At 45.3% G+C, this 141,534-nt stretch overlaps 3 protein-coding genes across 3 annotated transcripts; 1 reads left to right on the top strand and 2 right to left on the bottom strand.

The window, feature by feature from the left end:
- Positions 1-20,894: 20,894 nt before the first annotated feature.
- fyna (FYN proto-oncogene, Src family tyrosine kinase a) lies at positions 20,895-94,565 on the bottom strand. Its single transcript, XM_084310738.1, has 12 exons — positions 94,428-94,565; positions 49,985-50,241; positions 45,469-45,565; positions 35,287-35,385; positions 33,550-33,653; positions 31,945-32,094; positions 30,544-30,708; positions 28,146-28,325; positions 26,859-26,935; positions 26,059-26,212; positions 24,227-24,358; positions 20,895-21,322 (listed from the first exon to the last, which is right to left on the bottom strand). The coding sequence occupies exons 2-12, from the start codon at positions 50,229-50,231 to the stop codon at positions 21,114-21,116; spliced, it is 1,614 nt and encodes a 537-aa protein (XP_084166864.1). The 5' UTR covers positions 50,232-50,241; positions 94,428-94,565; the 3' UTR covers positions 20,895-21,113.
- A 13,611-nt stretch (positions 94,566-108,176) lies between these two features.
- marcksb (myristoylated alanine-rich protein kinase C substrate b) lies at positions 108,177-111,256 on the top strand. Its single transcript, XM_084310509.1, has 2 exons — positions 108,177-108,534; positions 109,743-111,256. Exons 1-2 carry the CDS (start codon positions 108,439-108,441, stop codon positions 110,271-110,273), a joined length of 627 nt encoding a protein of 208 aa, XP_084166635.1. The 5' UTR covers positions 108,177-108,438; the 3' UTR covers positions 110,274-111,256.
- A 5,310-nt stretch (positions 111,257-116,566) lies between these two features.
- On the bottom strand, positions 116,567-122,766 carry col10a1a (collagen, type X, alpha 1a). The gene is made up of 3 exons (XM_084309990.1): positions 122,652-122,766; positions 122,013-122,150; positions 116,567-119,095 (listed from the first exon to the last, which is right to left on the bottom strand). Exons 2-3 carry the CDS (start codon positions 122,140-122,142, stop codon positions 117,246-117,248), a joined length of 1,980 nt encoding a protein of 659 aa, XP_084166116.1. The 5' UTR covers positions 122,143-122,150; positions 122,652-122,766; the 3' UTR covers positions 116,567-117,245.
- Positions 122,767-141,534: the final 18,768 nt, after the last annotated feature.

The following is a 141,534-nucleotide window of genomic DNA, read 5'->3' as shown; positions in this document are numbered from 1 at the left end:
TGTCACTCTTTGTAGTCTGCTTTGGTCTTTTGCAGTGCTATTCCCAAACCAGGAGGTGATGTTGCCGGTCAAGATGCTCTCTATTGTACATGAGTAGAAGTTCTTAAGGATCTTCTGGCTGACTTGGAACTTCCTTAGGCGCCTGAGGAAGTAGAGGCGTTGTCGTGCCTTCTTCACCACACTGTTAATGTGTGTGGTCCATGTCAAGTCCTCGGATATGTAGGCTCCGAGGTACTTGAAGCTGTTGACTCTCTCAACCGGTGCCCCGTCGATGCTGAGGGGGCTGTAGTCCTTGACCCCCGACCTCCTGAAGTCCACAATCATCTCCTTTGTTTTGCTGACGTTCAGGGAGAGGCTGTTTTCCTGGCACCATCCCGCCAGGACCTTGACCTCTTCCAGGTAGGCCCTCTCGTCGTTGGCAGAGATCAGGCCCACCACCACTGTGTCGTCAGCAAATTTGACGATTGTATTGCTACTCCGCTGAGCCACACAGTCGTGTGTGTACAGGGAGTAGAGGAGGGGACTCAGAACACAGCCCTGGGGGGCCCCTATGTTGAGGGTGATGGATGAGGAGGTGCAGTTGCCTGCTCTCACCACCTGGGGTCTGCCAGTCAGGAAGTCCAAGACCCACTGGCAGAGGTCATAGCCCAAGCCCAGGTCCCTGAGCTTGGCTATGAGTATGGAGGGGACTATGGTATTGAATGCCGAGCTGTAGTCGATGAATAGCATTCTCACATAGTTCCCCTGCCTCTTGTCCAGGTGTGATGCTGCTGTGTGCAGCACATGGGATATGGCGTCCTCCGTGGACCTGTTGGGGCGGTATGCAAATTGCAGGGGGTCCATGTTGATGGGGAGGGAGGAGCAGATGTAGCCCTTTACTAGCTTCTCAAAGCACTTCATGGCTATGGAGGTGAGAGCTACAGGGCGGTAGTCGTTGAGGCAAGCAGGCTTGGATTTTTTGGGTACAGGGATAATAGTGGACTTCTTCAGGCAGGTGGGGATGACAGCCTGTTCTAAGGACAGGTTAAATATGTCAGTGAATACTGGGGCCAGTTGGTCGGCACAGACTTTTAGGACGCGGCCGGGGATGCCGTCCGGACCTGCTGCCTTCCTGATATTCACTTTTTTAAAGGTCCGCCTCACCTCATGCTCTGTTACCCTGAACACTGCGCCTCCATCAGCAGCCGACCCCCCCCCCCCCATTGCCGAGGCTTGTGAGCTGGTGTTGTTATTACCAGCATCAAACCTCGCATAGAAGGTATTGAGGTCGTTTGCTAAGGAGATGTCACTGTTCAGTTTGAGGGAGGCGCCTTTGTAGTCTGTCATCATATGTTGTGTTTGTGTAATAAAAGGGGATCAGCCCTATGAGAGAATATACTGTATAATAGTGATTATTTCCACCTGCTTCAAGTTCTCCATTATCAGTTGTGAAATGATGGATATAATCATTATATAATAACATATTTCCAGATTGGGGTCCCTGAGACAATCTAATGTGTATCAATTCGGGGGTCTTCAACACCAAGAAGAACCACTGGTTTAGGGTATACACAAGCAAAGTCAAGCATTACCATTGAAACACATAGGGAGGTGGGTCACTGACTATCCAACTCCCTCATCACCACTTCATCCAGCTATGCGTCCCAAATGTGTTATGGCACTGTTTAATTAGTAATGAATGCATTCTGAATATATACTGTAGATAATGTCAAACATTGCCTCATAATGTTACTTATGATCAAACCCACAACATACAGCAGTTTGAGAAGACTTTTGCAAAATCGCACGGTACCACGCTGTACAGAGCAATCACACAATCACATTGCTGTCGTTCATAGCATCTGCTGTCTAGAACATATAGGGGAAACCTCCTCTCAGTGTGCCTCACAGAAATAGCTCCCCAATTTAAATATATTTCCAAATATAAACAATGCAGTGGGCCTATCAATTGGTTGTCAACATGCGTAGCTGTTGATTATGTGGTAGAGGTATTTTTACTCTTTTGCTATTACTGCCTAACAATAGAAACAATGTAATGTGGCATGAAACTGACTAGCTGGTGGTCCTCAGTTAGTTATATTTCAAGACTCACACACTGCAAAAGATCTCCATCTTAACAAGTCATTTTATTTTGAGTCTTTAAATTCTTATTTTCTCACAAAGGAAAATAATGTCAGTAGGGTGAGATCAAACAAATTAGCTTGTTTTAAAGGATTTTCTCAAAGACAAGCAAAACTATTTGAAACAGGAGTGACCTAATGCTGTCGCTTGTGAGATTCTCCCATACCTTTGCAGACTTTTTCACTTGTAAGAAAATACGATTTTAAGACTCATTCTTACAAAAATAAAATTACTTGTTAAGATTGAGATTTTTTGCAGTGTGTGAGTCTGGAAATATAGCTGAGGACCACTCAGTCAGTTTCACACATGCCACACTAAATGATCTCTCCTGGATATAGACTTGATGCCATGATGAGATGTTCCCCAAAAGGAAAGAGCTGAATCATAGTTGATGAAAATAAGATTCTAGGACTCAATATCAACTTGAACTGCTTGCTAAAATGGGGATTATTTTCTTGAAGAAAAGCATTGTAAGATATAGGCTACAGCTAAACCATGACAGGAGGAAGATGTTTCCCCTTGTGATCCAGGGATTTGAACTACAGTGGGGTAAATCCCACCGTGTTACACCAATGTATTCTGCTTATTGTTGGTTTACAGTATCTTCCGCTGTCTGTGGCTGGGCTTTATTTTTCCTACTTCCAAGAGATTATCTGCAAATTGTTTGAATTGTATAAAAATGCTACAACTAAATAAACTAAGACATGTCTGAAATGTCACTGGACGATAGTGGATTACGAAACGTATTAAAAGATATTATGATTTTGTGGGCAGTGGGCAAGGCGCTCACCACTAACGCAGGAGACGCTGGGTTCAAGCCCAGCTCTTGGCGTTGCTACCGGCTGGCCGGTCGTTCATACTAACACAATTGGCAAGTGTTAGAGGGTGGGAAAGCCGGTGGGTGGGGATTGGACGTTGTGGACAGCGACTCCTACAGGTCGGTTTGGTGACGGCGGTGCGGCGGAAGCAGGAAGTAGCGGGGGCAGCGTGAGCCTCCCACGCGTTACTCCTCGCCACTGAGAGTTCGAGCTGCTGCGGTGAAAAGATGCGACAGGCTGCCTCCTCGTGTACCGGAGGGGACACGAGATGCAAGGCTTCTGTTCTCACTACAGCCGACCAGTGGGAGGCATAGTCTAGCAACGTTCAAGACAGGGGAGGGAAGAATTGGATAATATGGAAAAAAATTGGGATGGGAGAAAAATTGAAAATGGGGAGAAAAAGTTTAAAAAAAAATATATATATATTATGATTTTGACAACATCCATTCTACGTATTCCTAGTTCTCATTTTTAATACAGTGGAAAATTACTGTCATGGGATTCAGTGACGTCCGTGCCGCCATCGGCTAATGGTGTTGCGTGGCAGTGCATGGTGTACTTTACAAGCAGCCGGCTGTGCCAAGGTGTTCAACTCGCCACGCAACTATGTGAATCAACTTGTGGCATTTCCTGCGTCGCACAATCTACTTCCTCAAAAACAAATGATGTTGATGATGGTAAAACAGCCACACAGTCCTACCATTCAGCTGAATTATTAACTTCACAATTGAGTCATTTAGCTGACACTTTTATCCAAAGCGACTTACAGATTGTGAACATGTCACCAGAAGAGGTACAGTAGCCTACATCTCTGGCAGCTAAGGGTCAGTGGCATTGTTTGTCATAGTGTCGAGCTTGAGTGTTACACTCTGAGTCTATGTGTTATATGTCTGAGTAGTATAGACATATTAACAAGATAGGTAGTATAAGAATAGTAGCATAGTAGTAAGGTACATAATAGTAAAAAGACTGGGTTAGGGGTCTCCTGGTCTGGTTGTTGCTTTATGTGTTTGTGCTCTGCATGAAATTTGCATACATATATATAATAACATAGCGTTGATATTTCTTGTCTTGGCTCCCTATATTTTTTGTGATTTTATTTATAGGCTTTGGCATGTGCAGCACTTTGGTCAACTGTAGTATTTTTTATATAAATAACTTTAAGACTGACTGTGATTCCCTAAGTACAGTACATTGTATCGACACTCCATTCATTCAAGTCCTTGGGGTTTTCCATACCAATCACTCTGCTATAAAATGCCAGGTATCTTAAGGTGTTATATAAGATCTAAATGCCATGGAAAGTTGTTGAGGACCAAGTGGTCGGTCCCAGCGGGCAATCATGTTACAGGAGAGCAACGCTAATGCCTTGGATACGTGATCTCTTGTATTTATAGCAACCGGCTTTCAACACATTTTTTCTGAGAGGGGGGTATCCTATACAAACAACATTGGTATTTTTATATTACTGGTATACAGTTCATATGGTGCAACATAAAGGCTATTTGTTGACTTCATAAAAGGTGATCAAGTGAAAGTCCTACCTTCAGCCATGGTGATATGAAGACTTTATTTCAGGTATAATCCTGTGGCTTGGGGGCAATGCCTCTACACACAGAACTGACGGTAGAGAGAACAAGCAGAGCCTCTGGAAACTTGTCAGTGAAATTGTGACCCAGTCATTAGATTATTCCAATTCCATTCAGCGAATTGTCTTGTTTCTTGACCCATATATAATCCACAAGTTCAAATTCAAGAAAAAAATAAACTAAAATAAAAAAAACCTATGAGTTTACAGCCAGCAGGGAACTTTTTAGCTGCCGATGTCACAGCATTGCAGAGGGGGGTAAAGGAAGAGCCGAGCTGAACGCAAGGCTGGGGGCACAGACAGCCGATCCCACCCAGTGTTATTGGTGCCTCACATGGGTATAGGTCAGCGCAGAGCACAGAGGGGGTTCAAGGTAACCTTATACCTCCCCGAGCAGCTCTGGGGTTATTCTTAGCTGGGGCTCTGTGCACCAGCCGGTATGTCGTGCCTTTTTTGGTGGCTGGTGGGTGTGTACGAGCAGCGGGACGACCAGGGAGCACCTTCTGGTGGGGAACTCAAATCAAGTCTCACACTGACACCTTTAGAACATGACAGACCAGCCAAGTTGGTAAAGAGTTAATTAATCAATTAAATGCTACTAAAATACTATTTCAAAAGTTAATAAATTAATTAAATGCTACTAAAATACTACTACATTTCATGTGTATTACAGTTGTTGAATGAATTGATGGTAACATTTATTTTTATATCGATCCAGGGTTCCCACAGATATTGCTAAATGTTTTCCAAGCACAATCTTTCATTTTAAAAGGGCATTTAACACATTGACCGCCAATAACGTTGTACGACGGGTTTGCTGGTCATGCGAATTCTGCCAAGCCACGGCGTACGACGTTATTGAGATCATATTTAATTTTTTCGCCATGGTATTCATAATTCCGCCACCCAGCCTCTGCTGAGACAGTGGGACTCTGCACAACCGTGCAACGCTTCAATACCGCCGCCTGGTGGATGATCGGGCGAGTTACAACCGGAAATGGATCTGGTGATCTCGGTGCATCTGGGAAATCTGTCCGGCAGTCACATATTGTTGCGGCACTCTAGACACACATCCGTGTATATGGATCGCTGCCATAACTCAATAATCGATATGATTTGGGCGTTTATTGCGCCATAGAAACCGGAAATGGATCTAGTCTATCGACGTCAAATAAAAAATAAAAAAACGTCTCATCGGCGAACGGTAAAAAGGACAGTAACGTTACTTTCAGCTTGATTGTTTATTCTTTTCAATGCAAACCGCTCTGATCAATATATCACCCATACTACATAAAGCATTTACTGACGATCACGGAATTATAAACGACCCCCCCCCCCCCCCCCCCCCTTTCATCCGCGCATGATGAGTCATAACGTTTAGGATCGTATTCAGTTGGATTTTTTAATATAGTGTGTATCGCGAATAAACTGCAATCGATAATCTTATTATGCGTTTAGGCCTATAACTAGCGTTCTAAATTACTGCAGAAAACGATAAAAACATACTTATATTCTAGACGGTATTTTCGTATGAATCTATGAATGAAAAAGTATAACGTTCCTACATCCTGAACGATAGATAATCGATGTTGAATGGGCCATAGTGTGAGGTTTTGTCCGCTGCTCACCTACTCTCTCTGTTCCTTTAAGCCTACTGTTAAGGAATTCCCTTCTCACTCACCTCACTAGCCCCCACCCTCGCGTTCGTTACTCTCGTTTGCTCTCAGCGGCCACACCTTGGACTACCTGTCATTGTGTGTTTGATTGGTCTTGTGCCGAACACACACTTTTAGTTTCAAGTATCAATTACCTTCACGCACCTGTGGTGCATTCTAATTAGTTCCCCTGTGGGCTTTAAGTACCTGGCTCTTCCCCTCTGTTGGTCATCGGGTCGTGCCGTAACATGCCGTTTCATTCGGTATCATATTCTCTATCACCAGGACTCCTTCGGGAGGCCTCTGTCTGTTTATGCTGTTTTCATCTCCGGCGTGACATGCGCTCCAGCCTTCGCCTCCTGTCGCCGTTGCCTGAGGTAGACACTGGACTGCGCTCTCTAGACTTCCACGGGAGGCTTCCCAGTGTTCCACTTCAGACCCCCGCGCAGCAGACGTCCTGACGCTCATCCAGACCTCCGAGCCTGGCGCGCTCTTCCGCGCAGACGCACCGCCAGATGCGCCCTCCGTACCGGCGCGCACTCCAACCAGGCGCGCATCCAGACCTCCACGCAGCAGATGCGCTCTTCACTCCAGGCGCGCATCCAGACCTCCACGCAGCTGATGCGCTCTTCACTCCAGGCGCGCATCCAGACCTCCACGCAGCAGATGCGCGCTTCACTCCAGGCGTGCACCCCTCAGACCTCCGCGCCTGATGCGCCCTTCGTACCGGCGCGTACTCCAAGCAGTCGCGCACCACTCAGACCTCCGCTTGGACAACCCGTTTCCCCGTGGCGACGCGCTCGCCCCGTTCTGTTCCAACGCTCTTTACGCACAGCGCCTGGGTGAGTTTTTATGACTGTCTTTGATCCTATTCCGTTTTTCGTGTGTTTATATAACACTGAAGATTTCCTGCTTTTTATCAGACAGTCACTCACCCAGCGCTAGCCCTTTTTGGATTGTTTTCATTGGGATAATATTTTGGCCTTAACATCGCCTCACTGTGTGTTTTCACACCGAAGATATTTATCACGTGGTTTTGTGTTTGGGACGTTGACTCACTGTGTGTTTACACACCGAAGATATTCATCACGTGGATTTGTGTTTGGGACGTTTACTCACAGTGTGTATATACACCGAAGATTCTCTCACTTGGATAACTCCTGTTTTTGGTTACAAGTCACCTCTCCTGTCACCTGCTCTGTTCCAACTGCACTGAGTTAACCCACTCCCTCTCTCCCTCTCGGTTCCGTTTACCCACCTCGGAGATCTGCCGAGAGAAGTCTGCAGAGCGGCTCTGATGTTCCCACCTGCTTCCCCAGACTACCATCCCGGGAGAAGCTGCAGAGCAGCAACATCATTAATGCTTTTTCCAAGGCCTTACCCTGTTTTCTCTGTCCCAGTATGCAGCTCCAGCCCTCGCCCTGTTCCAAGGCCTCACCCTGTTTTTTCCCTAGTCCTCCCTATCTAGTCCTCCCAGTCCTCCCACTCCCCAGCCCGCCTCCGCGGGTCTCTGTCCATGTTTCCCCACTCTAGTCCTCCCAGTCCTCCCACTCCCCAGCCCGCCTCCGCGGGTCTCTGTCCCTGTTTCCCCACTCTAGTCCTCCCAGTCCTCCCTGTCCCCAGCCCGCCTCTGCGGGCCTCTGTCCCTTTCTCCCCTCTCTAGTCCTCCTAGTCCTTCCCGTCCGGTCCTCCTAGTTCCTCCCTGTTCCTGCCCCTTCCCTTGCCCTGGCCCTGTTCCGTTAGCCTTCCCTTAGCCTTCCCCTTAGCCAGCTCGCCTCTTAAAGGCACTGTACCTTTCCCTTCTTGTTATCCAGTATTTTGTGTTCTCCCTTAAAGGGACAGTGTCGTTTTTCTTTGTTATTCAATAAATGCCCAGTTCTTGGCTTACTCTCATACCTGTCTTGTGTTGTGCGATTGGGGTCGGTTACAAACCATAACACATAGTAATGTCAATTTAGCAATACAATTTAAAAAGTTATAGCCCTGCAAAGAAGGTGAACATCTCCATAGGCTTAGACTGGTGGCAGTGATCATACATTGATGGATAGAAGCGTGGCAGTCAATGTGTTAAAAGGATACAATTCAGTTTAAAATGCAGATTTTTTATAGAAAATAAATCTGATCCAATATGTATGGCTTAAAACCTATTTCCGAAAAATTATTTTCTTGATTCAGAAAATGTTTACAACGACAAATCTTTCAATGTGAATGGTTGATTTGAATTTCAATGACTTTTTAAGCACCTTGTTAAAAAATTGGCTGTTTTAAAAGAATTCCATGCCTTGACTTTTTTTTGTAAAAAATCACTTTAAGCACTTCAAGGACCTTGTGCGAACCCTGTCGATCTAAATCAAATCAAATGTATTTATATAGCCTGAGATCACATGGAATAGCCCCTGTGGGCTGTACAAGTCTTCTTGTACAAGTCAAGAAGAAACATCACAAAAGATCAAAAACAAAAACCACCATAAAATCCAACACTCCCAGACTTTCCCAAATGAAGATAAGGAAGGACTCACTAAAAACCTAGCAATACGAGAAAAAAAAGCACCACAGGCGGTGTGGAGGAGAGAAACCTCAAATGGGCTGTTTAAAGGGGATCCCCCAACTGGATGTCGATGATAATATAGTGTTGCAATGGATGATAGATGGATGGAGAATAGAACATTTTATCAAATGAATTCGATACTTTATAGTTAATTAATCGAAATGTATCGCATTTTAAACGCATATCAATATTTGATGCGAAAAGCAAACATTTTCAATTCAAATGGATTTTGGTATACGAGTGAATCAATGAATATTCATTATACATACGTTTAACACGTTCGGCACCAGACCCGAGATATCCCGGGTTAACTCGCCAATGCGCTGGGTGCCTTTATTCCTTTATTAGATATTTTTATTCATTATTCATCCACGGACATCTGTGTTGCATAGGGAATGAGTCTGAGGTCGCCAAACGGCAATACCGGCCGCATCCCGCTAGACGGTGGTATCGAGCACCCTTTGTACCCTTGTAGCTTTTTCTGTGGGACGGCCAAACGTCTCCGGTTTCATGTTTCCTTGTCGGGCGAGGGCAGCCGTTCTGCCGGTTCCATTGAAGCGTGTCAAATATTCCCGATCCATATGTTGTGGTGGATTATGCCGTGGACCAAATGGACATTGGATGTACCAGATGGCGATAAAACAATTGGAATATTATTTTTGGAATACTCCCGATCACATGTAAGAATGATCTGACGTAAATTTTTGCTTGATCCTGGAATGCTTTTACACCGATCGGGCTGATAACCGTTTTTAGTATTCAATACGAATGCCGTTACTGACAATCAAATAATCAGAAACGACCCCCCCCCCATTCATGCATTCATGATGGAACATAATACCTATGATATAGATTTGATTTCGGGATAATAGCGTATACAGGCAAGAAATGGCAACGTCTATAGTGGAATCGACGTATACGGCTATAACTCAGCATTTCATGAATTACCCTAGACCGCTCTAAAACCATACTTATATTCACCACGGTATAACACGGGAACATATGGATGGACACATTTATTCTTTTTCACATATTGAACGATAGATAGGTGATGTCAAATGGGCCATAGTATTGTATCCATAGCTATAATATAGAATATAGCTCTACAAACAAGGTGACTCAGTCCTATCGTTTAAAGCGTGGCCTAGCTACAGCGGGCCCTAACTAATAGCTGGCGCCGAATGTTGAGTTAAGCAGCAAAATCTTGTTTATTAGCTACTACACAGACCAACAGTCAGATCAATGAAATTTTTTTACAAAGTGCAGCAATTTTAGAAATAATATATATATAGTGCAAAGGACTTTTTCTCTTTTGAAAGGTAACATTCCGAAGTTTCTTACACAATAAAGAAAAATCACTGAGTGCAGAACACACTTCTGCACTCACATTTCTTTTTACTGGTTGCCAGATGCCTGTTTTTAAGTTCCAGCTGAGAGGGAGGAGCTGGAAAAAATAACGGTTCCATAGCCTGAAGTCTTATAGTCATACAGGTCCAAAGTTTATCAAAATCCCACGGAAAATTTGTATTTTGTAATGTGTGTACCACAATAATTCAGCGTGATTGTCCAAAATGGCCGTCCACTGCCTTTATTTCGCCTCTCGAGTCAAAACAAAGGACTTCCTCGTCCGAACGGCTTGTCAAATGACGCTTGCCGGATATTTCATCTTCTATCTCGAGACCCGAAGCACGCAATAGGTTGAGTGGGGTGACGATCGAAAGGCGGCAAATTAAACTTTCCAACAATGTATTGGTTGATCGGCAAAAACGCAACCCGGAGCTGACAGACAAGAGCAAAGTGCTGTGACGTGCGATAAAATGCGTTTATTTTTTTCGTTAAATCTTTTCTGTAATTCTGTTAATTAATCGAAATGAAGGCGATAAAGTCCCAGCCCTAATATATACATGTAATGAAACATATATATATATATATATATACACAAGGTAACAATAGTATCTAAGGTACATACAATTTATTTTTTTTTAAACTGAGGGTGATCCATCGCACATGTGGTAGTCAGAACACACTAACACTCGAGACATCCACTCAGAGAGACAGGGACAGGGCTGCAATAAGCAGACATGGGAGCAAATAAACAGATCTGGCCTGGATGGGAAGCCAGTGTAGGGAGGACAAATTGGTGTGATATGATAACATTTTCTAGTTTTAGTTAATATAATATCCTATAATATGTTATAATATAATAATATCCGTGCAGCCACATTTTGCACAGAAGATTTTTGGTAGGCCTGAAAAAAATCACATTACAGTAATCTAAATGTGATGAGACAAATGCATGAATTAGGGTCAAAGTTAAAATGTTAGCCTCGCTTAGCACAATGAATGGAAGCGGACATGACCGGTTAGCCTAGGCATTGTCCAACTAACACCTCTCCCGAAGGCTAACCGGTCATGTCTGTTTCCATTCATTGTGCTAAGCTAGGCTAACATGCAGCCAGACAGCTTTCTACTGAACGCACAGAGAGGAAACTGGTATCCATCTTCTTGCCTCTCTCTGGAGAAGACGATAAGCTAATTTCCCAAAATGTTGGCGTGTTCTTTTAAGCTACCAGTAAACACCACAGATTATCTTCATGAATGCAAATAATGTGACAGATTTAACAAATGTTATTTTGTCCTTCCTGGGGAGTCTGGTGTCATTGTACCAATCATCACTATTTAATTGAATCTGAGAAGATTGTGTTCTAATCTGTGGGTTCACGTAACAGCTTCAAAATAAACATGCCTTCCAAAACCTATAAATAACCTCAGAGACAAGTCATCGCTTGCCATATGAACAAATGGTAGTGTGTCCCTGTGTCAACAGTGCCCTCTTGTGCTCTCTGCAGCCAGGCAACTGTATTACTGTAGCTGTATGACAGGCTGTACCAAGTAACTGTATTACTGTAGCTGTATGACAGGCTGTACCAAGTAACTGTATTACTGTAGCTGTATGAAAGTGAGTTGTTTGAAAAAATTAAAACCTATAAAAATATGACGGAGCAGCTGTACACAACCACACATTTCTATTTAGTAAAATTTTAGGCAAACATGCCCTACTCAGATTGTGTAGAGCTATGGAGAGAATCAGTACAAACTGTGATGACACCATTTATAAAAAAAATCTCATTATGTTTAATATCGACACCTATCAGCCGCTGTCTGTGATAGTCCAATATTGGCCAATTCCATGAATCGGTCGGGCTCTAGGTAGTACTAACTAGGGGCTTCAGCAAGGTAAAACAAACCATTACATTACAGAGAAATACTCGGTTGTTGTGTGTCAATTCATGGTTAGACAGGACAGACTTGCCTATACTTGCTACTCTAGACATAGGGCCGAATTCCCGAAGGGATTGCGCGCCTTTTTCTGACGTAATGCCTGTGCAAATAGCTCCAAAACACACCTTGCTATTCACAAAGCTTGCGCAAAGGGTGAAATACCGTGCTAACTGCTGGGCTATTTGCGGGTATTTAAATGAGGTAATATGGGCGGAACATGTGCCCTTTTCTATGCAAATGAGCCTCATTGCAAAAACACTCCAATTCACAAAGATCGGAGCTAATTGCCACACACAGTTAACCCATTCTCCGCCAATCACGTGTTAAGGCGGGTTTCTCCGCCAATGCGTTGTCTGCCAATCACGCCGTAAGGTGTGTTTGAGATCAATATTTCATATTTTCGTCATGGTATTCATATTTCACCCACGGAGTCTTGGCTGATGCTGTCTGAGCCATCACAACTCTGCAATGCTTCAATACCGCCACCTGGTGGCCGATCTGCGAGTTGCCAAACCGGAAGTGCCCATTGGAGCTCGGTCCGTCCCCTATTTTCGTCCGGCCACTCGTTTATCGTCCCGGGGCTCAATACAGACACCGTCGATATGGATCTTTGCCATAACTCAATAATCAACATGATTTGGACGTGTATTAGTAATATACAAACCGGAAATGGATCGCATCGATCCACATCCCATAATTGGGATCTGTTTGCTCCACTCTCATCGCCCAACGCTACGAGGAGACTGGGGTGAGTTTCAGCGTTTTTCTTTATCATTTTCGATACAAACTGCTCTGATCAATATATCACCCATACTACATAAATCATTTAACGTCGGCCATTGAATTATAAACGACCCCCCCCCCCCCCCCCCTCCGTTCACCCGCAGATGATCAGTCATGACGTTTAGGACCATGTACAGTTGAAATGTTTAATATAGCATGGATCGGTATCAAACTGCATTTGATAATCTAATATATGCATTTATGCCTATATCTCACGTTCTATGAAATACTGCAGAAAACGATAAAAACATATTTATACTCTAGAGTAGACGGTATTTTAGTATGAATGTGTGAATGAAAAAGTAAAACGTTCCTACATCCTGAACGATAGATAATTGATGTTGAATGGGCCAGCCATAGTAATGTCAATTTAGCAATACAATTTAAAAAGTTATAGCCCTGCAAAGAAGGTGAACATCTCCATAGACAAATAGCGCTGGCAGAGGATGGTTTAGGATGATCAAAGTGGTGGCAGAGAATGGGTTAAAGTGACGCTATTTTACGTCTTCAGAGAATTGGTTGTAACTAAGCTCATTAGTAGCCAGCGTCTCCTGTGATCCGTTGGGTTAGGTAATAATCACAATAAAGAGAATAGAACCTGCACACTCATATGCTCCAGAATGAGCATATTATTTATAACGTTTCGTCAGGTCCATGAGGAGTAGATGCTGGAAACACGGTCAATGAAAAGTATGAGTATATGAGAATGCAGGTTCTATTCTCTTAACTAAACATTAAATACAACTTAATTTCTCACTCTAAAAATATTCCTAAATTGTATTCCTTATTTTCACTGGCACACTAACTTTGGCCGAAAGATTCAGAACCATGGACAGGTCTGCTCAAACTAATTTATTTTGGGATCACATGACAAACGATTTGGTACCATCTGGGTGGGAATCTTTATTTATTTGTTTTTATTCCTATACATCCCTAGATTGTGTTGATATGATAGACAGTTGGGTTTTGTAGCTTATTAGTGGTTTAAATGAAAACTGAGTTTTCGCAAAATAAGTCTCCTGCCACAGTCGACCTTCCTACGCTGAGCTATATGGTAACTTTCGCGCACCTACTGTAGCGCATAATATCTCTGCAACAATGAGGCATTCATCTGTAGAGGGTAGGTGCGCGAAGGTTACCATATACTGTAGCTCAGCGTAGGAAGGTCCGATCGACTCAGGGTTTATCTCTACGTGTTCAGGAGACTCAGGTGCATAAAACCCTGATCACTAGATCACAGGTCTCTAGTACCCCCACAACCCAACGTTCAGGCACGTGCACACATAGAGCCCAAGGGGTGCTTGAGCACCTGCCTTTTTGAGCCTCATAAAAAAAAGTGCCATTTAAAAAAAAAATTAAAAGTTTTACCGTTTCGCATATAGACTGCCCTTCCAACTGAAAAATTTCAGGATAGAATCAAAATAATAGTTAAAGAGAGAGAGATGCCCCATATTGCATTGCAGTTTGCACGGCCTCCTCAGCGTGCCTCTCCACGGACCTATATATTTTAGGCATAGCATGGGTGGTGATGATGATGATGATAGAAACCGCTGTGGCGCATACAGTTGAATGCTGGTATTACACTCACTGAGGGACACGAAGAAGTCAAGTCCGATGGGATTTGGGAATCTCAAATACAAATCGGGATTGGAATAAAAAAATGCATTTATATTAAACAATACAGAATATACAGCACTTCTTGGGGTCTGTAGGGTAAGCACTTATTCCCTCCCCCCTGAACATTTATGGAGATGTATGGGCCTTTTAAGTCAGTGATAAAAGTGTCTTTCAAGGATAAGTGAGCTCCTGCACTGATTATTATAGTTCAATATTCAATATTTGATCACCAAAACCCCCCAAAAAGCATAAAAAGGGCCCCCCCCCCCGCCCGAAAAGAGCCCTTACAAATCGGGCTCGCGCGCTACGCGTGCTCGGTTAAAACATACAGAGGTATAGTGCCCTTTTCAGCCTTTGAGCACCTGCCCCTCTAAAGTCCTGTGCACGTCCCTGCCAACGTTAATGAGTGAATCTATGAAGGGGAGCAAGATATGACAGGATACTTATTTTGAGAAAACTCTGTTTTTGTTAACCACTAATAAACTACAAAACCAAACTGTCTATCATATCAAAACACAATCTAGGGATGTATAGGAATAAAAAAAAAATCACATCTAGAATTTGCCCACCCAATTAGTACCAAAAAAGTGTTTAGCCCAAGGACTAGACGAGCTACAGTATTGATTCGTCAGGACTTCCAATGTTCTTATGTACCTCAGAGAATTGAAGCTTCTGTTTTCTGTCTGCCATTGTCCTAGGAGGACATGCATATTGTTGCAAGGGCAGTATTTATACTATTTTACCATATCAGGGGCAAGTTTCACTCAGCTGCTCCGTGAGCCAACAGCGCTGCCAGATATCAGGAGCAAATTGCACACCATATGGGCGTGTTAGCACTGCTAGTATATCATCCGCGCAATATCTTTAGTGAATAGGTCCGACGGAGCAAATAGCGGGCGCAAAACACACGCAGTTAAGGGTGCTATTACCGGGCGCAATCCATTCTTTGTGAATTCACCCCATAGTGCGCAAAACATCATCTTTCACAAGTCAAATATTTTAGCCACTAGCTTGCTTGACATTGAAAAACAGGGTGGAACATTTTTGAAAATTAAGTAAAGTAGAACAGTATGGTTTCTTTTATTTAATATAAAATATTGCATTTTCTTTTTAGTTCAATTGGATTTAAATTAAAAACACAAAAAAGCAAAGGAAATACCATCTCAATGCCACAAAGTGGAGATAAAACACGTATAGCATGTTTTGTCAAGCATATAGAATATAAAGAATACAGACATCATAGAAACTCAAAGTTATATCAGGGTTGCTGACAATGCAGAGTTCCTGGTTAGATTCTGGCTCCTCCCGGCAGCATGTCGAAGTGTCCTTGAGCAAGGCATACAGTAAGTGACTCCTGATGAGCAGGTTTGCACCTTGCGTGGTTGCCTCCGCCATCAGTGTGTGAGTGAATGAGTGAATCAAGTAAATACTTGTTTAGTTTAGGAATAAGGGGCAGGTAACTATAAGATTTATTCTTCTTCCTGCTCCTTTTGTCCATGGTATGATGTTTATGATTGTGTATGAAGAAACTCTGATTGTATTGATTCCATGTGGCAAATAAAACTCTGAATCTGAATCTGAATGTGAGGCATAAGTTGTAAAGCGCTTAGGATAAAAGCGCTATATACTGTAAATGCAGTCCATTTACCATTTACACACACACACACACACAAGCTGCAGGGTTCCTTTCTGCTTAGCCAATTCCATGACTTGTCTGTGACATGCAGAACACTGTCATTGACCAATAATTTGTTCATGTCTATGTTCAAACAATACAGGTATGTTTCAAGCAACTAGAATAATGATATGGGTCCTATGCTATGCCGAGAAGCAGTAACACAACAGTGAACACATAGTTAAGTACGACTGACAGATGCATTTGCAACTATGTGTTCACTGTTGTGTTACTGCTTCTCGGCATAAGCCCCATAATAAGACCGTCTCTGGCTTCGTCCAGCGGACACCATGATGAGCTCAGCGATGCCGCTCACGGCAGCATACTCTCCCCGCTGTTGAAAGCCTTATCGGAGCACGGAGGGTCGTTGATGAGCTCAGCGATGCTGCTCACGGCAGCATACTCTCCCCGCTGTTGAAAGCCTTATCGGAGCACGGAGGGTCGTGGACCCGCAACGCAGCCGCGAAGCCGAGGATGAAGCCAGAGTCGCGCGATTTTTTATTGGTTTGTCATGACAAACCAATGACATAATCCAACATATGTGTAAAGAAACAACATATTCCAGTTAACGGTAGATTTCTTTAATGATTCGTTACGGTATAATTAGGTTAACTGGAGCTTAGTATTGCTGCCTGGTTGAGGGGCGTGTCGCGGCTCATGCGCATGCGCACGCTCGGCCAATCAGAGCAACGCGGAAGGGCTTGTTGCTTGCCGAAAGTATTCACGCGTACGGGTCAGCTGGGTAGCCATAGACTGGGTTGACGCAGCAGGCGCTGCCTCTGCACTGTCCCTCCCATGCAGACTGGTAACACCTGGGATCAATATGTTGATGGCCTGCAGGACAGAACAAGAATTGATGTGTGTAATTCCATACAGTATCTGACTATCTGTGCATTTTTAGTGCAGCATCCTAACAGAGGAGCACACAGCAGACGGCTCATCGCGCTGCGTTCACGGACTATAAGTGGTACATGGGATCTTTTGTCCCCTCAGCCATCAGACATTGGACCCAGAGAATTAGTCACGACATTGGACAATGTGCAATAGCGAATGTGCAATTTTGAACACTGTGCAATAGTGCTAATTTACCTTCATATATTGGTCTATTTTACTGCTGCATACCTTTTTTGATTTTAAACTTTTTAAGAACTGATTTTATTGTTTGTCTACATACCTCGTTGTTTTACTCGTTTGCCTCTTTTATTGTGTGTCCATCTATCCATCTTATATCTTGTGTTTTATCTCACAAATTATGATCATACAAAATAAAGCATCTCCTTCTCCTCGATCAAAAACCTGTTTATGGCACTTACCTCTCAACTCCCTAAATGGAGTCGTTAGAGGTTAGCAATACGATTTTGTACTGGCCTGGGCAGCTCCCACATGTGAATGCTGTGTGTGTGTGTGTGTGTGTGTGTGTGTGTGTGTGTGTGTGTGTGTGTGTGTGTGTGTGTGTGTGTGTGTGTGTGTGTGTGTGTGTGTGTGTGTGTGTGTGTGTGCATGCGTTTCTAAAAATAAGAAATTAGCTTAGTCAAACAGATTAATAACATTAAAGATTTTTTAAATAATAATAATACAGCAGTATGTCTGACGCCTTTCTACGTCACCTGCTCAATTGTTCTTATACATTATCACTGATCATGTACAAAGAAAATAATACTCAAACAGAAAGACTTGATTTGCTCACAGTATGGGTGCTTGGTCGGGTGGAGTGGGGCTATAGTTCTGCCAGCTCAGGGGTAGGGGCGGCTCCAGGCGCTCAAGGTCCCTTTGAATCCGAGCCTCATATTCGGTCAATTTCCTGAAAATTACAAGAAAAAAAAACGAGGTGTGTGTACAATATCATTCCTGCATTGACATTTTTCTCTTACATCATGCTCAGGTTGGGTTCCTTAACCCAAGGTTGTGGTCCTTGGGTGGAAATGGTAAATTTTTTATTATTCTTTATATATATATATTGTTTTAGTTTTTTTTACTTTACAAACTTTATTTAAAAATGAAAATTAATACATACACACCCACAACACCCCCCTGCCCCAGCTCAACCGTCCTCCCCACCCAAGATCGCAAGATCGCCCACCCACCCCCACCCAATCGCCCCACACCCCTGAGATACGACATGTTCCTTGTATTTCGTAATGCCAGAATAAGAGACTGTCCAGTGTTTCTCTTTGCTTACCTAGCGGCGTCTCTTCTGTCCAGCTCGTTAGGTTCATAATGACTTGGTCGACACTCGCAACACCTGCAGGCTTCTCTCTTGTCCGCCTGTCCGCCAAAGTTCCCAATTACTTCTGGTTGTGTTGTGGTACAACATGAGATTTCTCCATCTCAAAAGAGAATCTTCTGATTGAGCCAGAATCCATCAAGGAAAAGCAGCAGAAAAATACAATCCACACATCAAAGGGAAAATACATTATATAATTATTAAAACCTGACAATGGAAATAAAATATTACTCAGCTTGATTAAAAACAACAACTACATTTTAATAACTGTAAACATATGTTGCCCAAACTAACTCGTTTCAGATTAATTTTACCGCTATACAAGTCCACTGTAGACAGGCTAATCCTGCTAAAAGTTATTTCGTATTGCATAGCAATCGAATTTCAACTTGACATTAACTTGTTTCCCCCCCCCCCCATTATAAAACATTCAATTTTCCGACGGGCCACTGTCACAAATCAAGAGGTAATACAAATTTCTTACCTGTTCCTCGTTGGATCCCTGACAAGTCTTGGTCGGTACAGAGGCATGCAAACACACTCCTATGCAGAGCTGTATCTATACCCCTGTACGTACGTCACAGCCTGCAAAACAAGTGTTTGACAGTGGAACCGGAACCAAAGATGGAACGTCGTCCAACCTTTTGCCTAGGAGTGTGGTATATGCAAAGTCAAAGTCAAAACAAAACTTCACATACTGTATGGTAAAACGGACTGCATTTATATAGAGCTTTTATCCAAAGCGCTTTACAACTTATGCCTCACATTCACCCATTCACTCACACACAGACGGTGGAGGCAACCATGCAAGGTGCCAACCTGCTCATCGGGAGCAGTGTCTTGCTCATGGACACTTTGACAGGAGCCAGAATCGAACCGGGAACCTTTTAGATTACCAGACGACCACTCTACCTCCTGAGCTACAGTCGCCCCAGTAGATGATATAGGCATAATTGTATATTGGCAAGCATGAAAAGAGAGGTTGCTCTAGGAGTATTGGAATGCATCCTGCTAAGTGATTTGCATATATCCTATCTTCATGACTCATGCTGTCGGTCATGTTCAGCCAGAAGCAACAACTATACAGCCAGATGACTTGATTTGATGGATCCTCACCTCCAAACACTGTTTATGTTTATGTAATAATGATTAAATGCCTGGCAATCAAGAAATATTATTATTATTGAAAAAGGGTGTCGGTGACAGTCTGGTATGTTCTGGTGATAAGGCGAGAGCCGACATTTTAACTGAGAGCGCATGGAAAGAAGTTGTACATTTGCAATTAGCGGAAACCTGAGAGATCAGTTCACATGATGGTAAGATTGTTTATTTCAAAACCGGTTGTGTACAATTGACAGACAAGAGACAATAAATAATGTAGAGACCAAAACATTTCTCATAGGATATCTACTGAATGGGGTTAAACAAAGTGATCCTTTGTTCATTTTATCCATCAAAAGTAAACATAAATACACACAAAGAAATGGTAAACTGTCCTAAAAATGCACTCGGGTCACTCGGAATTAAAAAGTGTGCGTTTACCACGAAGCCTCTATGTGAGCTTCAAGATGACACGATGGCAACAAAAACAAAAAAGCTGAGATAATGAATATCAGGAAATAAACATGTTTGGTCTCACAAACAACACGATGGAGGGACACACACAGGTACGCATCCTTCATTCCAGTCATGAGAAACGGCAGTTTGTTGGTTGGTTGGTATGGCCTTAAGAAAAAAGACAATCTGTACTGTATGTTCAAAGCATAATTCTTACACAGCCTGCTGCCATACAATAATGCAACATACATTTGAAAATATCATCATTATAATAAGCAGTCAGCCTAACAACTGTTGTTTTTTGTCGGGGGAGGAGCATCCCCTTCACAACTTCTGAAAAGCTATAATGAACAAAAATAAATCACCTTAAACTGATCGATTGGAAAAATCATTGGCTGAAGCACAAATACAATGGATGCACTTGATACCAGTGCAGATGCCATACACGTCTGATGAGGAAGAGTCCATGATGCAATAGGCGTTTAGTTAGTGTATAGAAAGCATGAAGGCATTCCCTTACGTTATAAGAATATTACTAAACATAAAAAGGCAAGAGGGGGTGCTATAATACATCTAAGTTCCTTGAGAAGAGGATAGCAATATCATTATTATTATTAACCTCGTAGAAAAGGTCGGCAGACCCCCAGAGAAATTGCTGAGATATCGTGGTCCACATGTCTAACGTTTATCATTCCTACCATTATAATCACCATTTGTTACCAACTGTGAGCTTCACACTTTTTTCTTTTCTTCTATAAGCCATAATTGTCAAATAACCTTGACCTTGGATTAAAAAAAATCCACACATTTCGAAAATATCAAAAGTAATATAAAACGAAAGAAAAACAAAACAAAAAAATAATGGGGATAAGTAAACAAGCAATTTATATTTACACTAGGTACAAATTACACAACACGACTCATGTCTTTTGTCCACAGCAGTCGTTTTAAATTCTTCAGTCGTCACATCAACCCCACCGCCCCACCCCACCCCACCCCAAAGCATCCGTCGAATTCAGCCTGGGAATCGACGGAAGTGCGTCAAGATGATTCATGTCTAGTCATTAACACCTTGACAACACCAGCATCTCAAGAGGGAACTGGAAGCGGGGTTCTGAGTTGCTCTCCGTGCACTGCAGTAGCGGCGTCCCCCTGTAATATACAGCCAAGTCGTTCAGTCAGTTGTTCCAATATCTCCCACCAAAGATGACAAGATGGTGTGTTGGCGTCCTCTGGTGGTGGAGCTCAGAGATTGTCCCCTGGCTGGTACTGAGGCTCTGTGGCAGTGAAGTAGTCCTCCAGGAAAGCCTGCAGATACTCGAAGGTGGGCCTCTCCTCTGGGTCCTTCTTCCAGCATTGGACCATCAGCTCATGCAAGGAAATGGGGCAGTCCTGGGGGCAGGGCATCCTGTAGCCTCGCTCCACTTGCTCCAGCACCTCCCGGTTGTTCATACCTGGAGATGGGAAGAATCATAATATTCTCATGAATCCTGCGTTGCCCACCAAAATGGGCACAGCTCATTATAATAAACACAGCTCAATGGCCACGGTTGACATTTCATGAAAATCGCCTGTTATTTGATTACAATCACCTGTTGTTTGCCTACCAAGATGGCCGCAATGACGATATAATGGAATATATTGAGTATCCTCAATGTAAAAATTATTCAAAAGAGACAACCTTTTAACACAACAGATGTCTTCAGGGCATTGATGTGCGTTCTCTTTTCCTTTTTTTAGGTAAACGTTTTATACGTTCACAGAGCTATGATTTAGTCGGCTAGAAGATCAATCTGCAGAATAATTACTGATGACATAACACCCATCACTATAGTGTAACAACCCATACTTAATAAGGTGTGTCAAATTGCATCTGGTGAAACATGATGTATATGCTTGCGGTAAAGCCTGTCACCTCATTATCCAATGTAGATGCTTTCTTATAAGTGAAACCTCTGCGTATTAATGTGTTTTGTTTGTTTGTTTGTTTGTTGTTTCTGCTCCCCTTTGTGTAAATGATACAGTTGTGATATAGTGTAAATTGTCTTCTATTATTTGCTTTTAAAATGTATATGGTGTCTCAAAACTCATTTGTGAGTAGTCTACAGAGTTTATTATTATATTTTTTTAATGTATTTTTAAAGTATATTTCACATCAATTAAATTCAGTTCCCATTTTACAATGTATTTTAACCCCCCCCCCCCCCCCAACACAAAAACAAAAAAAAGAGAAGAAAAGAAAACACTCCCACATTCAAGCTTGTAACACGAGTCAAGGATTCTTTAGGTTGCATTCATCAACATAGTGAACGTAAATGCTTAACACTTTCAGTGCCGCGCTGTTTTCGGGCGACGGCTATGCGCTGCCACGCATTAAACTAATGGAGTCCGTCACCTTGTTTGTAGAGCTATAACTATATTCTATATTATAGCTATGGATACAATACTAGGGTCATTTGACACTGAGTTTCTTCCGGTCAAGATGCAAAAAAGAAATAATCTTTCCATCCATACATTCCCGTTTTATACCGTGGTGAATATGAGTGTTATTTCGGAATGATCCGGGCTAATTCCTGGGAGGCTGGTTATAAGCCGCAACATGCATTATACTGAATCCATTGGTGTTTTGTCCCTACACACGCTACAATAAAGAAATCAAATGCATATGATAGGTATTATGTTTCATCATGAATGCATAAAAAGGGGGAGGGGGGCGTTTTTTGATGCTTTGATCGCCATCAACGGCATACGTTGTGGACTATCGTTACACATACGCTCGGATCGCAATGAAGACATTCTTGGATCAACGCAAGAATGATATCATATAGCCCTTACCTTGACTAGGATGTACCCCAAAAAGAATATTCCAATTATCTGATTGCCATTCCAAGTATTGATGTCCATCGTGTCGCCAACATAATCCACAACACAACACGGATCGGGAGTACTTGATTCTTCTCAATCCGAGCGTTATAACCGCTCGTCTTGACCGGAGAAAAATAGCCGAACCGGACCCATATAATCGACGCACAGCCCAAGACACAAGGTTTTAAAGGGTGCTCGATACCGCCACCTGGTAGGACTACTTCGGAGTCCCAGTATGCCTTTTATAGGCAACATACAGCTCCCTGACATTGAATAGGGTATTAAAATCGGAAAAAAGGAAAAACGACGTGTTAACACGTGATTGGCACCCAACGGTCGCAGGGGGGTGGGGGGAGGGGGGGTGGGTGACGCGTCGCGCGACCTTTCGTAGATTATTATTCAGTTGTGCAATAGTCAATTTTGGTGAGTTGTTTCTATACAATTCACTTATGACAAGTCATAACGCTGCGTGAGTCTCGGAACGTGCATACTGCGTTGTGTGTGTGTGTGTGTGAGAGATAGAGAGAGAGAGAGAGAGAGAGAGAGAGAGAGAGAGAGAGAGAGAGAGAGAGAGAGATCTCAATTAGTTAATCTCATCAGGGATTCCTCCTGGTGAGATTTCTTGTAGTGTGTAAACCTCCATCGCTGATCAGTCCTTTAGTCTGAAACCACAACGACATCAACTTCAAGATCCCTGATTGAGTTGTGTTGTGTGAATGGCACGTGCGCATACCATTTGTAAAGTCGTGTAGGCTTGAAGCCTGGAGAAATGAATTTATCCTTTTAAACATTTTCCTCCGTTTTTCTCCCATCCCAATGTTAGTCGTTATGCCAATTCGTAGGCTACGGTGATTTTCCGTATCGCGCTATTTTCACTGTATGCGCCCCCAGACATCATATTTGAAGACCCTGATCAGATAGGCCAAATTTATTTGCTTGATCCATTTACATTGGCTGCGACGATACATTGGCCTGGGCTATTGTTATGCAAAGTCAGGTAGCCAGGTGGGTACTTGGCGGCTTGGTTGTTTATTCTGAGACAAAGAGCAGCCACCTGTCTGGCGTTCAACTACAGTTAAACGATAAAATAATAAAACATTTACCGGGAGCCTTCCCGCATGCGACCTCTTCTTACATGGTACAACCGGAAGCCTCCGTCTACACAGAGTCTTTATCTGATATTTTGTCTGTACTGATGTTAATTGCAACTTTGTGGACTCATACTTACAAATTATTATTTATAATAATTTTGTTTTTAATTAATTCAGAGTAGGAATGCCCTTCACACTCACACAGTTCTACACATTCACACCTCAGAGCTGCCCAGGACAACCAGTGCCTTGCCTAAGGGCAATTCAGTGGTAGGTATGAGGGAAATGAGAGCATTATTAATTCACTTCCACACCCCGATCTGGGGTATCGAACTTTTATCACGCTTTTCTAACACTAACCCATAACCTGTAGGCCACCACTGCCCTAATGAAGCCACTCACCTGGATAGGGAACTCTTCCCTTGGTTACCAGCTCCGTCAGCAGGATGCCAAACGACCACACGTCTGACTTGATGGTGAACTTGCCATAGAGCGCTGCCTCAGGAGCAGTCCACTTGATGGGAAACTTTGCACCTGGAAATGTACAGAATTTTACAGAATCCCAATTTATGAATGGGGCTTAACATCGACACATTTATATATATATATATATATATATATTTTTTTATTATAATATATTTATAAATATATAATTTCAAGACATCAAAAATGCTAAAACAGATAAATACACGGGTTGAACAAAGAACAGGCAGTCGTGGGTTTTGAAATGTTTGTCTTGATGCAACTGTTGCAGTTCAAAATAGGAAAACGCAGGGAATAGTAACAGTAATCGCCTGTTCAGGGAAACCCAGGAGGAAGTAGGTCAGTCTCCAATGTTGTGTATATTTCTCCTACGTTTGTGACCTTATCGGCTGCGTACGCCAGGAAATAATAACATCCCTCAGGGGGAAAAGGAATAATTACAATATCTCTTTTCTCCCTCGCAGTTTGGACTGGGGACGAGGGCGAACTAGTAAACATTTACAACAAATGAGCTTCTAGACATGTTGACGGAATGATAAGAGGGACTAAAAACTGTCCTGCTCAGTCGGCTCAACTAGCTAACTTTTATTACATTTTTTATTTAACCAGGTATGGTCTTAAGAACAAACCTGGCAAAAGGCACAGCCGGGGGTAAAAGTTAAAACAGAACATGATTAAAACAAGTTAAAACATGGTAAGACAAACAGAGCAAAACAAAACAGCCACAGCAGGCAGGCAGATACATGTGCTAGTTTAGGAGCAGTTGCAAGTGTCAGTATAAATGTCCATGATGGTATCCTTAAAAGCTGATTTGGAGATAACATTTTCCAGTTTTAGACTTTTTTGTAAATTGTTCCGGTCTGTGGGCACGGCAGACTGAAATGATGATTGACCAATTACAGAGTAGGTTTTGGGAATTTTCAGCAGGATGAGATTTGTAGAATGGGTGCAGATTTCAACAAACTACACAGGTAGGGGGGTGACGGACCAAGGAGAGTTTTATAGATGAACATGAAGTATAACTAACTCAGGGGCGTTCAAGAAGATCAGCGGCGTGTTGATGGTATCCTTCATTAGCCTACACTGGTGATGACAGATGTGGATACAGTTTTATTATGACGAGAGGGGGAAGTGGGATTGATTTAAAATGCGCTCTTTACTTCATCCTCCAATCACAACTGTTGCTTCTCTCAGAACTGTTGCTTCCCTCTCAGACGAGGAGAAGCAACAGTTGTGATTGGAGGATCAAGAAAAGAGGGCGGCTTTGAGATAGGTCAATTGAGAATTATATTTTATTGGATGAAAATGTTACGCACATAGTTGACTACAGAATCGTCAGCTACGTAATTACATAGATACATATACGATATTTGCACATTTTTGCCATGCATTAGCAAATAATGTATTTACCATTTATGTAGCTGTAAAATACATCCAGGTTCATGAGGTAAGAGGACACAACCCTGCTAGAAAATCCAACATACAGTAGACCTGCATCATTTCAATGCTGGTCTATGCTGGTTAGTGCTGGTGTGATGCTGGTTTAGCTGGTGGACCAGCATGGGCACCAGCATACAGTACCAGCACCAAAACACAACATATGCTGGTATTTGCTGGTATAACCAGCATAATACATGATCTTTACATGGTCAGCATAATTTGCTGGTCTATGCTGTTTTTTCTAGCAGGGAAGGTAAACAAGTCATCTTTCACATCATGGGGTCTTTAAAATAAATAGAAAACACCGGTACCTTGTCTTGCAGTGTACTCGTTGTCCTCTATGAGCCTGGCCAGACCAAAGTCAGCGATCTTACACACCAGGCTGTCTGCCACCAGGATGTTGGCGGAACGCAGGTCTCTGTGGATGTAGTTCATCCTCTCAATGTACGCCATGCCTGCTGCCACCTGGGGAATGGAGTTCACATCAAAACACTTCATATTACTCAGTATAAATCATTAGAAATCAACGATAGCCTATATAAATGAACACGTTTAATTTCAGTGGTTGAAATGGCTGTAGATTAAGGCTAGGCTAGGCTATATCACTGAAGTACAAATGGTAGTCAATCGTGGATATGACTTAAAGAAATACGCCAACATTATGGGAAATGCACAGAGTCAGATAGAAGATATACCAATATCCTCTCTGTGCGTTCAGTAGAAAGCTGCAAGATAGCCTAGCTTAGCATAAAGGAGTGGAAGCGGATACAGACCACTAGACTAGCTTATAACTCCGGGACAGGTGTTTTTGGCCAACAGCTAGGCTAGCTGGTCTGTATCCACTTCCATTAATTTGTGCTAAGCTAGGCTAGTTTGTAGCCGGATAGCTTTCTACTGAACGCACAGAGAAGAAATGTATATCTATCTTCTTATCTGACTCTGGAGAAGCGCATTTCCCATAATGTTGGCGTGTTACAACCTCACAATAAACCCCTTAAGAGGAACTGGCAGAAAGTACTAAAATGTCACTGCAGATAGTGATACAGTTCACTCTCGGATACATTTGCATGGCAAAGCCGTTCTCGTTATGATGATATGATCACCTGCATACCTGAGCTGCCATGTCCACCAGGTTTGGCAGCTTGAGACCTCGTCCTTCTCCGTCCTTCAGGAAGTCAAGCAAACTCCCTGAAAGACAAAAGGGGAGTGTGGTATAGTAGGGTTGAGAAACGAAGTCGTCCTTCGTGAGCTGGACTGTAACTCATACAAGGGTCGGCTAACCAGCTGTCTGAAGGCCGAATATGGTTGTTTAGAACCGCAGTTGTCATATCAGTATCTACCGGTAGTGTACTTTCTTCACAAGAGAAATGTGTAGGAGTAGGAGACAAACACATAGTTTAGATTTATATAGCTGTCAAGTATGACCACATAAATCAGATATACAGTATACATTTCCCATATAAGCTGAACCTCCTTTGTTTTACTCTGTTCTGCTTGGGTGTCTCACTTCAGTGGAGATCCACCTTGACTGATGCCAATATGACATCATTTCTGGTATTCTGAATGAGACACACTGTTTATTTGTTCCTTGTTGCCACGTGGACTGTGAAAAACAAAGAGTTTTTACACAATGACTCTCATCACTGACACGTTAGGTAAGTGGGTGTGTAATGGCACCACATCAAGTGTGTTTCCATTGTTCATGCACTCAAGTGGGAACTCTTGTTGCATCCATGGGTATGTGTGCAACTATGGTATGCATTACTGTGTGTGTGTGTGTGTGTGTGTGTGTGTGTGTGTGTGTGTGTGTGTGTGTGTGTGTGTGTGTGTGTGTGTGTGTGTGTGTGTGTGTGTGTGTGTGTGTTTCTTTATTTTCATGTCTGGCCGTTCCAACATGCCCCATCCAAAATAAGAGATACAGATAAAACAAACAAAACAAGAATAAATAAGATATACAAATCAAAACTACTAAACAGATGACAAAACAACAAGTTCAGCAAGGAGAGTGAGCGAGAAAGAGAGAGAGCTTTGTTATACATAGACTTGGGTTTGGACAGAATGATATTATGTATGATCCCCCTACTGTGCATACATTACTAGTTTCCTTCTGTTCCAGGCCTCATGGATATAGTTGGATATATTTTATGTTGCAAATTTATGTGATTATAAAATAGCCATTTAAATATGTTGCTGTCTTGGGGTTCTGGGGACATGCCTCCATGTTTTGGTACTTTATCAAAGTGTTTTTGGTAAGAAGTGGGTTTCACTCTCACCAAGTTCACAGTAATGACAGAGCCTCTGATCTTCCACAGTTCCAGTGTACCGCCCTGTTTCAATCTGTAATATGGGTGTCGATATGCATAGGGTAGGTATGAGTGCTGATATGACTGAGCGCTACCTTTGCTCATGTACTCGGTGACGATGTAGATGGGCTCCTCAGACACCACGGCGTACAGCTGCACCAGCTTGTCATGTCTGAGTTTCTTCATGATCTGAGCCTCCTCCAGGAAGGACTCGGGAGACATGGTGCCTGGCTTCAGAGTCTTCACCGCTACCTTGGTGGTGCCGTTCCATGTGCCTGACGACAGGAAGATAGGAGAGAGAGGAAACATTTAGGGGCCGTTATTCAGACAACCTTGTGTTCTTGGTTAAGAAATGCTATGAGTAGAGATATTTTCTGAAATATTCTTTAGTCAAAGACTGTGTAGGAGACCTTCACTACATATCAAATATACATTTTATTACAGTGACTTTAATTAAAAAGTATGTGAAACTAATAGTCTATTAACCTTCAATCAAGGTCAAGGCCAAGTTTATTAGTATGTTCCAAACTGGGCAATTCATGTTACAGCAGATAAATAGGAGCTCCAAAAAACACAGCAAACATACATAACAAGAAGAACACAGACAGACATGGTCGCAGGATCAGATCATGACAACAGTCAAACTAGCAATCACAACCATCCTCCCACCCACCCACCTCAAAGCCGCCCTCTCCTGCCTCCTCCATTGATTGCACAAATGATCATTTGTATCTATTGTTTTTAGCTGCAGGGGTCTCCAAACGTTGGCCGGAAGGCAATAATTGATACTCCGGATTTAGGGGGTGAGAGCTGTACGCTCTAATCGATGACGCCTTGTCATATATATGCTCGTCTGCTCGTCATATATATGACCCAGACAGCTGAATTGTACCCCTACAATCTTGCTAGCCCCCCTTCACAATCCCATTAAGGGCATTCTTTGATTAATGCCAAGGTTTCCATACCAACAAATGGCAGCAAAGGAAACAACAGACTCTATGAAGGCCCTATAGAACAAAATCATCAAGGACTTATCCACCTGAAATTTGGCTAGCTTCCTTAGACAGAAGAGGCGCTGCTGACCTTTCTTACAGACCATTTCAGTGTTAAAATAAAATTTCAGACGATTGTCAATAATGGAACCGAGATATTTACAAGTGGTCACCAAATCAACTGTCTGGCCATTAATTAATGCATAATCATTGCTTTGATTTACAATTAGTTTAGTTTAAAGGTGCTATAGACAACATTGAGCCACTAGATGTCCCACTAGAGCAGCAGCATGTCAGCATCAGGTGCATTCCATGTGGAGAAATGGGAAGTAGGGAGGGGATACATCTTTTTTGGGGGGGGATTAAAGGTATCTAGTTGAGGTATGATGGATATGTAGTACAATTATTTACAAATCTATAGTTACCAGCATATTCCTGAGTTAGTTTTAGAGTTTAGTCCAACACATAAAAATATGCTGTTAACACATTGAATGCCGACGACGTGTATTGTCGTCTTATCAGACCCCCCGTTGAGTGCCGACGACGTGTATTGTCGTTTGATTTTTTTATTAGCGATCTGAATTCATATTTCATCAACCGAGTCTCCCGTTGGTACAGCAGACACTCTAGGAGCTCAGATGGGAAAATACCGCCCCCTATCGTCTATCCCTGTGTAACTGCAGGTCATTCGATTATACTGCTGGATCTGTGGAGGTGTAGCCAACTGGCTCCACTGTGCTGGCAAGCCGTCTGATGAACATGGAAGTGATCGCGAGTTGGAATGCAGCGTGGAATATATATTTACAGCAGCCAATAATCAATCAATAAACGCGATCGATATTTGGAATGGCGATCAGGAATTGGAATAATCTTTTTGGAGAACATCTGATCTAAGGTAAGGAGTCTATGTTACCAGTCTTGGGGTAATCAGAGCTGTATTCACTGAGATATCAGCATGTGCCGTGTGTGTGTGTATGTGTGTGTGTGTGTGATGTTGAGGAAATGAGAGAATAGATTTTTCAGCCCGCCTCTATAGCGTGCATAAGTACACATATACTATCGATAATCTAGTGTTTATTTTTAAACGATTCATAAATAGGCAGACAAATGACAACGTATTCGAGAATATTCCAATAAATGCCGTTTATGGGGGAATCTTTCTATTTTCCCGGAAATTTGAGAGAACGATAGCTTTTCGAAATGCTATAAAAAGGATATGAACCGATTAAAAAACAATCCGTTTTGACAATGTTGACTGCAAACAAGTCATTGATAAGCGAGGGGAAGATTAGACACATAGCCATAATTTAAAACCTAGATTATGCGTTTTTAACGCTAACATTGAAGTGGATGATGGCATTCAAGGGGGTAAAAATGTAAACAAGGCCGGCACTGATAGTGTTAATGGAAATCTGTGGGATTGAAGAATGAATGGATGTCTATGAAACATGGGTGGGGGTGCTTGAGCTTTCTGAGGGAACAGAAAACCTTAAAGACATACCCATCCAGACTTCTCCAAATTGCCCATTGCCCAGACGTTTGATGAGCTGCAGTGACTCCCGTGGAATCTCCCACACGTCTTTGGTTTTGACGGACAGGTCAGCCAGACGGGGCATTCCTTTGTGGCAAGGGACAATCAGCCGGCAACACAGTCCGGCAGCCCTGGCTGGATTGGACAAGATGGTTGATGTTGATGTTAACGTTTAGTATGGAAATAGTATGATAAAAGTATGAAATTAATTATGGAACATAAACTTGATGGTCTATTTTCCCATTTGCTCTTGAATTAATGACTGAATTGTTGCAGTTCTATAGCACTTTTTAGACACTCAAAGCGATTTACAGTGTAGTGTGAATTCGCCTCCTCCATGACCAATGTGTAGCACCCAACCTCAATGGCTGCCATACACTGGCACCAGGCACACAACACACACAATAAGCTGAACGGCTTGGGAGACATGGGTTGATATCAGCCAATTAAGGAGAATGAGGCTTGATGTCAGAGGCATGATTGGGAATTTGCCCCCCCCCCCCCCCCCCCACTCTTTACGATAGATGCCCTGGGTTCTTTAGCGACCAAAGTGAGTTAATATCTCATCTGGAGGACAGCATTTAAAATTGTACAGTGTTGCCCTGTTGCCGTAACAGGAATATTGTTACTGCCAGGGGTCAGAGTGCTCCCTGCTGGACAACAACAACACTTTCCCACAGCGGCCCTGGCTTCCGTCATGATCCCATCATCCCCGGACTTAGGCTTTTTCATATAAGATAGTAAGGGTAGGGAGTGAGCTTACATGTCCAGCAGCATCACTTCTCAAGCCCAGCGCCATGTGGTTTTAATTAAATTTGTTTTAACATAAAAAATATTTCCCAGCCTGATTGGTAGGTGGTTTTGCACACTGTGTGTATTTACGATGATGGACACGTGGTTGTGTTAGTTTTCCGATGAGACACTGGGAACACCACTTGGCAGGCCAAATAATCTGATTGGTCGTTAAGATTCAGGCTTGATGTTCCCTGATGTTCCCCCATGTTCCCTGATTTTCCCTGGTGTTCCCGGTGTCTCATAAGAAAACCAACACCACCATCGCTTTCCTTGTCACAGTACACAGCCTGTGGCTATTATTTTTATTATTATATAAATATTTTTTGTCTTCCATATTTCTACTGGAAATATCTTTTAGTATAAAAAAAATTAATAAGGAAGAAGCTTAAAGCTGCTGGTGCCTCTGGGAGTTTGTGGGAAACCTCTGTCGTTCTGCATAACACACCCAGCCAAGCTCGAGAAGCGACGCAGAGCTCTATTTCTGCCGGACATGTTAAGCTCACGTTCATTTATCTGAAATTGCCTAACACCTTTAAGTGTTCTAGTGTTTTGCCCATAGCTGTAGCAGAGTCTTACCAGAATAGTGCTGCACTAGCTGCTGTAGAGTCTCAAACTGTGCCCTGGTGGTGATGTAGTAGCCTCCACTGTCCAGCTTGCGAATCTTGTAGTGTTTGACGTGGTCTCCTTTGACGTCATCCCAGTCCTGGATGGACAGGGAGAAGGCCCCTAGCAAAGCAACAAGACAACACATTACAGAAGCGATCAGATGTACATTCAAGAAGATTCAAGTAGAATCTTTATTTAGAATCTTTAGTTATTGACAGTTTTACATTATAACGCAACTTTTACAGCTTTTTGGTCAACGTTTTGAGCAACCTTTTGACTTTTGGGCAACAGTGCCTAAAAAGTTGCCTCAGTGTTGCTGCAATGATAACATATTGTTGCCAGGAAATATTTCAATAGAACCTTTTTTTAAATGTTGCCTTTTTAAAATATTCTCCCATCCCCCAATTTTCTCGTTATGCCAATTCCCTCCTGGCTGTTGCACTGCTCTACTGTCAGTCTGGGGAGGGTGTAGACTACCACATGCTGCCCTACTGTCAGTCTGGGGAGCATGTAGACTACCACATGCTGCCCTACTGTCCGTCTGGGGAGCATGTAGACTACCACATGCTGCCCTACTGTCAGTCTGGGGAGCATGTAGACTACCACATGCTGCCCTACTGTCAGTCTGGGGAGCATGTAGACTACCACATGCTGCTCTACTGTCAGTCTGGGGAGCATGTAGACTACCACATGCTGCTCTACTGTCAGTCTGGGGAGCATGTAGACTACCACATGCTGCCCTACTGTCAGTCTGGGGAGCATGTAGACTACCACATGCTGCCCTACTGTCAGTCTGGGGAGCATGTAGACTACCACATGCTGCCCTACTGTCGGTCTGGGGAGGGTGTAGACTACCACATGCTGCCCTACTGTCAGTCTGGGGAGCATGTAGACTACCACATGCTGCCCTACTGTCGGTCTGGGGAGGGTGTAGACTACCACATGCTGCCCTACTGTCAGTCTGGGGAGCATGTAGACTACCACATGCTGCCCTACTGTCAGTCTGGGGAGCATGTAGACTACCACATGCTGCCCTACTGTCGGTCTGGGGAGGGTGTAGACTACCACATGCTGCCCTACTGTCAGTCTGGGGAGCATGTAGACTACCACATGCTGCTCTACTGTCCGTCTGGGGAGGGTGTAGACTACCACATGCTGCTCTACTGATGGTCTGGGGAGGGTGTAGACTACCACATGCTGCCCTACTGTCGGTCTGGGGAGGGTGTAGAGTGTAGACTACCACAGTACCACATGCTGCCCTACTGTCGTTCTGGGGAGGGTGTAGACTACCACATGCTGCCCTACTGTCGGTCTGGGGAGGGTGTAGACCAGCGGTTCTCAAACTACGGGTCGCGACCCAAAGTGGGGGCGCGGGTAGGTGACAGACCGACCAAGCCGGAGGTACCGCTGCCGGGAATTAAACCTGGGTCTGCGGTGGTAGGCGAGTGCATTTGAATATAATTTAGACCTAGTGGTTCACTTTGTTGCCCGTTGCCCTCCTAAATTGCCTAGATAAAAAAGCTTAGAAAACAACTGACTGTCAGAAAAGCAATACATTTTACTTTGTCAAAGTACCTTTTGTAGTTTCACTCTCGCGGATGAGGAATGTGCCTCTGGGGTTGCCATTGGAGAGGAGCTGCCTCTCAGCATCCTTCCGGCCCAGTTTACCGAAATACCAGCTGCGGGGAGGGATGGGGTGAGACAATAAAAAAACGATGCCGATGCAACTTTTGTTTCAAATGTTGAGAATACTACAGTGCTTATTTTTGCTAAATGAGCATTATGCATTTGATAACAGCCAACATGATGATGCTCTTAAAGGTCCCATATTATGCTCCTCTTCAACAAGTTAATATAGGTCTCTGAAGTCCCCAACGCGGCTATGCTTTCCACAACAAATTCGTGTTTCTGCGTTCAAGTTTTGCACTCTGATTGGCCACGCGCGTTTCTGGTCATGTGACATGTGCGCCAATCGCGGGCAAGTTCTGCACCTATTTCCGGGTCTAACAGCCTGCAAACTACCTAATGCCTAGTTTATCACTGGTTAAGCTTAGGCGACTCTTTCGCAGTTGGTTAAGGTTAGAGTTTAGAATCAGGGCAGGCGTTCTATCGCCATGCTCTAAGACAAACTCTAACCTTAACCAACTTCGAAAGAGCACCTAAGCTTAACCATCCAAAAACTAAGTATTCAGGCGTCCCCAACACATGTCTTTGAAGTTTCTTTGCTGAAAATACCACTCGGATGATGCATTCTAGCCGCCTCTATACCCGTTTCAGTCCTTTTCTCATTCTAGCAGCCTCTATACCCCTCTGTTTCAGTCCTGTTCTCATTCTAGTAGCCTCTATACCCCTCTGTTTCAGTCCTGTTCTCATTCTAGCAGCCTCTATACCCCTCTGTTTCAGTCCTGTTCTCATTCTAGCAGCCTCTATACCCCTCTGTTTCAGTCCTGTTCTCATTCTAGCAGCCTCTATACCCCTCTGTTTCAGTCCTGTTCTCATTCTAGCAGCCTCTATACCCCTCTGTTTCAGTCCTGTTCTCATTCTAGCAGCCTCTATACCCCTCTGTTTCAGTCCTGTTCTCATTCTAGCAGCCTCTATACCCCTCTGTTTCAGCCCTGTTCTCATTCTAGTAGCCTCTATACCCCTCTGTTTCAGCCCTGTTCTCATTCTAGCAGCCTCTATACCCCTCTGTTTCAGTCCTGCTCTCATTCTAGCAGCCTCTATACCCCTCTGTTTCAGTCCTGTTCTCATTCTAGCAGCCTCTATACCCCTCTGTTTCCGTCCTGTTCTCATTCTAGCAGCCTCTATACCCCTCTGTTTCAGTCCTGTTCTCATTCTAGCAGCCTCTATACCCCTCTGTTTCAGTCCTGTTCTCATTCTAGCAGCCTCTATACCCCTCTGTTTCAGTCCTGTTCTCATTCTAGCAGCCTCTATACCCCTCTGTTTCAGTCCTGTTCTCATTCTAGCAGCCTCTATGCCCCTCTGTTTCAGTCCTGTTCTCATTCTAGCAGCCTCTATGCCCCTCTGTTTCAGTCCTGTTCTCATTCTAGCAGCCTCTATGCCCCTCTGTTTCAGTCCTGTTCTCATTCTAGCAGCCTCTATACCCCTCTATTTCAGTCCTGTTCTCAACAGGCTGTTTTTGTGTCTGTAGCTTTTCACAATATGGAACATTTAAGCATTAATGATACGTTTAATGATGATTAACAGAATGTATCATTTCTTGCTGTGGCTACGGGATTAGGTACTTAGTGTGCGTGTGCGCGTGTGTGTGTGTATGTTTGTGTATAAACCCATATAAAAACGTTCACTCACTCCTCAGCTTGGATAGAGTCCACTGGAGCCACGTAATTACTGGGAATGTAACCAGTTCCACCCATAGTGAGAGAACGAGCCTCCCACCAGTCTCCCTCGCTGAGAGAGAGAGAGAGAGAGAGAGAGAGAGAGAGAGAGAGAGAGAGAGAGAGAGAGAAAACAGTGGGAGGAGGGGAAAGTATAAACAGCAGTCAGACAGACATAAATAAAGAATGCAGGAATTCAACGGGTGTCCTCTTTATGAGAACTGATTATAGACAACTATAGTCCAAAAAAAGGCTAAATGTTTTGTATGTCGTCCATACTCTCTAGAAGTCACAGGGAGACTGGGGCAGGAGTGGAAAGTAACCAACTACTTTTACTCAAGTACTGTGCTTTAAACCCACAGTGGGTAACAGAAAGGATCCATCTCTATATTTATTTGTTGATTGTGGTCTGCTCTGTTTCTTGATGATGTTACCTCTCTTAACGCCCCGGCCTTCAGTGGCTACTCTGTCGGGTATCTGTACGCTAGAGGCAAGAAGACGTCATACTGTCAGTGCCAAAGAATGGCATCGACTGTTCCCCAGAATCATTGCTATCGAGTTCAAGGAATTTAGCAGCGAGGAAAACAAGAAGCTTTTTAGAGCCAAGAAATCCAAATGTCCTTAGAATTAAACTTGACTTGATCCTACCAGCATGCGAGTCCGACTGGATTTAAAGGGGAACGTCACCCATTGTAATAATTCACATTATGTACTTCATGCTATTTGCACATAGACTCATATATTCATTCATTCATTCATTCATATATTCACATTTTCATTAATACGCAATATATGAACATCTATATTTATTGATAGTCTGATATTGATAGGCTGAGACTAGTTATGTTCTGTTTATTAATACCAGGGTAGACTTAGTATAGAGTACTGTATATTTGTACAGGATTAACTTTAGTTATGTATATTGTAGAGCTAGGATAGAGTTAGGTATATTTGTACCGGGGTAGACTTAGGTTAGAGGTACATACATTAGCACTGGCAGACTTAGAATACTTATGTTCTGTATATTTATACCAAAGCAGGATAGAGGTTTACTTTATCTTTGTTGTATTATATTTGTATTCTAGCTTGTTTACTTTATTTTATTATATTTGTATTCTTATTATTCTAGCTGGTTTACTTTATCTCTATTTTATTATAGTTGTATTCTTATTATCCTAGCTTGTTTGGATTCTTACCTGTACCTCTCATCTGCTTCATTCTCTTTGCTGTTGCTGCTTTGACACCTGAATTTCCCTACGGGAATTAATAAAAGTTTATCTTATCTTATGTTATCCTGTATGTTCTTCCTTGTGCCCCGGGGCAGCTCAGTCAGTATTTGTGAGCACACAACACTCTCTCTAAAATTAGAAATCAGAGAGAGAACCCTCCATAGGCGATGTCACTGTGGTGTCAAATCTGGGGCTGCTCCATAGACAATGAATGAGGCTCTGACTTTGTGAGGCGATAAAATGTTTATGTGAGCTCCTACACCCAAATGAGGTTTGTATTCTACCATTGCTAGAAGGTCTGAGCCAGAATTAAAAAGTTACTTTTGGTGTAAGAGCTCACACAAACCTTTCATGGCCTTACAAAGTCAGAACCCAGTGCATTGTCTGTGGAGCTTTAGGAGAGAGTGGCGAGTGTGAGTGAACTGTCCTGGGGACATTTAAAAGGATGGCATTTCGTTGAGACTTAGACCCTAATAACTTGTGACTTACTTGTCACTCAAGCAAGAGTTACTTGGTCCCACCTCTTGTTTTGAGGTGTTTTGAAGTTTACATGAGCGTGCCACGCCACCTTTCAGAGGAAGTAATGAGAGCCAGCTTAACTGGACCACAGACATTTAGAGGTTGGTGCATTGACGACTGAATGAACCCAATAATTGACCTATATCAAACCCCACCTTCTCTTCTTGATCATCCAATCACAACTGCTGCTTGTCACAAACCTTTGTTTGTCCGAGAGAAGCAACGGCTGTGATCAAGAAAAGAGGGCAGCATCGGAGCATAGGTCAATTGAATACACATACAGTAGGGGCGAATTCACAAAGAATGGATTGCGGCCACTAATAGCACCCTTAACTGCGTGTGATTTGCGCCCACTATGTGCGCCGTCTTAAGGACCTATTCACTAAAGATATTGCGTGAATGATATACTAGCACAAACACGCCCATACTGTGTGCAATTTGATCCTGATATCTGGCAGCGCAGTTGGCTCGCAAAGCATCAGAGTGCAATTGGCTCCTGATGTGGTAAAATAGTATAAATACTGCCCATGCAACAGTATGCATGTCCTAGGACAGTGGAAAGCTTTGATTCTCTGATCGTGAATTGGAAGTCCTGACCGATCAATAGCTCTTCATTTCTATAACAGATAGACATAACAGTATTTTTTGTATTTTGTAATGTATAGAGCTTTCTTAATTTGTATTTTCATGACACAATTGCATCCTTTGTTTTTGTCACTATCTTTTGTCATTGCATTTGTTTGTCATCCTAAAATTAATTAGTTTGAGCAGACCTGCCCATGGTGCTGAATCTTTAGGCCAAAGTTAGGCACTGTGCCAATGAAAATATTTACAGATTTAGGAATATTTTTAGAGTGAGAAATTAAGTTGTAATTAATGTTTAGTTAAGATAATAGAACCTGCATTCTCATATACTCCACAAAAACGTTTAATTGACCGTGTTTCCAGTGTCTACTCCTCATGGACCTGATGAAACGTTATAAATTAAACGTTTATTCTTGAGCAAACGAGTGTGTGGGTTCTATTATCTTTATTGTGATTATTACCTAACCCACTGGATCACCAGAGAGACGCTGGCCATGACAACCCTTATAAATGCGCTTAGTTACCACCAACTCTCTGAAGAAGTAAATAACATCCCTTTAACTGTGTGTGGCAATTAGCACCGATCTTTGTGAATTGTGTTTTTGCAATGAGACTCATTTGCATAGAAAGGGGCACATTTTCCTCCCCCATTTTACCTAATTTAAATAGCCGCAAATAGCACGGACGCACAGAGACGCAATGATGATGGTTGATTGATTGATTGATTGATTGAAAACGTTATTAACAGATTGCAGAATGGGTACAATACAGTACGGCTCAATACACACAATTGTTAAGGGGATGCAGACCAGAGAAAGACTTTCGTCTTGTTTACATCAGGGTCCCCCATTTTCAATTCATAATGACATTAATGACATACAGATATATATCTTGACATACATGATATACAGATATACAGTACTGTTACATTTGTGACATACAGAGGATATGTAAATATACAGTACTGTTAAACAGAGATCCTACCAGAAAATATATACATACGAGGGGGAGGAAACTGTACATTAGGAGGGGGTGGGTGGTTGGGAGGGGGGGTTTGGACATTTACGGGGGCCATACAGATATATATCATGACATTTATGACAATACATGACATACAGGTATACAGTACCGTTACATTTGTGACATACAAGATATGCAAATATACAGTACTGTTAAACAGAGATCCTAACAGATAATATTTACATACGACAGGGAGGAAACTGTACATTAGGAGGGGGTGGGAGGGGGGTTTGGACATTTATGTTTCGAATTGCAGCCTCCCGTAGGTGCTCTTTGAGGGCTGTTTTGAAGGTGGGTAGGGATTCACATTATTTTACGGCTGTGGGTAGGGCGTTCCACATTGTTGTGGCATAATTGCGAAACGTGTTTAGTCCATTGTTTGAGTCAACCCCGAATCTGGGTTGAACACGATTTGTGGAACTCCCTCTGGTGTTGTGGTCGTGGAATTCACTGACCTTTGGAAAGTATTTCGACATGTACATGGGTATCTTAGTGGTGTAGTATATCTTGTAGACCAGGCCCATTGCAAGTTGCTGTACTCGTAGGGGTGGACGGTATAAACGGTATAAACGGTATGAATTTCCGCTACGGTATGGATTTTGACTATACCTTGTAACCGGTAGAGCAGCTCTAAAATAGCAATGACGTCACCACAGTGCGACTATTTCACTCGCATTTGCCCCTAAAAATAGATAGAATTAGTCATAGATAATAGATATGTGCGAACTGGAAAAAGTTATTTAGGAGCACAGAGGTTTCGCGCAGTGGGCGTGTCAATACGCAATTGTCATTTCATAATAAACACAGAAGCAAACTAGCTCTTCCGCCCTGCGTTTGAAGGCTGTGTGACAACTTCTCTCGCAAGACGCGCAGTTTCTATGTAAACTGTGCGACGAGTCCAATGGTCTAACATGCTTTGCATCCTCGCCATTCTGGAATGCCCACGTCGCACTAAAACCTTATGTAATGTTAACTGTCGATGTACTAGTAGCCTCAGCAAGCTAACGTTAGCTGGCTCCAGTCCACTAGCAGCATGTCGATGTACTAGTAGCATCAGCAAGCTAACGTTAGCTGGCTCCAGTCCACTAGCAGCATGTCGATGTACTAGTAGCATCAGCAAGCTAACGTTAGCTGGCTCCAGTCCACTAGCAGCATGTCGATGTACTAGTAGCATCAGCAAGCTAACGTTAGCTGGCTCCAGTCCACTAGCAGCATGTCGATGTACTAGTAGCATCAGCAAGCTAACGTTAGCTGGCTCCAGTCCACTAGCAGCATGTCGATGTACTAGTAGCATCAGCAAGCTAACGTTAGCTGGCTCCAGTCCACTAGCAGCATGTCGATGTACTAGTAGCATCAGCAAGCTAACGTTAGCTGGCTCCAGTCCACTAGCAGCATGTCGATGTACTAGTAGCCTCAGCAAGCTAACGTTAGCTGGCTCCAGTCCACTAGCAGCATGTCGATGTACTAGTTAGTAGCATCAGCAAGCTAACGTTAGCTGGCTCCAGTCCACTAGCAGCATGTCGATGTACTAGTAGCCTCAGCAAGCTAACGTTAGCTGGCTCCAGTAGCAACCACCTCCCTCCCTCTCTCTGCTAACAATCCTGATTCGATTCTTGAACTTATTTAATTAAAAAGGAAGATATTGATGGACATTAGTATAGTATAGCTCAGCAGCTGTAACAGAATAACAGTTGCCATACCAGTGTTTTACCTTTACCCCTTCAGAAGCATTTATATAGACATTTTAAGATAAGTTAATATACCGTGATATATACCGCTACCGTCTATGCTTCAAATTATACCGTGATATAAATTTTAGACCATACCGTCCTGCCCTACTCTGTCGTCTACTCTAAGCCATCCTAGGTTGTCAAATTTGAGGAGATCCGGTACTAAGAATCTTGTTCGTTGGTTGACTTTTTTTATTACATTGGATGCCATTTGTCACAGGAAAGATTTGCCTCTAGGATGGAACCCATGTATGTAATTTCATCTTTCCTTGTGACAATATTGTCACCCACTGTAACAGAGAAGCCGTTGGTTTTGCTGAGTTTGTTATTTCATCTGAAGAGAATGGACTCTGTTTTGCCCATGTGTAATGATAGTTTGTTATCAGCGAGCCAGGTGCAGATTCTGCCGAGTTCTGAGCTGAGGGTTTTTTCAACCTGTAACTTGTTCTTGTCAGAGACCAGCAGGGCTGATGGCAACGCAGTTAGCACGGTATTTCACCATTTGCGAGTGCTTTGTGAATAGCAAGGTTTGTTTCGGGGGTATTTGCACAGGCATAGCAATCCGCACAATCCCTTTGTGTCGCCCCATAGAGTGTGTGCGCTTTAGTTTTCTTTCAGTACCAAATATCTTTATTTGAATAATTTGAAATGCAGGATTTTACCACAGCAGTATCCAATTAGGGTGTTTTCTACTTTTACTTAAAGGTAGAAGCTGTAATGCTGTCAGTGACCTCTAGTAGGGCTGAGCGATAAAACAATAATTACCGCGATATATTTTAATAATCGATATCGATCGATACAAAAAAAAAAAAAAGTTGGCCTGCAACAGGGCAGTTTTAAAACCAGAGACAGTGGACAGACTTGTCTTTCTTGCCTGCAACTTAAAGTAATGGCTTTGCTTGTCCAAATAACAATACTGACCAAATTGAGATCCTCTCGTCCATTTATTTTGTTTGCTTTCTAATTTAAAATACAGTTTGAAACCGTCTGTACACAGTAGGCTAGCAGAGCTAGTCTCCAGTCGCGAGTCAGGGTGCACATGCGGTGGTTTGTCAAAAGATAGAAAAGAAACTAGCAGGGCGGCTAAGTGGCAGTGGGCAAGGCGCTCGCCACTAGTGCAGGAGATGCTGGGTTCGAGCCCAGCTCTCGGCATTGCTACCAGCTTGGCTGGTCGTTCATACTAACACAATTGGCAGTGTTAGGGGTGGGAAAGCTGGTGGGTGGGTCCTGGTCGGGGCGCCTGCTCAGCGAGGAAAAGATCTAAGGGGGGTAGTGTGATCCTTCCACACGTTACACCCTCTCAGTGAGAGTCCGCGCTGCAAGGTGAAAAGAAGCGGTTGATTGGCTACACATGTGTCGGAGCATGTGATAGCCTCCACTCTCCCAGACCGACCGTAGGGGGTAGGTGCGCAGCGACCAGGAAGGGGATTGGGAATTGGCATAACGACTAACATTGGGATGGGAGAAAAACGGAGGAAAATGTTTAAAAGGATAAATTCATTTCTCCAGGCTTCAAGCCTACACGACTTTACAAATGGTATGCGCACTGTGCCATTCACACAACACAATCAGGGATCTTGAAGTTGATGTCGTTGTGGTTTCAGACTAAAGGACTGATCAGCGATGGAGGTTTACACACTACAAGATCTTTCACCAGGAGGAATCCCTGATGAGATTAATTGATCTCTCTCTCTCTCTCTCTCTCTCTCTCTCTCTCTCTCTCTCTCTCTCTCTCTCTCTCTCTCTCTCTCTCTCTCTCTCTCTCTCTCTCTCTCTCTCTCTCTCTCTCTCTCTCTCTCTCTCTCTCTCTCTCTCTCTCTCTCTCTCTCTCTCTCTCTCTCTCTCTCTCTCTCTCTCTCTCTCTCTCTCTCTCTCTCTCTCTCTCTCTCTCTCTCTCTGGGAGGGAAACTGAAGGGTGGGGATAGGGCGTTGTGGACAGCGACTCCTACAGGTCGGTTGGTGCGCCTGCGCAGTAGAATCAAGAAGCGACGGGGCGGGGCCCCTCCAAAGCCCAGACCCCCGACGCTGGAAGATCGAGCCGCGCAGGTGAAAAGATGCAACGGCTGTTACCTCGTGTATCGGAGGGGACTCGTGCTATGTATGACTTAGTCCACATTGCAGCCGGCTTGTGGGAGGCAAGAAACAACGTTCAAAGACAGGGGAGGGTTGAATTGGACGGGATGGGAGAAAAATAGAAAAATGGAAGAAAAAGTGGATAAAAAAAAAAAAAATCACAAAAACTAAGGTGCGGTACGGAAGGTTTGTACAAAATAACAAACTCAGCAAGACCGACGGCTTCTCAGTTACAGTGGGTGACAATATTGTCACAAGGAAAGATGAAATTACCTACCTGGGTTCCATCCTAGAGGCTAATCTTTCCGGTGACAAAATGGCATCCAATGTAATAAAAAAAGTCAACCAACGAACTTGATTCTTGTACCGGATCTCCTCTCTGGTAAACAAGAATACCCTGAAGACTCTGGCAGGAGCACTCATTCAAGGGTACTACGACTATGCTTGCACCTCATGGTACCAAAGCACCTCAAAGGCACTAAAAACCAAATTACAAACATCTCAAAACAAACTAGTCAGACTACTGCTTGACCTGACTCCTAGAACCCACCTCACCCCTGCCCACTTTGACAACCTAGGATGGCTTAGAGTAGACGACAGAGTACAGCAACTTGCAATGGGCCTGGTCTACAAGATACACTACACGACCAAGGTACCCATGTACATGTCAAAATACTTCCCAAAGGTCAGTGAATACCACGATCACAACACCAGAGGGAGCTCCACAAATCATGTTAAACCCAGATTCGGCTCAAACAAGGGACTAAACACGTTTCGCAATTATGCCACATCAATGTGGAACGCCCTACCCAAAGCTGTAAAGGAATGTGAATCACTACCCACTTTCAAAAACACTCTCAAAGAACACCTACGGGAGACTGCAATTCAAAACTGGCCCCTACAAATGTCCTAACCCAGTTGTACAGTAAATTACCCTGTATGGCTTTGTCAGTATTCCAATGTACAGTGCCGTCAAATAAGTGGGATCTTTTTGCTCCAGTCTCACCGGCCAACGGTAAGAGGACACTGACGTCATTTTCAGAGCGTTTGTTTATTATTATCCATGCAAACTGCTCTGATCAATATATCACCCATACTACATAAAGCATTTACCGACGATCACGGAATTATAAACGACCCCCCCCCCCCCGTTCATCCGCGCATGATCAGTCATAACGTTTAGGATCATGTACAGTTGAAATTTTTTATATAGCGTGTATCGCCAACAAACGGCATTTGATCATCTATATATGCGTTTATGCCTATATCTCACGTTCTAGGAATTACTGCAGAAAACGATAAAAACATATTTATATTCTAGACGGTATTTTCGTATGAACCTATGAATGAAAAAGTAAAACGTTCCTACATCCTGAACGATAGATAATCGATGTTGAATGGGCCATAGTAATGTCAATTTAGCAATACAATTTAAAAAGTTATAGCCCTGCAAAGAGGTGAACATCTCCATAGGCTTAGACTGGTGGCAGTGATCAAACATTGATGGATATAAACGTGGCAGGGAATGTGTTAACAATTGTATGTATTGAGCTGTACTGTACTGTACCCATTCTGCAATCTGTTAATAAACTTTTCAATCAATCAATCAATCAATCAAGGGCGGCTAAGTGGCGCTCGCCACTAACGCAGGATATGCTGGGTTCGAGCCCAGCTCTCGGCGTTGCTACCAGCTTGGCTGGTCGTTCATACTAATACAATTGGCAGTATTAGGGGGTGGGAAGCTGGTGGCTGGGGATCGGACGTTGTGGACAGCGACTCCTACAGGTCGGTTGGTGTGCCTGCGCAGCAGAATCAGGAAGCAACAGGGGCGGCGTGTCCCTCCCACGCAGACCCTCGCCGCTGAGAGATCGCGCTGTGCAGGTGAAAAGATGTGACGGCTGCCTCCTCGTGTACCGGAGGGGACACGTGATGCAAGGCTTCGTCCACATTGCAGCCGAACAGTGGGAGGCATGGCCTAACAACGTTCGAGACAGGGGAGGGGTAGAATTGGACAATACAAAATTGGGGAAGGGAGAAAAATAGAAAATGGGGAGAAAAAGTAGATAAAAAAATAAAATAAAAAACTAAGGTACGGATGAAGAAAAGGTTTACACAACAAAACGTCCAAACCATCTTTTATTCCACCTGAAAACACACACAGTGAACCAGAGTGATCCTGGAGGCTTCATGACGTCACCTGACATCACGTTACCATGCCTTGTATCCACTCAAATCCAAGCCACGCATCAGACAAAAATCAATAAAAGTGTAAACAAAGTGCATTACCACTACCAAGAGGCCTAGAGGTTACCGTTTTCGACGGCATTACAGATTCTCCCCCCACCACTGGGCTGGACTGAGATTCTACTCGCAGCCTAATTGTAATTGTAAAACTCGCAGACCCATCTCAAACCTCGCCCTCTTTTCTTGATCTTGTTGCTTCCAGCAACAGTTGTGATTGGGGGATCAAGAAGAGACGGCAGGGCTTGAGATAGGTAAATTAGGGACGGTCAAGTGTCAATCTAGGATGACACGTGATCCTGGTGCAAGTCAGGATGAGGGAAGAAATACAAGCCACGCACACACGCCTGTCTGCTATGTCAAAACAGATCACGTCTAAGATTCTTTCCACCACAATTCGAATGCTCCCACGTCTTGTTTTCTTTCCCCCTCGGTCACAAAATGAAACCAGTCCCATATCTCAATACCGAGAACTGTCACCGAAACCTGACAAATCTGTCATCTGGATCTCTAACAACTACTTTTTTACAGTCCTTGACTGATGTTTCACAGATTGGGTCAGTCATCCGCAACAGCTGTCCCGTACCCACCCACCCGCCCCTCTCCCCCCCTCTCTCTCCACTCCTGCCCTACATTTTCATGCCTGTGAAGTAACAAGTCATTCCACATACATTAAAGAAAGTAGAAATGAAAAACAGAGAGCAAGAGAAAACAAGACCACCACCCTTCATGCTGTCATGCAGATGCTTTTACACTTACGTGCTGTTGAGTATCTGGAACTTCTCCCCCTTCCTGAAGCTGAGGTCATCCTCGGTCCTGGCCTCATAGTCGTACAGAGCCACGAACAGAGTCACCCCTGACAAACCACAGATGACACACGGAGGAGTGGGTTAGCTGCAAGGCTGCGAAAGCTAATTCAAGATCTCAAAATGCTTTTCTTTAAGTGATGGTTAAGTGTGAAGTAAAATAGAATTCTTCTTGGGTCAGGTCTCTCTTGGAAAAACAGATTTTAATCTGGACTAAGCTGGTTAAATAAAGGTTAAAGGTAGAATCTGTAATGCCGTCAAACAGTGAGCTTTAATCAAAAGAGCCCTGCTTGGTATTGCACTTGTTTAAATATTTTTTTCGTTTTTGGTCTGATGTGTGGGTTGAGTTGAGTAGGGAGAGGGGAGGGGTTGCTATTACTGGAGACCTCAGGCTCTACCAAGAGAGGTCTGGAGAAATTCACAGTTTAATAACTTAGACAATACACACACATCACTTACACATCAGACAAAAACAAAACATTTAAACGAAGTACAATACCAAGCGTGGATCTTTTGCCTAGAGGTTGCCGTTTGACTGCATTGCAGATTCTAGCTTTAAATAAATGTATATAAAATTTTTTTTTTTAAGTTTTCAATCATCTCTTAATTATTATTTTTTTTTGTTATAATCTGTATCTGTACAAAGGCCTAACTAGGTACATGACTTTATCATTAGCTAATAAACTCAATGTAGTAGGCTACGTCAATGTGCAGCCAACCAACGACTGGACTGTAACTGTTAAACCTATCAAATAAACAATTAAATTATTAAATAAATGAGAAGGGGCTTGTAAAAGGTACAATACTAGTATGTTTTTATTGTATGTTTATTCACGTGTCTAATAAATGGGGAATCTATAAATGATTTCAGCTTGACAACATAAACATTCTACATTCTAACAAGACAGAGTGTGTGCTGCTGTCTGTTATTGTATGTTGTTGCTGTGTGCTGTTGGATGTACTGTTTTGATGTGATGTTGTATTGTATGTATTGTCTGATGAGCACAGTGCTGTGAGAAGGAATTTCCCCTTGGGGACAACACAATTGAAAGTCTAAATGGACCCAAGTTTACTTCTTGTTGCGGTTTTTGCTATTACCAATAAACACATGGGTCCAACCTGTTCCCTAGCAATGCAATTCTATAGACTCTATAGAATCAGAATCCATGACCATACATTGAATATCAATGCACGGCTGTACAGGAATTAATCTTGGTGATAATGGACCAGAGATCCATCAATAACTTACGCTACAGTGCGCAGGGACAGCATGACAATTAGACTTAGTCTGACACGTCACTCAGACCCATGGAACGCATGCAAGCTAGCTCCATAGGGTCTGGAAGCAGCGCATTGATGTTGATGAAATAAACAAATAGCTTGCTGGCAAAAATTGTCACCATGGTTATGTGATGGTGTCTCATATCTCACGCTGCAATGAATACCAGGCGCTGTGAGTACATTCAAGTACAGGAAAAAAAGATTTCTCCATTTATCTGTGTGTTACCAAGAATAGCCTTCATGCGCAAGCTGTGCCTTGCTGCTGCTGTTAGTACAGAGACGGAATCGTCTTTTTCCACACTTTAAATGTGATTACATTACAGCACCAGGAATTCCCCCAGCATGAAATACAAGACACCAACACATCACCATGGTAAGACAAATTGACTTTATTGGCGACCGTTTTCACCAACAAGCTATTTGTTTATTTCTCAATGCATCACTTTCAGAACGCATAAAGCTAGCTTGCGTACATCTGACGCGTCAGGACTCAGGCTACATTGGAATATAAGGATCACTCGCCATACGTTTGGTAGACTACCATGTGGCTGCAGCTGTCGAGGGACTTGTGTGAATATCCAGCAGGCCTGGGTATCACCACTGATGATTCCACTATTCCATTCCATTTCCATTCATAAGGTTTAAATTAGATTTGATTAAATTAAATTAGATTTGATTCAATATCAATTCAATCAACCATGTTCACACAGTTGGCGTTTTGCTCTGATGTCATGCTCAGGTTGGGATTCCTTTCTACCCTATTCCCAGCAAAATAGCCACTGTGTGAATATGGTCAATGAGTCTTGATGGGCCCAGCACCAGCCGTTGTTGCCAAAAAGAGGTTATTTTGTCAGCCAAGTTTCCTGAGTAGTTCAGCACAAACTCAGCACAAAGCAAACTACAGACACCTGCAGGACCGGAGGCTAGAAATAATGTTTAGTGAAAATCTTGACACATCCACTGAAAAAAGAAAGTCGATCTTGGGATTTGGGAAAATCTGTATTTGTCCAGTGGTGTGTTGACAGTAGTACCACTTAGTCACTCTTCATTTTCTCCTTCATTCATGTGCAGAAAATGTCTTGAAGTCAAAGTCAAACCCTTCTTTGTGAAACATCTGGAAATCAAATAGTTAACACAGCCAACAGTCTAGATTCTAGCTAAACCAATCAAATGTATCGGATTTGCAGTGCCCTGGAGTCTGAATGGAGCCTTAATAGCCCTGAATCTGTAAAATGATTTTATTTCCTGATTCAATCAGAAGCATCCCTGGACAACACTCACAGCTCCACAGGCACATCAGCGGCCTCCTCTTCCCCTTGACCGGGCCGTGTCCTCGGAACAAAAGCTGCACCAAAACATGTGTCAAATCTAATAGGACTTCTCAACCCAAACACACTAGTGAGGTTTCTGCTGCCCGGGTACTTTTCAAACCGACCTTGCAATGAGCAGGGGTTTTCTTAACTACTTTCTTCTTACTATGATTTTAGATATTAATGTTGTTGGGGAACTGCCTTCCTTCAAGTTATTTCTTATTCATGCCGAACTTCAAAAGCAAATGATGCTGCTGACTCCACACAGGAAAAACACATGTGCCTCTGCCAGAAAGCATCTAGCTACGAGACAGAAAAAAGCCCACAGTAGTATACTGTACATCAAAGCTGGAGATGATGGTAATTCATGCGCAATATAATACATATCTTTGAGATCCGAGCGTGAAACTGTAAAACCTGTTTCCCGACCCTTCAACCAGTTTGGTTTCTGGTTGTCAGATGTGCCTCTACCGAGAACCAGCAATAATCTAGGTCACTCTGTTTTCCATTAACTTGTAGCCAATGGACATCTTACCCCAACGGATGTAGTTAAGACCGCGGATAGATTTATCACAGTGCTGCGATACGTTCCTCGCAGACGAAGACAAAAAAGGTAGACGCTCGTTTCTCGCGATAAAGACGACGGACGGATAGCAACAAAGCCAACCGTGATAGAGTTCACTACAGAGATCAAACGATGTCATAGCAAACGGGAACCTTCAAGTCAAACGTTTCGTGTAATTGCTTCAACCAACTGAAGAGGTAGAGAAACGCTTGCCTTTGTATTTGTAAATCTTACATAGCAGCGTGGTCCTGTGGTTCAATGGATCCTGTGGACTGAGCATTGGTGATAAGTAGGGATGGGTACCGAATCTGGTACTTTTATGGGTACCGACCGAATCACGTCGATACTACCGAGTACCGATTCACGTGAGATCCACCGGTGCCACATTTCGGTACTGTAAAAAAGAAAATAATAATAATAATAAATAGTTTCTTTTTTTTTTTACGTCCGATGACGTCAACGTTTCGTTTACCGCAAAACGAAACCTATGAAGTGTGCCGCACGTTCACGTCAACGCTCACGCGCACAATACACGCTTACCTAGGATTTGACTTGATTCAACAACAAAGCAGTTGGGGCAATGGCAAGCCGAAAACGGTCGCAAGTGTGGTTACACTTTACAAAGCTAGATGCAGACAACGCTCGCTGCAATATTATATATTTATTAACAAATGTTTCTAAATAAATAATAATGATAATAAATAATTAGAAGTTTGGACAAATGTTTTACAACTGAGGTAGGTAGATTACATTTTTAGAGACTAAAGAAAAAAGGTACCGTATCGATTCATATCTGTAACTCCCCTCTCCCCTGCTGCTATGACGCCTGGGTATCAATAATGGAATATCTTTGTACTGAAAAAGTACATGCAAATGGCACACATTACGTTACCTTCACAGACAGCAGAGTGTATTCTACTTTAAAATGTAGGTATGCGCCGATACCAATCAGATATCGGGTCAATACCGTGCTAAAACAAGTATTGGGAGAATTTGAAATCCAATAACAATAACATAAGCCAATATGTAACAGAAATCAAAGTGATACAGTATCACTGCCTTTTTCCATGCACAGAAGGATGCCAGATCTCTCTAATGGGAGAAAATTGTAATATATCTCAATCATTTCTGTCCAATAACTAATGGTCAGATTAAGCCCGGCCCCCTTTTCTTGATCCTCCAATCAAGGATCACACTCAACACTAGGTACTGTATCAGCCAACACTAGGCTTCCTCGGAATCTGATATCTGCGGTGAAAAAGCGATATTCGCTATATATATATAGCAGACAACGGGTTAAAAAACTACCTTACCCGTTCCTCCCCGGGACCGAAGCGTCCCGGACTGCGAGGACGTGTGGACCCCTCCGAAGACGGTCACCCCCTGCGTGGCAGCGCCGTGGAAGTTGTTGTAGTTGGGGATGGAGCTGACACCAAAGCTGGGGTAGTGCTGTGGCGTGGGGTCCGCCCCATAGCGGTACCCCGAGTTCTGTGTGAGGCTGGTCTCCCGTTCATCTGTGAGTTTCGCTGCTTCTTTATCCTTACATTGGACACAGCCCATCCTCTACCGTCTGCGGGACGCAAAGTGAGTGAGGGAAGAGAGAGAGAGAGAGAGAGAGAGAGAGAGAGAGAGAGAGAGAGAGAGAGAGAGAGAGAGAGAGAGAGAGAGAGAGAGAGAGAGAGAGAGAGAGAGAGAGAGAGAGAATTGAATTAGTAGGTGGCTGAAATAATAGCTTGAAAGACAATCCCATTGGGGAATTGGCGAATCAAAATCCCATTATTGCATAATTTCCTCAGGGAGTTATGGTGAGCCTTTTTGAAAATTCCACCCAATTAGTGTGAAATCAAACATGATTCTTTAAACTCAATTAGTGATCATACATACAGTAGCAGCGTGATGTGACAGCGAGTGTTCGCTGCAGTCTGTGGCTAATTTGATCTACATGTCATAAAACTGTTGCTGTGTATTGTGATATTGAATAAAATGGTGTACTGTATATAGGTGTAAGATACTCTACGTCAGGATATTCACTACAGCACACCCTGTAACATCCTAACGACCCTTCATATCGTGGTTTACTTTCCAACTTATTACTACTCAAGCCTCAGAGAAAATTATTTACACACAGTAGTTGCGTTTACGAGTTGGCATGGGTTTTATTTTAGTTTGTTTAACGAGGAGCCTCACACCCTTCTGTAGATTCACAACACGAAACCCAAATTAAAACGCACAGCGAGACCCTTAACAAACCACTCCCTGGCGTTACTCTGGAACTCATGAGGGGGACTAACGAAGGGAGCGCTTGGCCTCGCTAAACCTAAACTACTTTGTGTAATGACCAAGGCAATCTGTTTCGCCAATTAAAAAGAGCCTCGCCATCTTTAAAAGACCCAGTCAGACTAATGCACATTCCAGCTCGCTGTTCCCCCTTATGCCCAGGAAGTCAGTCGGGGCAGCCCGGGATAACGGGGCTAGGACGACAACTACTGACAGCGCTGTTGTCTCCCATTAGCGTTAGCAGCCAGCTGACTAATCAGAGACGGGTAATTGAAAACACACTTGTTTTCAGCCACCATGGCTGGAGATAGAAGGGCCTGGGTGAACTCTGGCACTCGGGCAGAGCGACCCAGAGAGAACCCTTCACACCGAGACTCAGTGTGACACCCAAAGCACCGGTAGAAGTAGGGTGGATCATCGGTTCGGACACCGTTGTGTCAGGGCAGGTCAACATAACCTGCGACACTCTTCTAGGGACCAATTTTCCTCTTCTTTGTGTCACACAGAGAGACATAAGGTCAACAACAATTAATCGCCAACAGCACAGTGTAAAGACGGTTAAAGGAAAACTCCAACATTTTGGGAAATTAGCTTATTTGCCATCTACCCTGGAGTTAGACAAGAAGATACATACCTTTTTCTCCTCTGTGCATGCAGTAGGAGTAGGAAGATGTTAGGAACTAGGCTAATGGAGGAACCTACTTCCAGTGACTAACGCTAAGCTAGGCTAACAGTGCACGTCTTCCTACTCCTACTGCATGCACAGAGAAGAAAAAGGTATGCATCTTAACACTCCAACATTTTGGGAACCCTGGAGTTAGACAAGAAGATTCATACCTTTTTCTTCTCTGTGCATGCAGTAGGAGTAGGAAGATGTTGGGAACTAGGCTAATGGAGGAACCTACTTCCAGTGACTGATGCTAAGCTAGGCTAACAGTGCGCGCATCTTCCTACTCCTACTGCATGCACAGAGAAGAAAAAAGGTATGTATCTTCTTGTCTAACTCCAGGGTAGATGGCAAATAAGCTAATTTCCCAAAATGTTATCAACTAAGTCTCACCAACTCTCTGAACCCCTAGTCTCCATAGGTCAGATAATCCTCTTCATACATGTACCAATACTTGATTACTTTGCAGTTGAAAACATAAGAGTGCAAGTAAACCCAGGGCATAATTGTAAACAACCAGAGAAATATCATGTGTTTGAACATTTATCCCAAAGTGTTTTTCAAATAAATGTCATTTTACGATGCTGCTGGAGCTTTGTGGGAAGAGGGGGAAGCTATACAGCATGTGCCTAAATTCCTTCAGGTCTGTACTCTGTATAGTATATGCGTGGAAAGAACAAGAAGGCTAGGCAGAGGAAATGCAAACAGATGTGTAATTTGCAGAATTCCATGGTTGTATAAGCGACTTATATAATTTGAGGTCTAAAATACTCAATGTTTTTCACTTCTGAATGCACATAATATCCAACAGAAACCGAGGATGGAATTAGCTTTTTTGTAAAAAAAAAAAAAAAAAAAAAAAAAAAAAGTTTATACATCAAAATTGCACCAAAAGTTAAAATGTGTATTTACTTACATTTAGCTATTTGTACCATTTTTAGTTTTTTATAATAATAAGGTTAATTCCCACTATGATAAACTCCTTTGCTGCTGTTCTCCAAAAGGGTACAGGCGTTAAGAGAAACAACCTGATCTTCAGATGACAGCCGTGTATTAGTTACATTGGGTTTTGAATGGGTTTAATGGAACTTCAGGTCATTTGTTCACAACAAACAAAAGTTTCAATACAAGTAGAAAATCACCAACAATGAAGATACACTGTACAAGGTTTTCGCTCCATAGCAGCGCCTTGCTCATTACTAGGTTTGCAAAGGGTTGGAAAGTTTCTGGTAAATTTACGGAAATGTTCCATGGGATGTTTAACACATTGAGTGCCACGCCCCTTTGACCATATATGGGCTAGAGTGCCAGCACTGAAGTCAATGGGAGGTCGGGGAAATTTGCGAAGGCTTAAACTATATCTTAAATTATGGCTATGGGTCTAAAACACCCCTCGCTTATCAATGACTTGCTTGCAGTCAACATGTACGAAACGGATTGTTTTTTCATTGGTACATTTCCGTTTTATACCGTTTTGAATACGAGTATACAGGGACCGAAACTAAAGCCCGCCGCCCCCGCCAGGGGCGCTCTGTTTTTACCTTTGGCGCTTGACACTTAGAGGGCTGCCCGCCGTGTGGCGTGTAGACGTGTGGTTCATAACGATACTCTTGTGCGAGTACAGATTATAGCCGCGCTCGTCTTTTTTTTCTCCGCCGCAAGATCGTTAAAAAACTACAAGTCCCACATTGCACTCAAGTCAACGGTCCAATCACAGTAGAGTGACGTGACTGGTTTCATGAGAAAAAAAGCAAATGACCAATCGGAAGCTCTTATTTGGCTTGTTTACTTCCTGAAACGCCACCAATGCCGTATGCGGGCAGTCTGCTCTTCTAGCCAGCTACCGTTACTGTTTAAACAATGACCCAGTCAACTATTCACTTTTAGTTTAATACATGACGAGGCATTGTCTAACGGTATCTAGCTGGCTAGCTACTGATAGCTGCTGATATCAACAAATGCTCCAGCAATAGTCGACTCGAGTGCACAATACCTCCGTTCCCTCGTTAGCTAGCTTAGCTAGCTCACCATCTGTCCCAGTAAACTAAATTGTCTTAACGTTATCTACCGGGCTAGCAGTAGCTACAGATAGCTCCTGATATCAATGTCTTATAACATTGATTGAATGCGTATTCTAGCTGAGGGCATGTTGAATGTGATTTGACAATAGAACCGTAACGTTATAAATGGGGTCCAGCTGCATCGCCGGAGAATCCTTGCATGCTGAATGTAGGGTCTAGCTGAATATAGGGTCTAGCTGCAGGGCCGGAGAATCCTTGCTGGAGCTGGAGGCTACTCAAGTATACACACAGACAGTGGAGCTGTTTGCAGATAGCAAGCATTTTGACTTATTGCGTGGTGGCGATGTCTCACAGATAATACAACTACAAGTATGATTATATAATATATATTTTATTTAAAAAAAAATTTTTTATATAAAATATATACATATTTTTTTTTAATCAAAAAAAATTTGGCAGGTAAGAAACATGCTTGGCGGGTAGACTCTTCCCATCTACCCGCCACTGGCCGGTGAGTCAAAAAGTTAATTTCGCTCCCTGCGAGTATAGTTTGAGAGTTCTAGTAATTCCAGAGAAATTCCGCGATAATAGCTCTTTAGTGGAATACACAAAACACGTTGTCCTTTTTCGGCTGATTTATGAATCGTTTTCAAATAAACGCTAGATTATCGATAGTATGTGTACTTATGCACGCTAGAGAAGCGGGCTGAAAAATCTATTATCCATGACCTGGTCAGCGCTAACGTCATACACACACACACACACACACACACGCTGCGATGGCTGAGAAAAAAACATCTGATTAACCCAATACTGGTAAAATAGGAGTCCTTACCTCACATCAGATGTTCTGCAAAAAGATTAATCCAATTCCCGATCGCCATTCCAAATATTGATTGCGTTTATTGATCCAACGTTATAGTCCGAAACACATAATCGACGCTGCTCTGAGGGTCCTCAGTCGATCTAGTAACACGATACTGCATACCAGAGAAGGGAAAACCCCGGACCGGACTTTTTTTCTGATGCACATGCCCCCCCAATCCAATCCAATGATGTGCATTACCATCTGGGAGACAATAGGCGGCGGTATTTGCCCTTTTCGAGCTCAGACCCATTCCCAATGATAATGTCAGGCTGGATGGATGAAAATCATTGGATATTGCTAATAAAAGCAAAAACGAGAAAAAGACAAGAAAACTCGTCATTGGCACTCAACGCATGGCGAGTTAACATGACTAATCTCGTCGTTGGCACTCAATGTGTTAAGCATGGACATTTTGGGAACTTCAATTTAAAAAACTTTGTTTATAATAGTGAACTTATTTTCTGGGAAATACACATAATAAGGGAATACTAGTTTTAGTTCAAATATCCCCATTTAATGGAAGATTCTGTTAAATTGCAACTCTTCACTATGCATTCAATACACACTGCACTCCTCCATCACATGTACAGGTAACTGCCAGCATCCAGAGACTAGTCTATATAATGAGACAGATCACTGTGGTAGTTTAACCAGAGACAGTCTATATAATGAGAGAGATCACTGTGGTAGTTTAACCAGAGACATTCTATATAATGAGATGGATCACTGTGGTAGTTTAACCAGAGGCAGTCTATATAATGAGATGGATCACTGTGGTAGTTTAACCAGAGGCAGTCTATATAATGAGACAGATCACTGTGGTAGTTTAACCAGAGACAGTCTATATAATGAGACAGATCACTGTGGTAGTTTAACCAGAGACAGTCTATATAATGAGCAGACAGATCACTGTGGTAGTTTTGAATGGGGAAATCCGTAACACTACAGATGGCGACAACTACAAGACCATTTACAGCAACATATTCTGAGAAAATAATTAAATGTGATGTGATTTCATGTTTAGTACAATTATAATTGACTGCATCTTAAGGTGAGATGTGAGTTTTGAAGGATGTTTTAAATGAATAACGATCTCTGCCAAAAGGCTGGGAATCGCACAGTGAGTGGTTGCTGTGGTAACTAAGGACTCTGTGGCAGAAATTACTGGATGACTGAAGTGAAAAATTTTACTTCTTTCTGAAAGGTCTCTTGCAGTGGAAAAATACTGAGTTGATGCAAAAGCTTATTCCTGCATTTCTTATCATGCACTAATGTCAGGCTATATCTGTTGAAATTGCCAAACCACGTCGTACATCCTTTTTAGCTTCGACCAGCAGCTCTATACATGTAGGTTGTTCGGTCGGCTGGTGGCTCCACAAAAATGTCCCCACCCTCTAGTGCCCACAGGATTCACCCTAAGAGGCTGAAATTGGGCATGGAGGTCACATATGTGTGTGTGTGTCTGTGTGTTCATACCAATTGGGGCGTGGCAATGGGAGTGGCCTATCGCAAAAAGGCACAACACCTGAGTGAATGTATGTGGTCGCAGCTATTGCGAATTTGTGCTAGTTTTACTCAAGATCAGGGAGATAAATACTTGTCTGAGAATGTTTTGCAACACATAGCCTCTGTGTGTGTGCGCGTGCATGTGCGCACGTGTATGTAGTATGACCAAATTAGGATACATTTACAGTCTCTGGGCAAAATTAAGATGTTTTGCCATAAATGAAGACTACACTTACAGTATATGTCAAACCAACGATGGCGCCTTGGCTTTCCTCATAAACTGTATCAATTAATCATGTGTGGATCAAACACACGCTGAAGGTCTGGACTTTAGTCTAAAAGCAAAAGGAGCTACAGCTCTGTCACGGGCCATGCCCATAGTAGGAGATGTAGAGTTGCTCCCGTAAGTGTGGGATAATGCTATAAAATATATAAAAAGATGGGCTGAGAGTGGGCCGAGTACAAATAACCAAGCGTTATCAAGTATCACCCTCAAGTGACCTATATAAATTACAAACTAGACACTATATCACTAAAAATACAGACTGGGATAATATTAAAAGAGAACAAACCGATATGGAAACCCATTTTATACATCAGTTTGAACGCCCTGTATTAACAAAAGAACAAATATCCCATACAAAAAGCTAATGTTAGACTACTAGACACTTCAGATAAAAGCTAATTCTAGACTGCTAGACACGTCAGATAAAAGCTAATGCTAGACTACTAGACACGTCAGATAAAAGCTAATGCTAGACACGTCAGATAAAAGCTAATGCTAGACACATCAGATAAAAGGTAATGCTAGACACATCAGATAAAAGGTAATGCTAGACATGTCAGATAAAAGCTAATGCTAGACACGTCAGATAAAAGCTAATGCTAGACACGTCAGATAAAAGATAATGCTAGACATGTCAGATAAAAGCTAATGTTAGACACGTCAGATAAAAGCTAATGCTAGACATGTCAGATAAAAGCTAATGCTAGACACGTCAGATAAAAGATAATGCTAGACATGTCAGATAAAAGCTAATGCTAGACACGTTAGATAAAAGATAATGCTAGACTGCTAGAAATGTCAGATAAAAGCTAATGTTAGACTGCTAGACACGTCAGATAAAAGCTAATGCTAGACACGTTAGATAAAAGCTAATGCTAGACACGTTAGATAAAAGATAATGCTAGACTGCTAGAAATGTCAGATAAAAGCTAATGCTAGACTGCTAGACACATCAGATAAAAGCTAATGCAAGACTGCTTGACATGTCAGATAAAAGCTATAATGCTAGACTGCTTGACATGTCAGATAAAAGCTAATGCTAGACTGCTAGATATGTCAGATAAAAGCTAATGCAAGACTGCTTGACATGTCAGATAAAAGCTAATGCTAGACTGCTTGACATGTCAGATCAAATCTAATGCTAGACTGCTAGATGTCAGATAACACTACATATCAAAGGACAATGGGAACGCGAACTGAATACAATAGTACAATTTATTTTTCCGACATCAAATGCGTAATTTTTTATCGTACAAATATTGTCATATTTATTTAAATTATGATTAATTAGTTCCAAGGAGGCCTGAAAAGTTGACATGAAGGAATCACTATGATTCCTCCCAAATAAAGCTGAATCCAAGCTTAGGGACGGTTGGGGAATCCCAAAATCTAAGATGTCTTAAATGCCCCTAAGAGCACATTTTTTGTCTTAAGTCCGTTGGAGAATGAGACCCATGAGACCCATCACAGGGGGATTGGGAGCCAGTTATGGAATTAATTTGATTGGAAAAATGTGTTTACAATTTGGTTCTTTAGGTTGTCCGCTGACAGCTTGTATCTTTAAAAACATTTATATATATGCATGTATATATATCTTAGGTACTGTAGATGTGCGTGTGCCTATTCTGGTACGATGTTATTTCATATGTGAATGTATGTCAAGTGAAGCCCAATCTCAAGGTGTTTAAGGGCAATGAAGTAAGAAATAAATAAAAAAACTATCAATAATGAATGTATTTTGAGAATCTCTGTCTGCTCTGAGTGAACATTCAGATTAGTGTCCCGGTACTGAAATAAACCTTTACACTTCTGTACTCTTGATCTTTGTGGAAAATCTATTCTTTACTCAGAGTAACAGGAAAAATGCCACCACATGGCACATGCATAGAAGCTAATTAGAGTGCTGCTCTAATTCTGCTGCAATAAAGATTATTGAAGTGAGATGAACAGACTGAAAACTTTTATCTTATTAGATTAAACACATTTATATTGCAGATGTTAACAAAGTATTCCGTTAGGGACATCATTTGCAGTTGAAAAAAGGTAATAAATTGCAATAAATCACAATATATCACAATACTATACTAATATAGTAATAATATTGTATTGTGGGTATTGTGATTCCCACCCCTACTAATAAACTACTGTTAAACTAAAATAAATAGAGCCCGTCAAGTCAACATCTGTGCAACTCACCTACTGTATGCTGTAGTTCCAATGAGTCCAGGGCCCTCATTCATCAACGTGTCTTACGCACAGATTTGTGCTTAACCTGTGCTTACGACCATTTCTAAGCAAAGAGTGGGATTCATCAATTTCAACTTGAACTTGACTTCGTGCTTATGTCTACGCACAGCTCGGAGCACACTTAGCTGACGCCCAGTGGTAGAATATATTATTACAACAAGGAAATGAGCTTCTGTGCATTAGTTTCAACACTGGCATGTTCTGTAAGAACCGTAATTCATTATAGTTCATTGTAAAATAGCAACAGTAGTGTAATTATGGTCAAAACCCTATAAATAGCATTTGGAATAATAGATCTTTCTCTCAGAATGAATGCAGCATGGTTCATATAGCGTTATCGGAATATACGGGGTGTACTATACGGGGTGTACTCCGCGTAGCTCAACTCGTTATTATTTTGCGCACAGACCGCAGAAACACGGGAACGTTTTGATTATATTTAAAAGGCTTTACGTTAAACGAAACAAGTGGAATTTCGAAGCTGTAAGCAGAATACAAGTCATATGAACACCCACGATATAGTGTTCTTCCCCCTTTTTACTGTATAAGAAAGAATAAAAAACGCATTGCAATGACACCAGATAGTGGACAGACTATGTATATGATGGGATTCAAGTTCGCGTTTTTGTTGATCATAGGCATGCTGTCAGAGTATGATATCTTAATCAAACATTCTAGAACATTTGTCGTCACAGATCATGTCCTAATAGAACATAGGCTATGGCATGGTCCATCGTGATATTGTGTGGACTGTTATTACTGTACCGGTACCACCCATTGTGACAACAGCCTTGTGAGTCCCACACACAAACATGATGGGATTCAAGTTCATGTATTGAAAGGCAGGCTACATCATACATGCAGTGAGATTCATTGTTCTTGTATATGCTCTCGTATTATTGTTTATATAGGCTACCCAATACTGACATCAAAATAGATTGTAGTATGCCTCTAGAAATCATATGCAGCAGGTAGAAAATTGACGGAAAATCCATCGCGATTTGGAATAAAATTGAGGAGAACTTTAATCCCTGGGTATTAATCAAACAACACGGGAAAAGGCAGTCATATTCCAGCACAGTCTTTATTAGTGTTTGCGCTGCCCAGGCAGCAATGGTTAATAGATATCATATCCGACATCACCGTTCTCATAACACGCTTCCCTCGGCTTAGTCCATTTTTCCACATTTCATGGGGGTATTCCATTACCGTATATGGTTAATCGGGGCGGTTCTGGTATGCAAATACTTAAAACAGTGCACGAGCTCAAACGTAGGATCAAAGTCATATTCATCATGACAGGTGTGCGTAGAACCTGCGTACGCACGTGTGGTGAATCCCGATTCTTCTGTGCGTGCACTGATTCTACATTCTGTGCTTACGTGTGGAAATAGAACACTTTCCACGCCACGTTGATGAATGAGGGCCCAGGTCTTTATTCGTTCCACATTGCTTAACAAACTGAGCCCCTGCAGAGAGAAGAATATTGTAGTGATTGGTTACCGTTAACTCATTCACGGCCAACCGCATAATATTACGTTTTTAGATCGTTTTTTCTTTTATTCGATTTTAATATCAATATTACACTCACGGAACTATATGTTACCAGTGAAAGCCATAGAGAGACACCAAAAGTGCAGTACCGGCCAGATCTTGCTAGGTGGCTAGGGATGGGAATCGAAAACCGGTTCCCGTTGGGAGCCGGTTCCTAATTGTCCAATTCCTGGAATCGCATGCCTCCGTGACTATCGATTCCTCTTATCGCTGTCAGGTTTTTCTGACAGTTGCGCATTTCAAAACAATAACGTTAGCGCCACGCATGTAGCCATGGCAGACTATTTGATTCCTTAAGGGCTCGAAATTGCCTGGGTTTTGGTCATATGCTCCCGAAATGCTCCCGCTGGTTGACTGTTTCTAAGTGCAGTGACTACTACGCGAATGCTAGGGATGCACTGATATGAAAATTGGCCACCGATACCGATTGTTCAACTAACACAATCGGCCGATACAGATACCGATATTTGTGGCAAAAAATAAGTATTTGTAATTTTTTTTAATGTTTTTTTTTTTTTTTTTTTTTTTAATGAAACTACTGTATATTTGTATGTGTATGTTTGTATTTGTAGGCCTCTTTACTTACTTAAAAAAAGGAAACATCAAGAAATATGTTTATGGTATTAATTCCACCATGCCATGTAGCACTATCCCTCTCCCAGTATCGTCTGGCGGCCTGCAGATGGTTACTATTCTCTCAACCAGAGCTCTCAACCAATGCAATAGAACCATTTTGATTGACAGTCGATTCGGCCAATTACGTCACACCGCTAGCACCCACCTCCTGCTGTTCTTACCACCAATCGGCAAGCGTTTATTCATTTTCTACTTCCGGGCATGCCGCCATTGATCTGCTTGCGAGAACCACAACAAGCTAATACGTTAGCTGCCCGCCGACCAGCGCTGAGCGCTCCACAGGATGACCAAACGAGACAATGATTTTACTGCAACAAATGTTATAATAAAACAAAGCCTTTCTATACATTTGTCTGGTTGAAAACTTTATTAACAGATTGCAGAATGGGTAGTTGGGTACGGAATGAGCAACGGAATGGAACTGAGCTATGAACGGAGTAATGCCTTGCTTACTTGCTATCTTCGGGTAAATAATATGCTGATGTTATTGAACGTGTAACACTACCTATATAACGTTAATGCCACAAAACGAATGTTTGTGTCATTTTAACAGCAGATACTTTCTTAAATGCCATCTTCCCGAGAGAGGGGTGTTGACGGGGAGCTGTGATGGGTTCGCTTGGTTGTGTTATTAATAGCATTGAACAGCTAACCGAAAGCTAGCGTTAACTAACGTTAAAGGTTTAGCCATAACGTTACCTTGGCTAAAGTTGGGGCTATTCATAATCCAGCAATAATAGCTGCAAACCTGCAAGCAAAGTACAGCAAGTTGGCAAAGGAGTATTCCAACGTAAATCACATTTTCACCAGTAACGTTAGTCTTCCATCTCCCGGTAGCTCATGCTAGCTAACCTAGCTCATGTTAACGTAGTCACTGAGCGACCACCTCGCGTACACAATTAATGACATGTTGCGGACAGCCATATCGGTGACAATGTTTAGCTTTTAGTGCCAAATGATAAGAGTCTGAAGCGGAGTCTCAAAAGAGAATGTTGAATATTTAGTAGTAACTTTGATGCAGTAGCTTGTGTGTGTGGGGGACTGGGGGCAGCGCCGTTGTGCAGGACGCGACTGAATTTATCGGCTACTGCCATCGGCACATTCGAGCTTATCGGCCGATAGGCCGATTGCAGTCAACAAGGCACTTATCGGCCGATACCGATACCCGACCGATACATCGGTGCACCCCTAGCGAATGCTTTAGAATCGAGTCATTCATTTAATTCGGGGCAACCTAACAGCCGCGGAGCTAACGCTAGCTAACCAAGCTCATACAGACAGAGAGAGATAACAACTGACAGCAGGTAGTACAGGTACAAATACAAAAAAAAACGTGGGGCTGTTGTGTAAACCTTGTACTCTTTAGTTCACATATAATAAGAGACGGAGAGCGTGTGATCACGTTGACTGTTTACTAGTAGGTAGGGCTGGGCGATTAATCGATATTATCGATTAATTCGAATGAATGATTTTCAAACCAAATAAAAAAAAATCTTTTTTTTAACACTATGATCGCCGTGGACGAGTTTTCACGTCATTCCTAGCCATGCTCATTCTGCCGAAGACGCCGTAACTCGTCTTTGATGTCAATATTTCAAAAATCTGTCATCGAAATCATATTTCCTTTCCGGAGCCCTGAGACACACCGCAAAGCTCCACTCAACTCTCTCGCGGTTCAAGAGCGCCATCTGGTGGCAGATCGGCAGATCGCCAACCGGAAATTAACCTTTGAACCGGTAGTGCTCATCCATATGTGGTCCGGGCACTCGCTATCGTTAGAGAGACTCCGTATTGACACAGTGAACATCGATCGGTGCAAATAACTTGAAAAAACAACATGATTTGGACGTATATACTATTATACAACCTGGAAATGGATCGGGCATTTCTCCATCCCATAATAGAAAAAATTCTGTTCCACGCTCATCTGCCAGCGGCGCGAGGAAGCCACGGTAAGATTCAGCGTTATTTTCTAACGTCTTCTATACTAACTGATCTGATGAACATATGACCCACTCTGGATGAATCATCTAACGCTGCCCACGGAATTATAAACGATCCCCCGCCCATCATCAGATGATGTGTAGAAACTTCTAGAACCACGTCCAGTTGAAATTTTTTATCTATCCAAGCGACGCCTCTCCCCATTACGCAACGTGGGCAGAGTAGGGCTCGTATTGCCCCAAATAGAGTCGTGTTTATCCTACTACGTTTGTTTAACGTATCGTTCGCTCCCTACTAGTAAAAGCCTTCATTACGAGTCAAAGACCACGTGAAGTGAGTAATTGTGCGTCTACATAGAGCACTTATTGCCGCGTGCTAATAGGATAGTAACGTCAAGTTCAACCGTGGACCACCGCGCACCACGGAGGATATCTACATCGGCGCCAGCAGAGCCACCTTCCGGCAGGATTATTGCTTTTGACTGTGGCTGCTAGAGCAGAGAACCGCCTACCCCGCTGCTACTGTGGGATCTACACATGCCCGTGAGGACATCATTCGAGCCCGTCTCTGTTGGAGCAGAGACTCCACGGCTTCCACCTGCGCTGCTGCACACTGGAATTACAGCGGCTGCTTTTCCCCGCGGAGCAGGGAGTAATATACCGTATCCAGGTGCCTTGTTGAAGCCCCTGTTGAACCCATTGACTTTGTATAGAGCATTGCCTCCCCCTGCTGGCTTACAACCGGTAGTACCCCTTTCCAGTATCTCCCCTGAGTACCAGAGATAATTACTAATATTCACTATTGATTTGCCTATGCACATTCGATTTGCCTTATAAGCGCATTCAAGTAATGTAATATCCCACCTTTGATGTAATAAATATTCTAAACGAGTATTTGTGTGGAAACCGTGTTATTGTGGAGAAGTTCTCATCATATACCTGTGTACGGTATTGGCCAGTAATGTACATACCCGGTAGTGGTTTAATGATACCAATACTTGATTAATACAGTCAGGGAATTGTACCCCTCAGTTACAATTGGTCCTTCGAGCCCCGGATAATAATTAGCGTAATATTAATATGATATTAATATTGACATGGCCGATGACGAACACTCCACAAACGGTTCTCCTAAGCTAGATCGCCCGCAGCGCAGACGGCAGCCACCTCCCTATCTAGAGGCATACGCTGTCAGTCCAATACCTAGCTTTAAAGGGACATTAAATACGGATAAAATAACTAAAGCGGATAGTAAAATTATGTCCGACCCTACCAACCAGGCTACCCCGCCAACAGAGGCCCTAGTGGGATCTAATGTAACTGACCAAGCTCACGGTGGGGACCAGGAGGGAACTGACACGACTTTATCCCCCGACAACGCCGACGAGGTAGTCCCCGGAGCGCTCCAGGATAAAGAAAGCCCTCCCGGGATGGAACCCGACCCACCACAAGAAGAGACGCGCACCCAGGAGACGGATCTCCTCGGTACGCAACAGGAGAACGGGTCTCCAACAAGTACTGCCGGGAGCCGATCGCCCCGAACGGCGTCTTCCCCCAGCGCGGCGGACAAGATGCTGGCGCAAGCACTCATCGCCACTCCACCGAACGCGATCGACTTCAAGCGCAACAGACGCGCGAGCGCGAACAGTTTGCAGGCGAGCGAGAGCGCTTCCAGGCGCAACAAAGGAGTGAAGACGACCGCATAAGACTGGAGACCAGACGCCTCCAGACAGAAGAGAACATTGAGAGAAGCCGCGCCGATGCACAGCACGCCGCCGCCAATGCACAGCGCGACGTCGCAAATGCACAGCTCCACGCCGCCCATGCCAGCGCCAATGCCCAGCGCGACGGCGCCAACGCACAGCGCGACGCCGCCCAGGCCAGCGCCAATGCGCAGCGCGACGCCGCCAATGCCCAGCGCGAAGCAGCGCGCGACGCAGCCCATGCCCAGCGCGAGGCAGAGCGCGACCGGCTGCAGGCGGAGCTGATGGACAAACTGGTTGCCATGGCGACACCCCCTCACTCCGCACGGAGCTCTCAGAGATCGTCAAGACATGGGTCTAGGACACATTCCCCTACCCGACGAAGCGACCCGGGACTCCGCCAACAGGAGGATCCTGTCCACGTCTCCGAACCCCCTTCCCGGCCGGTCCATACGAGACCCAGCAACCGGGAAGAATCGGACCACGCCGAGAGACTGAACAGAAGACTCCAGGTCCTAGCAGAGGAAGAGGAGGAGGAAGAGGAGGAATGTCAAGCCGACCAGCAGCAACGTACTCTGGCCCAGGAGGCCCAGTGCAGCCCCGACCAGCAGCAACGTACTCTGGACCAGGAGGTCCAGTACAGCCCAGAAGTCAGCCCCAAGGCCCTGCGCTACAAACCCCCGACTCAATTCACGGGTGAGTTTGACGCACCGCCAGCCCCGAGGGACAGCACCTGGGTACCCGACCTTCGGTACCCACCAAGTACCAGCCCAAGACGACACGCACGGGGAGACTCGCCTAGGAGGCCTCTTCCCCAACGCTCACCGATGTGCCAGTCATCCATGGCATCGTACCTTGGCACACCGACGTTTCCAGACTTCACCAATGAGAACCGAGCACAGTACACGGAGCTACGGATGTGCTTAGAGACAATGATGGTTGATGTAGCTGATGAACGCCACAAGTATGCTACCCTACTGAAGCACCTCAAGGTGCCCCGAGCGCACAATATAGCGCTGGCCTACGCCAACTCTACTACCCCATACACAGCGGCTCTAGCAGCACTCGACCAACGTTATGGACGCGTATGGGACTACGTGATACAGGAGATAAGAGACATTGACCGTCTCCCCCCAGCCAGAGACAACAGAGCATTAGATGACCTGTCTATCAAGGTACAGTCCCTGGTAGGGATGCTGGGGTCCCAAAAGGAAAAGGGTATCTACGAACTGTACGCTAACTCTAACGTAGAGAGGATATTAGAGAAGCTCCCTCCCGCCCGACAAGATCGCTTCAGGCGGCAGAGAGACTACCGCGACCCCAACGGTCCAGAGGCATCCCTCCTAGACCTATCTGAGTTCCTCGCCAGGGAGGTCAGTAGCCTACGACTCGACACGTTCGTATGGAGTGGACCAAGCCCAAGACTCGGACCTCGGGGACAAACGGATAACCGCCGGTTGGTGACCGTTATGCACCAAGCCGAATCAGTACCACACAAGAACCACAACACCCCCTCGACGAAAGAGGACCAGTGGAAGATTGAGTGCCAGTACTGTGAGGGAGAACATCGGCTGTATCAGTGCGAAGATTTCAAGAAGCTGACCACGGATGATGTGAGTCAGTGGGTCAAGGACCACCGCCGCTGCTTCCGCTGCGCGCGCAGCCACCTAGCAGCTGAGTGCCGCTTGAAAAAGAAGTGCAGCAGGTGCGGTGGCACCCACTTGGAGGTCCTGCATGACATCAACAGGCGTCAGCCAGGACAACAGAGTGGGCCCGTTGCGGTGATGTACCATGCCGAGGCGGTGGCACCAGCACCAAAGTTCCACCAGACCGCTCCCTGGTGTCCCGACTGCTACGGCAGACACTGGGAGCCACGGTGCGACTCGCACCATATAGATTCTACGTCACCACCCACAGGAGTGCTCCACATTGACCAGCATAGCGGGACCCCCCGTGTGCTCCTCAAAGTGGTCAGAGTGCTCCTGAGCTACGAGGACAAGGTCCTGGACACTTACGCCGTCCTGGACGATGGGTCTGAAAAGACTCTCCTCCTCGCTTCCGCAGCAGCCCAGTTGGGCCTGCGAGGTGTCAAAGATACAATGACCATACGTACCATCAGAAGGGACCAGAAGACCATAAAGGGTGAAAAGGTCTCCTTCAAGATAGCAGCGGTGGACCAGCCCGAGAAGCAGTATAGTATAACTAACGTCTTCACCAGCCACGACATAGGCCTGTCTCAGTACACCTACCCCATCCCACAGCTGATGGCTAAGTATGTGCACCTACGTCAACTACCTATACCGCTCATCGACGGCGCCACACCGACCCTGCTCATCGGCTCCGACCACGCGGACCTCATTCTCCCAATTGAGGCGGCCCACGTCGGACCCAAAGGATGCCCAGTCGCGGTTCAGACCCGACTGGGATGGACGCTCCAGGGCCCCCTCTACGGACTTGACAGTCAACCCACGTCCACACGCTGCCTACACACAGAGGCGAGCGACACCGGCCTCTCCCCTGTACAGCAGAGGCTATTGACATTAAGCGAGAGGCCCGTGAGAGAACCGTGGGTACCAGAGGGAGTTCGGAACTCCACCCCCCTCAGCTGCGCTCCAGACGTAGCTGACATCGAACCCAGCACCCCAAGCGACTCCTTGACGGGGCGGCCGGGACCGGCCCCTCCTCAGACGGGGTACAGAGCAAACAAGAGAAACAGACGGAGGAGGAGAAAGCACAGCCAAGCACAGATCAAAGCAGTCTCAGGCCCGCTTCCTCCTAAGCCCAACTTCATCCCGTCCAGTCGTCATGACCATAGACCAGTCACTACCCCGAGCTGCGTGGCCGGCCGGCCGCGTAAGCAAAGTGACCACTGGTGCCGACGGAAGGGTCAGAGTGGCAGAAGTGCTCGGCCAAGGGCGGACCTACAACCGACCCGTGACGAGGCTGATCGAGTCGCCAAGGCTCCCCGACTCGCTTAATGACGACCATGACCCATGACTTTGTGAACTGACCGACCCCTCACAACGGACATTGAGTAGTGGACAGTGCGGTTAATCTGTCTCTGCTTAGCTAATTAGGTGGGACTAATTAGGGGGCGGCTGTTACAAAGGGTCAGATTAAACCGAATATATGTATTTATTTATGGATATATATTGAATAGTATTTGTATGTCGTTTGATATCCCTTGTATATTCTTTGTACATATACACGGAATGTCCCTTTAACCTAGTAGTTACACAGCCCATAATATTTCATTCTCCTATTGGATGGCGTGCCACCAGGCGCCAGTGACCTAGAGCCAACTTGAAAGGTGCCGACGAACATGCCCTTACTAGCCCCAGCTCCGCGCAGGAATACGGCTACCGAAAGCAGAGCGGCACTACTTGTCCCCCGTACATATAAATATGGCGCGGCGAATACAGAACTCCCCTTGTCCCGTTCAGTCTCGTGCAGTTCCAGTTATCCAAGCGACGCCTCTCCCCATTACGCAACGTGGGCAGAGTAGGGCTCGTATTGCCCCAAATAGAGTCGTGTTTATCCTACTACATTTGTTTAACGTATCGTTCGCTCCCTACTAGTAAAAGCCTTCATTACGAGTCAAAGACCACGTGAAGTGAGTAATTGTGCGTCTACATAGAGCACTTATTGCCGCATGCTAATAGGATAGTAACGTCAAGTTCAACCGTGGACCACCGCGCACCACGGAGGATATCTACATCGGCGCCAGCAGAGCCACCTTCCGGCAGGATTATTGCTTTTGACTGTGGCTGCTGGAGCAGAGAACCGCCTACCCCGCTGCTACTGTGGGATCTACACATGCCCGTGAGGACATCATTCGAGCCCGTCTCTGTTGGAGCAGAGACTCCACGGCTTCCACCTGCGCTGCTGCACACTGGAATTACAGCGGCTGCTTTTCCCCGCGGAGCAGGGAGTAATATACCGTATCCAGGTGCCTTGTTGAAGCCCCTGTTGAACCCATTGACTTTGTATAGAGCATTGCCTCCCCCTGCTGGCTTACAACCGGTAGTACCCCTTTCCAGTATCTCCCCTGAGTACCAGAGATAATTACTAATATTCACTATTGATTTGCCTATGCACATTCGATTTGCCTTATAAGCGCATTCAAGTAATGTAATATCCCACCTTTGATGTAATAAATATTCTAAACGAGTATTTGTGTGGAAACCGTGTTATTGTGGAGAAGTTCTCATCATATACCTGTGTACGGTATTGGCCAGTAATGTACATACACGGTAGTGGTTTAATGATACCAATACTTGATTAATACAGTCAGGGAATTGTACCCCTCAGTTACACCAGTGATGGGCAAGCTACTTGGAAAATGTAGCAAGCTACACTACAAGTTACTCTCGATTAAATATAGCTCAACTACAATGGAAGCTATCCCCAGAGAAATGTAGCAAGCTACACTACAAGAACATGTCAAAAATAGCTAGCTACATCGGCACTACTTTTTTTTTTTTTTTACTTCGTGACCAAGTTTCCACCAAACAAATAGGCAGGAAAAAAAATTCTCAGTTTGATTATTTATTATAAAACTGAAACAAGCCCTCGGTCTGGCTTTTTGTGTCATCCTTTTAACATGAACTTGTATTACACACTTCTTCAATATCTGAATTGTTTTACTTCATTTTACTAGTATTATGCTACCATGTATATACTACTACCAACTATGCTAATATGTCTATACTACTACAGTATGTACTCAGAGTATAACACTCAAGCTTGACACTGACAAACAATACTACTTATCCTTGGCCGCTAGATATGTACCACTACTGACTTGTTGTACACAATTTGTAAGTTGCTTTGAATGAAAGTGTCAGCTAAATGACCAAATGTATTTAAATATGTAACTCACAAAACATTCCATGGCCCCAAAATCATGTGGGGACCGCCCCTGGGGGTCCTGTCCCACAGGTTGAGAACCACTGCTTTTCCCTCTTTTTTTCTTTTCTCCACCCCAATAATATTGTTCATTTTCTGCCTACAGTGAAACATCATGATAGCAGCTATCTTAGTTAAAGCTGTTGACAACGTGTACTGACTTGTGTGCTGTTTGGGAACAATTGATTTTCATCAGCTCACCTGAATGACGTGTCTTCAAGTTAGTGCTGGACGTGTTGAGAGAGCAGCATATGTTTTAGCCGTTTTTTCAGTCAAACTCATAAATGTGTCCCAGATAGGGCCATGGAGAGTCATTGTTGTTATTGACATCATCATCTTCATCAATGCCATCGAACCCCTCTGCCATTTCACGCAGACTGGTTCTTGTTCATGTAATCCGTTAAATTGCATTCATTCAATACGTCTGTGTTTTGATTTTCACTTCCTGCTTTGCGGCTGGAGTCCCGCCCTATCCTGCCTCTGATTGGCCTACCCATAACGTTTTGGCCTACCATACCCAATCGTGAGTCGTCACTCATATCTAAACAAACCAACCAATCATAGTGGGTTTTTTACGGGGAGTTTTTTTTCTCCTTGCAGATATTCTAGTCTAGACTGTTTCTCTCGAAAGTAGCGTGTAACGTTTCTCGTCGCTACATTACTACTTCATTCTATAAATAGCTCCGCTACAGAGACCGCTACCCTGGTTAAAAAGTAGCGAGCTACCAGCACGCTACTGAGAATTGTAGTTAAGCTATGTAGCTTCGCTACTTGTAGCAAGCTACTGCCCATCACTGGTTGTTCCTATAACCCCCCCCCAAGAAAAAACTCCAAAACACAACTGCGGGTATACACTGGCTATACAGCAGTACAAGTGTTTCAGTTTTCAAGAAGAGGTTAACCCAGGCCAACAGGTCGACGAGAACAAATTCGGACCTGGGCCCGGCGGACCGGGACGTACACAGGGATGCCAGAGGGGTACAAGAACCACCTCGACATCCCCCTCCCAGCCCCGCCAAGCAGGAGAAGAGAGGGGCGAAAAAAGAATGGAGAAGGACCAGGCTCCTTTAGCACAGCGCAAGGTACAACACAATATGGACCAAGCAACAGTGACATAACCACGAACACCTCCATAACATCAAACCCTGCAACGCCCGGGCCGACTTGGCATTTTCCCCCCGAAAAAGCACAAGTCCCTCAGGGTACCAGAACAGCAGATCTGCGCCCCGGCGGACAACGGGTTAACTGACCTGGTCCGGCGCGACCAGAACCAGTCCCGTGTCCTAATCACGCCGCCATCCCGTCCCAGGAGGGGGGTAGGTACGCGTGTCGATCTAAAACATCACAGAGGGCGCCACCAAGACGGTCAGAACACAAAGCACCGCGCCCGGTGGCCCACCCCAAGGGCGTGAGACCCCTCTACCAATGCTTTGATCTATTCCGCTATCATCCCCCAGAGATGAACGAGAATTCGTCGAGACAAGCCTAGTACACTGGCGCTCTGAAGTAGAGATGTTCCGATACCATTTTTTCCTTCCCGATCCGATTCCGATACCTAAGCTTTGGGTATCGGCCGATACCGATACTGATCCGATACCAGTGCATACATTAAAAAAATTTAAATAAAAAATAAAAATTATATAAATTATACAACTTTTTTTTATACAGCTACTGTTTTATATATACTGTTTTTTAGTAATAACTATAAAGTAATGGTATTTATTCAACAACAGGTGATTGTATAGATTAGTATTAGTATCAGTAATTGAAAACTATCTCAATGAGTTTACCCACGGAAAGGTTGTTGGCACATTAGTTCCACACGGACATTAGTCGTTGCTGCACTTGCTTCCACAAGGCTCCGTTTAACTAGCAGAGGCTATGTTGTGATTTTTGCACAATAAATATTCAACATTCTCTTTTGAGACTCCGCTTCAGACTCTTATCATTTGGCACTAAAAGCTAAACATTGTCACCGATATGGCTGTCCGCAACATGTCATTAATTGTGTACACGAGGTGGTCGATCAGTGACTACGTTAACCTGAGCTAGGTTAGCTAGCATGAGCTACCGGTGGATGGAAAGACTAACGTTACTGGTGAAAATGAATACTCCTTTGCCAACTTGCTGTACTTAGCTTGCAGGTCTGCAGCCATTATTGCTGGATTATGAATAGCCCCAACTTTAGCCAAGGTAACGTTACAGCTAAAACTTTAACGTTAGTTAACGCTAGCTTTCGGTTAGCTGTTCAATGCTAATAACACCACCAAGCGAACGCATCAGAGCTCCCCGTCAACACCGCTCTGTCGGGAGGATGGCATTTAAGAAAGTATCTGCTGTTAAAATGACAAACAGCATTGACACTTTAATTCACGGTCTGTTAAAAAGCACACGTTTGTTTTATAATGCTCACTCAGCAGACCGCAGTGTTGTTGATAAATTACGTCATATGGTATCGGAGCACAGAATTAGAGGGTACTCGCCGATACCGATACCAGCATTTTAGGCAGTATCGGCGGCATTTCCGATACTGGTATCGGTATTGGAACAACTCTACTCGGAAGAGACAAACTCCATCCCAGTTGCCCCATAAAAATGCCATTTCAATGATGAGCAACCAAGGCACGCAAGCCCATGCGTGGTTTACTTCCTATCAGAAGCACCCAGCAGGGCCAGCACTATGTACACGTCGAGACCCAAAACATATCAATGGTAATTCTAACAAGAACCCAGATATCGTTCCTCCAAGCCGCCTGGGAGAAGGGCAAGAAGCCGCCAAAAAATACGGACATGGGTCCCATATGACGCGGCCGAGGGGAAAAACAACACCCCGTCAACCCGCTCCATAAGAGAGGGGACGGGGAACCCCCAGATAGACTTCCCACATGAGAAACAAATTGAAAAGTTTATGTAACATTGAGCCACGTGACCAAAAGCTCAAGACATATAACAGAGCGCAGCAGAACTCTTGAGTTCACATGCACCGCAACACCCAACTTGACAACAACAGAGGTCCACATATGGAGCCTGAAAAGAACTCACGGAAGTCTCCAACCAATAGAAACGCGACCAGTGACGTACTCTATGGCGGGGGGAATCCCATGACTCAACCGGCCAAAAAAGGCGAGGAATCAGGGAACTCCCTACCCCCCCCCTCTCCCTACCCCGTGCCGCGCTGACCAATCAGTGCGGCAGGGAACCTGAAGGACAGAAGGCCCAACCCCCTGACCAATCAGAAAAGAGGGAAGGAGGGGTTTATCAGTTCACCCCCTCATGACCCCACACCCCGGATACGATAAAAAACAACCATCAGCGGTGATACCTATGTAGCCAGCATGCTATATGAAGAAGCGTATATCCTACCAGGATAAGCTAAACCAACACACGCCAGCCACAGACGACAACTCATCTGCGAACAGGGTTTATAAACAAGGCCGTAGGGTTATGTGCGAACACGACACCTGTGTTTCATGTTTTAAGAAAAAAACACAGAAGGTTGAGAGAGGGTCTAAGACCTCGGTACAAGCTACACACACGAGCACTTCTGTAGGCTAACACTCCAACAAAGTTGTGGACTCGATGCCATCGTTTCCAATGTAACAGAATACACACAACCCCCTCAGACAACGGTAAAAATTACCACTATAAGAAGAAACATATTTCTTCAGGATGAGGAACGAAAGGTCTTTCGACCGAGTGCTAGCCACAGGCCTTGCCAAGCACACATATAGCGACCAGAGCGATTTACAAGAAACTGTCCTGCTCTCTTAAACAACCCCACAGCTAGGCGAGGGTTCACACATCGTATCCCCAACATATACAGTGAATAAACACACAGTTTGTAACAAAAAATAGTCCCTCACCAGGAGGGACCCTTTATTTAATTGCAACAAAATCATATGGTTGGGGCGGGGAAGGGAACAGGGGTAAACAGGGGAAAGTCACTAGCGGCGCCTGCCGCGTGCTGCACGGTGCTTGCCCCCACGGGGAGCCGGCCCGGCGGAACGGTTCTGGGGTGCCTGGTCACGACGATCCCTACCGTCACCTCCGGGCGTGGGTCGGCTGGCTGCGGCGGACGAGGCACCCTCTCCACTCCTGGCCTTCTTGGACGAAGGCCCAGTAGCGGCGGCGGTGGTGGCGGTGGCAACGGTCGCGGACCTCCGACGACGTGGCCTCCGTCGGACATCACCGGTGGCATCGGGTGGGGGGAAATGGGGTTGGAGCACAGCGCGCTCAACTCTTCTGCTCCGGCACCCTCGCTTGCTCCAGCCAAAGGTGGCGCTGGGACAGAGTGGCCAGGGCGCGTCCCTTCCCGGCGGCTATTCGCTGCAGCTGAGGTGCAGGATGGCTCCAGCCGCCTGGGCATGAAGGAACTGATGATGATCGTCCAACACCGACCCGCCCGCCATCATCCCCGACATGAAGCGCGCCAGCTGCGCGATGTTGGACGTCGCAGCCAGGCTGAGTCACGGCGATGTATGACTGGTCACTCCAGTTGGCCATCTGCCTAGCCGATTTCCCTTGGGGAACCGGCTTCCGCAATGGCTTTCACACCACTTCGGTAGAAAGAATAGATGCCATCGGGCTATCAAGCCGAGGCACCCCTTCCTTTGATCCCTGGACCAAAGCCGCCACCCGCGTGACTGGCACGTAGGCGGGGGTAAGGCCAGTGATGCGGGAGATTACCTGTCCCTGACGCACGTAGGCCTCCATCGAGGGGAAGAATGGGCAGACAACGCCCGTCTCCCTCACAGGACAACGTTGCCAGAGATGACCTATCAAGTCATCAGGGACAGGTGCAGGCAGAGGCTGCGGCAACGCCATTAGCGACAGCGGCGGCCGCCATGAGCTCGGGGAACAAGGCACGCAACTCCCCTTGCGCACCTCCCTCCACGTAGCCCGCGTCCCTCACATATGGGAGGCTGCCATGTGTGGCGCCACCATCCGACGTGGTTGATAGCTGGGCATCTCGTCTCCGAGTCGGAGGTTCTAATCCAACATCGGAGGACGAGGGACCCCAAGGAGACATATCACCCCCTGCCACACCCTGAGGGGGAGAGTGATACGTCTCCAACGGGGCATCAAACAAGAGCGCGAGCCCGCTCCCTCCATAAAATCCTCCGTTTCCATCGGATACGGAGACAGAGCAGAAGCACCCTCGTCTGGCTCCAGCAGTTCCCCAAAGCCAGGCCATTCGCCCCTGCAACTCACCACCTTACGACGGGAGCGAGCAGAGGCGAAGAGCTTGCATCTCAAATCCTTAGCCACCAGAGGAGCCGCCATCGGCCGACCGTCCACTGGCGGGGGAACCAGAGCTGGAACTAGGCCATCTCACAGGAGACGGCCTTGGTTCAACAGCCCCTCGGAGAGGCAGACTCCCCACCGGACGTCGCTCGGGTGCGTCCGACTGCCACGACTGTGGAGTCAGAGCAGCCCCACGACGCACGGCTGAGGCGGCAATGGAAAACCGCTGGTGAAGGGTGACGTTGTGAGCGCTCAAACCCTCCGACTTAGATGAAGACATTATATCTTAGCTTTTTCTCATAAACTGTGAGAGAGAAAAAACAAGAAACAATGTCCACGCAGCTCCTCTCCAACAATTATTTTACACTAAACTCAAGTGGTGTGTACAGACACTCGCCGTGATGAAAATAAGGAAGGAGCTGTTAGTATGGCCACACCCCTGCTTATGTAGAGGAGCGGATGGGGGTGTGGCCAGGCGAATGGGTGTGTAAAGGTGCATGTGGAGATTTATTCAGTGTATAGACTGATATAGGGATATATTCCAGTAGGAATTTCCTTGGCGTTTCTAGTTTTCAAGAGAAAAAAATCGATTAAAATCGTAAATCGGATTTTTTTTTAAATAATCTGGGATTTTATTTTTAGGCCATATCGCCCAGCCCTACTAGTAGGTAAGTCAGGAAGTACCGTGCAACATGCAAACATGTCCGTGTAGCAACACGAGCCAATACCTTACAGGACAGGGGCGAGTGGGGACCGGGGAGGGAGCTCTGTGTGTGTGTGTGTGTGTGTGTGTGTGTGTGTGTGTGTGTGTGTGTGTGTGTGTGTGTGTGTGTGTGTGTGTGTGTGTGTGTGTGTGTGTGGAGACAGAGAAGTCAGAGGAATAATGACCTGTTGAATGCAACTACGGTTCAATAGATTAAATTAGTTTAAGATATTGAACTGTAGTTACATTCAACAGGTTGTTATTATATTTGTCGTTACTGTGAAAAAAGAAAGGAAAAAAATACATACACTGTAATGCTGCAACAATTACCAATGTGTTTTTACACAAATGGCTTAATAAAGGAATCTGAATTCAATAGATTAATACATTATTTTATTTAAGTGTAGGTGTAACTGAGGGGTACAATTCCCTGACTGTATTGATAAGTATGGTATCATTAAACCACTACCGCTTCATGTACTTTAATTACTGGCCATACAGTACATGATATCTAAATATAATGAACACTTCCCACAATGAATCGGTTCTACACAAAGTTGTCTTTAAGTATTTATTGCAGCAAAAGGTACATAATACTTCTCTATTATACTTTGAATGCACTTGTAAGGCAAAGGAATGTGCGTAGGCAAATCAACAATGAATGTCCATTCTCTGGTTACGCAGGAGGTAATTATACAACCTGAATCTTAGGGAATTATATCTATGGTACACTAGTAATATATAGCGGGAGATACTGGAAGGGTCCCCCTGGTTGTAAGCCAGCAGGGGTAGAGGATCTGTCGGTAGTAGAGAGTCTGGTCAACGATGACTAAGGAGACTCCAAGTACAGGAGACGGTGCAATAGTCTCTTGATCCACAGACGAATACAGCTGTTCTCCGTAGACTGTAGCTCCACAGTGAAGAAAGCTAGCCGGCCTCAGGCTCTCTGAGGCGCGGACTCGACTTGGCTCCTCACAGGGTAAATCCAACACGTGTAGGCGTCGGCGATTCTCCGCTCCATAAATCACAGGACCAAAACAAATATAATCCAGCCGCAAAGGGCTATGTAGTCGTCGGGTAGATTAATCCAGTGTACATGTCCACACGGTTCTCGTCTAGGTCTCCTCGGGTGAAAGCGCCATGAAAGCAGCCCAGCCTGGATAAGCACTCTAGCTGGTACGAGGAAGCGTTGGTGATGCTGGTCACTGTAGAGCTTTAGCCGCACGATACACTATACACAAATAGACTATTACTGACTTAATAGAAATATGTCGCACTCGACGGTATAGCGCCAAACTCTGACAATTCAGTTATTAATTCGCACGCGGTCTCAATGCTCTATTTGGGGCCAAACAGGCCATACTTCACCGCACGTTGTATCGTGGGTGAGGCTTCAACTTATTGGGTAACTCTTGACTTCTGACTAAGTAAGACTAAGTGCTTCTGTATTCACCTGCGCCATATTTATATGCACAGCGAACAAACTAGTGCCAACCTCATTTCTGTCTCGTAGCCCTGGGCAAGGCCGGGCATGTCCAGACATGTCTTGACGGTGACTTTGAACCTGACTCTGGAGGCATGGCTCTGGCGCCTGTGGACCGCTGTCCAATAGGAGAATGAAATATTATGGTCTGGGCTAAAGGGATATTCCGTGTATATGTACAAGGAATATACAAGGGATATCAAACGATATACAAATACTATGCAATATATATCAATAAATAAATATATATATTCGGTTTAATCTGATCCTTTGTAACAGCCGCACCCTAATTAGTCCCACCTAATTAGCTAAGCAGAGACAGATTAACCGCACTGTCCACTACTCAATGTCTGTTGTGAGGGGTCGGTCAGTTCACAAAGTCATGGGGTCATGGTCGTCATCGATAGTATCGGGGAGCCTTGGCAGTTCTATTAGCCTCGCCACGGGTCGGGTGTAGATCCGTCCTTGGACGAGCACTTCGGCTGCTCGGACCTTTCCGTCGGCACCGGTGATCACTTTGCTTACGCGGCCAGCCGGCCACATAGCTCGGGGTAGTGACTGGTCGATAATCATGACGACTGTTCCTTCTGTCAAATTGTCTCTCTCTTTCACCCATTTCTGGCGGGTCTGTAGAGGCGGTAGATAGTGGAGTAGGAAGCTGTTCCAAAACTTGTCAGCCAATACTTGACTGTACCTCCACATTCTTCGGCCGTTCGCTTCTTCAGGCCTGTACATTGTCTGTGGTAGCGCGGGGTCCAGCCGCCCCATCAAGAGTGTGTTGGGGGTGACTGGGTCGACATCTGCTACATCACTTGAGACGTAACCGAGGGGCTTTGAGTTCAATACTCCCTCGATCTCCGTGAGGACTGTCATTAGGACTTCTTCCGCCACGGTCTGGGCCCCAAGCACGGCGTACAGGGCTGTCTTTATTGAACGTACTTCTCGTTCCCAAGTTCCACCGAAGTGAGGTGCGTTCGGGGGATTAAACTGGAAGTCAATCTGGGATGGAGCGAGGTGGGTCTTAAGTTCTGGGCCCATAGCTTGGAAGCTCTCTCTCAGCTCTCTTTCTCCGCCTTTGAAGTTTGTCCCGTGATCAGACAATAATATAGACGGTTTGCCTTTCCGCGATGTGAATCTTCGGAAGGCCATAAGGAATGAGTCTGTGCTCATGGTTGGAAGGAGTTCTATATGCATCGCTCGGGTGGTCATGCATTTGAATACAATACCCCACCGCTTCTCGGTTCCTCTTCCTTTCTTTATATACAGCGGGCCGAAACAGTCCATACCGGTGGAGTGAAAAGGCTTGTCGCCGAGTCGGAGGCGACAGGGAGGTAGGTCAGCCATCCGGGGTATACTGGGCTGCGCTCGCCACTTACGACAGTCTAGACAGGTTCGCTGGAAGCGCCGCACTGCTTCTCTCCCTTGCAGTATCCAATAACGACGTCTGATCTCCGCGAAGACTCTCTCTGCCCCGGCGTGATGCACATCCTCGTCGTATTTCTTTATGATCAGCTCTGTGACCTTGTGTCGGCTGTTTAAGACTATCGGGTACTTGACGTCATCCGGTAAGTCTGGAGCTCTCCGCAGACGACCACCCACTCTGATGAGACCATGGGCGTCGCTCTCGGGGGCTAGGTGGAGCAGTCTGCTGTCTGATGGGACGGGCTTTGCTCCCTGTAGACAGTCTAGCTCCTCGGGGAACGAGTCTCTCTGGGCTCATTGTAGTAGAAGAAGTTCTGCTTCTTCGTAGTCAGCTGCTGTAATGTCAGTAGTGAGCTGAACCTCTGGGTGGTGCCACAGGAATGTCTTTAGCTGCGCACTCTCTAGGGTGAGGCAATCGTCTATGTCGGGGTCTGTGGAGACGAGTGTGTTCAATCCACAGAACATAGATTTCTTGTTTTCGGCCTCCTCTTTACTCGCTTCCCGTGGGGTGGGTGTAGGCCACTCTTCTTCCGGGAGCTTGAGGAACTCTGGCCCGTCACTGTATAGGTTGTGACGGGTGAGGTCATCCAGGGACATTCCCCGGGTGATGACGTCAGCTCTAGGGCTGCAACTAATGACTAATTTGGTAGTCGACTAATCTGCCGATTATTTTTTCGATTAGTCGACTAATCGAAAACCAATGTAAACAACAACAAAAAAAAACAAAACAAAAAAAGGATTTTTTTTTTTTTTTTTTTTTTTTTAATTACCTATCTTTGTGAAAGTGGCTTCTCAGCTCTGGTCCAGCTGAAGACAGAGCAGAGGAACAGATTGGACATTGAGCATGACCTCAGAGTTGCTCGTCTACCATCACCCCAGACTTTGAGACTCTTGTCAGGACCAAACAACAACATCATAACATGATGATCCCATAGCAAATTAAAATAATGACTCATGAAACATTTGAATTTGGATCTTTAAGCCACTTTAAATGAAAATGTATTTGAAGAACAATACAGCAATCACTCATAACAAGATAAATAAATTAAATAATACAAATTAAAGTGGAAGTGTACTTTAAATAACTTTTGTTTGCTGTGTGTGAGAGGAGTCCGTGTGTGTGTGTATGTGTGTGTGTCTTACTCTGATCGCTGTGTGAGTGAGAGGAGTGTGTGTACTGTGTAATTTGTGTGTGTGTCTTACTCTGATCGCTGTGTGAGTGAGAGGTGTGTACTGTGTAATTTGTGTATGTGTGTGTGTCTTACTCTGATCGCTGTGTGTGAGTGAGAGGAGTGTGAATGTGTGTGTGTCTTACTCTGATCGCTGTGTGTGAGTGAGAGGAGTGTGTATGTGTGTGTCTTACTCTGATCGCTGTGTGTGAGTGAGAGGAGTGCGTGTGTAATGTATTGTGTGTCTAGTCTGATCATCATCTCCTGCAGGGGAACAATGTTTTCAATGTCCAAAATTTGCTATGGGATCATCATGTTATGATGTTGTCTGGAACCCTGAGAAGCCACTCTCACAAAGATAGGTAGTGCACAAAAAAAATTAAAAAAAAATAAAAAAATTAAACAATTTTTTTTTTTTTTTTAATGACTAATCGACGCAACAATTTCTCGTCAACGATTTTTTTATAATCGACATCGTCGATTATGTCGACTAATCGTTGCAGCCCTAGTCAGCTGGGTTGTGTTTTGTGTCCACATACCTCCAGCTTGCTACTTCTGTTAAATCTTGAATCTCTGTGACTCTGACTCCCACGAAGACCTTGTATCTGCACGAATCAGACCGGATCCATGTGAGTACTGTCGTGGAGTCTGACCACAATATTGTTCTTTGCACCGGAATGGTGAGTTCACGTTGGATTAACGTGGCGAGTTGCGCTCCTGCTAGGGCTGCGCAGAGCTCTAGACGCGGGATAGATTGTTGCTTTCGTGGGGCTATTCTTGAGAGAGCCAGGATGAAAGCAGTATGTATTTCTCCTCCCTCCTCTCGGGCACGCAAGTAGGCCACCGAACCGTAGGCTACTTCGGAGGCGTCGCTGAAGACGTGCAGGTCCATCTGGCACGTCTCCGGCCTCACTGTGGGTGGGAAGTAGCTGCGGCGTATGTTGACACCTGGGAGTGAGCTGAGTTCCGTCTCCCACTCTCTCCATGTGGATGCAAGGTGTTCGGGTATGGGGTCGTCCCAGCCCTGGTCCTTGTCCCATAACGCTCTTACAATCATCTTTGCCCTGGTGGTGTAAGGTAGAATACATCCCAACGGGTCATATTGTCTGGCGAGTGTTCTGTATACACTCCGTCTAGTGGTCGGTAGTGCAGTCGACCTTCCCTGCTCCTTGGTCAGGGGTGTGTGTTTATAATGGAGCGAGTCTGTTTTGAAGCGCCAGACTAGTCCTAATGTCATTTCTTGGGCTTCTCCTGGGATGGTCGCCATCCAGGTCTCGCTGCTTGCTGCCTTGTCCTCGGGGGAGAGGCTGCGCAATACTTGCGGGTCGCTGCTGGCCCACTGCCTGAGATCAAAGCCGCCTTTGATCAGGGAGGCGTGGAGCTTGAGTAGAAGGGCCTCGGCTTCTTCTGGCGTCGAGACGCTTTGCAGACAGTTGTCCACGTAGAAACTATTTCCTACACTTTGTCGGACCTCTTCATCAGCTGCTGGGTCCTCTGCGACGTGTTTTTGCAGTGCAAACGTAGCACAGCATGGGCTGCATGTGGTTCCGAAAGGGAGGACTTCCCATTGATAGATGGCTGGTTGCTCATCCCCGATCCTCTCTCTCCATAGGAACCGCAGCAGGGGCTTGTCCTCCTCCACTAGTCTCACCTGCAGGAACATCCCTTTGATGTCGCCGCTGATGGCCACCTTGTCTTGGCGGAAACGTAGTAACACGCCTAGTAGAGAGGGGCCGAGTGTTGGGCCGGGCAAGAGCTCTTTATTCAGATTTTGTGATCCGATCTGGTAGCTGCAGTTGAACACAATACGATCCTTGCCGTTGTGGTGGACTTTGTGGTGCGGCACGTACCATGATTCGGTCATCTGATCGGCCTCTTTAATGTCAATTTTCTTTATGTGTCCCGCTGTGATTAGCTTGTTAATCTCAGTGCGGTACACAGTCTCTTGAGCGGGGTCTCTGGCTAGGCGCCGCTCTGTGTTCAATAGATACCGCTCCGTCGCTTCTTTTGGGGCGTGGAAGGTAGGCATACCCTCTCGCCTCAGGAGTGGAGTTGCGTATCTCATCACTCCGTTGACTTTGACTCTCTTTGTCCCTTGCTCGAGGAGGGCTATAGCGTAAATGTCTTCCTTGGAACGAATGTCATTCTTTTCGTTCTTAAAGGGCATTGTCTCTAGTGTCCATAGCCTCTCGACATGCTGTAGGAGGGTGGTGTCTTCTTCTGTCACTCTGGAGTGGAGGCAGCTAGTGGCTGCTGTTCGGTTAAGAGACTTAGCGAGGGGGCCTTGTAATGTCCATCCTAGGCGGGTCTCGACTGCTGCAGGACAGCCTCTGGGCCCTGTGTGGACCCGGTCAATCGGGACGATGAGGTCTGCATGGTCGGAGCCTATCAGCAGGGTCGGGGTGGCACCGTCTATGAGCGGTATAGGTAGTTGACGCAGGTGCACATATTTATCCATCAGCTTGGCGATGGGGTAGGTGTACTGCGACAGGCCTATTTCTTGGCTGGTGAAAGCATTAGTAATCCTATACCGTCTCTCTGGCTGCCCGCTTGCTGCGATAGTGAAGGAGACATTCTCGCCCTTTATCGTCTTTAGATCTCTTCTTATTGTCCGAATCGTCATCTGGTTTTCGCTCCCCCGCAGCCCCAGCTGGGCCGCAGCAGACGCGAGGAGAAGGGTCTTCTCTGACCCGTCGTCAAGGACGGCGTAAGTGTCCATGACCTTGTCTTGGTAACTCAGTGTTACGCGGACCACCTTTAAGAGCACCCGGGCGCCCCCGCTGCTGGCGGGGTCAATGTACATAACACTTGCCTTTGTGCTGCTTGAGGGTGCAGGCTTTCTTCTGTTACTGTCGTGTAGGACATCTAGGTGGGCTCCGTCACACCGACTACACCTCTTCTTTAAGCGGCAATCGGCTGCCATGTGACTGCGCGCACATCGGTAACAGCGTCGGTTGGACTTTATCCATTGACTCACCTCGTCGGCGGTCATCTTCTTGAACGTGTCACATTGTGACAACCAGTGTTCCTTTTCGCAGTACGGGCACACCATCTTCCACTTCTCTTTCATCGAGGGGGTACTGTGGTTCTTGCTGCTCGCTACTGATTCTGATTGGTGCATGACGGTCACCAATCTTCGGCCATCATTTGCTCTCCTAGGTCCCTCTCTGGAGCTTGGGGTGCTCCGCATGAACGTATCCAACCGTAGGCTGTTGACTTCTCTCGCCAGGAAGTCGGCTAGGTCTAGGAGGGATGGCTCGGGACCGTTAGGATCACGGTGGTCTCTTTGCCGCCTGAAGCGCTCTTGTCGGGCGGGCGGAAGCTTCTCTAAAATCCTCTCGACATTAGAGTTCGCGTACAGTTCGTGCATACCCTTTTCTCTTTGCGCCCCCAGCATCCCTACCAGGGATTGTACCTTGATAGACAGGTCATCTAGTGAGCGATTGTCTGTGGCTGGGGGTAGGCGGTCAATATGCCTTATCTCTTGTATTACGTAGTCCCATATGCGTCCATATCTTTGGTCGAGTGCTGCTAGAGCCGCTGTGTATGGGGTAGTAGAGGTGGCATAGGCCAGCGCTATATTGTGCGCTCGGGGCACCTTGAGGTGCTTCAGTAGGATAGCATACTTGTACGGTTCATCAGCTACATCGGACATCATTGTCTCTAAGCACATTCGTAGCTCCGTGTACTGTGCTCTGTTCTCGTGGGTGAAGTCCGGAAACGTCGGTGTGCCAATGTATGATGCCATGGATGGCTGGCACATCGGTGAGCGTTGGAAGAGAGGCCTCCTAGGCGAGTCTCCTCTTACGCCTCTTGGTGGGCTGGTACCTGCTGGGTACCATGGCCCGCGTATCCAGGTGCTATTCCTCTGGGCTGGTCGTGCGTCAAGCTCACCCGTGAATTGAGTCGGGGGTCTGTAGCGCAGAGCCGCGGGGGTAGAGCCTGGGCTGTACTGGACCTCCTGGTCCTGTGGAGTACTGTGCTGCTGTCGGGCTTGATTCTCCTCCTCTCCCTCTTCTTCTTCCTCTGGCAGGTCCTCTAGATCCTGTAGTCGTCTATTTAGCCTCTCCGCGGTGTAGACCGTTTCTTCCTTGTAGCTGGGTCTCGCGTGGACCGGTCGGGGAAGGAGTTCGGAGGGGGGTATAGGCTCTCTCTGGTCGTCGGGCTCAGGGTCGCTTGATCGGGGAGGGTGCCCTTGACCCTTGTCTTGACGAGGCCCTGGAACCCCGTGCGGAGGGAGGGGGTGTTGCCCTGGTGATCAGCTGCTCCATTATCTGCGCTTGTAATCGGTCGCGCTCGGCTTCGCGCTTGGTGAGAGCGAGGTCGCGCTCTGCTTCTCTTTGGGCACCGGCAGCGGCGCGCTGGGCTTCGGCGGCGGCGCGCTGGGCTTCGGCCCGGTCCCTTACCATATTCTCTTCCGTCTGAAGGCGTCTAATCTCTAGACGTATACGATCTTCGTCACTCCGTTGCTGCACCTGAAGGCGTTCTCTTTCCATGGAAGAATGTTCGCGCTCACTAAGCGTCTGTGCTTGGAGTCGATCGCGCTCTGTTGAGGCTGCTAGGCTGGCGAGGAATGCCTGTGCCAGCATCTTATCCGCCTCGCTGGGGGAAGACGCTGGTTGAGGTGATCCGCTCCTGGCAGTACTCGTTGGAGATCTGTTCTCCTGTGGCGAGTCCTGGAGATCCATCTCCGGGGTGCTCTCCTCTTCTTGTAGCGGGTAGAGTTCCATCCCTGGAGAGCTGTCTTTATCCTGGAGCTCTCCGGGGACTACTTCTTCGGTCTTGGCGTGGGGTAAAGTCATGTCGGGTCCCTCCTGGTCCCTACCGTGAGCTTGGTCAGTTACGTTAGAATCCACTAGGGCCTCTATTGGCGGGGTAGCCTGGTCGATAGGGTCGGACATAATTTTACTATCTACTTTTTCCGCGTTTACCATCTGTAGAAAGCTAGGTAGTATATTGGCAACGTAATCCTCTAAGTACTGAGGTGTCTGCCGTCTACTCTGCGGGCGATCTACTTTAGGAGAACCGTTTTGTGGAGTGTTCATCATAGGCCATGTCAATATTAATACCACTATATTAATATTACACTAGTTACCCTCCGGCTCGAAGGACCAATTGTAACTGAGGGGTACAATTCCCTGACTGTATTGATAAGTATGGTATCATTAAACCACTACCGCTTTATGTACTTTAATTACTGGCCATACAGTACATGATATCTAAATATAATGAACACTTCCCACAATGAATCGGTTCTACACAAAGTTGTCTTTAAGTATTTATTGCAGCAAAAGGTACATAATACTTCTCTATTATACTTTGAATGCACTTGTAAGGCAAAGGAATGTGCGTAGGCAAATCAACAATGAATGTCCATTCTCTGGTTACGCAGGAGGTAATTATACAACCTGAATCTTAGGGAATTATATCTATGGTACACTAGTAATATATAGCGGGAGATACTGGAAGGGTCCCCCTGGTTGTAAGCCAGCAGGGGTAGAGGATCTGTCGGTAGTAGAGAGTCTGGTCAACGATGACTAAGGAGACTCCAAGTACAGGAGACGGTGCAATAGTCTCTTGATCCACAGACGAATACAGCTGTTCTCCGTAGACTGTAGCTCCACAGTGAAGAAAGCTAGCCGGCCTCAGGCTCTCTGAGGCGCGGACTCGACTTGGCTCCTCACAGGGTAAATCCAACACGTGTAGGCGTCGGCGATTCTCCGCTCCATAAATCACAGGACCAAAACAAATATAATCCAGCCGCAAAGGGCTATGTAGTCGTCGGGTAGATTAATCCAGTGTACATGTCCACACGGTTCTCGTCTAGGTCTCCTCGGGTGAAAGCGCCATGAAAGCAGCCCAGCCTGGATAAGCACTCTAGCTGGTACGAGGAAGCGTTGGTGATGCTGGTCACTGTAGAGCTTTAGCCGCACGATACACTATACACAAATAGACTATTACTGACTTAATAGAAATATGTCGCACTCGACGGTATAGCGCCAAACTCTGACAATTCAGTTATTAATTCGCACGCGGTCTCAATGCTCTATTTGGGGCCAAACAGGCCATACTTCACCGCACGTTGTATCGTGGGTGAGGCTTCAACTTATTGGGTAACTCTTGACTTCTGACTAAGTAAGACTAAGTGCTTCTGTATTCACCTGCGCCATATTTATATGCACAGCGAACAAACTAGTGCCAACCTCATTTCTGTCTCGTAGCCCTGGGCAAGGCCGGGCATGTCCAGACATGTCTTGACGGTGACTTTGAACCTGACTCTGGAGGCATGGCTCTGGCGCCTGTGGACCGCTGTCCAATAGGAGAATGAAATATTATGGTCTGGGCTAAAGGGATATTCCGTGTATATGTACAAGGAATATACAAGGGATATCAAACGATATACAAATACTATGCAATATATATCAATAAATAAATATATATATTCGGTTTAATCTGATCCTTTGTAACAGTAGGCTATAGTCAAAAATATATTTTTTTACAGTTTTTGTATTTTTCTGACATGGGGGCTCAACAATAAATGACAATCAGAAATGTCAAGTTGCATGTTGTTATTCTAACCAACTTAGTTCTGTTGCATTTCCAATTTATTTATTTAAATTATAAATTTATCAGGGATCGATAAAGAATCGGATCGATAAACAGAATCGGTAATGGAATCGTATCGATAAAATCTTATCAATTCCCATCCCTATAGGTGGCAGTATCGTCCACCCTTTGAAACACTGTTCCAGACTGTGCGTCACATCTAATGTCCTCCGGGCGGAGAATCTTGGTCCAGGCAAGTCTAACGGCTTCACCCAAGCAACTTGAAACGCATCTAGCACACTCGATCCATAAGTTGTGCCAAATTATGTCCGGGACCAGATGGACATCAATACTGGAAATCGCGATCAGACAATTGGAATATTCTTTTTGGAATAACCCCGATCAATAGGTAAGGACTATCCGACGTCAATTCCACCTTGATCCTACAATGATTTCATATCGATCCAGCTGATCAGCGTGTGTGGTGTTCAAAACAAATGCCGTTACTGCCGATCAGAGCATCAAAAAACGCATTCATGATGAAACATAATACCTATATACATTTGATTTGGAAATAGTAGTGTGTCCAGGCGAGAAAGGCCAACGACTTTAGCAGAATTCACATAGCGCCCTATAACTCAGCTTTTCAGGAATTAGCCCGGATCACTCTGAAATAGCTCTGCAAACATAGTGACACACAGTGAAAATAGGCTATGGAAAGCTGGCGCATTAGCTACAGGGATGAGGGCAATGGCTGGCGCTGAAAGTGTTAAGAGCTGGGGGGAAATATAGAAGAAATTAATAATCTTGTGAGAAATTTTTGTCAGTATTTGCTTGCCGTCATTAATATATATAGCCTACTTTTGTGTACCAAATGTATCAAATTTCCTCCACGATGAGATCTCACTGAAAGACATAGGAGAAGAGATTGACTTATTAGCCAACCCTGTTCAAAATAAAACCATAAAATTCCCAGTTGAACAAACAAGCCTAGTGATAGCATTGTGTAAGCCTAGGCTAAGACACAGATAGGAGATAAAAGCCCTGTGCTTCTCAGATAATCCTTAAGTGAATCAATAATCTTCCTTGTCATTTATATTTATATCCAGCATCTTATAGTCTTTACTGTATTCTACTTTGCAGCAGGTACCATTAAAGGATCCACCCTAAAAAAGGGAATTCCCATGCTGTTCCTATCCTCTCGGATTAGTCGAGATAACATTTGTCTCTCCCAAACTAGTACACTATAAAAAAATAATTAAAAAGAGCCAAAAACCTAATCTATGATGTCATCATCACACAATCACTTTCTGGATCTGTTCCACTGACAATAAACAGGATACTGGGTTTTTGTGGTCAATGTGACCAGGGTGATTTTCCAGAGTTATAGGGGTCTATTTTCTGGTTCAGAGCAGTTATCATTGCTGTGAAACCAAGTTTACTTGGGGGCATAAAAGCTCAAACAAGCATTATTATAAGACATTATCAAAAGGAGAACACAGAGTCTGCCTTTTCTGAGAACCAGCCTTGAGTAAAGAACTGTATATACAGTATTCTCTACTATTGATTGAACTTTCCCAAGATCAACAGGGTGAATTCTTGGTGCATTTTCCCTCGAAACTGTACTGTAGTGTCGGAAATTGCTTTGCATCCATCGCTGGAGGAAATATGGAGTGCGAGAGGACTAGGTTTGACATCATTGTTGTTCCGTGTTGGGATTATGAAAACCGCCCTACGAAGAGTAACAAGGCCTAGGCTGGGCTAGTGAAGCCTCACGATTCGATTCAGCTGTCCACGATTCGATTTGATTCTTTTTTTTTTATCTACTTTTTTCGCCCATTTTCTATTTTTCTCCCATCCCAATTTCGTATCGTCCAATTCTACCCTCCCCTGTCTCGAACGCTGTTAGGCCATGCCTCCCACAAGCCGGCTGTAATGTGGACGAAGCCATACATTGCATGCAGGGACCGAAACTAAAGCCCGCCGCCCGCCAGGGGCGGGCTGTTTTTACCTTTGGCGCATGACACTTAGAGGGCTGCCCGCCGTGTGGCGTGTAGACGTGTAGTTCATAACTTCATAACTATACTCTTGTGCGAGTACAGATTATAGCCGCTCGTCTTTTTTTTCTCTGCGGCGAGATCGTTAAAAAACTACAAGTCCCACATCGCACTAGGTCCAATCACAGTAGAGTGACGTGACTGGTTTCATGAGAAAAAAAGCAAATGACCAATCGGAAGCTATCTGGCTTGTTTACTTCATCTGCTCTAGTCTATATCGGACCTCCAAGAGCTAACGTTACTGTTTAAACAATGACCCAGTCAACTATTCACTTTTAGTTTAATACATGACGAGGCATTGTCTAACGGTATCTAGCTGGCTAGCTACTGATAGCTGCTGATATCAACAAATGCTCCAGCAATAGTCTACTCGAGTGCATAATACCTCCGGTCCCTCGTTAGCTAGCTTAGCTAGCTCACGTTGATCCATATGTCCCAGTAAACTAAATTGTCTTAACGTTATCTACCGGGCTAGCAGTAGCTACAGATAGCTCCTGATATCAATGTCTTATAACATTGATTGAATGCGTATTCTAGCTGAGGGCATGTTGAATGTGATTTGACAAAAGAACGGTAACGTTATAAATAGGTCCAGCTGCATCGCCGGAGAATCCTTGCATGCTGAATGTAGGGTCTAGCTGAATATAGGGTCTAGCTGCAGGGCCGGAGAATCCTTGCTGGAGCTGGAGGCTACTCAAGTATACACACAGACAGTGGAGCTGTTTGCAGATAGCAAGCATTTTGACTTATTGCGTGGTGGCGATGTCTCGCAGATAATACAACTACAAGTATGATTATATAATATATATTTTATTTAAAAAAAAATTTTTATATAAAATATATATATATATTTTTTTAATCAAAAAAAATGTGGCAGGTAAGAAATATGCTTGGCGGGTAGACTCTTCCCATCTACCCGCCACTGGCCGGTGAGTCAAAAAGTTAATTTCGCTCCCTGATTGCACGAGTCCCCTCGGCCTCCGGTACTCGAGGTAGCAGCCGTCACATCTTTTTCACCTGCACAGCACGATCTTTCAGCGTCGGGGGTCTGCGTTTAGAGGGCACGCCGCCCCCGTCGCTTCCTGATTCTACTGCGCAGGCGCACCAACCGACCTGTAGGAGTCGCTGTCCACAACGTCCGATCCCCACCCATCAGCTTCCCACCCCCTAATACTGCCAAATGTATTAGTATGAACGACCAGCCAAGCTGATAGCAATGTGGAGAGCTGGGCTCGAACCCAGCGTCTCCTGCATTGGTGGTGAGCGCCTTGCCCACTGCACCACCTAGCCGCCTGATTCGATTTGATTCTACAATGCTAGTGTTGCATAAAACAGATACTAGAAAGGTATCTCGATACCCAGCTGTTAAAACATTTATTAGTATCAGTATTAGTATCAATACTTTTAGAATAGCCTGATGCTGTATTTTCTATGAGTTGAGTGGATGCATGACCAGAGCAGCTTTAATAATACAATAATAATAATAATAATATATTTGATTTGTAGGGCGCTTTATAGTTGTGGAGCAAATCCCAAAGCGCTACATTGTAAAAGAACATAAAAGCTAGCAAGAGAAGAGAGTAACAAAAATGTTTAATAATCTATTATGTTCGGTCACTGCACCGATGCTGAATCGTCCACGTCCGCATCGCGATGCATCTTAGAATGGAGAAATGTCCACACCCCTAAGGAGGACTAGCGAAGCTTTAATATCCATAGCCCTTTCACTGCGCAGAATCTGGGGCATTTAGCATTGTTTACCATGCGTTCTATTGTAGGCATTGCTGCACTGCTAGTGTGTGGTTAGCTTGACAAACATTTGCATAAGAATCATGTCTGTGGGAACATGGCACTGTGGCTGATGTCACCGGATGAGTGCAGCAGAAATCAGCCATCTCTCTGGACATTATCAACAGACAACATATTGTTACATAACAATAGAGCAGATGTACCCAGTACAGTGATTTTGTGACATTTTACTCAGGTCAAATTGAGACACTGTACTGGATTATTCTTGATGGTTTACTACACTGAGGATTCAGCACCCAGCCTTTAGTAATACAACTGTGAGTTCAAGTTTCAAGTTTCTTTAATAGTTGTCATACAGAAGTACAGAATACTTTTATACAAAATGCTTCTTACTGTTACGCTCCAGAGACTGTGCTAGACAAGATAAGTATGAAATAACATAGTATAGCATGTAAATTAGAAGTCAAAAATTAGGTCACAGTGTTCAGTATTGTTGAGTTGTGTCTTGATTTATGAGATTTTACTAAAGGTGTCAGCCCCAGGACAAAAGGTCCAGGGTCTTCTCTCAGCTGTCCACCATGACGGACTGGAGACAGAGTGTTGACCTGCTCAGCGCCTACTCTGACCTGAGGCACAACCCCCCCCCCCCCCCCCCCCCCCCCCCCCCCCCAAAAAGATGGAGGCACCAGCGCAGGCCGCAGGGGGGCTAGTCCCTCCCATGGCACAGCCTGGGTATCGCATGACCACCTCCGCCTGCAAGAACACTCCGCACAGCACACCACTGTGTTTTCAGCTTGCCTCAGAGAAGACCACACTGCTGTGATAAGGGGGGGGTCCAATGAGGACACTATTGTAATGTGTTGTAACAGCTAATGGCACAAGAGAGAGAGAGAGAGAGAGAGAGAGAGAGAGAGAGAGTGGGAGGCACTTGACATCACACATAATTAACACAGGCAGGCAGGCTTATGAAGAGGGAGATAGTAACATCGTATTAAAACTGTTGATCAACTTGAGATGCCTTTGGAATTCGGGGGCTTCTGGTTAAATCTGTTGAATCGTTTTTTTTACCCTAACGTTTGCCATAAGACTCCTCGACTGTGGGAAAGTGGGTGGATAATAAGAGGGTTTAAGTCACTGTGATTGTCCTAAGCCTATCTGATCATAAAGTAATTGGACAGGTTAAGAGCTACATCTGTGAAGAGGGTGGACACAGTGACGATTTGTTTTGACGCTGGAATGACATAATGTATGCATGCCAGTGCCGATATGAATACTTTTAATCATCCCTAACAACATACAGTGCAGGGAGCCATGATGAGATATTCTCCTCCACAGACACGGGCAGGACATCAATACAGTAAATGAACAGGACAGACATGTCAGGGTCGTTCATTGCGAAGTGGATTGATGAATAGTCAGTCGGTTTGTATAGCCATTCAACTGCATCTGTGACGCACAGAGCAATCCTTTTTTTATGCATCAAAGACTAGGCTAAGGGAAGTAGAGGACTCCGATTGCATCTTCAATAACTTACATTTGCTCTGTGTTATCATAAGGCTACAACAATCATGTAAACATGTAATTTAATAACCAACAGGCTCTGCTGATATTTGTTATTTCTGCAATGTTAGTACTACCTGCTAAATAAATGAATGAAGAAATGTTTTAAATAACGTTGAGCCCTTGATATTGGATTGAGAAATCCAGTATTTTTGTAGGCCTAATTAAAGCTAGGAAGTAGGAAAGCCTTAAATCTATAACCCAAATGAACTACAAATCTCTCTTCAATTAATATGATCACTTTGTGATTCAATATAGCCCGCAACAAGAAGGTAGGTCCCTGTTAAATTGAAGTGTGGGGTCCCTTCGCAATCAAACCATTAACATGACACGTCTGAAACCAAGGCTAAAACTCCCACACACCACCTACGGAGTTGCTCTCGCAATGAGCTTATTCAAGCCACAATATGACGTGCCGTACATTTGTCTTCAAACAGAGAGTTGTTTTCAGTCATGTCTGTGCCATTTAAATGCCAATGAAAGACAACTAGTTTCAGTATAGCCCCTGACACACAAGCTCTTCGTATGGGTCCTCATTCCCTGGATAGTTAACAATATTTGCTTGTCTTCAACAACTGAGTTCGTTCAGTGTATCAGCAACAAGACAATGGCCACGTTTCACTGGCCCACAAGATTATCCACACAATGAAATTCAGTGTTGGCCTTTTCAAAGCATTCTTCATGTACTGAATGAAAAGAGGTAGTTAGCAAACCCACAGCTGAGCCACAAGTGTGGGTTTAACCTAACTGTGCTTTTTGTGTCACGCTGTTCTCTCAGTTGAATACGTTTGAGTTATGTTGGTTGTTGTATCACTCTGTAATCATTCTGTAAGACGTGTGTGACAACAAGTGGTTTGAACATTATCAAAAAGGGAGATAGTCGTTATTTAACATTAGAGAGCTGTCCTCGAATAAAGACATTCTTATAGTCGTAATGGGACTTTGTCGACTAGCCTAATCGATTAGTTAGATTTGATTGACAATCTGTACAACTGTGTTTCCCTAATGTGTTTGAATCTCATGCTTATCAGATATGTGCTTTATCACTCTGGAATAACTCATGCCGAATGTGGGGGGGGGGGGGGGGGGGGGATTACTTTCAAAGAATATAGCCTATACTAACCAACTAACATACTCTTCTTAGTCAACTAAGAGCAACCAAAAACACTCTCAAAGAACACCTACGGGAGACTGCAATTCGAAACTGGCCCCTACAAATGTCCTAACCCAGTTGTACAGTAAATTACCAAGTATGGCTTTGTCAGTATTCCAATGTACAGTGTACAGTGTCCGCCCCCCCCTACCCAACCAACAACTGACCGATTAATGGACTATTCTACAGTAACTTAACATCTAAACAACAGCATTTCCCTGTGGTTCTTAAGTTAGTTGTGTTATGGCTGGTTGGCGCGTTAGATAATACAGTCATCAGTGGAAAAGACTACCCACAGGAAGGCACTGTTGTCAGTTTTGGTAAATATATTTGCGGTGGATTTATCTGATATTGTGGTGGGCCCACCGCACATAAAAGGCTAATGTATGGGGAAAGACTGTTAGCAGTGATCTATCTGTTAACTAACTATTTCATTTCAGGCTTGGGGGAGCAAGACCAGTTCCTCACTGGTATAGTTCTGGATGTTGTCTATGCACAGTGGAGTGAAAGTGTTCTTTCCAGATCTTCTGCCAGTGTAGGGCAATGGTCAAAGTAAGAAGAATCCACTGGAAATTATGATGTGGTGGGCCAGCAGCATAATGTGAGGTTGGAAGACTTCTGGTACCAAAGAAATAATGCTTGGGTCGATGGAAAGAGCCGACAGACCTACACGGGCTACACAGTGCTTATGGGTTTTGTAGCGATATTGAACGTTGTAAACAGGCAAACACTTTTTTTAGAAATATTATTTAAAATTAAACCACAACTGAGTTGTGTGTGGAATAATGAACACACTGGCCTTTCTGAATCAAATGTCATTCACCAGTAGGCTGTGTGTCTGTCAGCCACCGCTGTCATATAGTGATTGATTGATTGATTGAAAAGTTTATTAACAGATTGCTGAATGGGTACAGTACAGTACAGCTCAATACATACAATTGTTAAGGGGATGCAGACCAGAGAAAGACTTTCGTCTTGTTTACATCAGGGTCCCCCATTTTCAATTCATCATAACATATATGACATACATGACATACAGATAGACAGTACTGCTACATCTATACATTTATGACATATCAGATTTGCAAATACAGTACTGTTTGTGATACAAAAGTGTCCAGAAAAGGAGTGTATATACATTTGGCGTAGAAACTGTACATTGGAGGAGGTTGGATGGGTGGGGTGGGGTTGGGTTGGGTAGGGGACACACACACATTTTACACTGTACATTGGAATACTGACAAAGTAAGTAGGTTTAACTGTATAGCTATAGGCCAAGGTTGCCTGGAGGGAGAATCACGTGGTCCATGGAACATAAATATGCACTGAACTCCGTTCAGTCAAATTTGACATATAGGTCACGCACGCCAGATGTGCAGTCATTCATAATAGCAATGGCAGAATGACAATAATAGAGCTTCTGGGTGGCAAGTGGTACACTGGCGAGCATATCAACAACAACAATGTCAACTCTTACGAGAAGCCCATACAGCCCTATAGGTAAAGTAGCCCAACTTGGTGAGGTCTATAGCAAAGAACGTATCCATCACAATTATTTCAGACAAGATGGATGGCTACACCTCCACTCGTGAGATAACCCGATTGGTGGCAGTTAATGCAATTAGTGTGTAGGGCTTAGATCACAATTATTTTCGGAACAAACCTAAATGAGGCTTTGTGTATAGGCCATCGGAGCGTTTACTTGTTTGTTGTGTGCATAGCCTCAGTCAGTGGTAAAGCTATTCTGCAGCGCATCCATTCCTGCTGCTGCAACGAGCCCCCTCTTCACAATCACAGCAATGCAAAACATCACCCACGACTGCGAGTCCCTTCATTTCCCTCTTGGCAGTTCGGTTGACCAAGGCCTACAACAATTATATTCTTCATCATATAGATTAGCGTAAAACGGTGACGTGAAAGAAATCTGTGCTAGTACAACGTTGCGCCCCACAAACTGTTATTTATCTCATTTTACTAGACATGAATTCATCTCGCAGTCTCTACAGCACAAGGCGGGTGCACCAATTGGAAATGTAATACAAAAACGTGCTTACCACGGGTAAATCGGACTAATCCATCGGGTTTTACAGGATGACTTTGGCAGGAAAATGCACCGATATTGTTCCAGTTTCTGTTAGTATTTTTGCATTGAGGAAAATAACAGAAGCCCTGCCCGTCCCTTCAGAAGCCCCTGTCGCCGTGCGTACAGATGATGATGGCGTAGGACTGATGCGGATTCGCATGGACCAAAGCTTTGATTGGCACCACCTTTAGCCAATCAGAGATTACAATGTATAGTCGGACACATCCTCTCCTTAAAGTCGATGGAGTGACTAAAAAAACAGACAAGGCGGTTGCACCCATTCCCCCCTAGCCTTGCATGATCAGAAGAGAAGACTTACAAACATCAATTAGGCTATAAATGGGACTAATGTTCGAATTATTGATTAGGTCTTTGAATACGCAGCCAGGGATGAATGAATGAATGAATGAATGAATGAATGAATGAATGAATGAAAATGAATGAATGAATGAATGAATGAATGAATGAATGAATGAATGAATGAATGAATGAATGAATGAATGAATGAATGAATGAAAACTTTATTTAACAGATTGCAGAATGGGTACAATACAGTACGGCTCAGTCAATACACACAATTGTTAAGGGGATGCAGACCTGAGAAAGTCGTTTGTTTTGTTTCCATCAGGGTCCCCCATTTTCAATTCATATAGACATTTATGACATACACAACATACATGACATTTATGGCATAGGGACATATAGGTATTTAGTACTGATACATTTGTGACATAAACGGTATTCAAATATACAGTACTGTTACCCCTAGATCCTGACAGAGTATATACATATGATGGGGAGGGGACTGTACATTAGGAGGGGGTGGGTGGGTGGGAGAGAAATATACATATGGCGGGGAGGGAATATATACATGCGGTGGGGAGGAGACTGTCTATTAGGAGGTGGTGGGGGTTTTGGGCATTTATGGTGGCCAGTTTAGAATTGCAGCCTCCCGTAGGTGCTCTTTAAGAGCGGTTTTGAATGTGGGTAGGGATTCACATTCCTTTACAGCTTTGGGTAGGGCGTTCCACATTGATGTGGCATAATTGCTAAACGTGTTTAGTCCCTTGTTTGAGCCGAATCTGGGTTTAACATGATTTGTTGAGCTTCCTCTGGTGTAGTGGTTGTGGTATTCACTGACCTTTGGGAAGTATTTTGACAGGGCAATAGCGGATAACCATATAACCAGTCTAGCCACGGTCACTCTCCCTATCATTATCATTATATACCTACCCTATACCCTATTATTGATAATACAGTGACAAACTAATAATAATAATTTATGTTTTTCCATGTGGTATTTAATTGGGAATGCTGGTACCCTTTGTTAAATGTAAGTAATAATATGATTGAATATAACTGCACTTTAACTGTTCCACAAGAGGGCGCTATAGGCGTAAGGAGACGCAGCTATAGCAGCTGACGTCAGGTAGCAGGTATAAGAGGGAATGTTCCCTCCCCCTCTGTCTCTCTCACTCTAGCTCTCAAGGAGAAATGTACATATGAAATAAACCACGCCAGTTAAGGCTAAAGAGGACCTCGTTGTCATGACCAGTTATTTTGCTCCCCAGGTGACTCTATCAACAGGTTATTGGCCCAGATCACGGAAGAGCAAAAATAACGATAGCTAGTTAGTTGAAAAGTTTAGGCTAGTTTAGCAGCGGGAGAACTGTGTGACGCTAAAGCTAAGCTAACGGGCAGCTAAGCTAAGCTACCATCAAAAGATGGCGACAAGAGGCAGGAGCAAGTGGCCCACGTTTAACGGAAGGGCAGAAGAATACGAGCTCTGGGAAGAGCGGATGTTGTGCTGTATGCACAGAGTGGGGCTGAAAAAGATCATTTTGACGGGCCTCACGGGAGAAATAACGGAGGCAGCGCAAGCCCTGGATACAAAGCTGAATGCTGACGCATACTGCGAGCTAGCACCACTCCTAGACAACACAAGCTTGGGGCTGATATTCCGGGACACAAAGGACAAAGGCCGAGAGAGTCTAAAAGTGTTAAGAGAACACTACATCGGCAGAGGTAGGCCCCGGAATGTATCCCTGTATATAACTTTGACCGCGCTGAAGAAAGCTAACACAGAGACTGTGACTGAATACGTCATCAGGGCGGAACAGATCATCACAGCGCTCAAGAGTGCAGGAGAAGCACCGAGCGATGGACTAATGATGGCAATGGTTATGAGGGGACTACCGGAGATGTATAAACCATTCACACTGTTGGTGACACACAGTTCAGCGGACATGTCGCTGGGGGAGTGTTATGATTGGGTAGTGAGGGAAGGCGATGAGAACTCAGTTTGCGGACAGGAATGGAGGAGACAGAGACGGCAGGATAACGTGTATACAGACTTTACTCGATGACGACGGCACGTTACAAAAAGAAACATAAACGGCTCAGCCGAGCTGGCGCTAATGACATAGAACTGAACTGAAAACACGGAAAATAAAACTCAACGAAACAAAATACTAAATCTACTTACAAACTCTCAATACAAAACAGCAAGGCAAGGGAGAAGACAGGAGACACGACGGGTAGGGGAACACAGAGGAACTGGAGGAAATGACGCCACGACGAGGAGAGGAAGACACACACTTAAATACCTATACTAATCATCATTGAAAACACCTGGCAGGCCAGTCTAAAACATAGAAACAATAACACAAACTAAACACCAAAGCAATCTCACAAACACAAAACCAAAACAGTGAAACCACATCAAACAAGGGAAGGGAAAGTCAACAACAGTACACACCATGACACCACATTAATCACACTATTAATTATAATTAATACATTCGTCAACATGTTTACTGTGCTGGCCTGCACCGTCTGCGGCCGACCACTAGAGGGTGGTAGGAGACCATTGTTCACATCATGTCTGTGGTGTTGACTCTCCCAGGCCTGATCCGACCTGGGAGTGTGACAGGGGAGTTCAAGGCCAAGCTGCGGAACTTCGAGGCCTCAGAAGACTCAGACCCGGTCGCAGAGGAGGCGGGAGAAAGGGTAATGAAGGCCCGGGCAGCGCCAAAGAAAAAGACCGGACCCCTGACGGAGATGGCATGTTGGCGATGTGGAGAAAAGGGTCACCGAAAAGATAAGTGCATAAAAACCGTTTGGTGTAGTTTCTGTGGAACTTCGGGACACGCGGACAGAGTGTGTAGAAAGAAGCGCGAACAGAGCGCTCGGTACGCGCATGTGCAAGATGGCGGCAGCGGTGGACGTGAGGCAAGTCGAGACGACGCCCGGAGAGCATCGGGAAGAGAGGACTTCACCTTCGGGGCGCAGACAGCATACGTCACCCAGTCAACACAGCAGCAGCAGGTCCAAAGGAAGGGACTGATCGTGGACACAGGTGCGTCGTCCCACATTATCAACGACAGGAACCGATTCAAGAACTTTGACAGCACCTTTGAGCCGGAGAGACACAGCATGGAGCTGGCAGACGGGAAGCGCACATTCGGGTTGGCGCAGGGGAGAGGAGACGCACAGGTATGCCTCATAGACAGTGAGGGGCGCCGGTGTACAGTGACGTTGAAGAACGCCCTCTACATACCCTCGTTCCCACAAGAACTATTCTCTGTAAAATCTGCTACTGCAAACGGTGCCAAAGTGTTCTTCAATGAAGGTAAAGATGTTCTTGTAGAGCCTGACGGTACGATGTTTAACATTGAGGTGTACAAGAGAATGTATTGTCTACAAACAGAATGTAACGAAAATGATATGTGTAATGTCAGTCATGATATTCAGACATGGCATGAGATCATGGGTCATTGTAATTACGAGGATATACTGAAGCTGCAGGCGGTGACAGTAGGCATGCACATTAACGGTGAAAAGCATAGACCTAACAAAGAATGTGATGTGTGTATAAAGGGAAAGTTCACTCAAACAAGGAACAGATGTGTTAGGGTTTGAAACCGACCTCAAACGCACGGCACAGACAGGTAGTTCAGAGTTAGCCAAATACTAGGGCGTATTTATTTACAGAGTCAAAAAGGAGTCAAGTAACAATTTCGAAACAAAAAGGGAGACTGCCTTCGGCAGAGTTATCTGCGGCTCTGCAGATCCTCTTGGTGTTGGAGGTGGGGAATTGGTGTTGACGCCGTAGCGGCTCTGCAGATACTCCCAGCTTCAACTCGAGGCGGAAAAGGAGAGAGAGAGAGAGAGATCAATAACAGTCCCACATAACACAGAGGCAGTGCGGTTTCCTCCTCCCTTAGCTGAGTCCAGAACAAACAAAACGATAACTTCAGTGTTCTCCACAACACACAATTTAGCTGAGGGTCAGTGCAAACAAAAATGGAACTCTTCAGTGTTCTTCAAAACACACAAAACAGAATAGTCCAAAAAGGGGTTTGGTTCCAACTCACCGAAGCGCAAAGCGTAAAGCGGGTAAACGAGGCGCAGCTCCAAACGGGGGGACAAGGTTTTCACCAGCGGCAATCCACAGATGTCCTGGAGGGAAAGTAGACGAGGCACAGCAACGGGGGGACACAGGCAGAAGCAGAAGTATTCAAAACGACCCGACATCGATTGAAGGAAGGTCCCAGTATAAGAAGCCTCTGGGGCGCTAATCACAAACTATGACAGGTGCGTGCTGGAATTGATACTTGCTCCAAAAGCGTGTGGCGGGGAATGCACCAATCAACACAGTACCTTAAAGGAGCGTGTGGCGGGGAACGAACCAATCCTCACAGTACCCCCCCCCTCCACGGGAGCCACCTGGTGACCAGCCCGACCCGGCTCGTTCGGGTGGGCACGATGGAAGTCGGTGATCAGGCCGGGGTCCATGATGAGCTGGCGGGAGACCCAGCTCCGTTCCTCCGGGCCGTATCCCTCCCAGTCCACCAGGTACTGGAACCCCCGACCCCGCCGTCGAACGCCCATCAACCGGCGGACCTGCCACTGGGGGTGTCCGTCCACCATCTCGGGAGGAGGCGGGTCCGGAGCAGGAGGCATCAGGGGACTGAGAGAGACAGGCTTAACCCGGGACACATGGAAAACGGGGTGAATGCGCATGGACGCAGGAAGCTTAAGACTCACCGCCGCCGGACTGAGCACCTTCAGAACCTCAAAAGGACCGACGAACCGGGGGTTAAGCTTCTTGGCCGAGGACCGAAGCGGAAGGTCCTTTGCGGACAGCCACACCCTCTGCCCAGGGTGGTACGTCGGCGCAGGGACCCGGCGCCGGTCGGCCCCACGACTGGCGCGCTCCGATGACCGGAGCAGCGCAGTCCTGGCGATCTCCCAGACCCGACGGCACCGGTCGAGATGCTCCTGTACGGAGGGAACTGCCACTTCCGACTCCTGTGCAGGGAAAAGTGGGGGTTGGTAGCCCAGGGATATTTCAAAAGGTGAGAGGCCGGTGGCGGAACTGACCATGGAGTTGATGGAGTACTCGACCCAGGGAAGGAAACGGCTCCATGGGCCAAGAAAAGGTGGTTGACAGTTGCATTGTATCTGACTTGGAAGTCACCGGATTGGACAGTGACCGGTACTGTGCAATGCCCAAGATCTTTGCACAGCATCAAATGCCTGTCAATCGAAGTAACATCCCACGACGGCAAGACCTGGAAAAATTGCCTCATCTGAATCATGTCTATCTGCCACAGATTGATGCAGACATGGAGATGTTGATCGGTCTGAACGTTCCCAGAGCCTTAGAACCACTGGAAGTCATCAGAAGTGTGGATGGAGGGCCATATGCGGTCGAGACGATGCTTGGATGGACTGTAAATGGACCAGTTGGAGGAGACGACAGTGTCATGGCAGCGTTCGGAGCTAGTTCTGAAAGCTCGAGCAGCACCAATAAGAAGAAGAAAAGGTCAAAAAAGATCAAGAAGGAGAAAAAGGAGAAGAAGAGACAAGAGGAGGAGAAAGCCAAGGCAGAGGCCATCCAACAGGCTGGTCTGCATAAGCTGGAGTTGAACCCATACTGGAAAGATGGAGGGAGTGGTCTTCCCCCAGTGCATAGGACTGGTACTGCAGCACATAAAGCCTCAGTAGAGAATGATGGAGGTGTTGGTTGGTTGAGGAAGAGTTTGAAGAGGATGAAGGAGCAGGCGGAGAGAGAACAATGCAGCCTCAGTGACGTGGTGTCTCAGAGATATGGATCTATGGAGAAGTTTCAGAATCGACTTGCAGAAGCTGAGAGAGCAGCACATGGAGAAAGGAGGAGAGGAGGAGAGGAGGAGAAAGAGAGGAGAGGATGGCAAGAGGAGGAGGAAGAGAGGACAGAGAGAAGAGGATGGTGGAGAGGAGGATGGGATGGAGAGAAGAGGATGAGGGACTCCATACAGTACTCGAAGTGGAATCAATTCTCAACAGTAGACATCTCACATATCTGCCACAATTACAAGAACGACAGAACAAAGATCAAGCGGAACTTCATCCCCGGTGACATAGTGCTCAATAATGGACGATTCCGCACCACGGAATTCCTGAATCATTGGGAGGATTACAGAGACGATGCCAGACAAGAACGGACTTGTGCGACAGGTCTGGATTAAGACAGCTTTCTATAGACCTGTGACAAAGATTTGCCTTCTTCAGGAGTCGACAGAATCATGACGGTTTCGCTTCTTTCCCACGATTTTGGATTACTTTCACTTTTGAGTGGCATTGGAGTACTTTGATTTTTTTTCCGTGACTTTGGATTTACTTGATTCTGGGGGGGTTCGATTCAAGAAGAATATCAAGACCTTATGAACTCCTTGCACACAAAAAAAATCGCAAAAAAGAAAAAAAAATATATGTGGTGTTTTATATTAATTGAAGTGTTGGTAATTATTACTGCGAAATGAGATTATGTAATAATTAGGGGCCGGTATGTTGGTGACAGGTATAGACAACTCGGGTTGTTATGGTTACGTCATTCACAAATGGGTCACGTGGTGTTGTAGTAGTAGTAAAGTCAGCTGTTCACCGGCGGGTTTCAGGTACGTTAATGATGGGGGGGTGAATGGGGAAGTCACACTTTGTTGACCGCACGCTACACTGTGATAAACCAAGCTGTGATTCACTTTAGTTTTGTAGTATATGAACTGATCTAACTTTAATAAACTAACCAAACGCAGTAGTTTCAAGTTTCTTTAATAGTTGTCATACAGAAGTACAGAATACTTTTATACAAAATGCTTCTTACTGTTACGCTCCAGAGACTGTGCTAGACAAGATAAGTATGAAATAAAATAGTATAGCATATAAAATAGAAGTAAAAATAGAGGTCACAGTGTTCAGTATAGACATATGTACAATGTTCGATGCAGAATAGAAGTAACTGAGTTACCATACAATATACTATGCAATGTACTTATATACAATACTATATAGTGCAAAGCAGAAATGGGATGAGGTACAATTTACAGTAAGGTGTACGAGTTGTAGTGCAAATCCTTTACCAATAAATATAAATATAAAGTGTGTTTAGGTGATCTAAAGTGTGGAGAGTGGGTGCTGCAGTGTGTTGTTTGTTTAAAGTGAGTGTGTGCGTGTGGATGTGTGTGCTGTGTGCATTTGATGGTTGTTGCATAGTGTTTATTGTTCGTTGAGCAGCCTGATGGCCTGGGGATAGAAGCTTCTTCTGAGTCTTTCTGTGCTCGCCTTGAGACTCCGGTATCGCTTGCCTGACCGCAGCAGTTCAAAGAGGCAGTTGTTCGGGTGGCTGGAGTCCTTGATGATTCTCTTAGCCTTACCCCTGCACCGCTTGTTGTAAATGTTCTGGAGGGTGGGAAGCCCCCCTCCAATTGTGCGTTCGGCTGAACGTGTCACTCTTTGTAGTCTGCTACGGTCTTGTGCAGTGCTATTCCCAAACCAGGAGGTGATGTTGCCAGTCAGGATGCTCTCTATTGTACATGAGTAGAAGTTCTTAAGGATCTTCTGACTGACTTGGAACTTCCTTAGGCGCCTGAGGAAGTAGAGGCATTGTCGTGCCTTCTTCACAACACTGTCAATGTGTGTGGTCCATGTCAAGTCCTCGGATATGTGGGCTCCGAGGTACTTAAAACTGTTCACTCTCTCAACCGGTGCCCCGTTGATTCTGAGGGGGCTGTAGTCCTTGACCCCCGACCTCCTGAAGTCCACAATCATCTCTTTTGTTTTGCTGACGTTCAGGGAGAGGCAGTTCTCCTGACACCACTGTGACAGATTCTCTACCTCTTCCAGGTAGGCCCTCTCGTCGTTGGCAGAGATCAGGCCCACCACTACTGTGTCATCAGCAAATTTGATGATTGTGTTGTTGTTCCGCTGTGCCACGCAATCATGTGTGTACAGGGAGTAGAGGAGGGGGCTCAGAACACAGCCCTGGGGGGCCCCTATGTTGAGCGTGATGGATAAGGAGCGTGAGGAGGTGCAGTTGCCTGCTCTTACCACCTGGGGACTGCCCGTCAGGAAGTCCAAGACCCACTGGCAGAGGTCATAGTTCAAGCCCAGGTCCCTAAGGGTGCGGTTACACCTTTCGTTTCATCTTCGTATCGTCGTCATATGCGCTTCGCCGCGACGTCGTGCGCCTCGAGTCACACTTTCGTTTTTTTTCCCGTTTTTGTCACCCGAGCACACTGATGTAGTACACTGCCAAAGCAGTAGGTGGCAGTAGGTGGCAAACATGAAGGCAATTTCAACCAATCAGAACTTGAATGTGCCTGCAAAGCAAATGTCAACAAGGCGGCCACCATCTTTTGCCTAGTTACCCAATGCAGCAATTCTTTTTCAGCAAAGCCTAATAAAAGTGCAATAAACAAAACGGATACATTCACTGTGTGTTCTGCCTGTCATTTGTTGATGAAACAAAACTAACATCAACACAAGTGACCACCAAGAGCGGATAGTTTAGTCTAAAAAAAGATCGGTAGCATTGTTAGCTGCATGCTAACGTCAATGGAGTATGCCATTATAACAATATAGCATTGTGGCTAGAAGCTAACGTTAGCTCACGCTACTTAGCCAGCACCAAACTGATGATATCGCGAGCTATCAGTAGTTAGATAACATTAGAGACAACGCTGTGTGTATTAAACAAAGGTGAATAGATGACTGGGCCATTTTGTTTAATGCTTGTTAAGTTGAAAGAGGAGCTCTGAGCTAACAGGGTCTGAATCCTGATAGCTCACGTTAGCCAGCTGCTCATGCAATCGGTAATGCTAGCAGAATGAATGGATGTAAACTTTATTTAACATATTGCATATGGGTACAATACAATACGGCTCAATACAAACAATTGTTAAGGGAATGCAGACTGTTGTAGCTTGGACTGGGGTCCTTATAACAATAACTTGACAACACATGGTAGCTGAAGCTATTTGGGACACGGAGCTATGTCCCAAACACAAACACACACACACACTGTTGTCACCGGAAGGGCACGCAGATGGTATCTACTGCGCATGGGCGTTTTCGCAACAACGGCTCCGTGCAGACTACACGCTGTTGTCGGCGCGTTTTTTTGCGTATTTCCAAAACGCAAACACAATTTAGCGTTTCAGCCGTATCCACAAAAAAACGGCAAAAAACGCATTTCTGTGTAATAGGGACATGAAACGTATTCAAAAACGTATAAAAAAAACGCCAGGAATACACTAGTCTAACCATGGCCTAAGCTTGGCTATGAGTTTGGAGGGGACTATGGTATTGAATGCTGAGCTGTAGTCGATGAACAGCATTCTCACATAGTTCCCCTGCCTCTTGTCCAGGTGTGATGCTGCTGTGTGCAGCACATGGGCTATGGCGTCCTCCGTGGACCTGTTAGGGCGGTATGCAAATTGCAGGGGGTCCAGGTTGATGGGGAGGGAGGAACAGATGTAGCCCTTCACTAGCTTCTCAAAGCACTTCATGGCTATGGAGGTGAGAGCTACAGGGCGGTAGTCGTTGAGGCAAGCGGGCGTAGATTTCTTTTGGGTACAGGGATGATGGTGGACTTCTTCAGACAGGTGGGGATGACAGCCTGTTCTAAGGACAGGTTAAAGATGTCAGTGAATACCGGGGCCAGTTGGTCGGCACAGACTTTTAGGACGCGGCCAGGGATGCCGTCCGGTCCTGCTGCCTTCCTGATATTCACTTTCTTAAAGGTCCTCCTCACCTCATGTTCTGTTATTCTGAACACTGAATCTCCCTCAGCAGACCCCCCCCCTCCCCATTGCCGTGGCTTGTAGGCTGGTGTTGTTATTCACAGCCTCAAACCTCGCATAGAAGGTATTGAGATAATTTGCTAAGGAGATGTCACTGTTCAGTTTGAGGGAGGTGCCTTTGTAATCTGTCATCGTTCTGAGGCCCTGCCACATACCTCTAGAGTCAGCCTGTTCAAACTGAAGTTCAACTTTATCCCTATAACGCCGTTTTGCCTCTATTACTGCTCTCCTGACGTTGTATCTCGCCGTCTTGTGTTCATTCATGTTGCCTGTCACAAGCCCGGTGTTGTAGGCTGAGGTGCGCACTTTCAGAGCCTCACGGACGGATTTATCTAAGATTACTAAGTACTACTACTACTACTACTACTACTACTACTACTGCTGCTGCTGCTACTACTACTACTACTACTACTACTACTACTCCTACTACTACTACTACTACTACTACTACTACTACTACTACTACTACTGCTGCTGCTACTACTACTACTACTACTACTACTACTGCTGCTGCTGCTGCTGCTACTACTAAGTACTACTACTACTACTACTACTACTACTACTACTACTACTGCTGCTGCTGCTGCTGCTACTACTACTACTACTACTACTACTACTACTACTACTACTACTACTACTACTACTACTACTACTACTACTACTACTACTACTACTACTACTACTACTACTACTACTACTACTGCTGCTGCTACTGTAACGGGGAAGCCTGTGAGTATATCCACAGTCACAGAAACAGGGGTGTTGACAAGTGACTGTGGCATTACGGGCTGGTAAGTTAAACTCACTTCCTCATAACAGGGTTAATAGACGCATAGGTACGGTACATAGGAGTGGATTCACTTCTTAGTGCAGCGGCCTATGTCGTCGCCCCGCGGCGCGGGAGCTCCCCTGTTCGACTCCCCCTCGGGACATAAGCATTTAACAACAACACAACGCAGACCAATACGATCCGTCACACTACTACTACTACTACTACTACTGCTGCTGCTGCTGCTGCTACTACTACTACTACTGCTGCTGCTGCTACTACTACTACTACTACTACTACTACTACTACTGCTGCTACTACTACTAGTACTACTACTGCTACTACTAACTACTACTGCTATTACTACAACAAGGTTTAATATGTCTCTGTCAAAACAGATGAATCGGGATAATCACGTCCTCCCTTTCACAGGTTTTACAGTAGCATGTTGTGTTAGTGTTGACACTGCAGACTGTGGCATGAAGGAGACCCAACTGATTTAGGTTTACTGGCTATGCCAGTGCTGCCACAACTTTCTCATGACAAGAACACCAAAATATATTCACATTAGAACCCCTAAATATATCCACATTAGAACCCCTAAATAGATCCACATTAGATGTTGTCCAGGAACCCCCCCATCTGAGAAGATATTTGTTGTTAATTGATTTAGTACTGAAGGGTTGCAGACTCATCAGCCTTCTTCTGGTGGGTCCCCACTCCCCACATGAGTCATGACACAACAGTAGTGATATATTTGTGATATGTTTCAATGAGCCTGGGTCACATGACAACAACAGTAGATATGTTTCAATGAGCCTGGGTCACATGACAACAGTAGTGATATGTTTGTGATGTGCTTCCATGAGCCTGGGTCACATGACAACAGTAGTGATATGTCTGTGATATGTTTCAATGAGCCTGGGTCACATGCCAACAGTAGTGATGTGTTTGTGATGTGTTTCCATGAGCCTGGGTCACATGACAACAGTAGTGATATGTTTCAATGAGCCTGGGTCACATGACAACAGTAGTAATATGTTTGTGATATGTTTCAATGAACCTGGGTCACATGACAACAGTAGTGATATGTTTCAATGAGCCTGGGTCACATGACAACAGTAGTGATATGTTTCAATGAACCTGGGTCACATGACAACAGTAGTGATATATTTCAATGAGCCTGGGTCACATGACAACAGTAGTGACTAGTGATATATTTGGTGGGGTGGGGGGGGGGGACTGTACATTGGAGGTGGTTGGGTGGGTGGGGGTAACTGTACTTTTGCACAGTGGCTGTTTGTATAATACCAGAGGAGTACCAACTGTTCACTCACAGCTGCTTGTCCTTTGTCCTTTTAGTATTCATATACATTTATTTTGCATACTAAACAGATCACATACTGAAAATGACATGCAAATAGTATGCAACATGGAGAAATCACATGCAACTATTCTCTCCACATACTCTTTTACACACACACACACACACACACACACACACACACACACACACACACACACACACACACACACACACACACACACACACACACACACACACACACACACACACACACATTGTCAATTATATTTTTGGCAGATATATCTTTTAGATATAAAATCTCTAGCTCTGATTATGAAGTGTCAAAGTGTTGTGCTTTTTTCAATGCTTTCTTTAAAGGTTCACTGTGGCTTTCTATTCCCTCTGTAGAAGCTCACCATAATAGTGTATAGACATACAGAGCTTTGCATATAATCATAACAGCACAATGAGCATCATGGCCTAGTTAGTCAAGGAGGTATACATCCTAATCCACAACAGTTGTCTCCTCACGTGCTACTTAGTTTTGACCTAGTCTCACCCCAGCAGTACACACTTTTCCTGTACATCCACAGGGTTGATCTCAAAGCCATTTTGGATTGGGTAACCATGGTAATGTGGGTCATGCAAGGATGGGGAGTGAGAGTAGACTTGTGGCTAGCGGTGGTGGACTGAGAGATCAGCGCAGGCTGGAGCAGCAGTATGCCCTAAACCCCCTGGCTATATCTAGGTCACCAGGATGTTCCAGAAGCAACAAGCAGACAAGACTTTGTTCTGCAAGAGAGGATGAGAGAAGTTGTGGGTAGAGTTTTTTTTTTTTTTAATATGCCAACATTTGTTTTCGGAATGGCACATTGTGTGTGTGTGTGTGTGTGCATGTGTATGGGTGCGTGTGTGTGTGTGTGATGATATATAGGAATGAGCGAGCCCTTTGTCAGCGTTCCAAATTGGGTTGTTTTCTTCTTGGGAATATTACAACTTTTTATGAACATTGCATAATTTCTTCTCATGTGTTTAATTGAAATCAATCAATCTTTATTTAATCTCGATAGATCATTGGGGGGCGAGCCTCAAAGAGATGTTTACTCTGTAATTATCTCTGTAAAGTATATAGTCCCCTTATCTCTTCTAATTTGCAGTAGAAATAAACTTTCTTTTTAGACCGGCCTGTCAGCTGTGTGTCTGAGGTATTCCACTCTGGAATTTAGGCTGGAAAAAGCCCTATACTAACATCTTCTGAACTCTATCAAATCTGTGTAACCCTCTAGTCTAAATCCTTTAAATAGCAGGTTTCTGCACGATGAGCGTAAATAATATATAAAACAAGTTGTTGTCCATGTTGCTGTTTCTCTCCCATTGTCCATAGCACCCCTCTCTCCCTAACCCCCACCCTCTTTTTTCCCTTTTTTTGTAAGGCTTGTGATTGGACGAGACGGGATTGCTTTGTCGTCATAGCTTGGAATGCCCATTCATCAGCGCACTTGGGCGTTGTACTGCGCATCTCATTTGCGGCGGGGGCAATCTCTCCATTTACAAATTCTCTTCGAGGAAAAAAAATTGGAAGAATTTGCGTTCCTTCAATTATATCTTGCGGCATTTTTTGCAAATTTTTATCTGCTCGGTGTGGTATCTCTGGTTTCCACTCGATCCCTCGGCTTAGATTTGAGGAGCGGTCGCTACGTTAGACTTGCATTTCGGAAGGAAGCTTGCGGTCTTTGTTCCGTTTATTTCATCGGTTGGGTTCCTTTGTTGGACCAAAAGCATGGGAGCACATATCTCCAAAACCGCTGGAAAAGATGAAGTCGCCGTAGAGAAGCCGGCAGAAGAGGCGGCTGCTGCAGCCAAATCAAACGGGCAGGTAAAAAATATAGTTTAAAAATCATTTTTCATTGCTCAAATGAGAGTGTATTGTGTCCGTTTGTCAATGTGTTGCGCCAATGGCGAACTCCCCATGTTCAATTAAGCGCATCCCCACGCCGCCGCGCACCGGGGTTCAGGGAAAGTGGCCGCATGTAACAAATGTTCACCCAATACTTGTTGATTTACTAATTACGAATTAAACATGGTTTCAACATCGCGTTGTTTTTAGATGTGCCAAGTATCGTTGATCTACATTTCGATATTTTCTTCTTTTGGGGGTCTTTAATAAAAGAGGCCAGGCATCCCTATTTGAAACACTTTAATTTAAGTTTGTTTATTACAAGGTGGATGTTATTTTTTTTATTTACTGTAACCTGAATGTTAGTTTTTGAGTTGTGGGCTACATAAAACATTATGATGGGTTTTTTCCGACGATAAACTGCATTTCTGGGGACGTTTGTAGCCGCTTTCACTGTGGCATGGCCATTTTAATCAAGACACCACGCCTTTGTTGCCAGATGCAATAATGGGCGCTTGTTCCAATTCTCAAGACTCGTGAATTAAGCAAACAATTTAAGCAATACCGGCCACAAAACTAAGGTCGAAAACGTTTTAAATTGGGAATAAAATGCATTGTTTGATCCAACGGGCCACAAAAAAATTCCCTGCGTCCATATTCTACTAGCTGCTAAACCAAGGTGCAGCGCCGCCTGGTGGTGGATTGTGGTTGTAACAGACTAACCAACCAACTACTACCGAGGGCTGGTGATCTGTCGTCACTCTCCTAGTAACAGATGTTGCTGCAGTTTTAGGACTCTTTTCTCATTGGCTACTGCTACTACTCGACGGATTTGAACAACGCATCACACCAGATTTCGCAGGGGGCACTATGCCATGCGTTTTTTCATATGCACGGCATTGCACGCCATCTTTTGGCCTTCGTGTGGCGTGATTGTGGGCAATCAAGTGCCCCCTGTGCTGGGGGGTATATCACTACGATATATACACATAGTAAAAAAAAGTGTATACACACTAGATATTTTTAAACTAATACATTATTATATATTTTTTAGATAAAAGACATAACAAATATATATATATATTTCATTGTTATTTGTACTGGGGAAACTATATAGTCAATATTATGGCCCAGCCCATAGGCCCAACCTGTGTCACTATAGTAAACTGTCCTCTTTGCCCTCACAGGAGAACGGCCATGCCAAGACCAACGGAGAAGCCTCTCCGGCCGCGGAGGAAGCAGACGTCCAGGCCAACGGCAGCAGCGCCGCTGAGGAGGTTCCCAAGGAGGGAGCAGAGAAGGTAGAGGCCGCCGAGAACGGGGAGAAGGAGCCCGCGGCCACCAACGGAGAGGCATCCGCCAAGCCGGAGGAGGAGGGCACCCCCACCACCAGCGAGGACGGCAAACAGAAGAAGAAGCGCTTCTCCTTCAAGAAGCCCTCTTTCAAGCTCGGCAGCCTGTCCTTCAAGAAGACCAAGAAGGAGGACGCAGAGGAAGGAGCGGCGGAGGCCCCCGCTGATGGAGAGGAGAAGGAGGGAGCCGCTGCTGAGGAGGCCAAGCCGGCAGAGGAGGGAGCCAAGGAGGCCCCGGCGGAGGAGCCAAAGGTGGAGGAGGTGAAGGAGGCGGTGGGAGAGGTGGCAGCGGCAGCTGAGGAGAAGCTGGCTGAAGCCTCACCCGCAGAACCAGAGACGGCGGCCAGTCCAGCGGCAGCAGAGTGACTCCTGCGTAAGGAAGTAGAGTCTAAAGAACCTGTCTGATTGAAGGAATGCGAGGACTTGTCTAAAACCAGGGATTTTTTTTGTGGGTGTTTTTTGTTTACTGTTCTACAACCATTTCATCCATAATGACTGCAATGTCCTTGGCAGTGACGGGGCAGATCCGTGTGCGTGTGCCAGTTTGAGGTCGACCTGCTTCCTCACTGCTCATCGGTGTTTGCGTCACTCTGTGAAGTGAGCGGGAGAGTGTTTTAAGTGCGAATGCGAGCGTGAATGTTTTCTACATGAAACCAAGTTTGGTTGAAGTTGGCATATTTAAATGAAGTATTGGGTGCTGGGCAGTTGGATGTAGCAGCTAAAGCTGTGCCTGCAAGTTTGACACATTGTGATATTTAAAAAGGGAAGTCCTGGACTAGTCTTACATGTTGTCTTTGCAGTGCACAATTGTTTACAACTCTTTAAGATCAATGCTCCTGTGGACACACTACCATTCCTGAATGAACTAGTTTTTAGTTAATTGTCAACTATAGGTGTTATCACTTTTCCATTATATTTCACTATTTCCGGACTCTAGTAATGCACGTTGTATAGACTTTGATATTACTGGTTTTATGAGATGTACCTAAATTTTAACAGATTACCCATTGTAAATGAAGTTTTCTTGTTTCTCAAACCATTTGTAAGATTGAATAAAATTGGGAGATGTTTTAAGCAAATTTGCATCGAGTTGTGATGACTACATGATTTAGAATTGTGTATTTTGATGACCAAACGACTACGAAAGTACTGGGGGGGGGGGGAAATGTGCTGCCAGTGCAATCTTTTAAAACGTCAACTTTTTTTTGTGTATATAGTGAAGCTTCACCCTACTTGAGATGGAATGTAATTTTTGATGACAAATGGTATTACGATTTTTCTCTGAAGGTTTTCAGGCTTATTTTTTTGTCTTTCTTGTGAGCACTGTGAAAGAATAAAGGAATGATGTGTCAAAGACAATCTGCTCATTTGTTCAAAGGTATAAACAAACTTTAAAGGCACTTAACTCTAGTTCAGGGGTCTCAAACACGCGGGCCAATTGCGGCCCGCTGGATGATATTTTGTGGCCCCCCCCAGATGATTAAAAATATCCCAAATATATATATATATTTTTTTGCAGTCATGTCATCACAAACCCTGGCATTTAAAGGGTACAAATAAAACAATTCCTGCACCAGAATGCAGGAAATTAAGTCTTTGTAACACAATCTCCTGGTGGGGGACCCCCCCCCCCCCGCCTAAAAAGTGGCCTGACTGGGGCTATATTTCCTGGCCTGAATGATTTCCCCAGTCCGACCCTGGTTAAAAGCCTCCAATGCTTATTAGTGTGTGTGCGTTTGAACGTTTGCATGTTTCAACCATACATTTCCATAAAAATTTAAAAAAATACTTGAAACCCTTTTTTGTGTGGAATATTTTGATGCGGCCCAGCCTCACCCAGACTCTACCTCCAGCGGCCCCCAGGTAAATTGAGTGAGACCCCTGCAGTCTAGTTGGTGTGCAATAGTATTGTGTGGGTGACATCAGTAGGCTATGTTTAGGGTTCTTTGCGTCCTCGTGTGGTGGTGGTTGAAATTACAAGCCCCTAGTATTTAAAGTGAGGTGGAAATCAACCCATTCATGTGTGAAAATAGAGATGGACGAATTTAAATGAGAACCAACATGCTGCTGTTCTATTTTTGGGCCTTTAGTAGGCATCTGTTTTAGACCGCTTCGGTCAATGCGGTCCACAACACTTTTATCCCAATTCCTTTCAGACCTTGATACTTTGCAGCGGCCGGACAAAGTGATGTCATGTACACGCTCGCGTGCACTTCACCCCCGAGATGAATTATTTGATCTCCTTTCGCGAACAACCGCAACGTAATTGTGTGCTTTAGCGTTGTTTGTTTCAATCGCAGAACTCCGGGGTTCACATTGTAAATAGTGACCCCTTGAGCTCCCGTCACATAAGCGAAACTACTTGCAGACACGGCTGAAATTGATGGGTGTGCTTGACGTTGACACGCTGGGAATCCAAAACCTCAAAACGCCATACTGTTTAAGTTATACCTCTGCCCTCCGATTTAACCAGCTGCAATGCAAATGCAGCCACCGCAAGAATGGTGTGTTTAAGGGATAATTCTGTCCCCGCTGCCTGGACTGGGTGTCCTTTTTGGACAGGATTCTTGAGGCTACCCACCTTTTGACTGCCATGACCCTCTCGTGGAATCAACATCCTGCCTTCCATTGCTCAAGTCTCGAATGGCCTCTTATTTTTTGGAGTATTACAATATGGCCTAGGTTTAGTTACACAATGTGACTGGGCAGCTGGGTTGTACTCTGTTCACGTTTAAAATCTAAATGTAAACGGAACTTGTTTACTTGCTGATGCTAGAACATCTATTCTAATTGTCAATAGGTTGGACAGGATCACTTTTTCATGCCACAAGTATTTCTTTTCAATAGTTAAATTGTAAAGAAAACCACACTTTATCTTGGAAGTCATTGCATTGAAAGTGAATTGATCTCAAGTCCCACTCCTGCTCCATAGATCATAGGCCTCTTTGGTCAGTGCTAAAAAAAAAAGATTGAGGCCAGACACAATTTTTACGAGGGTTGGGACATACATGGCCATGGTGTCTCTCGACCACTGTCTACATCCGCCCTCCCGCCCGACAACAACCGTGTCCCCTCAGCAGCTGGTGGCTCTTAGCTGAGTTGAGTTTCCCCTCAAGCATCTTGCTCTCTACTCCTGTGCCCTGCACCCACCCACCTAACCACCACCTCTCTCCTTCCCAGGGATGATCAAACGGTGTCTGTCTGGGGCCAAAGGATACTCCTCCCCGGCCCTCATCCCACCAGCTATATTGAGCACCACTTCAGTCCCGCAGGAAAAATAGCTTCTATAAACGCTGGCAGGACTGTCCCATGGAGAGAGGGATGTTTTCCTTCCAACGCATTCGCCTCACGGTTCCAATATGAGGAATCACTAATACATCAGGATTAGCTAATGCAATGCAAAGCAATATAGTGATGGTAAAGTAAGACATTTCATAATACAGACATGTCTGTTAGACAGTGGTGGAAAGTAACTAAGTAGTTTTACTCAAGTATTGTAATCAAGTAAACATTTTAGAGGTACCTTTACTTTATTTAAATGGTAAGTGTTGCATTTATATAGCGCTTTTATCTTCTTCTTCTGCCGTGTCTTTAGACCTGCAGCTCCGTTGAGGCAAGCCAGGCCAACGTTTCGTCGTCCAGTTCCATTAGACCGCGTTCTCCATACGGTGGCCGGTGTTTGGGGCAACTGGTGATTATATGTTCCACAGTCTGCAGGGGCTCCACACTCGCATTCGGCACTGTCCTTGAGGCCCCACCTCTTCATTGAGGCGCTGTAGCGTCCGACGCCGGTCCTCAGGCGGTTGAGGGTTGTCCACTGTGTTAGATCCTGATCAAACTGGCCAGTATCACGTCTTCGTCTGTTTGGCCCTCCATCCAATTCCTCTGCGTTGTGTCATTTTAATGGTCCTGACGTCTCTATACTGGCTGATAAGATCCTTATCTCTCCCCGTTAGTACAATCCGCAAACCATAATAATTCTCCACCTCCGTAAGAATCCGACACTTCGACAACGTGAAATACCTTACAAGGAAAAGCGTGGTTTTATTTGATAAACAGAAACCTCAGCTCAGATGTTAACAGATTGTATTGTCCTTGAAGAGTCTATTCTAATGATCTTTCGGTGTGTTCGTCTATCGTCCTTTTGTTATTCAGTCCAATAGTGTTCAGGCCTGGTCTTTAGCCTAACTAACTATCCTCGCGTTAGCCGGAGCTAATGATGATGTGGCATTCTTCCCCCCCCCCCCCCTCCTCTCTGTGATGAGAGGAGAGAGTGTCTTCTGTGTGATCTCAGTCCTACTCGCTCTTGGTCTGCCTTACACCCGTAAACACTGTTCGACTTATAGATCTTCGTCGTAACAACGACGGCCCCGCCTTCTCTCTGGTTGTCATGTGCCGCGTTGTCATGACAACTGCGTTAATAACCTTTCACACCATTAAACGTTTCATTCACTGTTGCATTAAAGAGGTCACCCCTCTCCCTCGCTCTGTACCGCTCCGTTATCTTCGTTCTTACAAGGAATTCAAAACATTCTCTCGCTGGCAGTGTGCCTCACAACAATCACCCTGCTCTACTGAACCACCGTCTCCTGCTTCCATGCACATTTCGATCTCACCGTTTTAGCTGCGGTCATCTCCCCCCAATCTATACATCACATGCATTGAAAAAGCACCCCAAATCCTTCAACTGCTTCCGGGGCAAGTCCTGACCAGGGACGTCCAGAGGGTCATTGATGTAGAGGTGCAGCCTGGATGGTTATCCAAAGCGCTTCACAATTTTTGTTCCTCACATTCACCCATTTACTCACACTGACAGCGGAGGCAACCATGCAAGGTGCCAACCTGCTAATCGGGAGCAGTTGTGTTAAGTGTCTTGCTCAAGGACACTTCGACACTCTGGGAGGAGCGGGAATCAAACCTGAGTATTTCTACTCCACTACATTCTGAACCCATTAGTTACTAGTTACTTTGAAGAAAGATATTCTGCATAGAAAACATGGCAACAATGTTGGAAGATTATGTACTTCCAAATTTGAAGCCTGCCAACTTCAAGAGGATGTAATCAGAGGCAGCATAACTGGACCACATACCACTTTAACATAACCTTTAGAGGTCAATGGTTAAAGTTTAAATGTTCCCAAACAATGGAATGTACAAACACCATGTAGAATGCATTATTTTATACAACTAAAAGTAAATTGGCCATTCAAAGGTTTGTTTCTATTGACCTATTTCAACCTTACCATCTTTTCATGATCCTCCAATCACAACTGTTGTTTCCTTGTTTGTCTTAACTGTTGAGTTAAGTAACAGTTGTGATTTGAGGATCAAGAAAAGAGGGCAGGGTTTGAGATAGGTGCATTGCTGCTTTACAGGTACACTATACAGTTTTGGGAGATAAATGTTAAACTCAAAGAAGACATTTAACCATCTCTGAGCACAGCTGACTCTCATGCATGTATTGTTGAGGGGACCTTCTATTCATTGAAATGAGATGTCAAGTTATTATCATAATACATGAAGCTAAACAAATCCATGGGACCAGTGTGATCGGTTGCTATGGGAGATTCATTTAGGCTAACCTTGAACAGAAGGCCTCACTGAATAGGACAGTGTGCTGCTGTCTGTTATTGTATGTTGTTGCTGTGTGCTGTTGGATGTACTGTTTTGATGTGATGTTGTATGTACTGTTGTATTGTATGTATTGTGTGATGAGTATATGCTGTGAGAAGGAATTTCCCCTTGGGGACAATCAAGTCTAAAGTCTAACCTGTGCTAGCAGGTTATAAATAAATTACATAAATCAATAACAGGCCAGGGCGGCTGGGTGGCGCAGCGGACATTACGCTTGTCACCATCGCAAGCGACACCGGTCTCGAATCCGGCTGTCAGCGTTGCCTCCGGCTTGGGTCGGCCGTCATACTGACTCAATTGGCAGAGTCAGCGGGAGGGGGTCGATGGGTGGTAATCTGGTCGTTGTAAACAGCGACTCCTACAGGTTGGTTAGGGTTTAGCATTAGGATTAGCATTCTCCTTTAATGTTGAAGCTTGACTGCTCCTCAACTTCTAGGTGTGCATGCTAAAAGCATAGAGCTGACCTGTCTCAACCCCCGAAAAGAAAAGATGACAGGGTTTGAGATAGGTCAAATGTATAAAAGGGCTAAAAGGTGACACAATTCTACCTACATGATATATTGCTTTAAGAATTGTGTTAGTGTTTTCGTAGATTTTGTGTAAATTCAGTTGTAACATGTTAGAGGCGAAAGTGGATTAGGAGGTAGAGTGGTCGTCTGGTAGTCGGAAGATTCCCCGTCACCTGTTATTTGCTACCAAGATGTCTGAGATGGAATACTGTGAATTATCTGTATGTTAATATAGTAATCTAGTAGGTGCACTAAAGAGTTGAATCATACTGCATTCTAAAGGGTTGTCTGTCCCCATGACAACCAAGCAAAATATATTTAAGGGTGGGCTGCTAAATCTGTACCATATGATGTAATTTCCTGTACAATATTACACACTGTATGTAATAGTATAATGATGATACAAGTTATCAGTTTTATAGTAGGACATTTATGTGAAGGGTAAATAAATACCAGTATTTTCAGTAAACATTTAAATTCTTCAGGACTTTGAGAAAGTGTTACTCAGACAAAAAGAACATTCGGTAAGACATCTTTTATTTTGGTCGTTATGCTTTACATGACATAATGCATATTTAAGGGATATAACAATGTTGTTGGTAAACAGTCTGTATTTGTATGACAGTTTTGTTGGTGTGTTATATCATCTATCATTTATTATAACAGTCAATTTGATTGTTACTTTTTCACAATATTCAAGTCACATAACAAGGACAACAGGTACAACATGTTGCACAGGAAGTATTCATGTACTTTTAATAAGGTTATTAGTCACCAAAGAAACAAGGTTGTACAAAAAACAGACAAACACAAAAAAAAAGTATCACCAGTTGAAATCCGTAAAAAAAAAAAAAAAAAAAGGAAGAGTGGAGAAGAATTTTCAGGACATAACACAGTTCTAACACCTCAATTTCACATGCTGTCTCTACTTACAAAAAGGTAAAACTCACTGGTAACTTTGTGGATTGCCTCCCTATCCCTGATGACCTGTATTTCATAAATTAGATTTCCTTCTTCTAAGCACCATTTCTTGGGTTTTTTTTCAAGTTGAGATGCTCCTATTCCTCAAATATGAGAGTAAACTACCTGCCTGTGTTTCTGGCTGTGAAAAAAGTGAACAGGGAGTTTACTTTTAGTTTGAGAAATAGTTTGCAGATTTTTTAGTTGTGTGGTTCTAGGGCCCTTTTATGCCGTATCACGTTGAGGCGATGAGGAACCCGGAGAAAGAGCAGTGGACGTTCTCAGCGGCGAAGACACCGTTGGCCTCGTCGTCGGGGATCTGGAGGAAGACGATGTCCTGCTCGTCGAGCTGGAGCACGGCGCTACCGGACATCTGGTCCAGGAAGCCCTTGTTGTACTCGTCGTAGCTGAACATGACGGGCTGGCCGTTCTTGTACAGAGCCACCAGAGCATGAGCTCCGTTCACGTGGATGTTGTAGGAGAAGTAGTAGACTCCTGGCACCTGGCAGGTGAACTGGCCGGTCTCGGTGTCGTAGTGATTCTCGGCATTGTACACTACATGGTTGAACTTAATGGGGGCGCCGGATGGAGGGTATGCAGTGGTCAGGGACACGGTGAAAGCGGACATGGGGGACTTGACCATGACCTCGCTGACGCCCATGCCCATGCTCTTCTCGAAGACAACCTCACCGGGTGCGCCGGGTGCGCCGGGGACACCGGCAGCGCCGGGCTGTCCATCAGCGCCGGATGCACCGGGCAGGCCAGGGGGACCCTGAGGTCCAGGGATGCCCTTGGCAGCCAAACCGGCTGGGCCGGAAGCACCGGGGAGACCTGGGTGTCCCTTCATGCCAGGAGCGCCAGTGGGACCGCCTGGACCGGAAGGTCCTCTGGAACCGGGAGCACCATCAGCACCACCGGCACCAGCGGCACCACCCTCACCCTGGCGGCCAGGAAGACCTTTGGGCCCAGCGGGTCCAGGAATACCTGGGGCACCTGTGTTTCCTGGGCCACCTAAGTCACCTTTGTTACCTGAAGCTCCAGTGGCTCCTCTAGGACCAGCGGGGCCAGCAGCACCTGGATAACCCTGTTTGCCTGGGAAACCCTGTGCTCCCTGATCTCCCTTGTATCCCTTAGGTCCCTGAGATCCTGTTGCACCTGTGTCACCCTTGGTGCCCTGGGCACCAGTTTCACCTGTGAAACCTCTGGGGCCCTGAGGACCAGCAGAACCAGTGGCTCCAGTTGAACCGGTAGAACCGGTGTGTCCTGTTGCGCCTTGCTCACCTGTGGCACCTGTGGCACCGGTGGCACCTGTGAATCCTCTATCTCCCTTAAGTCCATTTGCTCCTGGCTTGCCATAGCCGGGGACGCCGGGGGCGCCGGTGGTTCCGCTAGGTCCCTGGTGGCCCTTGGGGCCGACTGCGCCGGGCATACCTGGGGCTCCGTTCTCACCTGGTTTACCTGACATACCAACACCAGGGGCACCGGTGTAACCCTTGGGTCCCTGAGCTCCGGTGGCACCGGTGGCACCATCCCTACCTGAGGTACCTGACTTTCCTGGCTCACCGGGCATACCTGCCTTTCCTAGCTTTCCAATTCCGGCTGCGCCGGTTGCTCCAGCTGGGCCCGTAGGTCCCACAGCTCCTGCCTCACCCTGAGCTCCAGCATATCCCACCCCTCTATCGCCCTTAGCGCCTGGCAGGCCAGGTACACCTGGATGTCCCTTCAGACCGGTGTCTCCCCTGGATCCCATTGCACCGGGCAGACCAGATGGTCCAGGCTTGCCAGAAGATGAGAGGCCAGCAGGTCCGGGGCTTCCGGAAGATCCGGGCATTCCCCTGGGTCCCTGGAGTCCGGCGGCTCCGGTGTCTCCATTCTCGCCGGGGGCACCAGCGGCGCCAGGTTTGCCATGTCCACCTGGGGCTCCAGGTTTGCCAGCGATGGAGTGTCCAGCGGGTCCGGCGGCGCCGGCGGGGCCGGGGGCTCCTGGCATGCCAACAGCGTCCTCCCCTGCAGGGCCAGCGGGACCCTCGGGACCCTCTGGGCCGGGCTCACCTGGGGCACCGGGCTCACCGGCCACTGACACCACTGTTGAGAGACAAGAGAATCAAAACCTCTGAAATCAAGTAACATTTAGAAAAAAGTCAGTGAAATAGTTACAAAGGTGTGACATTATTATTACTTCAAATAGTATATTATAATGTTAATATACAGTAATGTGTTTTCTAATTAAGTTGACTAGTGTAACTAAGTGTGTTATGTAATACAGCTTGTTTAACTGCACTCTACTCTACTACAAATGCTATTGTGGGGCAAAAGAGGAGGCATTTGTATATTTCTGTTTGATTTCCATTCAAAATAGGATACAAGATAGAATAAGAGGATGAGGAGAAAGAGGGAGGAGTAGTAGAAGAAGAGATGGAGGAGAAATAGGGAGGACTAGTTGAATAAGAGGGGGAGGATGAGAAGGAGAAGAGAACGAGAAAAAAGAGGGAGGAGTAGTGAAGAAGAGAAGAAAAGAGGGAGGAGTAATAGGAGAAGAAGAGGAGGAGAAAGAGGGAGGAGTAAAAGAGGAGGAGAAAATATGAAGGAGTAGTAGAAGAAGAGGAGGAGGAGAAGGAGAAGAAAAGAGGAAGAGGAGATCCAGTAATGTGTCTTTCCTTCTAAAGGGACACTTCACAAAAAAAAGGGTGATTTATTTTTCACATATCCCCAAATTATAAACCCTTTTCTACACACTTGTTTGGCTTCTAGTGATGTAACCGGAAGACACTGAATCCTTGTGTTTTGTAGATTACAGATCAATGAAATTACGTCGGCTGGATGAAAGAATATGGGATTGCAATTATTTAATCTACATCATTTCATTGACCTGTAATTAACACAAGCATGATGTGTCTTCTGATCATCCGACATCACTGGAGGACATATTCAAACTCAATAACTCTCAATAACTGTCAAACTAAATGAACATGCGCAAAACTGTTTACAGTATATTGATATATGTGTGAGATTATGTGCAAAATCAAATCATTTTGGTTGATGTGCCCCTTTAAGTTTGGCATCATACTAAATTGGGAGGGGGGGGGGGGGGGGGGGGGAGGGGGGAGGAGGAAAAGATCGTGTGATCAGGAACATTCTAGGGGGGGGGGGGGGGGACTGGTTTGTGAAACAGTAAATCTAAATAAGAGGGAGCCTTATTGTTTCTTTAGTTTTTTTTTTATTAGCTGCCTTTATGTGGTCACATGCTCCAGTGTGTAAAAGGCACCACTTCTTGGCTGACCAGAATCTACTATGGATACAGTAAAATAAAACACATGTTTCTACTTCTAAGAAGTAGCCACACCCAAACAAACCGCATTTCTGGGTGATTGGACCATAATTGTCAGTGTCAAACTAAAAATAATTCAGCCGGGGCACATGGTTTTGCTGCTTTTTAAATGAAAATAACCGTGTTTAGATGAGAGTAAGGGATGCGTATTAAATAGAGTGTCAGCCTGAATTTACAATGACAACATGGTTTACTTCACAAAACGCATTTGTCAGGGTAAATACAGATTGTATTAACTTTAATTACTTTGACAGCAACACATGCGAATAACCTCCACATTAACGTGTTTCACTGAACGCCTCTGAACATGTTATATATATCTGAATCTATCTATGTTGTCAAGCTAAAGGTACAAGTTGACAAAAATACTTGGTAATGATTATACTGACATATAAGACTGCATGAAAAGGGACCACTATTTTAAACTGTGTAAACTTTGGCTACATATGTCTGCTAAATGTACCCAGAGCACATCCAAAATGCTCAGTTGAAAGTTCTGAAACAACTCACCACTGTGTGGACCTATTCAACTAAACAAACTGACCTAAAATCAGTATTGGAAAAACATGAGCTATTATTGCAGCTCGACATTGCTGATGATAAAGTAGATATATTGTCAGATATATTGTACTAATAATCCAGCATAAGAGGCCAGTGATTGTCAGAGAGCCATATACAAAGGGTATCTCTTTCTCTCTATTTCTTTTTAAGTCACTATCATACCAACTGTTATGATTCTAAAATGGAAACAAGAAAGTCACTTGGGAAATAGGAGTGAATGTGTGAATGAATGAATGAATGAAAACTTTATTTAACAGATTGCAGAATGGGTACAATACAGTACGGCTCAATACATACAATTGTTAAGGGGATGCAGACCTGAGAAAGACGTTTGTCTTGTTTCCATCAGGGTCCCCCATTTTCAATTCATATAGACATATATGACATACATGACATACAGATAGTCAGTACTGCTACATCTATACATTTATGACATACCAGATTTGCAAATACAGTACTGTTTGTGATACAGAAGGAGTCAAGAAAAGGGAGTATATACATTTGACGTAGAAACTGTACAGTGTCTCTGTTTAAATAGAAGTTTGGTTAAATAGAAGTCAAATAAAAGAAGAAAAACTCAGAAAACTACAGTAACTGATAAAAACATTCACTATCCAGTATCCAGTAGACTATTTCCTCTCTACAGGAAGAAATGACTGCATGTTTGCGAAAGTTGTAAATAAACATTACGCTATGCAAATTCATAATCCAAAGAGACCATGCTATTGGACAACATCCACGCCCCTTGTGGCCAATCAGGGCACTTGGATGGTCCCGGAGCAAGTTTGAGCTCAGGTTTCAAAGTAGAGGAGGGTTTGCCTGTGGCCTGCCTCAATCTGGGTGTCTAGAGTCTTCCTGAATGTCAGAGTAGAGATGCTAAAATCCCTGGCAGGAGTTTGGAAGGTAAGAGGCAAGACTGTAGTGAATAGAGTGAATGAAATGTTGGTTGCAAAGAGTAGAAGTAGAAAACAGAGGATGTTTAGGCTGTAGTGGACATTTCTTTGAGGGAACGATTCAGATCTCAGAGAGAAAACACTGGCATATTCAGTGAGACGTAGAAAGGTTCTATGCACAGAGCAGGTTGTACACAGAGAGATGCTTCAGGGTTCCTACCGTGGCTCTTCACAGAGTAGGGCTGGTACTGTGGAGCGGCCTTCACAACCTTCTTCACCACGTATCTCTCGCCATGGGCCGCGACCAAGGCCACCATAAGGAGGACGATGCTTGTTACTCTTACGTCCATTTTCGGATCTGCAAAGGGAAACAGGAAGGAGTTTAGAACAGCCGGAATCTCAGCATGGAGTTCATTCAAGCAATCACTCTCACTCTCTTCTATAGCTCTGTATTCTCTCTTTCAATTTTAAAGCTATATATCCATATCAGTACATCAATTCTAAAAGTTATAGGAACAAATGCAAGTTATGAGCAAACACAAAAGTAGATAAACTACTAGATGAACTACTAGAGCAACACAATTTAAACACGATTTAACAGTATTCACTCAGATCATCCTTGATGCTCCACAGACAGCTCAGACTCTCCCCAAGCATCTCCCCAAGCATAGTTAGAGGAGCTGTTCAGCTCAGTTCTACAACCAGCCAGCCGAAAATACCTGCTATCACATCCTCAGCCTGATACTAGTCGCTTGCCTCAGTGGGGCAGGAGCCACTCAGGCCGCTGGAAGAAGAGCCCTAGAGTACTACTCCTCCAGAGAGATGGAGATGGTAAACAGGAAGAGAGAAACAAACGTACCGGGATCCAGCCACAGGGGGGGAAGAAACAAATGTCTTAAGCACCAGTGAGATGCTGGTGGTGCTGTTGTATATCCTTAGGTCTGGAGCACAAGTGAGGATCTGCTGCTTTCCAGTACAATGATGCTGGTATTTATACTATATATGCCTCTCGCATCATTAAGAAAAAAAGAGAAAGCCCCCACCACACTGGTACCTCCCTCCCCAAATGCTAGGCTGTAATTAGCAGACAGATCTGCCCAATGCAGGCATGTCGCATCAGGGTGCCTCCATGCTGGGAAATATCTCAGACACCGTGATTAGCACTTATTTTAGGCTTTCTTTCAAAAAATCAAAAATAAAATACAGTATAGTCCTTTTCAGAAAATTCTAATATTTTATAATGAAGTGTGATCCTCTTTTGGGGATTTCATTTATCTTAAACATCTTCTTTAAAACATTTTTTAACTTAACTTTGCTTTACCTCACATAATATTTTTTTCATACATGCACGTAACATATGAACATGCATGAGTGTGTATATGAGACCTGTCTATAAATATATATATATGTTAACAGTATTCAAAACACATCTAAAAATAAAACAGGGCATCTGACTTTGCTCACCTCACATAATATTTAAACTTTTCCCCCTCAGAGCTTTGATTTTCATACATGCACTTGACATACAGTATGTACACGCTTGAGTGTGTATGAGTGTGTATATGGGACCCGTCTCTATAAATATAACAATATGTTAATAGTATTCAAAACACATCTAACCAAACACCAGTGTTCAAGGGGGACCTATATATTGCTTGACAGAGTAAGCATTGAGGTTGTACAGTGGCAGACTCGTCGACAAATTTACATCTCCCTCAGCCTGTCGGTGTAGACATGGCCCTTCACCTTTTTCCTGACTGTCTGGCCCGGGCACCTTCCACCCCCTGCCATGATAAGGTAAACAAGGGAAACTGTGGGGGAATGACTGACCACTTTGCCACGGCCAGAGAGAGCTGTCGGTTCTTCTCACTTCCTCTGGGATGTCTGGGAGCGAAGCCTCCACTAAGACAAACTTGGTTTTCTCTGTAAATTCAGTGTTATAACTTATAATATGCGCGTATGATCACAATAGTAATTGGTGTATCTAGCGTGCGACCTGAAGGGTAAACATATTAGTGTTTTTTGTTTTCTTTAAGGTTGAACAAAGTAGCCTGGACACAGTTTGCTCTGCCTGTCTTCTGCGGCTCATCTAGCACAGAGAAGCTTTTCATTTGCGCTCACTATTTCAGGACATCAGTTTATAGTCCTTTACTTGTGTATTTTCCTAAGTGCTTCACCCTCGAAACAACTAATAAAGCTATATAAAGAAAGAGGGCTACTGGAAAAGTCATTTGTGTTGGACCTGTTTCTATCTCGGCCTTGTGTGAATTCAGAGCTGTGTGTGTGTGCGTGCGTGCGTGTGTGTGAGTAGCGTGTCAGGCCAGAACTCTCAAGATGCAGTACTGGTGTGTGGACACCAGAGGGCACCACGTTGTACTGTTCTACTCCACGGTGGTGGGGATGCTGTGTGATGCTGAGAAGTGGCCGTGCCCCATGTGGTCAACTTGTTGTTATTTTTGGATTCCTCTGTACGTATACATCATCAGAGGTTTCAGGCCTATTCCTGCAATTATAGCTGATGTCTGTCATGATGTTGTATTACCTCAATCAGCTATGTCCTCCAGCATTTACCCTCCCTCAGTCTCCACCAGGCTCTGCTTACTTTGGGATCCTCCGACTGTAATTTCTCAATTTCACCAGCCACATAGGAAATGCGTACACCCAAATAATCACATGTTCTCCCAACAAGTGGCCATAAACGATGTGTACGGCACTCAATATCCCACCCCTGAACCCCCCTTTTGAACATAGGCCCATGTATGGTATTTCCTTCCTGTGAAATGTACGCATTCGTGTGTGTATATTTGTATCAATTGAAGGTCATGTGGTAGAAGATCAAGGTTGTTGTTTGTGTTTTTCTTTCTGTAGAAGGCACCTATCACACGTGACAGAGAGACCTCTTTCCCCGTAGACTATAATTAAACATTCATGGAAATGTTTGAACATTATTTTTTTTTTTTTTTAGAATTAGACCAAATTAACTGTAATTTTCTAAAGTGCTGCCTTGCACGGCTCATAGTACTTAATCACGGTTGACAAGCATTGTGTGAGCACGCCGACTTTATTTGCCTTTTGCCTTTCCACAAGAGGCTGAAATTCCGTATACAAGGAAGTAAGCTTGCAGTTAAAAAACAAGACGTCTAACATCTGAGCGTGCTGGAATGAGAAAAGTCAATCTCAGATTAAACACACGTGCGACTCAAACCGACAACATGGAGACTTGCGATCGGGAAAACATCATAAATGCCAGGCGTGTTTTTCGTTTTGATCATTCAAGTACACACTTGCTCGCTCTTTATGCTGAAAGTCATGTTGGCTTCGGTATCTGCCAGCCGTTTTAAACACTTCTGCCAACCACCGCAGCTGACACACATCGTCAATGTCGCCAATACGCCAATATGTCTTCCTATAGTTACTACTTGTATATGATTTCAAACTCTGTTTGTGTTTATGCCTAGAACACACAACAGAAAGAAACTCCCCACGGCGTCAGTCAGATTTAGCTAAAATGAGAGGGTGGAGTTAGGATCTTTATGGTTGTAGGTTCAGATCATTTCAGTTTATTTAGGTACTTGGAAACTAAAGCACAAAACCACTGCAAAATGCTGTTTTCTGTTTTTAGATTGATTTGCTGAAGACAATGATTCAGCATAACCATGAAAACAACAACAGCGACAACAACCTGCATCTCCATGAGGAGTCATGGAGGCAGTATAACTGGCGCCTCGGAACAGCCGTTCACCTTGGCAAGGAGGTGTGCTCAAATTAACAGTGTGATTTGGATGCTGTTTATGCCCTCGCAAAACACAATATTTTATTTTCTAAACACGCCCCACTGCATTCATATGGGAGGCTGTGAAAGTGCCCAGTTAGATCCTTAGCAGTCCCTCTCTGCGTAACTCATTAGTTCCACAGTAGCTTCATGTGGCGGGCCTGCCTTTATTGTAATAACCATTAAGGATTAGGCTAACTGCAGGATAATTGAAAGTACATGACGTAGCTCTTGCTCTTATATTGTCCAACGTCGCTCGCTGTTAAATACACACACACACACACACACACACACACACACACACACACACACACACACACACACACACACACACACACACATGCATTCAGTCTCTTGTCACATCATATACTTGATATATGGCACTGGGCACTTTTACTGAATTCAGAAAATTATAAAAATTGCCAATTAAGAATATGCCACACCCTAAGTTATTGAGTTTTCTCGTTTTATTCCCTCGCAGATTTTATGTTAATAGGTGTCATTGCATGTGTGCATGCATGTGTGTATTGGTGTGCATGTACGCGTGCATGCGTGTGTGTGTATGCCTACTCTACTGTGTGTGTGTGGCGTTGGGAAGTAGGATTGAAGCACTGTGGCATAACACGTGTGGGAAGTGGTGACTGGGCAGAAAGAAAGTCTTTCTTACAATCTGAACACGGTTAGCTCTTGAACCGGTGTCCTGACATCATCCCGGGCCTTCTCACGTCTCACAACAAACCAGAGGGTTTTCAGGCCCACTGCGGAGTCTCCCGAGAGGGCTGTCGGACAGCGTACCACCGGCAACACTGTTCACACTCGCCACTTGCTCTATACGATGATAACGGGGTCTGCGAGTAAGGTTTTCTCGTTTTGTCTGTTTTCTCTCCAGTGAACCGAGAGCTGGTGTTTCTGGTTTTCTACCCTCTGCTGACCGGGGCCTCTCCCACACCCAAGAGGAAGACATAATTGGTGGTTGATGTAAGGGAGACCTAACCGAGCACGTGAGCTTTAAGCAGCGGCTAAAGATACACCATCACGGCCCGGGATCCGAATTTAATGTTTCAATAAACTGCGCGCACCACTAAAAGCTACTTTGAGCTTTATGAATGGCAGGCCTGACGGGGGCCCTCTTGAGTGATTGGGTGGGTAAATTACAGGGTCCCGAAAACAAACATGGCTCAAATGGAGCCCCGGAAGTGAAACTGAAGAACCAGTTCCTAAAACAGCAGAGCCTCACTAATTCATACAGTAGTTAGCATGACATGTTATTGTATCTTAATTAGAGAACAAATTCAATTGATATAGTTTGGTTGTTAATAAGTTGGAAATCTAAGCTTGTCAACCACTTAACATTTTTATTTGTATACAGTATTCTCAGGTTATTCTGTTGGATAAGGTTGCCATCACACTGTTAACGTATGTGAGCATAAACGTCAGTCAGCCAACCAGTCTGAACCAGTCTCACAAAGCAACTTTATCTCTACAGTGAAAATATGGACTTATCTCTCTATCCGTGGTTCAGGTTGGCTTGGAAGTTATTTCTGGAAAAGCCCTGACTCAACTGTTTGAGGCAGCTTTGGAAGAAAGAATCACAATCCCAGCAGCCAGAAAGTGATTTGACTATAGCCTGGCAGACAATTTATGAGGTGTTGCAGAAACAGCTCTTGGGCACAGCTCACTCCAAAGGTAAAGAGTTCAGAGCAACATTTAGAGACATATTCTTTGTTCTCCTGCTCGGTCCTCAGGCACTCCAGTGAGGAATCCATGTTTTTTCCAAACTGCTGCCATCTCATTCATTATGTTGTAAAATGACACCATTATATGTGTTGCTCGGATTCTCCAACCGTGTTCCTCGTCTCTCCCAACTTGTCTTCAAAAATTCCCAATCAAACAGAAGACGGTTCTAATGACGCAAAGGGAGCCAGATGCGTATGCTTATTGTGGGATCATTTAAGGGTATCAAAGCTAAATAAAGCCACCTTAATGCGATTCTCAGCACATAAGTGTTGGTGGTGGAGTCCCTGTATTTAGGGATAATGACTAATCCGAGACATCAAGCCTGCAATTGCAGCCTTTACTGTCTGCATAAGGCAGCGTCAGCCATTTCACAACAAGACCTGTCAGAGATGGGCAAAGGCCTCATCCGACCGTGGCTGGATGTGTAAAGCATCCTTAACACTTTCAGCGCCACGCCTGGTTTTCCGTTTTACCGCTTGAATGCCACCATCGGCGCCAATGTTAACGTTAATATCGCCTAATCTATGTTTTAAATTATGGCTATGTGTCTAATCTGCCCATCGCATTATCAAAGACTATTTTCCAGTCAGTGCTGTGAAGGCAGATTGTTTTTTTATCGCGTCGTTGCCGTTTCAGAGCAGTTAGAAAAGCCCCCGTTTTGATATAAAAAACAGCTCATTCTGGAGCATTCTATGAAAATCGTCTTTTAGTGGAATATTCCACAACGTTGATATTCGTCGGCCTTTTTATGAATCGTTTTCAAATAAACGCTAGATGATCAATATTATACGTGCACGCACGCACATTGCGGCCGCGCACGGATAATCGCCTCGTTGATTTCCTCTCGGACTTTTACAGTGAAACCGAAAGAAGACATTTCACAAAACAGCTTATAACTTCATCAAACTTACTCTGATTATCCTACCACTGATAACATAGAGTCCTTACCTGACATCAGATGGTATCCAACTGGTATATTCCAATTCCTGATCACCATTCGAAAAAATCGATACGTGTATGGATCCAACGCGATACAGTAGAACTCCATGATCCGCGGGGATCTGAGGCTCCAGAATGAACTCTAGTAACCCCGGCTGGATCAGTGAACTGGAAAATGTGGAGTACCGGATTTTTTTCCCCATTCATTTTCATTGAGTCCATTCCAAAATCACTTATGTCATCTGGGAGACGACAGGGGGCGCTTTTTTCCACAGTGATCGTCGGCGCCCCTCGGCTATACTCGGGTAGGCTCGGGTGATGCAATAATTTTTCAGATCGCAAAAAAAAATAAATAAAAAAAAATCAGAGAAATCTCGTGAGTGGCTAGCAACCACCTATAAAAAAACACGAGAAATCTCGTGAGTGGCACTGAAAGAGTTAATGAAGAATAAACAGTATTGGCAGTGTTGGTGGAGTAGTCTCACTACATGTAATGGAACTACATTTTGCACTAGCTTGCTGGTAGTTCAACTCAATTCAAATGTTCATGGTGATTGTGGTTGTTCATAACTTTTTTGCTATTTTGATGTAACTGGAACTACAAACTATTTTATGGCAATAAAAGAAAGGAACAAGGACTTTGAAATACAATATTCTGCTCTGACAACTGAGCTGAACGGTCTAAAAAAAAGGTTAAACATTTCTGTTTACTGTTGACAGAAAGTTCCATGTTCTTTTTATTTTTTTTTACCTACTTTTTCTCCTCCTTTTTCTGTGATTTTCTCCCATCCCAATTTCCTCTCGTGCCAATTCTCCCTCCCCTGTCCTGATCGTTGCTCGCATGTGCCCCCCACTGGCCGGTCATAGGGAGGGTAGAAGCCCATCACATGTCCCCTCCGATACATGTGGAGGCAGCCAGCCACTTTTTTTTCACCTGCCAGCGCGGACTCTCATTGGCGAGGTGTAACGTGTGGGAGGCTCACACTGCCCCCGCCGTCTCCTGTCTTTGCTGTGCAGGCGCCCTGACCGACCTGTAGGAGTCGCTGTTTACAACGACCAGATTACCACCCATCGACTTCCCTCCCGCTGACTCTGCCAATTGAGTCAGTATGAAGGCCGGACCAAGCAGGAGGCAACGCTGACAGCCGGATTCGAGACCGGTGTCTCTTGCGTTGGTGACGAGCGCAATGTCCGCTGCGCCACCCAGCCGCCTCCAATGTTCTTTTCTTGTGAATAACCCATATAGTATGGTATGGTATGGTGGACATATGGTATATGGTAGGCAGCTGTTAAAGTGCAGTTTTTGGTATTACCTCTCATTATGTGGATCTGGTAATATTTTAGTTTGAATTACATTTTTCTAAGTAGCTTTAGTTAGCCAAACTACATTTCTGTTGAGTTGTAGCTTTTGTTGTAGTTCAGCTCCTTCCAGTGTGAAGTAATTGGTAGCTTGCAAAACAATGCTTTCAGAGGAGCTTCCCCAACACTGTGTATTGGTCAGTATTGGCTTAGACTTGTCCAATTGGCAAATATATGGGGTTTTGATGTGAATATCTTAGAGCATGAGGAAATCATCAAGGGATGAATGACAACATAGACAGGGAGTTTACAAAACACAATGTCCCCTCAATGGACCAGGACGTTCAGATTGGTACCGTAGTGGCTTGTGGAGAGACAAGATGAGTGTTGCTGCAGTATATTTGGACTCAACCAAGTCTGCCCTAAAATAAATGTTTGCACTAAAACGTTAGTGAACCCACACAATTCACATACCGGTATGTATCTCTTCCTATACTGTACATATAGAGACATGGTCACAGGAAACCCACTGTTTGGCACTTAGACAATACAGAGTTTGAGGCTGGATCACTGTGGTTTGGAGGCTGTGGTGGTGGAGCGTTGGAAGAGGACTGGGAGTTGACACCCTGGCTAGTGCCAGAAAATTGCAACTGTGTCTGAAAATGGACGACAGACGTCCACTTCTTGATGACAGCTTAGGTTGTATGTGGTCTATCCACTGGTAAGAACACAGTAATAACATCAGAGATTTATGTTCATTCTGTTATAGGATGTGGTCTACTGTAGGTAACAACACAGTAATAACACTACATATTTCTGTTTCGTCATTTTAAAGGTGGAACTTGGAGTGGCACTTGGAGTAGCAACTAGAGACACATGATCATTTGATATTATGAGTCAAACATATTGTTCTAATTATGTCATAGATCATACCTCAAAATGTCAAAATGTTGATAATACAAGAGGTTATCTTAGGTGAGATTTATAGTGATCTATAGGCTATTTTTCCTTTATGGAAATGTATGTCCATACATTTGGCTGATGCTGAAACCCTAATTCATGCTTTTGTCTCATCACGTCTAGATTACTGTAATGCACTTTTTTCCAGGCCTACCTAATTCTAGCATCAAAAATCTTCAACTCGTGCAAAATGCGGCTGCACGGATACTGCACGGAACTAAAACTAGAAAATGTTATCACATCACACCAGTTTTGTCCGCCCTACACTGGCTTCCTATTCAAGCCCGATCTGACTTTAAAGTGCTACTCCTCACCTACAAAACCTTAAATGGGCTTGCACCGCTCTATCTATCCGATCTCATCCCTTGATACTCGCCCGCTCGTGCTCTGCGCTCACAAAATGCGGGGCTTCTATCGATTCCTAGGGTTAAAAAGAAATCAGCCGGCCACAGAGCCTTTGTCTACCGCGCTCCCTACCTGTGGAACAAATGACCTTCCGTCGTCAGGGGCGCCTGCTCTGTCGAAGCTTTTAAATCCCTGCTTAGGACCCATCTTTTCTCTCTCTCCTTCAACCTACCCTGATCTCACCTGGTCGGGGACTGACCCTTAGATTAATCTGTCTAGTTTAGTTAGGATGTCTATTTGCTCCCATGTCTGCTTTTCTGCAGACATGGGAGAACCTTTTAACCTCTGTCTCAACCGGTCCCATGGAACAGCTTCATACCGTCTTCTGTCTGGCCTGCAGTGCTGAACCTTCTGAGTGACTTCTCCTGCCCCCACGGGGCATACGGCCCTGAGCTATTGTCTTGTATCTCATCCTGTATCCATACGCTTGCAGTAGTTCTATTGTCATCTATTACTCTATTTCACAATTTTCTTTTATACTATGATTCTACTGTCACCATGTATGCATATGCTCACTACATGTATTTATTGCTCCATATCCACCCACTACAAACATGGGAACTCACTTGTATCTATTGCTATGTCCGCCCATCACAATCACGCGAGCTGTCTAACGCCTGTCCCGTCTCCCTGTCTCCCTGTGAGTGGCTGTCCCGGAGTGATGACCGGAGTGTTGGACATCCTGTGATGAAGACCGGGAGGATGCGACCCTCTCTGCGTGCCCCCCTGTCTCCCTGTCTCCGGCTGTCTTGTAGTGATGACCGGAGTGTTGAACGTCCCGTGATGAAGACCGGGAGGATGCGACCCTCTCTGCGCCGCCCCCCTGTCTCCTTGTCTCCGGCTGTCTCGGAGTGATGACCGGAGTGTTGAACGTCCCGTGATGAAGACCGGGAGGACGCAACCCTCTTTGCGCCGCCCCTGTGCCTCAAATAGATCTGCTATCAGCTCTATCTTTAATCTTTCTATCTTAAATTCTTCAAAATGTTCAGTTGCTATCGCATGCACTCATCTGTGTTTCACTACACACATGAGTGCATGCTTACCAACTGTTCGCCTGTTTTTACTGCAACACTACTATCATCGACATCTAAGAAGGGAGATCCCCTTGAATGGCCCTTCTAAGGTTTCTCTCCTCCATATTGCCTGTGGTGCATTTTTTCCTATTGCTAGGTTTTAGTGAGTTTTTCCTTACCTTCGCGTGGGGTATGTCTGGGAGTGTTGCATTTATTTATTTAGCATTTATTAAAAAAAATTTGGACCTTATGGTGTTCTTGTTTTGTTAACGTGTGTTGTCGGGCCTTACAAATAAATTTGATTTGATTTGATTTGATTTAAGTAAAGCTATGCCGCAAAGTTCAGTGCTGGGTCTTGTCCTTTCTTCTTTGAATGACTGTCATGCTCATTTGTATGCAGATGATACTATTGTGTATCACTGACACTGTTCAGTTGGCCACTGAGAACGAAAGGTTATCCTATAACCTAGTTATATGAATACTGGCTGAGCGTCTCGCTCTTCGCCATTATGAGATATCTCTTATCTCCTAGCACCTACTGTGCTCACGAACAAACAAATGCACTAACATGCATGTGACCAGGCCACGCCCCCGCGTCCTACTATATGACGCCGGACATGGTCACACTCTACCTTCCTCAGAAAAAGTTTCCAAAACTGAAAACCCATCCAAGGGACCTCAGGGCGCTAAGAGCGAGACGCTCAGCCAGTATTCATATAACTAGGTTATAGGATAACCTTTCGTTATATTATCATACTGGCCAATCGCGTCTTGCTCTTCGCTATTATGAGATATGGGGCAGAGCAGACGCGTGGCCCGACAAGTGTATCCCCTGAGGGCCCGTAAGCCCCAACCAGGGAGGAGGGGAGTCCCGTCCACCCGCCCGTCCTAACGAAGGGGGGGAGGCAGTCAACTCCACCAAAGTGTGAAAAAAGGGGGAACCAGACACCCCTGAAAACGCACAGCACAGGCGGGACCACGTGTGACACAGCACCCCGTGGCACACACCCACACACCCCTGCTAGCCCACCAAATGGTGGGACGCAGGAGAGGTCCCAGACCTCAGAACCGCCTGGGAGACAGAACCCCCAGTCACGTTCACGAGGTAAAACCTAACGAAGGGACCCGGGGAGGACCAGAAGGCCGCAGCACAGATGTCCTCCACCGAGGCCCCCCCTAACAGGGCAGCAGCCCGAGGGGGGACCTGTCCAGCCAATGTGCAGCAAAAGGCAACGCCCCCGCACAACCAATGTGACAGGTGCTGCTTGGACAGCGCCTCACCCACGCAAGGGCCACCGTAACAAACAAACAGTTGAACGGAAGCCCTGAGAGCCAGAGTCCTGAGGTAAACCCCCAGTGCACGGACAGGACACGACAGGTGAAGGCCCGCCTCCAACTCACTAGGGTGAGGAGGCGGACGAACGCCTGAACCACAATATCCCTGGAGAGAAAAGAGCTCCGGATATTCTTTGGCACGAAGACTCGATTAGGCCTCAGAGTCGCACCGCTATCGGCCGAATAGACAGGCACTCAGGCCGCACCGAGAGAGCACACAGCTCACCCACGCGCTAAGCGGAGGTGATGGCCAAAAAGAACGCGGTCTCCAAGACAGCCGATCCAATGGCGCCTGCTCAAGAGGCTCAAACGGGGCCTCCGACAACCGGCCCAGGACCAGTTGGAGGTCCCACTCGGAGACAGAGAACGTTCCACAAGCTTGAGACGCCGAGCGCCAAGCAGGCGTTCCACGAGAGGGTGGCTGAACAATGTTCAGCCCCCACACTCGACCATACGCCACTCCCCAGCGTAAGCCGCGGTAGAGGACGGAGCGCGCGCGTACCGGATAGCGTTAACCACAGAATAGTCAAGACGCATCCCCACCAGATTCACACGGTCAGCAGTCAAGCCTAGAGGTTGCCCCAGAACAGGAGGCAGAACAGAGTTCCGCGTGCCTGAGAGAGGGCCCGCGGTGACCACGGAACAGGCCACGGCGGGGCCACCAAGAGCTGAATCAGGGTCGGGGACCACACAGCTGAGCCCCGGCGTAGGTAACCCAGCGTAGGTAAGCCCTAGGATGGAAGATCGGATGCGAATACGCATCCTACAGGTCTATGGAGGTGAAACAGTCCTCCACCTGACAGCGTCTAACAGGTGGGAGACGGTCAACATTCTGAACCTTCCATGGGACAGGTCCAGTATGGGTCTGACACCCCTCCCCCCAATTTCTCGGGCACCAGAGAATACCGGGAGGAAACGCCACGCATCGCGTCCTCCTTTGGGACCACGACGATGGCTTGCTTCGCCAACAGAGATTGGTGCAAACTGCAACACAAGTCCTCGCCTCAGCGTTCTCTCCATCCACCTCGACATATGGCACTGCTGTAGCCATATGTGATGATAATCCCAAAGCGCACCCGCCGCCACTTGGCGCTGGTCCGCCAGGAACCGTAGATAGGCGGCCCGGTCCCACCCACTGTGCGTTGCCAATCCTGGACTCGCCAACCGCGCGAGCAGGGCGTCTCGCGGAGCCGGGATATCGCACCCTGACACTACCAACGAGGCAATCGCACCCAAGGGGGGACCCCGACAGAAAGGGCCGGTTTGATACGGGGGAAGCTGACATCACACTGGGTGACATAAGCTCCCCCACTGAACATCTCCCCGGCATGGACTGCTGAGGATCTGTTCTGCAGCCGGACATGCAAGGCGTGTGGTCCCCACACTGCCCGATAGGGTGGGTTCCTACACACCATAGCCCTGCAGTGATATTACTACCACCCAAATCACGCGCGCCTGACTGACCACCGCCGGTCTTCCGGCCGTGGGAGGCACTAACGTGATACCTGGCCTGGCGAGGGCGGGGCTGGGGGAACTCGCGCTGCGACCCCCTGTGCCTCGAGTTCCCTCGCTGACAACCTTCGTCGTTGACAGACACAACACCAGGCTCACCAAACACAGACGCAGAACGTGTGGCGTGGGAACCGCTTGACAGCACAGCATTCTCACAGACAGACCCAGGTCCAGCCAGCAACTGGGTGTCAGCCCCTGTCCCCATGAGAAGCGAAATGCGGTTGTAGGCACGCGGCCCGCAGCCAAAGGGAACAAATCAGAGCCTGTATCCCGCTGGTGTTGGGGAGAGGAGTGACCGGAGAGCGAGCTAGACACAGCTAGACGGCGACGGTTTTTTAGGGCGTGTTCATCTAATGTAGCCGATCCCTCGGCCGCCAAGGCTGTCGGCCTTGTGATCACCTGTTGTCTTTGTGTCCAGGGTACCTCAGGCGGGGGAAACATGGCCGCTGGTCGGGGGCCTCGCCACAGCCGCTGGCGAGGCCGCGCCCTCACCTCTGGCTGCGCGGTGTGATGCGGTGTGGGGCCTAGGTCAAATACCGCCCGCGCTCCCGCATAAAGACCAAAAGTCCCTCTGCGGAGAGGGGAGCCCTGAGGAGGGAAAACCTACTCTCCTCCTCAGGGGGAGACTATTCCAACCAAGATGTCTGTGAACAAGCGTTGACAGCATCCTAGCCCTCCCTGCGGTTCCAGCTTGCGGCTAGGTCAAAAGCTAAATAACCTCAAAACCTTGTCCGATGTTTTGATGTCGGCTGGCCCTAAGGCCCCACCACCGACACAATTTTTTACAGAAAAAAACAGCAATTTGAACAATGTTGCCAGTCGCTGCTAATAGGCTTTAACAGCCCACCAGCCACCTGCCGGGCCGACTTGCCTCATGGCGTCGGCCGGGCGGGACACGTTCCACCATGTCAGAGGCAAAGGACTGATGCCACCTGCTTCACAAGCACAGAGCACCAGTGGCGGCTGCAGACCAAAGTCTACTACCAGTGAAGCACTGCCTCACTAGTAGGCATGCAGCAACCTCCACTGTGGTGTGCACCCATGAAGCTGTAAATTTATCAATTAACGAAAACTCCACTAACACACTGCAGAATTTTATTTTATTTCATACTTATCTTGTCTAGCACAGTCTCTGGAGCGTAACAGTAAGAAGCATTTTGTATAAAAGTATTCTGTACTTCTGTATGACAACTATTAAAGAAACTTGAAACTTGAAACTTGAGAATGGGCTAGCCTGTACACACAATTGTTAAGGGGATGCAGACCACAGAAAAACACCAGACCCGCACACAATTCATAGATTCACAAAAAGCACACCAGCCCTGAGCCTCAGCCCATCCACCCATGTAAATGGTAAACAAGCCCCCGTTAAACCCCCAACATTAGACACCGATTGACCGTCAGCATGAATGGTTAAGAGGAGGGAAGACCTTTTAGTAAAGACAGCCCTCTGCGGGGAACAAGGAACGGCGTCCTAGCATTAGCATTAGCCGCGCACTCTAGGATAGCCGGGAAAACACCCAAAAACAGAGTCATGACGACCATGTTTTCCCAAATATCCTGCCCCTCGCGCCAACACATCACTCGGCTGTCTCACGGGACAACAAGCAGTATTACTCATGCTAGTATCAATGCCTGACAACGCAGGCCTTACCTGCGCACGACATAGCTTGACTGCTAACCGTCGCGCGATGTCCCTCAGTCCGCTGTCACGAGACGAGGAAAACCCAGGACAGGCCCGTTGCGCTGTTTAGGATGTGCAGAGAAGATTCCAGGGACTGGTGAACCTCTGGCGAACCCAACATTGTGTAATTTCTCCCTGCGTTTCATAACAGCTAGTTCACGGAGTGCACTGCTACGTCCGTGTTGGAAACAAAAAAGAGGAAGAGTGTGACCATGTCCTGTGTCATATAGTAGGATGCGGGGGTGTGGCCTGGTCACGTGCATGTGAGTGCATTTGTTTGTTCGTGAGCACAGTAGGTTCTAGGAGATAAGAGATATCTCATAATGGCGAAGAGCGAGACGCGATTGGCCAGTATGATAATATAACTTGCAGCTTTCTTTTAACCACTTAAGCATCGGGCAGAAATGGGGCTAGTTTCTTTTTTTGTGTGACAATTGCATACCCAAAGTAATTTGCAATTTATTATACTTTATACTTATAGCACATGCATGAGTCTGGTCTCTATTGAAAGGTAACATTCTGAAGTTTCATACACAATAAAGATCACTTTGAGTGCTAATGAAATAGAGTAACAGAGGTTTGAACACACTTAAGTAAACGTTTTGTGTACTCACATTTCTTTTTACTGGTTGCCAGATGCCTGTTTTTAAGTTCCAGCTGAGAGGTAGGAGCTGGAAAACATAATGGTTTCATAGTGTTAAAGTTAGAGGTTCTATGTAGGATTGCAAGTAACTCTCTAACTGTATTTAACTGTTTCCACTGACTGTACATAACTGTTTCCACTAGAGGGCGCTATAGGCGGAGCCACTAATGCTACCACCAGGTGGAGAGTATTTAAGGAGATGTCTCCTCCCTCTCTACCTCTTTCCCACCTGCCTCTCACGGAGAGGAGAACTCATGTACTGCTTGCTGCCTTACCATGCAAATAATAAACCATGCTGATTAATGGCTGAAGGTAGAAACCATGCCTCTTGACCACATTATTGTCGCCCCATAGCCAGACTCTGTCAACACATAGCCTGAAGTCTTATGTAGTACAGGTCCAAAGTCTATACGGAGAATGAATGTTTTACAAAGGTTTTTATATTGTGTGTACCAGTAAAGATTCGGCATGATTATGCAAAATGGCCGTCCACTCCCATTCATTCAGAGGCTCTCGTCAAAACGTCTTCATCTTCTTGTGTCACCTTCCCCCACTCTCAGCGCCCATCTGGGATCGCTTTCGGAGCAGACGCCCCTTGTCTACAATGGTGGTCAATAATTTTCTTCATCAGCGGTGACTGATCAGTTTGGGGGCCGTCTGCCGCAGACGTGGTCACTCGTCCTAACGGCTTGTCAAATGACGCTCGCCGGATGTTTCATCTTATAACTCGAGAATGGAATCACGCAATAGTTTGAGTGTGGTGACGATCGAAAGGCGGCAAATTCAACTTTCCAACAAAGTATTGGTTGATTGGTGAAAACACAGCCCAGAGCCGACAGACGAGGGCAAAGTGCCGCGATGATGCTTAAGAGGTTTTTAATGTTCTTCAGGAAGCTTTTATAAATCTTAAATTAGTCCTCAATGCTAGTAAAAAATACTGTAAATGTATGCTGTTCTCCAGAACCAGAAATGTTGATTAGGATGAAGTACATACTGTATCTACTGTAAGCGGTTCTAACATTGAGAGAGTTCATTTAAGTTCCATGTGGATATTCTTGCTTCCAAGCTACAACAAGCTTCAACTCTTAAACCTCCAGACTCGGTCCATCATTCTGCCCTCAGATTTATTACTGGTGACAGATATGATACCCACCACTGTGTCCTTTATGAAAAGGTTGGATGGCCTTCTCTGGTTGAAAGGCGTAACTAACATTGGTATTTGTTTATTTTTAAAGCCCTTATTAGTAAACGTCCCCCTTACATCACAACACTGTTGGAATGGAATCTTGGAGCCTATTGTACACGTTCAAATGACTGGTTGGTTCTTAGCGTTCCTCGAGTTTGCTCTGAACCAAAGAAACTATGAAAGAAGGAAGGGTCACCATGTCACTGTGTAGCGCGTGAATGCATGCTGGTGCCAACTGCCAAGTGAGGAAACGTTCAGTTCGGCCAACATTGAGTTGAATGGGATGAACCATCTCCTCGTTTAGAACGTTAGGTTATGACTATAACCAAGTTCTGTTAATTAGGGGTGACGCTTGGCATCACTACTGCACTCGCTCGCGTACGTGCACGCGCACTGAATAAATTCCACAAATGTACCTTTAATACCAGTATTAGTCTGACCACACCCCTCATCAGCTTACCTTCATAAGCAGGTGTGTGGTCACCTGCTCTCCTCCTTCCCAAGCTTTCACCACAAGGTGAGGTCAAGGGCTGCAGCGGCCGTCTGATGCATTTACATTTACATTTACATTTAGTCATTTAGCTGACGCTTTTATCCAAAGCGACTTACAAGTTCTGTGCGACAAGACAGCAATAAGGGTATAACTCTATCAGCTGAGTAACAATGTTCATCAAAGTGTTGCGTGTTACAGTGTAGGTTAGTTTATTAGGACATTAAGGTTAGTCGGGGTTACATTTTTTTTTTTTTTTTTTTATCATTTCAGATAATGGTTGAAGAAGTGAGTCTTTAGTCGACGGCGAAAGATTGGACGGGATTCGGCTGTCCTAACTGGGATGGGTAGTTCATTCCACCATTGTGGGGCAAGGACTGAGAATAGGCGGCTTCTCTTTGATGACCCTCCGGGAGCTTGGATAGGAGTAGATCTGAGGCGGCCAGAAGATGCAGAGCGTAGGGGTCTTGAGGGTGTGTAGTTAGAGACCATTGACCGGAGGTAGGAGGGAGCGGTTCCCTTTGCCGCACGGTATGCTAGGTCGAGGGCCTTGAAGCGGATACGTGCAGCAATGGGGAGCCAGTGCAGGTCCCTAAGAAGTGGGGTGACATGGGCCGACTTCGGTAGGTTTGAGATCAGGCGGGCCGCTGCGTTTTGAATGAGTTGAAGAGGCTTGGTGGCAGTGGCCGGGAGGCCAGCTAGCAGTGCGTTGCAGTAGTCGAGGCGGGAGATGACTGTTGATTGGACGAGGAGTTGGGTGACTTCTTTTGTCAGGAAGGGGCGTATCCTTCTGACGTTGCTCAGGAGGAATCTGCAGGTTCTGGTTGTCGCTGCGATGTGAGCAGAGAAGTTCAGCTGGTCGTCGAGGACAACACCAAGGTTCTTGGCGGTCGGCAACGCGGTCACAGCTGCATTCTCGACTGTGATGGAGAGGTCGGTCAGGGGGGAGGATTTGGCCGGCAAGTGGAGCAATTCTGTTTTGCTTAGGTTCAGTTTGAGGTGGTTGGTCGTCATCCAGGCGGAGATGTCGGACAGACAGGCCGAGATCCGCTCAGAGACGTGGATATCTGAGGGAGGGAAGGAGAGGAAGAGTTGAGTATCATCGGCATAACAATGATATGAGAAGCCATGAGACGTGATAATGTTACCCAGTGATTTAGTGTAGAGGGAGAAGAGAAGGGGTCCTAGGACCGAGCCCTGGGGGACACCCGTCCGGAGGGGGCGGGTGGCCGACAGAGTCCCTCTCCATGACACTTGGTAGGAGCGGTCATTGAGGTATGATGTCAGCCATGTCAGCGCAGATCCAGCCACTCCCATTCCTGCGAGGGCCGCGAGGAGGATCTGATGGTTGACTGTGTCGAAGGCTGCAGATAGATCTAGGAGAATCAGGACAGAGGAGAGGCCTTTCGCTTTTGCTATGTGAAGTGCCTCTGTGACCGCAATGAGGGCCGTTTCTGTGGAGTGGCCAGTCCGGAAGCCAGACTGATTGGGGTCTAGGAGGTCATTCTGTAAGAGATAAGCAGTAAGTTGGTTGGATACAGCACGTTCAAGTGTTTTAGAAAGGAAGGAGAGAAGAGAGACAGGACGATAGTTGGCTATGACGGTGGGGTTCAGGGTTGGTTTTTTTATGAGGGGCGTGACTCTGGCTTGTTTTAGGGAGGTGGGGACCACCCCCGAGTTGAGTGAGGAGTTGATGGTTGCAGTTAGGAATGGGAGGATGTCCGGTGCTATGGTCTGGAGGAGTGGGGAGGGTAGCTGGTCCAGCTGGCATGTAGTCGGACGGTTCGACGTTACCAGTGTCAGGGTCTCGGCTTCTGTAATGGGAGAGAAAGATGACAGAGTGAAGGATGAGGTTCTCGATTCAGCGTTTGGAATGGGTGGGGGTTGGGAGAAGGAGCTGCGGATGTTCTCCACTGCTGTCATAACCTAACGTTCTGTTTCATTAGGGGCTCTGCTTGGCATCACTACTGCACAAAGGGAGGCCAAGCGGAGCCGCTGGCTGACAAATACACCCCGCTGACAGCCCCCCAAAACCATCAGAACAGGGAGGGCCGAGCCCCCCCGACCCCCCCTAATGGAGGGTATCCCCCCTATTAGAGGCTTCACGGGAAGGCGACGGACCCGACCGTGCGAAGAGGCACTCAAGCAACTCAACGCACAGGGTGAGCAGACCGTGGCTTGACCCCACGACTACACACACGCACAACCCGCATGCCACCCGGGAACGAACGGAGGAACAACCTCGTTACTGCCCCCAGAATCACGGGGTCAAGGGCAAACCCAACCCCGTGGCAAGGCCGTAGCAGCGTAGCGCGAAGGAAGACCCAGACCCACCAAAAGGACTGGACTCCCTGGAATGGGGGCCCGGAGAAGTCCATGATGTCAGCATCAAGACCCCACCAGGTGGGCACGTAGTGCCCCGCCCCCCACATCGCCAGCGTATTTGGACAAAGGCCCCTCAGTTACTGCACCTGGTATCCCAGGCGGTATCCCAACCAAGTACTAACCAGGCCAGAACCTGCTTAGCTTCCGAGATCGGACGAGATCGGGCGTGTTCAGGTCGGTATGGCCGTAAGCCGAGCGGGCCCTGTCCCCCCAATAGTACACCGCCTGGCACACTGACCCTGCAGAACAGGCAGTCAGCATGGCCGTAAGCACACAAAAAAGGTTAACCAACGGAAGCAGGCAGCGCACCGGGGAAAAACCAGGCAACAGGCTGTTAACCCTAGCCTGGAGACTGCGGACGAGACAGGCGCCAGAGGGGACA

Source organism: Notolepis coatsorum (assembly GCF_963971535.1).
Source record: "Notolepis coatsorum genome assembly, chromosome: 3".
NCBI lineage: Eukaryota > Metazoa > Chordata > Actinopteri > Aulopiformes > Paralepididae > Notolepis > Notolepis coatsorum.
This window is presented reverse-complemented; position numbering and strand designations above follow the sequence as displayed.

Coding starts and splice junctions, on each gene's coding strand:
- fyna (XM_084310738.1), bottom strand. CDS start 50,231: ATGGGCTGTGTCCAATGTAAGGATAAAGAAGCAGCGAAACTCACAGAT. Junction 33,654..35,286: donor GACTCTATCCAAGCTGAGGA/GTGAGTGAACGT, acceptor CCCTCCCCGCAG/CTGGTATTTCGGTAAACTGG. Junction 24,359..26,058: donor CGAGTACACTGCAAGACAAG/GTACCGGTGTTT, acceptor GTACATTTCCAG/GTGCAAAGTTTCCCATCAAG.
- marcksb (XM_084310509.1), top strand. CDS start 108,439: ATGGGAGCACATATCTCCAAAACCGCTGGAAAAGATGAAGTCGCCGTA. Junction 108,535..109,742: donor CAGCCAAATCAAACGGGCAG/GTAAAAAATATA, acceptor TTGCCCTCACAG/GAGAACGGCCATGCCAAGAC.
- col10a1a (XM_084309990.1), bottom strand. CDS start 122,142: ATGGACGTAAGAGTAACAAGCATCGTCCTCCTTATGGTGGCCTTGGTC. Junction 119,096..122,012: donor CTACTCTGTGAAGAGCCACG/GTAGGAACCCTG, acceptor GTCTCTCAACAG/TGGTGTCAGTGGCCGGTGAG.